Here is a 120,931-nt window from a genome sequence, read left to right on the forward strand (position 1 = left end):
GACACTTCCATCCATCCATCTTTTGCACACCTCCTCCACCAGGTGGCGAAAGGCAACAGTGCCTGAACCGCATTCTTTGCTGCTCATGCCGCGTCGTTAACCCGGAAGTAAATGCGTGTTGTTTATGTTTATATTTTCATGGCCTTTTCCCATAAAAGTGTTCAGCATAGTGTGGCGTTGCAATCCTCAACCTAGGAAGTACAGAGAGCGAGCTTTATACATTATATAACACATTATATTAGTATATTACAGTTCTGTTGGTGAGAATGTCTCCTACAGGAGGTAAAAGAAGTCAAATGGAGTCTGTACGGCTGAAGATAAATGAACACATGACGTCGGTGGGAGAGGAGATATTGTGCGTTTTGGACAAACCGCTTGGCGATGATGTTTGTAGTGTGACGCATAATGTCCGAATGATTTTGTTCGTGCGCCTCGGCGCGCTGAGAGATTTCATGTTCAACCTCTTCCAGAGAGAGATGGAGACACTAGAAACTCTGCTGGAGAAACAGAAGTTACAGAACAAACTGCTGGACGTGATGCTACAGCCACACATCAGACTACATAGAGCAGGTTGGTGGTTCATAATGCTTCATGTCATATAATACTCTGGTCCTTAGCGTTATATTAGAAGTTCTCCATAAAGAAAAAATGAAAAGAAACGATGGGCTAAGGACGACTTCATATGATAGGTTCTATCACACAAAACTTTGGAGCCCTCCATGTAGTAACTCTGAGGAGTGAGGACCCCCTGTTGAAGACCCCTGCCAGGGAATTTCTTGGTAAATGGTGCATTTATATAGTCTGGCAGTCGACCTGGACGGGTGGGAAATTTGGTATAGGCCTAATCTTTTTTTATTGGCCTAAATGTTGTCTATACATTCATGAATCCACTTACTTGCTGACCGGCTGTCACTATTGGGCAATGTTTGTATAGGAGCCGCACTCGTGACCCTACCATTAACATCCTATGGCAGACAAAAATGTCAAACTTCCCTTATGCTTTTAGTAGCATGTGACAATTGTGACATGTCAAACTAGGGGGTTTTCATGATTCTGAATACATTCCAATACAAAATATGACGGGTCAGCACATTTTGGCCAAGTGGCTATGGCTGTTTTTAGCCCAAGGAGTGTATTTTGTGCAAAACTAATGCTTGGAATGTATTCAGAATCATGAAAAACCCCTTGTTTGACACGTCACATGCTATTTAAAGGAGCATTCAGTGATTTGAAAAGAAAAACCTGGTCTGCCCCGTAACAGGATGTGCACATGCACGCACTACAGTGGCGGGACACGCAAAAGGCACGCACACCAAGGCCCGCCCCCGCTCGATCATGATTGGCGGAAGGCCCCTCTCTATCCTGATTGGATGAAGGACCATCTAGCCAAAAACGAAAGGTTTTTTTTACCCCAGGGGTTAACTGGGGACTCATTATATGGTCAGCACACTCTATAGTAGGGAGGATTATAACAACAAAACAAAAAAGAAGTGATATTTGAATTAAGTGAAATCACTGAATATACGTTTCAAGCATAAGGGAAGTTTGACATTTTTTTTTAATTTTGCCTGCCATAGGGATGTTAACGGTAGGGTCACAAGAAACCCCTATAAAAGACATCTCCCAATACCAACAGCCAGTCAGCAAGTGGATTCATGAATGTATGTACTGTATAATACACAATATTTTAGGCCAATAAAAAATACTTTACCACTTTAAACAAAATAAGCCTGTCGGCTGCCGGACTAATATAGATTGTGCATTACATTCACCCATTCACTCACACCGATGGCGGGGGAAACCATGCAAGGCACCAACCTGCACATCGGGAGCAATTAGGGTGTCAGAGTCTTCGACACTAACCTTGGGGGAGCCCGGGTTCGAACTGGCAACCTTGCGGTTCCCATCCGGTCACTACCCTATAGCCATCGCCCACCGCCGTCCCACTTGATATCTAGGAGGCTGCAGAAAACAACATACACAAGCCAAGCGTTTAGCTGCAGTTAATTAGTGCTCAACGAGCCATCCAATCCCTGGAGGTTGGAGCAAAGTTTCTAAAATCGTGGATTTTAGTTTGACTGGTCAATTTGAGAGGACAACACAAATGGTTTTAGACTTAGGGCCGATTCATACTCCTATTTTACCGCTGTTTCGGCGCTGTAGTGCCGAAATGATTTCGGCTCGTCAGAAATTTTCAGTAGCACCAAAGAGACGACTTTAGGACGGTACCCGCCCCCCCGAACCTCAAATGACGTCAAATTGTAGGCTCTACAGCGCCGAACCGACTTTTATTCGGCTCTAAAATAGGAGTATGAATCGGCCCTTATATTTGTGATGTAGGATGTAGGATCATTTGCAGTGGTGGTCTATCCAGTTTAGTTTTCATCCGCTCTCTCTCTATTTCTCTTTCTCTCTCTCTCTCTCTCTCTCTCTCTCTCTCTCTCTCATCTCTCTCTCTGAGATGTGTGTATGCAGTGGTGTGCTGTGGAGAGTAGAGCTGATCAACTTTGTAGTCACGTGGTCTAATGGTGATATTGATTGCATGATTGCATGATTGGCTGGCTTCTAAGCCAATGGGAGACTAGCCTGGTCCAGCCAGCGTGACTTCTGGTCTAGAGGGGTGGTCAAAACACTTACAAATTAATATGTCTCCGCCTGGGTGACAGTCTGGCGTGTATCCTCCTAACATATTTTGACTTTTTTTTTCTTCCCCAGAATTGAGACAAACCGTGAAACGTGTTATGGATGATGTCTCATCGAACGGAGATGGAGAGACCATGGTCAAACTGCAAAGATCCACATCCACCCAGACCTCTGTACCTACTACTAGCACCATTAAACAGGAGGTTTACACCACCCAAACCCCTGTACCTAACAACATTAAACAGGTTTACACCACCCAAACCTCTGTACCTAACAACATTAAACAGGAAGTTTACATCACCCAGACCTGTGTACCTAGCACCATTAAACAGGAGGTTTACACCACCCAAACCTCTGTACCTAGCACCATTAAACAGGAGGTTTACACCACCCAAACCCCTGTACCTAAGAACATTAAACAGGAAGTTTACATCACCCAGACCTGTGTACCTAGCACCATTAAACAGGAGGTTTACACCACCCAAACCTCTGTACCTAGCACCATTAAACAGGAGGTTTACACCACCCAAACCTCTGTACCTAACACCATTAAACTGGAGGTGAACCAGGAAGACGATACCAACAGCGGCATCTCTGGACATACTGGTAAATACTGACACTCAAACACAACTTTTTTTGTTGTCTTGATAAAGCTGCTGTTACAGTTTTTAACAGCTTTACTGTTATAGTTAGTTAATTCAATTTTCGCAGTCTGTTTTTACACTATTAATTTCCGTCGTTGTAGTCGTTCAAATGTGTTTCATGAGGTTGTATCCTACAAAAAAGAACCATTCAGATAAAGCATTGCCAGATTTCCATGTGTCATGTGCACACGTGGGAGAGAGGGGATGTATAATACTACGGCATCAGTGCTCATTCTCAACCACTGAATTGGCTATGATGTAGATCTACGTCAATAGCAGTGAATGTGTTTTAATGAAAAAATAAATAAAAAGGTACATTTAAAATGTGTTATGGTTGCTTTCATTGTGTGTTCTTCCCTAGACGTCCTGCACCTCCCTGTGTGTAAAAAGGAGCTTTCCGCTGAAAAGGAGAAGAGCTCCAGTCTAGTCCAGGAGGAACCAGAGCCTCCACACATTAAAGATGAGCAGGAGGAGCTACTTCAAAGACCAGAAGAGGTTGAAGACAGTGATGAGTGGCAGCCCGGTGTATATCAGTCATTTTTAAACACACTGAAGTCACACAAGGGACTGAAACCATCGAAAGAAACTCATTCCATGCACACTGAGAAGAAAAGTTTTAGTTGTACAGTGTGCTGTAAAACGTTTAATCACAAGGGAAATATGGAGAAGCACATGATGATTCACACAGGGAAGAAAGGTTTTAGTTGTACAGTCTGTGGAGATATGTTTTCTCTAAAGAAAAATTTAAAAAGTCACATGCGGACTCATAAAACGGTATGGCCATTTACTTGTAAGGTTTGTAGCAATGCAGAATGGCCAATTACTTGTGAAGTTTGTTGCACAAGTTTGATAGCACAACAGTGAGCTGGATGCAATCCTACCTGGAGGGGAGAGAACAGATGGTGGAGGTGAACGGAACACTGCCCCCCCCCCCTTCTCCTCCCAGTGAGCTGTGGTCTTCCACAAAGAAGCCTTTACTGTTCCTAATGTTAACGATATGACATCAACTTGTGACTGCAACTTGTTCCTGTTCGCAGATGACTCGGCACTGCTGGTCTCGGACAGGAACAAACTGCAGATTGAAAAGGCCCTCAGCTCTGAACTCGGTAGAATCTGCACCTGGCTCGCTGATAACAAACTATCTTTACACCTGTGAAAAACTGAATCTATTCTCTTTGGATCAAATAGTAATCTCAGCAAGGCAGATGGCTTCTTGGTTAGAGTGGGTGACAATAGGGGCACGGTGGCACAGTTGGTAGTGCTGTCGCCTCACAGCTAGAAGGTCCTGGGTTCGATTCCCGCTCGGGGCACTGTGGGTGCTGGCGGCGTGTTTCCTCCTCCGCGTCATCAGTGCCCATACCCGAAGGCGGGGTTGGCGAAAGGGCCTTTCTGTGTGGAGTTTGCATGTTCTCCCCGTGTCCCCTAGGGTAGATACCCTCACAAAAACATGCAGTAATCCTGGTCTCTAAACTGCCTCCCCCTGGCCAGCCGGGGCGCCTGATGGAGGGGAAAGGAACTGGTTGGAATAACGTGTTCCTTCCACGCGCTACGTCCAACCAGGGAAACTCCCCCCTGTCAGGTGTAAAGGAGCAACTTGGACACTCAGGCATGAAGGGAGCATGAGTTAAGTCCGTTGCTCTCCCCAGGTTGGCGGAGGGTGTGTAGAGCCCAGGATCACAGTAGATGATTGGCACAGGGGTGAAAAATGGGTTACAAAATCGTGGGATAAAAAATATATAAAAAAAAAAGAGTGGGTGACAATATTGTCACACAAAAAGATTAAATTGCCTACCTAGGTTCCATCCTGGAGGCAAATCTTTCCGGTGATAAAATGGCCACCAACGAAATCCAAAAAGTCAACCAAGAAAAAGATTCCTACACAGGATCTCCTCACTGGTCAACAAAAACACCTTGAAGGTTTCTTCGACTATGCATGCACCTCTTGGCAGAGACTAAATGTTTTTATAATTGGCATGGGGGCCCGTGCCGGAAAAAGGTAGTACTTTTATTTACAGTTTGGTAATAAACACAGCGGTACGATTTCAGAACACATGATTCACTCATGACTTTTTTCATCAACTTGTTTAAACATTTCAGCATGCAATGATCAACAGTAAAGAATTAAATAGTTTCAACATTTTCAATGATCAATAGTAAAGTATTATATTGTTTCAACTTTTTCAATGCTCAATAGTAAAGAATTAAATTGTTTCAGCATCTTGTTTCCATCTCCTTCTGTTTACCAACAGACAATGCCGCCACGACATTTACCCCTGCCTTTACGTTAGCAACGGCTTGAGCGGCGGCTCGGTGCAAATCACATTTTTAGTGGAATCTGAAGCGTTCAATAGCCTTTTTCCAGTTGGAATATCCTTCATGTGTAAACGCTCTTGATCTCAGTTGGTCACGTCCTGAGGTGGATGGGAGTGGAGCGCCCATTTGTTCAGCTTGAGAGCAAAGGGTACAAAACACTTTGTCTTTAGTAGAGTCATACATCACCCATGGGCTCTTTCCAGGAAGCTTGATAGTTTCGTCTGTGTGCTCTCACAGCGCAGACACAACCATTGCTGCTTGGTTTTGGCTGGTGTTGGTTTCATTAAGTAAGCAGAGCAAATATATATATATATATATATATATATAATTTTCTTTTTTCCCCTTTTTTTTAAGGAATAGAGAGCCTATACTGTCAGCTGTCCAGCAGTCCAAATATTATTAAATTACATTTCAGAATGATAGACCTGAGGCCTACCATATCAGGCCTGAGGACTATTGACCGATTCCTTAGCGGGTCTCATTGTCGCAACATATTTCCTGTAGGCGGAGACGACACATCTGCGGTTTCCCCGCACAAAGATGCCCAGAACATCGGGATGAACCTGTGTAGTTTATGGCTGCTCCAACAGTAGTGGCAACATAAAAAAACAGAATGTCAAAATATCTACCGTGGTGGCTGAGACCAGAGCCATTGAGTAATGGTTGATCCATGGAGCCTCCATGGATTACACCTCAGTAATGGCTGTGCCCAAGGCACCCCTCTGTGAATTTGTCTATATACAGCGACTGCAATACCGCGCCTCCCCTCACTTGTGAACAAGACCCTGAGATGCTTGGGCGCGTTCGGAAAAAGCGCACTGAGCGCACTGTGCAATGCAAATGTAATAGGCGGGTGCGTTCCTGGTGCGCAACATATAAGAAATAAATATATAGGGGGGGTATTTCTTTATGAATAGGATATAGGACCCCAATGGAAAAAACTAGACAGCAAGAACTAATTTTTTGGTGTAATCATCTCAGACAAAGTGTTTGACTACTCTGTACTGTTTTGCATTTCTGTCTAATAAAATATTAAATAAATCACTCCTCCCCTCCTCTCCTCTCCTCTGCCTCCTCCCCATCCTCTCCTCTCCCTTCAGGCTCAGTGTTGCCATGTCCTCTTATTATAAGCGATTTTGGGCTTGTTTTTCTGTAAAGTAGTTGTTTCCCAATGATTGATTGATTGATTGAAATATTTATTTATTTAACAGTTTTCAGAATTACAGTACATTTCAAGCACCTGTTAACTGTGAGTGGACGACCCAATAAAGTATTACACTTGTTTACAAGAGGGTCCACCTTGTTCATTTCATCAAAACATCCATCATAAAGGAGGTAAAAAGGGAAAAGAAACATATACACTTGCACCACTCAAACAATGGACCCTTAAATTACCGGGTTACCAACTCTCCATCATTTAGTTGGGGACCACCTGGAACCCGCCTCAAGGACCACTGGGTGGTCCCCGGACCACTGGAGATAGTCCTATGTTCTTTTGGGCTTGTTTTCATAGACCTTGTTGCTTATGCTCAACCTGGCAACACTGTGACTGCGGTAGCACCATAGACTGTAGCACACAATGCTCTGCCTGGCCTGTAGCATCATCCATCCTGTTAACTATTAACTGTAAATGTCTGCAAACATCAGTGAATATCTAATGTGTGTGTTTCTAATAATCTACACACACTGAGCCGTCTCTGGGTCGTTGTTTAGAGAGGGCTGCAGGTCAACACACACAGAGCTGGTAAGGACGTTGTTTTAATTCAACATTTCACTCCCTATAAATGTTCAGTTTTATCATCATTTAGCGGCTAGCTGTGGCTAACTAAGATGTTAGCTAATTGTTTCTGTGTTACTGTAGTGATGCTAGCTGGCTAGCCTAGCCTCCGTCCGTCCGTCCGTCTGTCTGTCTGTCTGCATACAGTGCATAGCAATGAGCAGCAATGCATCCATCCATTCTGCAGTAGTAGCCTATGTTGTTGTTATCCCTCCCTGGGAGATCATTTACATTCGGGATCAGTCGTTATTTGGTGATTGTTGCCTGCTGCTAAACCTATAGCTCGTTAGCCAGGTTTGGTTTGTTTATCTCCAGGTTACAATTTACTGTCATGACCTTTTAGCAGATGATCATTATATGCATATAGAGACAGTGTAGTGTCTTAGTAAATTATAGGATCACAGGGGAACACATGTATACACATGTATACATTAAATGCATAGACAGTGCTGTAGTTTCTCAGTAAACTATAGGATCATAGAATGCTGAGAGACAGTGCTGTAGTGTCTCAGTAAACTATAGGATCATAGAATGCAGAGAGACAGTGCTGTAGTGTCTCAGTAAACTAGGATTATAGAATGCAGAGAGACAGTGTAGCGTCTCAGTAAACTATAGGATCATAGACTGCAGAGAGACAGTGCTGTAGTGTCTCAGTAAACTAGAGGGTCATATAATGCAGAGAGACAGTGCTGTAGTGTCTCAGTAAACTAGAGGGTCATAGAATGCAGAGAGACAGTGTCTCAATAAACTATAGGATATTAGTGCTCATAGTGCAACATGCAGTCTACAGCATGAAGCTGCTAAACCACTGCTGCATCTAATGATGGGAATAATTGAGAAACATTCTCACCACATCAGGAGCAAGAAAGCCATCTTGAATAAATTATAAAATGTGCATCTTGCCTCTGCTTGATTGATGGGTAGGGTAGATCCTTGGGCATTTTCTTTCCCCTGGACCTGCATAAACCAGATATTGTACAAATGGAACCCACACGTCACACACAGATTCACACAGACACATTCATACACTTAACTCATAAACCAACTAAATGGAAAAAGCGGGACTCCAAAATTAAAGATGCAATTTCTCTTTATTTAGCGAACGCTGCCGCATTTCATCAGAGCAGACAAAGGAAATTACACCTGTGTGAAGTAAGCGTTGCTACTACTGTACCGTGTGGGGGTCCCTGCAACATCCAGACCCCCAGTTTGCACCCAGGGGGCCGGCCCGGTTTCTGCATCCGAAACGGTCGAGAAGTAATAGTTACCGTGTTGCAGCTTTCCGTGCTCAGACATACAGACACAGAGACAGACAAACAGACAGACACACATAGCTGCGTATTGGAGCAGAAGCACCGCTCAAAAAGCACACATACACTGTGGAAAACCATGACCTGCTCACCGGAGCAATGGGGTTCTTGCTCAGACAAGGAGACTTTGACACTTGCTCTGGGGGAGCAATCCGGGACCCAAGCGGCCGCTCTACACCCTGAGCCACTGCCGCCCGTGTTCTAACCCAGTGTTACACTTCCCTTTGGCTTTTAGGCTCTAAAGGTGCACACGGGGCAGATATGACAGCTAACTTAGATAATTTAATAACTTTATGCTTTATATGAATGGTGGAAATGGCCGATCTACAAGCTCAAATCGCGTCACATCATGATGCGTTTTGAGCTTGTAGATCTGCTCTTTCACTTTTTTTCTTCAAAAAAATAAATCTACATGGAAACAATTATGACGATTATTATGCAAAAACAATTACTTTAAATAAAAACAGTGATGTCTGTCTTTTCCAAGGGTGACTTTATTGAAGTAAGCTGAGCTACATTCTCTGCTCCCCAGTTGTGCTTCTGACCTGGTCCTGGAAGTGAAGTGGGCAACTTTATCTACAAATGGATAATGGAGACTGGGGAAATAGGGTAAGAGTTGGATTAATGAATGATTCATACATTTAAGATGTCTGCGCGGCTTACAACTTGGTGCTCAGGACAGGAATCAACACTAAGCTGGAGTTTGCTTTCAGGTTGCCCGACCGGGCAAGTACTCGTTTGAGAGGGGGACGCAACCGTCTATAAACACAACACTAGATATATGTCTAAACCATAGACTGTAAAAAATATGGACAAAGCGTTCATGAACGTAAAATGAAGCCTGTCAGTCCTTGAATTGTAAATCGCCATCTTTCTAGATCCGTTTTGGCCCAGCTGGCCATTGGCTGGCCCAGACAACGAGGCGGGACTTCCCCCCTTCTAATTCTTCTTAGTTGGTTTTTATTTTGACTCGAGTGTGTGGGGAATCCCGATCATAGACTGTAGCGTTAGCCACGCCCCTCCGAACATACGCGACTTTATGGTAATTATTTTAATAAATGGGACCATCATTTTCCAAAAATAATATTATGACATTAGAAATGAGACTTTAAACTAGTGACTGGAAGCAGAAAGTATTCATAACCATGTTTATTAAGGTAATACAGTCTAGGTGAAGTTGGGCCCAAATACATGGACTTCTATGGGTCTATGGGTTTCTTTTGGGCCCAATGACAGCGCCACAACAGGCCATTATATGAAATCCCGATTTCCTTAGTGGCTTCACAAAATATCTGTCTGACTGCCCCCCTGGTCTAAACACCTGAACGTGGCCAGAGCCCAGAGCGCTCTGGTCTGTGGAATGTAAAAAAATCACACCCGTGTGAAGTGAGTGGTGCACCACTCACTGCACACGGGTGTGATTCTTTTTTACAGGAACGCACCCAGGGTGCCAGCCCGATTCCGGCGAGCCGCCCCGCGTCAGAAACGGTTGAGAAATGACAGTTACCGTGTGGGGGTCCCTCTACGGTAGCCTCTACTGTACTGTACTGTACTGTCACTGTACTAACCCACAGGAACGCACCCAGGGTGCCGGCCCGATTCCGGCGAGCCGCCCCGCGTCCGAAATGGTTGGGAAATGACAGTTACCGTGTGGGGGTACCTCTACTGTACTGTCACTGTACTGTACTGGCACACCCGAAATCACCATATATACAGTTAAATGTGCGCGTGTGTTTGTGTGTTAGGTTGCGCACAGGTGGTGAAAAACAACCGTGCTGTTTTCGTGCTCAGACGCACCCAGGAACCCACACACATAGCTCCGTAAGGGAGTGGTTGCACCACTCAATAGGAGCACTGTTTTTTACCTATAATGCAATTTGAAACAGGTGACCGATAATGCATGTTGCAGCAGTACATGCCTGTCGCTTCGTTACACACACACACACACACACACACACACACACACAAGGAGTTAGAGAGGCGTGCGAGAAAGTCATGCTACTAAAACCACAACTTCTCAACATTTCCGCTGTACCAGCACATTGTGTGTTTTTAACAAAGGGCAGACTTGTGATTACATCACACCGTTTGTGTTGCATCCAGATTGTTCCCCTAACATGATCATATGACATACCGCTGTAAAGTATTCGAGATATTGCTGCAGCTTACAGAGTGTACAAATGGAACCATACCATACAGGTCCATTTGGTTCCATTTGTACACTCTTGAAATTAAAGTTTGAGAACCACTGATCTAGGGATAAATACAAATTCCATTGATAATTGTTAAAAATGCAGCTACCATTTAATATAATGTAAATAGTACAGTAAGAGTATAAAACAGTAGTGCAACATCAACCGAAGCATTGGGCTCCTCCAGAGTTGGTGTCAAAGTGTCCCTGAACCCCTAATTGCTCCTGATGTGCAGGTTGGTGCCTTGCATGGTTTCCTCAGTCATCGGTGTGTGTGTGTGTGTGTGTGAATGGGTGAATGTAATGCAATGCACAATCTATGTAAAGCGCCTTGGATAAAGCCGCTATATAAATGCACCATTTATTTAATTTATTCAAAATACGACATCATTCATGTGATAAATGTGGCATGGGAACGACATTGACTGGCATACTCTCTCACCGTCACCACTTGCCGATAACCAGCATTTTAACCCATTTAGACCTGAGGATGATTCTACAAATGCCTTCTATATCCTGACAGTTTTATGAAGAACACATGTTTCTAATTTCTATGTCAGTCATTCTCAAACAGTTTCATGTCAAGGACCCCCGAAAATATATGTAATTGGCTGCTGACTGTTCCAGGGACTTGGTGCCGCGCTATGAGCTTGCTCAAGGACACTTCGACACTAACTCTGGGGGGAGCCCCGGGTTTAAACTTGCGGTTCACATCCGGTCACTCTACCCCTGAGCCACTGCCACCTCGTCTTTCCACACCGTCTCACCGTTAACCCATTTTGGGCGGTGGTGTTTTAAGCATTATGTTACACTTAAGCTGCTATTGAAAAATAGCAAATCTACAAGCTCGAGCTTGTAGATCTGCTATTTTTGAAAAATCATGAACATGTGGCGCAAAGCTTTGAATATATATTCTTTCAGAGCGAACGTTTTTAACTCAAATCTTTGCTTCTGGGAGGTGGTCCCTGGAACAACCCATTTTCAGATGGGGGTCGGCGGCCAATTTTATATATATTTGGGGGTCCTTGACATGAAAATGTTTGAGAACGACAAACATGGGTTTTTCAGAAAACTGTCGTGATTTAGAAGACATTTGTAGAATCGTCCTCGGATCGAAATGGGTTAAAATCCTTTCTATCTCTTTGTCGCCGATGATGTGCAGATGAGTCCTGTGACGTTGAACGTGGGCGGCGCCCTGTACACCACCAGCCTGTCCACGCTGCAGCGCTACCCGGACTCCATGCTGGGCGCCATGTTCCGCGGGGACTTCCCCACCACGCGTGACTCCCAGGGCCACTACTTCATCGACCGCGACGGCGCCCTCTTCCGCTACGTGCTCAACTTCCTGCGCACGTCGGAGCTCACGTTGCCTGTGGACTTCACGGAGACGGACCTGCTGCGCAAGGAGGCCGACTTCTACCAGATCGAGCCGCTCATCCAGTGCCTGAGCGAGCCCAAGCCGCTGTACCCTCCAGACGTCTTCGAGCAGGTGTTGGTTATTAGTTAATTTGTTCGTCCGGGCATTTATTTTATTTTATTTTGGAGTGGTGCAACCACTCCTATAGACAGCTATGTGTGTCCCTGGGAGCTGTACGAGCACGAAAATAGCGTTATAATGTTTGTTTACCACCAAGTGTCACTGTTGCACAGCTTATCACACAGACACACACAGTACAGTACAGTACAGCACCACTCACTTCAGACGGGTCAGATTTTTGTTTTGTTTTAAACGAAACAGTTGTGGAGCAATTTTTACAGTACACAACTTGCTCAACAAAGTGCCTATTATTTGGCCCGAAAGGTTATGGGCTGAAGCCGAAGCTTAGTTAATTTTTTTACAAAAATAATTATATTTGTATTAATTAAATAGATGTATTTGTTCTGCTTGTAGATCTGCTATTTTCGGCTATATATTTTTACATATTTGAAAACTTGACATGGCACATTCTACATAACGAGTACTTTCTAGTTTTGGAACTTTTAAGTACATTTTGATACTTTTACTTTCACTCAAGTAAAATGTTTTGAATTCCGGACTTTGTTTTTACTTTCTGCAACAGAGTACGTTTTCTTCCCACCCACCACTGTAGTAATTTCTCAGAGTCTCCATAAATAACATACTTTCTTTCCTTTCCTTCCTATACATCCACTAAGGTCGTGGAGCTGTCGAGCACGCGCAAGCTCTCCAAGTACTCGAACCCGGTGGCGGTGATCATCACGCAGCTCACGGTCACCACCAAGGTGCACTCGCTGCTCGAGGGCATCTCCAACTCCTTCACCAAGTGGAACAAGCACATGATGGACACGCGTGACTGCCAGGTGAGCTTCACCTTCGGCCCGTGCGACTACCACCAGGAGGTGGCGCTGCGCGTCCACCTGATTGACTACATCACGAAGCAAGGGTTCACAATACGCAACACGCGCGTGCACCACATGAGTGAGCGTGCCAACGAGAACACCGTGGAGCACCACTGGACCTTCTGTCGGCCGGCGCACAAGGTCGAAGACTGAGTTTTTAACGAACGATACGCCTTTTTCCTTCTTTTTTTGTTTAACCATTTAGACCTAAGGCCGATTCTAAAAGAAATGTCTTCTAAGTCGAAGGGCCGATTCATACTACTATTTTAGAGCAGAATAAAAGTTTGTTCGGCGCTGTAGAGCCTACAATGTGACATCATTTGAGGTTCGGGGGGGGGCGGGTGCCGTCCTAAAGTCGGCTCTTCGGTACTACTGAAAATTTCCGACCAGCTGAAATCATTTCGGCACTACAGCGCCGAAACAGCGGTAAAATAGGAGTATGAATCGGCCCTAAGACAGTTTTTTCTGTAATACCTGTTGTTTCTATATCACTGGTGCTCCAAACTATCTCATGTCAAGAACCCCTGAAATTATATGTATTTGGTGCGTACCCGATATCTTAAAATATTTTGTTCCAGGGACCTCCCTGAAGCAAAGATTTGAGTTAAAATGTTCGCTGGGAAAGAATATATATTAAAAGATTTGCGACACATTTTCACAATTTTTCTAAAATAGCAGATCTACAAGCTAGTAGCGTGGCAATCGGTGCCGAGCTTGTAGATCTGCTATTCCTCAACAGCTAAAGTTTAAAATAATAGTTAAAGTGGTTAAAAGCTATACAGTGACACAGATGCGTTCCAGGTCTTAATGGGTTAAGGAGTAGTATACACAAAATGACTTATTTGCAGTCAATTACACGTCCCGTGAAGCCTTGAATTCACGGGGATTTTTTTTTGTCGCATTCCTAAGACAATATTTCGATGACCGGATCATCGTTAGTAGTAGGAGATTCTTTGACCCCCTTTTCTACCAAATAAACTTTGGTTCTAGAACTGGTTCATTTTCCACCAAACTGGTTCCGTTCTAGATTATTGGAACCTTGGTGATTTCACGGAACCTGCTACCTTTTAGGGTTCTGAACCAGTTCATTTTCAGTGTAAACGCTCTGAACTGGTTCAATAGTAGGTGGGGAAAAAATAACTGAACCGGTTCAACCCTGGTGTAAAAGGGGCCTGTGAGTCTCCACCAGTCATCAAATGATTGGTAAATGGTGCATTTTATATAGCGCGTTTATCCAAGGCGCTTTACATAGGTTGTGCATTACATTCACCCATTCACACACATTCGTACACCAATGGCGGAGGAAACCATGCAAGACATCAACCTGCACACCGGGAGCAATTAGGGGTTCAGAGTCTTGCCCAACCTTCCTTCCAGTTGCCATGTGGCCACTCTACACAACCCCCCCCGCCCTCGCTGAATTCAAGGCGGGTGTGTGTAATTGCTAGAAAATAAGTACGTTTTTGGGTGAACTACTGCTTTATCTAGATTCCATTTGTAGTGTTTTTTTTGTCATCAGGATATTAATGTTAGAAATAGTTTAGTCTAGTTCTAGTTGTTTGTGTGCTGTGTGTGTGTGTGTGTGTGTGTTTGTGTGTGTGTGTGTGTGTGTGTGTGTGTGTCATGGCACTAACAATAGCAACATCTACATGCTCACAACGACTCGTCCTCAGCGCTTGTAGATCTGCTATTGTTGGCGTGCGGCACCGGTGCACGACTAAGCATAGATCACTTAAGCGTCACGATTATTAAGACGGAATCAATAATGTTGGTGTACATTTTCATACGGAGGGATGTGTTCTGTATTTCTTTTTATTATTCATCGTGGTACATGATGGAATAAGCTTCTGCCCCAGGTTTTTTATCGACAGACGGATAACATCAGCGACATTAAAACCAGATTTAAAAAACAATGTAACGTTATACTGGTTGATGTGCAAGCGATGTAATCAATCGGTTTTTACTTCTAAGACACAAAGACAATTTTGCACATATTTGATCATGACCTAGCCGCAATTTGCAACTCTAGATTTATTTTTACTATGTTGAATTTAGCTCATACATCCAAACAGAAAAGTCCTATCTGATTCAATATATTTGTCGTTTTCAATAACACAACGTCCTGCTGCCTCCTGCATTATGTGAAATTTAAAAAAGATGGTCCGTAGGGCCGTTGAGTCAACTTGAGTAGTTGAGTGATTTCAAACTCACTCATAGAAAAATACAAAAAGTAATCACCTGCAAGGAATTTCTGCAGAAAAGCATAATTACAGCTTTCTGTACATCTGCAATGTTGTTGAGTTTAACGTTTAATACAATGGGATAGGACTTTTCTGTTTGGATGTATGGGCTGTCAATGGTTGTTGTTGCAACTCTAGATTAAACATATAAAAAAAATATCTAGTGTTGCAAATTGCGGCTAACTGAGCAGGCTGACCACGAGTACTGTATTGCTAACAATGTGATTTTAATTGCGACACGATCGCAAGCTGACAATTTCAATTCCTACTAATACTTCAATATTACTTTCAAAATAAGCTATACAAGCAGAAATGTTGGATTTTGTGCACATTTTTTATATTTAAACACGCCATATTTCACCCCCACGGCCATTCTTGCGATGACAAGAATTGCGATGGAATGATGGCCTATTGAATCTACATTATTTAATGTTATCCAGGGTGCCTGGTAGTAAGACCATGTTACACCCAATGTATGTTTCGATTGTTACCTGCATGTTTAATATCAAGCCATAATTTAAACCGATAGAATCTCAAGCCACACGTATGTAATGTGTAAATGCAACCTGAAACCACTCGGTAGGTAGGCTATTTATCAATGCCTTCATAATAATAATAATAAAAGTCATGTTTTTATATTATGCACATTGTTGTACCTTGTTGACTAGTTTTGCACACGAAGCCTGTTTTGATCTAGAGACCCTTTAAGCTACAATCAGTATGTCTACTCTTATCTGCCCTGCAAAGCCAAAACGACATTTTTGGACACAGACTAATAAGGGCCGATTCATACTCCTATTTTACAGCTGTTTCGGCGCTGTAGTGCCGAAATGATTTCGGCTCGTCAGAAATTTTCTGTAGCACCGAAGAGACGACTTTAGGACGGTACCCGCCCCCCCGAACCTCAAATGACGTCACATTGTAGGCTCTACAGAGCCGAACCGACTTTTATTCGGCTCTAAAATAGGAGTATGAATCGGCCCTTATTTGTGTTTCCCCAAAGGTCAAATTAACCTTTGTGATTGTGGGGGGTAAATAATTACCTCAAGAACAGATTGAGTGTAGTGTATACTCTATATGTTTATTTTTTCCCACGCTTGGGTTTTCGATGTGCCACAGCCCTTACCTGATTGATGAGCTCCTGCTGTGTGTCTGCTAATCATTTTACTTATGTCAGCTGTGTGTCTGGGCAGTGGCATTCAGTGAGAGAATGGGGGTGAGCTCTAGGCTCAATATTTTCTGTTGACCGTTTAATCGTTTATCTTTTGATCGTTTATACCAACCGAGTACGTTTTCATTTATCAACATTTTTTGGACCTTGTCATATAGTTCCTGCCGACAGCTCAGCCTCATAGCAATACTTCTATTTGAATTGATGGGAACTAAGTAGTCGCTACAACATACCCGTTAGGGGTTTAGAGTTGCAAACCCATAAGGGTCCATTTGGTTCCAAACCCTCACACTAACCCTAACCTCCCACGGGGCAGCACACCTAAACCTAGCTCTGGTCCATAGCTGATAGTGTAATATCACTTATATAACACAACATTCTGCATTGTAGCTTTAAGGATGAACACCTTTTATTCTGGTGCAGAATAGGCTACACTGTGCCAAGACAAATGCATAGACTATTTGACCTCGGAAACCCAGACGTTTTTATTTCCAGTGGTTCCTAAACCTTTCCATGTCAAGGACACCCAAATTGACACCCCCCTATTTGAAGAGATATTCCAGGGACCCCCATAAGAGAAGATCTAGCAGAGATTCTCATGCATTGACATGGGGGGTCTACGGACCTAACCTGACGCTGCCAGATGAGGGCGGTATTGGGGAAACATATTCCCCAACACAACAAATTTGTGTAGCAAGCTTTTTGGATCTGGCAGCGTCAGGTTACTACGGACCCCCCATTTAATGGCATTTATATCTCTGAAACCCCAATTTATATTGTAAAACCAATGTTAATTTAACTCAGAGTGTACAAATGGAACCAAATGTAACCTAACAGGTCCATTTGGTTCCATTTGTACACTCAGAGTTACAGACCCATAAGGGTCCATTTGGTTGCATTTGTATTGTACACTCTCAGAGTTACAGACCCATAAGGGTATTTGGTTAGGCTGTATGCTAGAGTCAGGACTGTCATTATGGGACTTGGCCAAGAGGGGGCACAAGTACTCCAGACTAGGATATATCTTTTCTCTTGCGTCACTATACACCCGGATGTGACGTGTACAAAGATTGGATACGTTCGTTTTATCAGTCGAAACAACGGCGGACGGGAGGAGGCGCTGTTTTCACCACAGTCAACCGCCCGCCTCGTTTTGGACTAGTTAAAATAAAAACTACTCACGTTTAGTCACTATAGTCTATCTATGCTATATAGTCAGGGACGAAATGTCAACAAGGTTTTGAGAAGGACAAGTAGTGTGATTTGGACTGTTTATAAGACTGTATAGATGTATTATTGAAGTTTCAACATCATGGTTGAGACGAAAACCACAGTGAAGTATTCCCTGGCTCTGGTTCCTGGAAGACTTTAAGACAGTAGATTGAACAGACATTAAGACAGATTCAGACAGTGTAGATTTAACAGGTTAAGTTTATAAGCATCATGGTTGAGACGAAGCCCATAGTGAAGTATCTCCTGGCTCTAGTTCCTGGCAGAAAGAGGTTCGGACCCTACAGGTTCCTGCCTGTGTTCTTCTGCATAGGAGGAGTGATGGAGTGGATCATGATCAACGTCAGGATAGGACACGAGACATTCTGTAAGTAATAAGTATATCTGTTGTATTATAATGTCTTCTGTAAGCATATTTAATGATTGAGTGGATCATGATAAACGTCAGGATAGGACTGGACGTGAGACATTCTGTAAGTGCACTCAAAAGCTGTTAGCCTATAGCTAACAGGATAGGACGAAGTATAATTAATATTAGCCCCATATGCCCTCTCCCTACGCTCATTCTGTAGCTCATCTCGGAGCTACAGAATGAGCTTAGGGAGAGGGCACATATAGGCTAAATTAATATATGTGTATAATATAGAGTGATGGTGGAGGGATTCTGTGAGTAGGCCTATAGATCAGTGCATGGTTCCCAAACTTTTTCATGTCAATTAAGGACCCCCAAATTGACACTAATTGGCCCGTGGACCCCCATTTGAAAATATATTCCATAATTCCAGGGACCCCCATAAGAGAAGATTTTTACGGCTCTAGCAGTGATTCTCAACCCGTTTAATTTCAATGACCCCCAGTTTGACATGCATTAGTCCACAGACCATCCCATTTAATGGCATTTCTATCTCTGGGAGTGGCAAAAAATATGTTAATTGTACAAATTAAGTGTACAAATGGAACCAAATGTACCCGTTGGGGGTTTAGAGTTCCAAACCCATAAGGGTCCATTTGGTTCCAAACCCTCACCCTAACCTCCCACGGGGCAGCACACCTAAACCTAGCTCTGGTCCATAGCTCTAATCGCATTAGACTAGCTATGGACCAGAGCTAACCTTCTCCTAACCCTTAACGCACTCCTCACCAACCTTAATCCGGTCGTTTTAACGCACCCCTTACCAACCTTAATCTGGTCGTTTTAACGCAACCCTTACCAACCTTAATCCGGTCGTTTTAATGCACCCCTCACCAACCCCAATCCGGTCGTTTTAACTCACCCCTTACCAACCTTAATCCGGTCGTTTTAATGCACCCCTTACCAACCTTAATCCGGTCGTTTTAACACACCCCTCACCAACCTTAATCCGGTCGTTTTAACGCACCCCTCACCAACCTTAATCCGGTCGTTTTAACGCATCCCTCACCAACCTTGTGTCTAACCAATGACTAGTCTAAACTAAGTATGCACCCCTCCAAACTAGCTGGGGGGACCCCTGGGGGTCCCCGGAACCCACTTTGGGAACCACTGGTATAGAGGGTATGCGTGTGACATCATCATCAAACCCGGAAGTTATGCAGGAACGCCTACTGAGTGTCAAAAAGCTACTTTCTGGCCTTGACAACCCATGCATCCTATCTGATTGCATTAAGCAACGTTAAACAATGTTAAATTCACTTTGCATGTTGATTTGCCACTCTATGTGCCATTCACTTTAAGCATGCGCATACCCTCTATAGATAATTTAACTACAAATATAGACCTTCTGTAAGTCTACCGCATCCTAGCTGCATCAAGCTAACAGGATAGCACATTCTGTATGCCTAATTGCCTATATAAGTGTTACTAATAATCAGTGAGGTTCACATGTTCCAAAACTCTGCCCAGACTGACTGCTGCACTCATATTATACACATGCATTGTCTCTTCTCATTGACTTACATCAGCATAGTTCTCTCTACATCAGGTCAAGGAAGGACCCCCACATAATGCCACATTGATATGTATTTGGCCGTGGACCCCCATTTTAAAAGCGACCAGATTAAGGGTGGTGAGGAGTGCGTTAAGGGTTAGGAGAAGGTTAGCTCTGACCCATAGCTCTAATGCGGCAACGCATTAGAGCTATGGACCAGAGCTAGGTTTAGGTGTGCTGCCCCGTGGGAGGTTAGGGTTAGTGTGAGGGTTTGGAACCAAATGGACCCTTATGGGTTTGCAACTCTAAACCCCTAACGGGTATGTTGTAGCGACTACTTAGTTCCCATCAATTCAAATAGAAGTATTGCTATGAGGCTGAGCTGTCGGCAGGAACTATATGACAAGGTCCAAAAAATGTTGATAAATGAAAACGTACTCGGTTGGTATAAACGATCAAAAGATAAACGATTAAACGGTCAACAGAAAATATTGAGCCTAGAGCTCACCCCCATTCTCTCACTGAATGCCACTGCCCAGACACACAGCTGACATAAGTAAAATGATTAGCAGACACACAGCAGGAGCTCATCAATCAGGTAAGGGCTGTGGCACATCGAAAACCCAAGCGTGGGAAAAAATAAACATATAGAATAAACAACAAACAAAATGTATATTTTGGCTCCTACAGGGTACATTTGGTTCCATTTGTACACTCTCAGAGTTAAATTAACATAGATTTTTACAATATAAATTGGGGGTCCGAGAGATAGAAAAGCCATTAAATGGGGGGTCTGTAGACTAATGCATGTCAAACTGGGGGTCCTTGAAATTAAACGGGTTGAGAATCACTGCTAGAGCCGTAAAAATCTTCTCTTATGGGGGTCCCTGGAATTATGAAATATATTTTCATCAAGCCTAAAATCATTCCAGTTGACTAAAATGTGACTGAAACTAAATGAAAACCATTGAAGAAACTATGGGCTGTATTTTGCGTGTCTTAAGTACCAGGTCTTATTCCCTAACTTCAGTAAACTAAAGACCTGGAGGCGTGATCAATGCCATTTGGCCAAAGAGCATTGATCACGCCTCCAGGTCTTTACTTTACTCAAGTTAGGGAATAAGACCTGGTACTTAAGACACGCAAAATACAGCCCTATGAATCATACTAAAATCAAAATTTGCTGCCAAAAACACTGCTGCCAAAAAACACATTCCTTGTGCACAGTGCACACTGCCAGTAGGCTAACGTAGTACATACTACTTACACGCATTTCTTTTCACACATGCTTTATATTTTCTGAAATATTTGACATTTTTATTTAACCATTGTTTTATCCATGGTCAATAATTTATGTTGGTTTTCAGCATGGTCCAGCACCACTATCTCACACACATCTGGGAGCTGACCAGTACAACCACAGTCTGATACTGTTGTACTGACCAGTACAACCACAGTCTGATACTGTTGTACTGACCAGTACAACCACAATCTGATACTGTTGTACTGACCACCAGTACAACCACAGTCTGATACTGTTGTACTGACCAGTACAACCACAATCTGATACTGTTGTACTGACCACCAGTACAACCACAGTCTAATACTGTGGTTTGCAACCGTTTTCATATCAAGGTCTATTATTTATTCTGTATTTGAGCCACAGACTTATTGTTGGATAAGATTTTGTCCACAATTCCATACTGTACCATTAGGAGAGATAACAGGCAACCGTTGCTCAAAAATAACAATTCTTCTACATTCTCTAATTGTGTAGACTTCTTGTAAGTTAAGTAATCCATTTGGCTACCAACCCTCCACCATTTTAGCATGGGTACTACCTGAAACAAAACTTATTTTCTGTTGTTGTCGTTCCCCCCCTCTCCCCCCCACAGACGATGTATACAGACGGAAGCAGTCGGAACGGGAGTACCAGCAGAGGGTAGCTCTTCATAAGTGAAGACTCACACATCGTTGGACATTCATCCACCTGTTTCCCTCAGGCTGCAGTGGACATAATAACCTCATATTGGACTTAATGTCCACCTGTTTCCCTCATATTGGACTTAATGTCCACCTGTTTCCCTCATATTGGACTTAACAACGTCCACCTGTTTCCCTCATATTGGACGTAACAACGTCCACCTGTTTCCCTCATATTGGACTTAACAACGTCCACCTGTTTCCCTCATATTGGACTTAACAACGTCCACCTGTTTCCCTCATATTGGACTTAACAACGTCCACCTGTTTCCCTCATATTGGACTTAACAACGTCCACCTGTTTCCCTCATATTGGACTTAACGGCACCCTGACGGGCTCAAAGACTATGTATAATATCAGGGATGTGACCTTTCTGGCCGATATACCGAGAACCGGATGTCAGTCCGGTCAATACCACATACCAACGTTGCCGTTATGGCCGATAACCCGATATTTATCCACGAATATCTGTATAGAAACAAGTTCAAGTTGTTGTCCTATATAGCCTATAAACAAACACTGCAATTTGAAAAAGCAATGTCTTTTTATTCCATAACTACAGATGCAACGTTATAGAGTATGCACATGCACATCACTTTTCCACCGCAACACTTCAAAACTCTTGACACTATAAAAAGAATCACCCGTCCTGCACAGAATGTCTTGACAGAAAGTAGCTCATTACATGTCTGCACTGGTTTTTTATGAAACAAACACTTTGTAGATATTTATGCTCTTCGACACCAATGGGGCATAAAAAAAAACTAAAAATAGTCACCTGCATGGAATTTCTTGACAGAGTATGAAACAAACACTTTGCATTGTTGGTGAGTCTGTGAGTTTAATGTTGTTTAATGCAATCAGATAGGACTGTTTGGAAGTATGGTCCTAGAAAGACCAGAAAGTTGTTTTTTTTACCACTCAGTAGGCGTTCCTGCATAACTTCCAGGTATATGAAATGTTGGCCCCATGTCCTGACATAAACAGCTTAGTTGAATGTAAGTATTCCAACTTGTTGACTCTTTTGAAAGCTTACCCAGAAAAAAAGAAAAACACTGATTTTGTGTGTGTGTGTGTGTGTGTGTGTGTGTGTGTGTGTGTGTGTGTGTGTGTGTGTGTGTGTGTGTGTGTGTGTGTGTGTGTGTGTGTACACACATGGCTGTCTTGTTGGAAACAGCAGTAAATCTGTTATTAAGAAATAACACACTGCTGAATTCAGCGATTGACCAATCGGAATCAAGCATTCAACCAAGCCATGTAATAATATAAAATAAAATATGGGCTAAAACCGATATAATATTTTGATATTGGTTCGATAGCGATATTGCATTTTAAGGCCAGCAATTCTTCTAAAACCTCTAGGCGCGCGACACCGATTTGATGACCGAGTAATGTTCCGTCAATATTGGTGTTATATATATTAATATATTATATTAATATTGGTGTTTGCCAACTTGCCACGAAGTTAACAGAAAGCATGCGAAAATATTCCTCAGTACCAATGAAAACAAAACGGTTAAAAGAGTTCATGATCATTTTATTGAGCCCTTAAACAGTTTATTATTCATTATTCACCAAAGGGGAGAGAAAGAAATAAGATGTGTTGCCCTGACTAGGCTGTCTCATGCAAACACCTTATACCCCATTATGCCATTCATGAACCGTTTGATGACATTGTGTGTATATATATATATATATATATATATATATATATACGTATAAACTGCAGACCTTTTGAGTGTGACGATTTTGTTGATATTGAATCACTATTATATTGCAGTATTATAATATCCACTTCATATCTGTATATTTGTGAATCTATACTAGATTCTGTTTGCTCCTAGCATCACTGTAGCGTCTTGCACAGGCTCGCACCAAAAATAACCAGCCTACAAGCTAAATAACCAGCCTACAAGCTAAATAACCAATCTACAAGCTAAATAACTAATTACAAGCTGTGACGTGTGAGCTTGTAGATCGGCTATTTTCAATGCTGACAAAAGATCAATATATTTACAATTACCAGTATAACAAAACAATATTTTGGACTGAATACCTCAATGTATTGCTATTGCGACAATAATACACATGTTCAAAAAGGCTAGCTCTAAAAGCTCACGATGCATTGCAACGTCACACCTTGTGATCTTGTAGAATGATCGTGCTATTTTTGACATTTTCGAAAGTTTAAAAAACAAGGCTTACATTTTTTTTCTTTTAGAATCGGCTTCAGTCCTAAATTTGCATATAAAAGAGCATATTGTGGCATTAACGGCAGGCAGTATCCAGTCTGGTGTCGACGGTCATGGATAATTGGATGTAATGTATCACCCCAGCCCTTCCAGACAAAAGTATAATCAATTTAAGACCATGAGGGCCCGATTCTACTAATGTCTTCTAATTCCAGAAAACCGTTTTCTGAAAAACCTAATGTTGCTATATCAGTGGTTCTCAAACCTTTTCATGTCCCTAAAACTATAATGTATTTGACCGTGGACCGGTTTTTGTACAATGTACAAAAAATAAGATTATTATTTTCTTTTTCAAAAGGGCATATTGCTGTCCAGAGGGCAAAGGGCAGGTGCTCTAGAACCGCCTAGTGTCTTATCTGTGCACGCCACTGATTGGCGAATCATTGGTTGCGGTTTGGGCCTTAATTCATGGGGATAAATCAGACATATTATTGTGCTTTTCTTCTCCCACTGCATTCCTGGCTTTAGTTTCAGCGGTGCACAGGCCAACTGGACGGGCCTGCTGGGTCGTTCACCGGCGGTACGTTCCAACTGGAAGCGACCTCAGACAGATGAAGCTGTTGGGATGCTGGGCCAGCCGGACCGGGTTTCCATCCAGCCTCACCTCCTCCAGGTTGGCCCTGATGTAGTGAGTGGCGTTGCCTTTGCAGAACGTCTCGTCTGTGACCGCGTTTATGTTGTTGTTCTGCAAAAGGAGAAGTGGTTTGGAAAAAGTACTCGCGTATCAAATATCAATACTGCGATAGAAGAAGTACTGTAACTCTGTTAACAAGTAAAAAGTCTGTGAATTGACTTGAGTAAAAGTACAAAAGTATTTGGTATCCAAAATGTGCTTAAGTACAAGAAAGTGTCTCATTATTTCACAAATTTTCAAAAATAAATATCTAAAAGAAATCTTTTGAAAATAGCAGATCTACATGTTTTCAAATGGCCGAAATGCACTGTATTTAGGTTAATGTATGTTTTGTAATAATAATCAAAATATCCAAAGTAACAATAGTAACTAAAGTTTTCAAATAACTGTAGTGGAGTAAAAAGTGCAACATTTGCCTTTTGAGACGTAGTGAAGTACTGAAAATTGGAAATACTCCACCATGAAAGTTAAAAAATAAAATAAAATAAATTAAGTACCTCAATTGTACAGTACTTGTAAATGTAATTAGTTACTTTACACCACCAAAGAGGAGATGGAACATTAGCCTGTCCTATACACCAGTGGTTCCCAAACCTTTTCATGTCAAGGACCCCCAAATTGACACTCATTAGCCCGCAGACCCCCCATTTGAAGAGATATGCCAGGGAGAAGACTTTTACGGCTCTAGCGGTGATTCTAAACCCATTTAATTTCAGGGACCCCCAGTTTGACATGCATTAGTCTACGGACCCCCATTTATTGACATTTCTTTGTAAAATTATATTGTAAAAATCAATGTCAATTTAACTCTGAGCGTGTACAAATGGAACCAAATGAACCCATTACGGACCAATAAGGGTCCATTTGGTTCCAAACTATCATTTAGCTTGGGACCCCTGTAACTCCACTTTAGGAACCACTGCTATACACTATACACCGATTATAAATTCCCAGACAAAAATACAGCAGGTTAAAACATTTTGATGGGAGTATGAACTTACATTTAGGTGAATGATCCGGAGCGACTCTGGAAGCTGTGGTATCGCGCTCATTTCGTTATTTCCAAGGTAGAGATATGCCAGTTTTACGAGTTTCTGTACACAAAAAATTTAAAAGAACACATTAGAAGACATTAAAATAACTCACTGTTATTGTAATTATATTAACAGAGTTTAAACTTCAAAGAAATGTGCAACAAGTTTTATTCTAGACCACAGTCCGTCCCAGCTACATAATTCATAGTTGGTAACCAGCTTTGATGCTTCGATACCGCTTTCCTGAGGGCAGCAATACTAACAGTCTGTTATGGGGGTGTGTGGGGTCTTTAATGATTCTCCGTGACTTGCTGAGACAGCGCTGGTTGTACAGCTCCTCCAGACTGGGCAGCCGACATCCAGTGATGCGCTGGGCCGAGCGCACCACCCTCCTGAGAGCCTTGTGGTCTCTGTCTGTGCAGCTCCCATACCAGCTGGTGAAGCTGCTTGTCAGCAGGCTCTCAATAGTCCCTCTGTAGAAGTTCCTGATGATTTTCTGACTCAGGCCGAACTTCTTGAGGCACCGAAGTCCATATAGGCGCTGTTGCGCTTTTGCAACCACCACCGTTGTGTGTGTCTCCCATTTGAGTTGCTCGTGGATGTTCACCCCCGAGTCCCCATGAGAGAGGATTGTGTTTGGGAAGAAATAGTATCAAAATTATGCAAAATCATTCAGTTTTTCAAAAATGTTTTGATCTGCAGGCTCACAATGCATTGCATCACTATGCTTAATGTAGACCATCTATTTTTGAATAGCCAAGTATAAAAACAATATGTTTCCTAATTTTGTTGGGGACCCCCTGGAACCCCCTCAAAGACCTGTGGGTGTAGTTTTAACTAGGGATGTCCCGATACACTTTTTCCGTTCCAGATACGATTCCGATACCACCATTTCTGTGTTAGCCAATACCGATACCAGTGTTGTGATCTCGTGTTGTGTTTATAGCAGACTCCTCACTCATATGGGCAACTCCAAAGCAAACTCCAACATTTTAATGCCATAGTGTCAACCCCTTCGGACATTCTCTAGTTTTAACCATATTGTGTACTTCACTTTGGCTGTTCAGAAATAGCAGATATACAAGCTCACTATGCTGTGAGCTTTTGGATCTGCTATTTTTGAGAAAAGAAAAAAGAAGAAACTTTACAATTATCACAAATCTTTGAATATTGTTTTTAAACAGTGGAAATATTTAACACTAATCTTTGCTTCTTTTGAGATGCCCCCCCCCCCCCCCATAGCCAAATGCATATATGTGTGGGTCCTTGACATAAAAGTTTGAGTTAAGCACTTGTACTGATTTCAGGAGGCAAATGGCCGATGCACAACCTCAGAAGGCTAGTGACAGGTGCGTAGGGCAATAGAGCATACTGTATATTAAAAAGGGTATCTGATTAATGTCTAATTGACCGAAACGTTGACCTAATAAAGAGCAACATTTTGGCAAGTGTATGACAGTGTGCGGGACCTTTTCTTTGTTTTTCAAAGATGCCCTTTTTAAGGAGGCTTACTTTAAAAGCGGTGGACTTCACGCCCTTGGTCTGCAGTTTGTTGAAGTTGACATTGAGAGACATGAGTTTTCCCGGCAGCGCAGGCAGCTTGGTCAGCCGGTTCTCTGCCAGGGTCAGCTCCTCCAGGTTGCTCAGCTTCGAGAAAGCCCCGTCTTCTATCTCACTGATGAGATTTCCAGTCAGGTCGATTCTTTTTAACGTCACTATGGATGGAAGAAGTAAAAAATAAAATAAGGGAAAGAGGGTGAATAAGCTTGAGAGTTTATGTTCATCATGGAAGGGGCTCTATCAACCTGTGGGTCAGGTGACAGTGAAGTGACAATTTAAGGTATTAAAAGGTAGAGAAAGAAAAGAAAAAAAAGACCATCACTTCATCAAAAGTAATCAACAAACTATTGGCCAAAGTTGTCAAATGATATAAGAAAAGAGGCAAGAATTCTGAAAATAATCTATAAGCTCACAACGCCTCGCATTGTGAGGTACTATTTGTGCGTGACACTGTTGAAAGTAGGACTTAAGTGGTTAATCGCACTAATCAATTTAGTTTATTATTAAAAACGATATTAGAATTTATTTCAACGTCAATTAATTGATCAATAAAAAAAACTTGCTCTCGATTATTCGATTAATCAAAGAAGTAATCGATAGAATAATTGGCTATAAAGAAAACAATCTCAAAAGTCAGGGGAAAAAAATCTTTTTGACATTCACATTCATTCATGTATAATATATGATTTGGAATTAATGCAAAAGTGGATGTATGTTATTTTTAACCCATTCTGGACGGGAACCCCTTTTGGTGTTTTAAACATTATGTCATAGTCATACTTTAGCTATTGAAAAATAGCAGATCTACAAGCTCATAGCGTGGCACCGAGTGCCGCGCTTCGAGCTTGTACGTAGGTCTGCTATTTTTGAAAAATCGTGAAAATGTGCTTCAAATCTTTGAATATTGTCAACGTTTTTATGTCAAATCGTTGCAACTGAGGGGGGGGGGGGGGAGGGTCCCTGGAACAACATATTTTCAGATGAGGGTCGGCGGCCAATTACATATACCTTTTGGGGTCCTTGGCATGAAATATTGAGCACCACTGATATAAAAACATATTTCAGAAAACTGTCGATTTAGAGGTTTTTAAACTTCGACGTCAGGCCTAAATGTGTTTTTTTTTTTACCCATATCTGCGAAGTCTCTGTTGCTGATCTTGGTGATCTTGTTGTAGCGTGCGTACAGGTAGGTGGTCTCCTTGGGTAGAGCGGGCACGGCCGTCATCTCAGGAGAAACCTCTTCACAGTAAACCGACCCCGTCAGACACACACACAGCAGGCAGGTGGGCAGCTCTGAACACACACACGCACACACACACCAGTGTTGTTTTTTTGGCAGCAAATTTAGATTTTTTGTCTTTTGAATAGTTTCATTTATTTTTATTTTTTTATTTCACATTTTATAGTCACCTGGAATGTCTTCTAGTGTTAGTCTAGTTTTAGTCGACTAAATACAGTTAATTTAGTCGAACAAAATCTATTTTGGCGGGCCTTGATGCCGTCATACTCATAATGACTGTTTATTTCACTTGCTGAAAATAGCAGATCTACAAGTCCTTTACAAGGCTTGTAGATTTGCTATTTTCAGCATGCAACTAATTGTAATATGACTTATAGTGGATCTCTTGTCCACTGGTCCCTTCCTAACATTTAGTTTAGTTTTTATTTGTTGACGAAATTCTCAGTGTATTTAGTCTCTAGTTTTAGTCATCGTAGCTTAGTTTTAATTTCGTTTTCGTCAGTGGAAAAAGGTAGTCAACGAACATTTTTCGTCGTTTTATTCGACGAAAACAACACACACACACACACACACACACACACAGAGCAGGCATGTGGGAAGCTCTGAAAGCAGCAAGCTCTATATTGTGATAGTAATCACTATAGAAAATTAATGGTATGTGATTGTTCAGTAAGGCGTACCTCCTTTATTGTACTTTACTGTGAAATTTGGTATCCCGACCCAAAAATGTCCTTTTATATGTTTACTAAAGAGCTGGAGAGAAAGGGAGACCACTGTTAAAGAACAAATTACAGCAATGACTATTATGGGAGAGATTTTACAATTCTGAAAATGAAATTTAAATCACTAACAGCCTTTATTTAACTCTGTGTTTTTTTGTTAGTGTCCGTTACAAAGGACACACCAACTGTTGAAAACTACAGTATGCAAATAAAATGAGCATTTACCATCGGCAGAAGAAGGAGATGCGTCTGAATCTTCTGGAGGGGTGCCATAGTCCGGAACGGTCGCAACGTTTTTCTGCAGAAAGGAAAAAAACATCTCACTTCACTAGTACTTGACGCCAAAAGAACACAATCTGTCCTTGCCACCTCGCCAAAAACAAAGCCTAATAATGCAGTGGTACTCAACCAGTGGCTTGGGCACCACCAGTGGTCCTTGTGGTGGTCCCCAGCTAAATGATGGAGAGTTGGTAGCCAAATGGACCCTTACAGGTCTTAACTATTGAGAGAACTATTGAGGGCCAAGGAGTCTACACAATGTCGAAGAATTGTTACTCTGATCAACGTTTGCCTGTTATCTCTCCTAATTGTACCAACATCAATACAACATGGAATTGAAGACAAACTCTTATCCAACTACAACAAAATCTCATCAAATGGTCCCTGGCTCAAAGAATTGCAGAATATATATATATAGACCTTGACATGAAAAGGGCTGAAAACCACTTCTCTAGTGCATGCCATGCATTAACACGATGCATACTTTACCTTAGGTTTTCTTGCCTCCTTGGGTTTCACTGCGGAGGATAACATCCACGGAACCACGATTATCATGATGACCAGAGTCCTGAGACTCCTGAAGAAGTGTGTCATTGTGTTCTGTTATGAAGTCAATGCTGTCTGTCTGTCTGCTGGGTTGATATGTGTTGTTGTGAAGCAGTCTGTCTGCCGCGCTGAAATGTGTTGTTGAGAAGCAGTCTGAAATGTGAGGTACATGTGAGCAAGGAGAATTTTCCATCCACTTTTATTAAGCTGGCGGTGGGCTAGTACTGAGAGAAGGAAAAAAAGGGACACCCACTTTAACTCAGTATACGCTGTGCTGCCTTCTAGAGTTGTTCCGATATCGATTTACCAGAATCGGAAAAGCTGCTGCTGATACTGTTCCTAAAAATCCTGGTATCGGTATCGGCGAGTGTGTCACAAATCTATGATTATGTCAAGTATGTACAGCCATCAATTACTTTGTATTTTGATTGCTTCAGTTGATGTGGCACTACTATTTTATACTTTTATACTAAATTGTAACTTTTGGAATTTGTATCTATTCCTATATCAGTGGTTCTCTCATTTTTAATTGCAGTGGGCCCCATAAATCTGAGAGAGTATAAATGGAACCAAATGGACCCTTACTTGTACACTCTGAAGTCTCAGACTCAGAGACCTACAAGGCTCCACTTGGGACCGTCTAAACTAAAGGGACCCAGAGAGTCCTTGGACCACATTTTGAGAACCACAGTCCTAGATTATTATTAAATTAAACACTGGTATCGTATCGGTTCTCGGGTATCGACCAACATGCAGTTACGGGTATCGGTATGTGGAAGGAAAAGCCGGTATCTGTACATCTCTGCTGCCTTTGATAACTTGTCTGTGCTTATTTTTATTCCACAGCCTTTCTGGCTTACACGTCGGGAAAGTCATTATCGATCACAGCGGGCGGGAGTATTAATTTGATTATTTAGTTGATGGCAAGTTGGCTCTTGTACAGTGCATTTCTTAAACACCGCGCTTCTGAGCAGGGGTGGGAAAAAGTAGTTTTTTACTCTGTTACAAGTCAAATTCAAAATGTGCTTGAGCAAAAGTACAAAAATATTGGTGTCAAAATGTACTTAAAAAGTACAAAAAGTAGAAAGTATACTTATTATGCACAATATCCCATTTCACAAGTTTTCAAATGTATGTACAAATCCTTTGAAGATAGCAGATCTACAAGCTCACAATGTGTCGCATCATGACACATTGTGAGCTTGTAGATCAGCTATTTTCAAATGGACAAAATGTATACAGTATAGTGCTGAAGTGGTATATGTTCTGTAATGATGAAAATCTACTAACTAGTAACTAGTTTTCAAATAAATGTAGTGGAGTAAAAGTACAACGTTTGGATCCAAGATGTATTGGAGAAGTAAAGTACAGTAATTATAAGTAAATGTACTTAGCTACTTCACAGCACTGCTTCTGATGGTTCCCGTCCGTCGAGCGAAAAAGAGGACCTTTGTCCTTTCCTGGAAGGACCAGGCCCGGTTATTATTATGTGTGTTTCGGGAATAGAAGGAGAGAAAAAAAAGTGAATGGAAAACTTGTTGGCTTTCAAATCCATGAACAATCAAGGAAACGGTTGTCTAGAGTGGAGGGAGAATAAAGGAGAGGAACAGTGGGATATGATTAGTGGAATTTTGGCCCGAGCCCTTTCTGTATGAAGTGAATATAAAAGGAAAGCCAAAGCAAGCAATGCACTGGAGAATGTGTTGTTCCAACCGTGAAGCTAACGCCTCACTTAACATACCAATTTAATAATCACTGCTATTTTTGATTACACAACTTGAACAGTATTGTTCAGTGGTGGAAAGTAACTATGTAGTCTAAAAGTCTTAGTGGGTTAACGGAAAAAATTAATTCCTATACTAGCCTCAATTGAAAGACCCTACATTGCCATTTCAAAACAGTTGATATTAGGCCGCATTTACACTGGCAACCAAATCCAGCCTGAATCAGATCTGTGCCACATCCAGATTGGAATCCGGTTTATTTAAATAAATATAAACACAATCATGGTAGCTTTGGCTCAGGGGTAAAGTCGGCCACTTTACCCCTGAGTCCCAGTTCGAACCCGAGCTCCCCCAGAGTTCGTGTCGAAATGTCCTTGAGCAAGACAATGAACCCCTAATTGCTCCCGATGTGCAGGTTGGTATGAATGCGTGTGTGTGAACTGTGAATGTAATGCACAATCTATGTAAAGCGCCTATATAAATGCACCATTTACCACAAACAAGTACATACTACATGGAATCTGATTTGCACGATTGATTGAATACTTTATTGGCAGAAATGGAAACAGTATTTTTTCTGTATCTGTCTGTCTGAGTGCAGAATAAAGCTACATCCTAAGTTAGAAGCAAGTAGAAAGGCTTGCTTCATGCATAAGGCTGGCCCTAAATCTATGTTTAAAGTTACAGAGTGAAGATGAGGAGTTGGCAATACAGTGGACAGTCAAACACATGTACAGTACGTCCAAAGGGATTACCGACAAAGTCCTTGCAGCCTTTGTTTCCATTCAGGACACAAATGTGACTTATTGAGCCACATTCAGAGGTGGTTTCAACATTTCAGAAGATCTATATAGCTGTCTCAATCTGAACACAAAAGTGCTTTACAGTAAAACATTTAAAAACAAACGTAATTAAAAAACAACAAACAACATACACAGTGTCACATTGGTCACAAGTTTGAACGGTCGGGCCAAAAGATCCCATTTGAGAAATAAATCAGATCTGACTGGATGTGACTGCAATCTAAATGGGGCCTTAGAGGCCTACCCAACACATAAAAAGTAAATCATTACTTCTTCAAGACAAGTAGCTTAAGAATTTTTCAAAATGAATTCAATTTTCCACAAGAAGTAACAGGACAAGCATTTTTGTTCTCTCTACCAAACACGACGGTTTATCTTCGTCTGTATTTTATTTGAGGTGTGGAAACTATCCTTATGCATCATCCTGCCAACATTCATGTTTTCCCTGAGCAGGGATTCAAATCCAAACGTCTGTTATTCTTCGAATGAATTCTAAAACAAAGATGTAATGTTAATTCTGCACAAGTGTGACAAATGGAAGGGGCTGGAAAGGTATAGTCTTTTCTTCAGAACAATTTCCACAAACTAATCGGCACTATTTCAGAATATTGCTGTTGCTGCCATGTAGCGATATATATCGTGAATTGAGCATTTTGAAATCATGACGCACACAGCAGAAGGCTCGGAAAAGCAGTGTTGTTTTTGGCAGCAAATTTTGATTTTAGTTTAGTCATAGTCTTTGGAATAAAACTTAATTTAGTTTTAGTCACATTTTAGTCATCTGCAATGTTTTAGTTAGTTAGTTTTAGTTGACTAAAATGTATTTTGGCGGGCCTTCATTCATGCAGTCGTAATGGCTGATTTTACACAGCACGACGCGTTGTGAGCTTGTAGATCTGCTATTTTCATGCAACCAAGTGTAAAATGACTTGTGTCTTTTATCTCTGCAACACTGCGTAAAAGAGCGTATGAAAGAGAACAGTAGCTTATTGCTCTCTCTGCAGATAAATATAATGGAGACTGACTGTAGAGCTCTATAGGTGAGCACCAGGACCTTAATGGATTTGACTATACAATAATCTAACCACTGACCAAACAATAAGGCCTTGCTTTCATCTCTGACAGTATTGGAAAAATGATATCGAAGCATTCACATCTGGACACAGGAACCAGCTGAAGCCTGGAATAGAAAAAAGTCTACTGGCATTGTGCTCCTGTAGTGAAAATCTCTTAGCTCTTTCTCCCCTTGATACCAAAATAGAAATGTCCTCACCCATCATGTAACAAACACTTTTAACTATAACATGAAGCTCACAACACCTCGCATCACGAGGCATTGCGAGCTTGTAGATTTTTGCGAGCTTGCTATTTTTCTGGTTAGTGCAAAAGCGATGAAAGAAAAAAAAAACTTCCCATAACACAAATATTTGTCTGAAACTCTGAGGACCCCCTGTGGGTCCTGGACCCCTTGTTGAAGAACCCTGCTTTAGTTAGGTCTGTGATGTCTCATAAAACAGTGATTCCCCAAGTGGGGTCCTTCAAAGTGGGGGCATCAGGGATTCAGGGGTGCCCAAAAACCAGTATACTGTAGATCACACAGGCTGTGCAGGTATAGACTATAGACCACATGACATGCCCCTAAAAATATATATAATTTAAATAAATAAAAAACTATTTTTGGCATCTGCCACTGGAATTAAGGTGACTCACTTGATTGATTGACATAAAAAGGGCAGCTCAAAACCACAATGCAATGCAATTTTTCCAACGACAGTATTACAAACTTGTATACAAAATCTAATTCTACCAATTCCATTGTCCTCCTCTATTTCCCATTCCAAATGCTTTTGTCTAATATATGTAACTATTTTCAGCAATGAGATAATATATTTTTGGTGGGTACTACTGGGTAGATCTGGTTGAGCTGGAAATTTTGAAAGTAGGCCTAGCTCTCAAGTATAAAAAGTGTGGGCACCCCCAGCTGTTCTAGATGAATCTATAGCCTCCGGGAGGGAGTGGTATATAGCTCTGGTTCTGGCCGGCTTCCTCCAGAACCAGGGAACCGAGGCAGACAAGCGGGGTTCGTTTTGGAGCAGCACACACGCACCGGTAGCAACTGGGGGCTGGTGTGTATTTGAGCCACCATATTGTTTAAATGTTTCATTGTCCATTTACCAGTAGCCACTTGACTTGCCCAAATGTGATGACGGCTAAGGAGTGTTTTTCATGCAAAACTAATTGGAATGGGGTTTCTATTGCAATTTATTTTGGGTCAAATCTTAGATTGACTGGCCTAATGTGCACGTATGTCTTTTTTTTTTTAATATATATGTTTATTGGTAGTAGTTTTCAACAATGTAGTACAGTTTGAACATACCATTTTCTTTTCTCCCTCACCCCATCCCACCCCCCACTGTTATCGTCATCATTAAACAATATAGAAAATAACAGACATACAAAAACAACCATGTATATTTGACATATAATATGAACAGTATGAAACAAAAATAATAATTTAAGCACAGATAACAAAAACAATATACAATATAAATAAAAAAACATAAAATTAAATAAAACAAAATAAATACAATTATGAGTTGGGTTATTTGAGTTCAAAAGAGTTACAAGTTATGTTGGAAAATATTGTGTTGAATCGGAACGTTGTCATACAGCACCCTCTAGTCTCTACAGAGTTCTATCGTTACGAGGAAGCAAAAAAACCACACACATAGTATTGGTTCAATCACGTATGTCTTTTAATGGTTTATTTATTTCTCCCTGCCAGTGATGATGTGACAATAAAGTTAGTTCTGATTGTTCTCAAGTCTCAACGAGGGCTTTAGAGACCCCTGGTGGCCATTGTGGGGGTTTCAGTGGGTCCCCAGCTAAATGATTTATTGTCCATCTTCATTATTTTCATTACATGTACAAAATACAATTAGAAAAGCATAACAAGCAGGTATAACAATATAAATGGTTGATAATTAGGAACCAAATGGACCCTCAGGTTCGGTCACTCGGGGTGTAGAAATGGTCTTATTTGGTTCCATTTCGTGTTACATTATCACAATATTATTTTAGGCCTACTGTGTATATCGGGAAGGATCCCAGAGATATACAGTAGGCCTACATCTTAACAAATGGAGGTCCATGGCCTAAATTCATATCAAACTGGGGGTCCTTGAAATCATTTTAAAAAGTTGAAAATCACTGCAGTAGTGCCGAATATAAGAGTCTGATTATAAGACAACCCCCATTTTTCAAGACACATTTGTGGAAAAAGAACATTGAATGTCAAATAGTCTAGTCATCGATTATAATACGACCCTGTTTTTTTTTTAGGATATTTACATTGGACAAAAAACGTAGTCTTATATTCAGCACATTAGGGTACACTAAAGTACAACGTAATAAAAGTAAAATAAATATTCATATACAGAAACTTAAACAAATAGCTTTGTGTTTTATTGTTTGAGTTATATGACATAGGAGGAAATTATATATTACATATAAACATCAGAGGCATAATAATTCTAAAAGTCAGTCAGTCAGAGCCACGGAGGAGGAAATTATATATTACATATATTAAAGCATTATTCTATTAACGCCAACATGAGGGAATGATATAGGCTAAACATCACAGGCCTATTAATAACATGTATCCATCATTTTAAACACAGCAGACAGTCAGAGAGAGGAGGGAGTATAGGACATGATATATTACAGTCATATACACATATTAACAACATATCAGATATTTATCCATCATTTTAAACACAGAAGTCAGTCAGTCAGACAGACAGACAGACAGACAGACAGACAGACAGACAGACAGACAGACAGAGGAAATTATATATTACATATATATATATATATTATAAACATCATATTTATTTATGCAGGATCATTCTAAACACAGTCAGACAGACACAGAGAGGGAGGAGTGAGTAAATTATATATTACATATATAAACATATTTATTCATGCATTATTCTAAACACAGACAGAGACAGAGGAGTGAGTAAACGATATATTACATATATAAACATGTTCATTTATGCATAATTCTAAACACAGAGACAGAGGGAGGAGTGAATAAATGATATATTACATTATAAACATATTTATTTATGCAGGATAATTCTAAACACAGACAGTCAGAGACAGAGGGAGTAAATGATATATTACATATATAAACATATTTATTTATGCATGATAATAATTCTAAACACAGACACAGTCAGAGACACAGAGGGAGGAGTGAGTGACTGAATGTACAGTGCTGTGTGAGTGAGTGTACCGGAAGTGGTACTGCCCTGAACTGATCCTGGGAGAAGCGCGGTAGAGACGGAGAGAGAGAGAGAGAGAGGACGGTTAGGAAGGAGGCTTGCTGTACTGTCTGTCCAAAACTACACATCTAAACTACCACTCTATCTGTGAGTTATTCTCTCATTATTAACACTAACCCTCCTCCACGCCTCTCACAGGCTCAGGAGACGAGCTGTTAGCTTGTAGTACTCGTAAGGTACATAAAAAAAAGAAAGAAGCCCAAGCTGGGCTAGCTAGCTAGGCTAAGCTAACGGCTAAAGCTAGCTGTTCACGGGGCTAATTTATAGTTGGTCGCGCGAGCGGAGCTCGAGCTGCCTTCCTTATTTCCTTCCACCTTCGCGTCCTCCGTCCTCGCTATAGTACGACACAACAAAATGTGTGATAATTTTAGCGTTTTCAATGCTTTATAAAAAAAAATGTGCTATTTTATTCGGACTCCGCGTCGACGCGGTTTGGTGTATGATGTTCAAGTTTCAACTTGGAATTATTACGTAATTGTTCTTCTGGTCTGACTGTCTGTCGGTCGCACGACAGACACTTGTCGAGGAGAGGAGAAGTCGCTCGACTCAGGAAGACGGGAAGGGTCGGCCGCGCGACAGACTGGTAGAGAGAGAGACAGACAGACTAGGGAGAGACAGACAGGCAGGTGGAGAGAGACAGATGGATTCCATGACACCATGTATATTTTTTGTTCCTCAAAGCAGAATTGATCCCCCCCTAAAAACAACATATATCTTTTTTAGGATATTATTTATTATTAGAGCTGGTGAAAATGGAGCAGATCACATCTAAAACTCACTATAATAAATATTGTATAATAATGAATAAAATGTGTGTAAATGACTAAATGTGAGCATGTGTCTAAAAATAATAAAATAAAGCCAACATGAATGACACCAAGCGTCGATTTCCAACCAACAGCTAAGCTAGGCCTCTGTGAGACTGACTGACTGTCTTGAGTGACGTTATAATGGAATGGATCACATTCATATATGTTTGAGATCTACTGCCGATCTACAAGTTCTCAACGCGGCGCGGACGTGACGCTTTGAGGACTTGTAGATCTGCCTCTCCCCTGGTATAGAGCGCGCGCGACACCGCCCTACGAGTCAACGCTGTGGCCTAGTAGTAGCTAGCAATGCTACGCTAAGATGCTAAAGCCTTTCTCTGATTGTTTTATATTCTGTCCTGACCTATAGTAAAAAAGACGGGTGTGTCGCTTGCCCAAACTTACACGCTCGATCTGCGATTATTATCGATTATTGTGGTCGATAGATCGGGTTATGTTCGGCGAATATAGCGAGATTGGAAATGCAATAAATACTTAGCTTTTAGCCTTTAATACGCCCCACCACCAACCAACCAACCACCAGAGCGGCCGGCCGGGCGGGCTGCAAAAAAACCAACCCCCCATTTTAACTCGCATTCACCATGATCATGTTGTTGGATGATCTTACTGTGTGTGTGTGTGTGTGTGTTTGTGATCGGATGGATCGGTCCCCTAGGACGTTTTTTTTTTTACTAAACATTCCCCCCCAGGCAGCGATACTGACTATTAAACATCACAGTCGAGTTAATAACAATTATAGAATGTTGTTGTGGGGCAGTTTTAAAGTAGCATTAGCTAACGTTAGCATGGTGTAATGGAAGGAGAGGGGTTGTTGTAAATGAGAGAGGGCCGTAAAACCAGCAGTAAACCCTGAACCCAGGAAGGAGCTGAACTGAAGTGAAGGAGGAAGGCTGTGGTGCTAATGTTGGCTAAATGTCTGGAGGAGGCCTCAGCCCCGTGTTTAATTTATAGCCAAATGTCGATGGTTATTGTCACCAACCAACTAAACCACTGTATGTGAGGGAAATGCAAACGTGTTTTCTCATGCCAATAAAGCTCCTTGGAGTTGTGATTTGTGAGGCCGCCTCATGTTAGCTAAATGTCACTGGTTATTAATTATCACCCACTGTGAGGCTCCCCACTGTATATACTTAACATTTTCAACTGTTTTTATTATATTTTGACACTTGCTTTGGCAATGCAAAACCTATGTTTTCTCATGCCTATAAAGATTTATCAGATGTCATTTCTGTCACCCTTCATAGAACTGCATATTTGTACATCTTTAAATGCTCCTGATTAATTGAAAATGGAGAACCCTGATGTAAACAAGTCTTAGTGCTTTTTTCCCCTAGTTTTTGTACAGATTTTGTATTGACCCCTACTATCGTTTGAACTGTACCCATTCTACGAACTGTGAATAAACATATCCATCAATCAATCAATCCTTTGAATTGAGTTGAATTAGTGAGGCGTCACCCCCGTGTTAATGTTAGCTACATGTGGATGGTTATTATCACCAACCAACCACTGAACTGAGGCCTCACCCCTGTGTTTAATTTTAGCACATGATTACACTTGCAAGTTGTTGCAACTTCTTAGCGTCAGGATAATTGGTTCAGGCGAAACTAGGCGAGGCATTGGCACTGAGAACAATTTGATCATGACACATTATTAGCTGGTGTTTCACTCTAGCTAGCTACCTCATATTAGCTTTGAAGAAGTTAATGTCATTGGCCCGGGTTGCTTCCGACAAAGTCCTACTTTGTTTCTTTTGGCTCTGCGATCCAAAACGTTTATCCATGCATGATGACACCTATATTGCGCCACGTTTTGAGCTTGTAGATCGGCTAGTTAAACAACTTATTAAACATTTTTCTAATTTATGAAATGTCGTCTTTTTTTTTTACTTCATAAAATGACTGGGGAAAGAATAATAAATCTTTGAATTCATGTTTTTCAGAATGTTTTTATTTTTGTAATGTTTTGAAATAACAATCAAAACAAATGTTTAGGTACCCTTGAAAATGTGTCCGCGACCCCTACCTACCGAGTCCGACGACCTCAGATCAGAGGACCTGCTGAATTTTAAGCATATTACTAAGCGCAGGAAAATAAACCAACAGGGTCCGACCCAGTGTTTGGGAACCTACTAGTGAGTCTAAAAAGGGTTTAACCCATTTAGACCTGAGGACGATTCTACAAATGTCTTCTAAATTTGAAATTTCTATGTCCGTGGTACTCAAACTTTTGTCAAGGAGCCGAACAAATATATGTATTTGGCCGCCAACCCCCATCTGATAATATGTTGTTCCAGGAACCCCCCCAGAAGCAAAGATTTGAGTTAAAAACGTTCGCTCTGAAAGAATATATTCTAACATTTGGGACACATTTTCACAAATTTTCAACGGCTAAAGTACAACATAATGCTTAAAAAAAATCCCAAAATGGGTTATTTGGATAAGTGACTCCTCATATTACACCTTCTCTGAAATGGTCATTTTCTTCCTCCCTCCAGTCTAGAACATTTTTAGACCTTAGCTCGATTCTACAAAATGTCTTCTAAATCATGACAGTTTTCTGAAAAAAACTATGTTTCTGTCAGTGGTGCTCAAAACTATTTCATGTCAAGGACCCCTAGAATTATATGTAGTTGGCCGCCGAACCCCATCTCACAATATGTTGTTCCAGGGACCTCCCAGAAGATTTGAGTTAAAAACGTTCACTCTGAAAGAATATATATTCAATGATTCAATGACACATTTTCATGCTATTTCAAAAATAGCAGATCTACTAGCTCGTAGCGCGGCATGCGCTATGAGCTTGTAGATCTGCTATTTTTCAATAGCTAAAGTATAACATAATGCTTAAAACACCAAACGCATTGAATGGGTTCAGAACGACCTGGTACAGAAGTAATTTCTCTGTAGTAACGGTCAATCGGTCATGTTTCTCTCAGTCTCTAGAACATGGATAAGAACGACCTGGTGCAGAATGATATTGAACTGTATATTTTCTCTGTCCCTCAGTCTCGCACATTTAGAACATGGATGAGAACGACCTATAGAAGGGTTAGCAGGGTTATATTAAACGGTCATGATGTGACTCATGTCTCTCTCTTCTCCAGTGTAAAAACGACGTACAGATACTAAAACGGTCCTGTTTCTGTCCCTCCAGTCTAGAACATGGATAAGAACAACCTGGTATAGAAGGCTTGTGGTAACGGTCAGGTTTCTCTCTCCTCCGTCCCTACAGATAAAGTCAAAGTCGTACGATTTCTCACACACGTTACTGCAGTGAAATTTGTTCTCCGCATTTGGCCCAACTCTTAAAGCGGTGAGCCGCAGCCAAGGAGCGGTGAGCCGCAGCCAAGGAGCGGTGAGCTGCAGCCACGCCGCACTCTGGAATAATTTTGATTAGTTGATTTGACCCCCCCCAATCCAACCCATTGATGCTGAGTGCCAAGCAGGGAGGCATTTGGGTCCCATTTTTACAGTCTTTGGTATGACCTGACTGGGGACCGAACCCCCGACCTCCCAGTTTCAGGGCGGACACTCTTAACCACACCACTGTCTGGTCGATCTAGTAGATCATGGATAAGAATACATTTCTCTGTAGTAACGGTCATGTTTCTCTCTCTCTCCTGTCCCTGCAGATCTAGTAGATCATGGATAAGAACGACCTGGTACAGAAGGCCAAGCTGGCCGAGCAGGCGGAGCGCTACGACGACATGGCCGCCGCCATGAAGTCGGTGACGGAGCAGGTAGGGTTCACGACGAAAAAAAAATATCCATTAATTAAGACCAGAGATCAAAATTCTTTAAAAAGTCTTCTAAATCAGTTTTGTAATGGTGTCAGCGGTGCTCAAACTATTTCATGTGAAGGAAACCCAAAACTTATTATATGTAATTGGCCGCGACCCCAATCTGAAAATATGTTGTTCCATGGACCCCCCCCCCCCAAGAAGTTAAAAACTTCCACCCTGAAAGAATATATATTCAAAGATTTGGGTTGTGATTTTTTTTATTTTATTGCGGATCTATAAGCTTGTAGATCTGCAATTGAAATCCTGAATATTATTTGAAACCTTTGAATTGTAATGCTGAAAAGTAACATAACGGTAACATAATGCTTAAAAAAGAAATAACTGAAACATGCCAAAACAATGAATGAATTATTATGAATTTTGTACTTTAGCTGTAGCTATTTGTGTGTGTGTGTGTGTGTGAGAGAGAGAGAATTTTTCAACGGGGACCCAATTATGACAAAAATAATGACGATAGATTAATAATGAGTAACGATTGCGACGACCCTCCCCCCCACCAGGGCGGCGAGCTGAGCAATGAGGAGCGTAACCTGCTGTCGGTGGCCTACAAGAATGTGGTGGGCGCGCGGCGCTCGTCTTGGCGCGTCATCTCCAGCATCGAGCAGAAGACGGAGAGCAACGAGAAGAAGCAGCAGATGGCCCGCGAGTACCGCGAGAAGATCGAGACGGAGCTGCAGGACATCTGCAACGACGTGCTGGTGAGCAGGGGGGGGGGGGGGGATGCAACGGTTAATTCAGGGGGTACTAGGCAACTTTGGTGATGGAGAGCATACATAGATTTATAGAAAAGAAATAGATGCCCCATTGGCCACTGCAGTTTGTTGGAGTGACCTCATTGGCCTCTGCAGTTCGTTGGAGCCATGCGTGTCAAACGCGGAAGGCACTCATATATATATATATATATATACCTGTGTGTGTGTATATATATATATATATGTGTGTGTGTGTGACTATTTCACAGAGCGTCTTTTTCCGGGACTTGTCAGACACGAACGTCTGCTCTGTCTGTGACGCACGCGGAAGTTCTGTGAAGCACTATAGTCTAACGTTGCCAGACTGTTGCCTCTTGCAATGGTCGTCTGGCTAGGCGAGACTAGTGAAGCACCAACGCTGGAAGCTTGCCCTGACTTGAGTTCATACGCCCCAGAGCCGAAGGATACGTCTACCTTTGTCTATTATGGAGAGGGCCACTATAGTTCCACACTCATGTCGTGGAAATTTAGGGATAAACATCTAATAATTCTCCAAGTTACAGTTTGGTGCTGTTCGGTGCTGTTTGTTTTATGATGTCACTGTCCCATTTGGTGAATGCCTTGAGGCTATATGTTGGGGGTTGTTTGTGTGGGAGTGAGCTATAAAAGCTGTCGCCTTTTTGTTTCTCGGGAGTCAGACTGGGATTCCATACATGAACAGGTCATGTAACTTAAGTCTTGTCTCCTTACTCGAGTAAAATCCTAATACTCCATAACTCTGAGATCTTGTGTTGCCTCATTATTCATTATTATGAATTGTCTTTTGAGCATGTGTCCCACAGACTGCCTTTACACTCACTCCAGAGGGCCACTATAGTTCCACACTCACTCCAGAAGGCCATTACATTATTTCCACACTCACTTCAGAGGGCCACTATTTTTTTTTTTTCCTAATTTGTCATTCTATGCAGCACACAACACCTTGCGTTGTGAGGTGTTGTGAGCTTGTAGATCTGCTATTTTCTATCTGTGGAACAGGGTCAAACAAAATGTAATGCCTCAACTCCTACAATTCCATGAGCTTATCAGTCATGTAAAATATGATTGTTTTGCGGCCTGAAAAGGTTGAGAACCACTATGAGACAACGTTTGACATTAAGACTTTGCTTAATCTCAAACCTTCCCGTCTGTCTTTCTTTCAGGGGCTTCTCGACAAGCATCTCATTGCCAACGCGACCGCCGCTGAAAGCAAGGTGTTCTACCTGAAAATGAAAGGCGACTATTATAGATACCTCTCTGAGGTAGCCAACGGTGACTCCAAGAAGAGTAAGTTAACTTTAAAAGTTTAGATTTTAACCATTATTTTGGCTATTCAGAAACAGCTGTGTGTGTGTGCGCAGAGTAGTTGTGTAAAAAGAGTCCATTCTGAAAGGCCTCCTGTTCCATTTGTCTCCCTGCAGCCACGGTGGACAACTCTCAGCAGGCGTACCAGGACGCGTTCGACATCAGCAAAAAAGAGATGCAGCCCACGCACCCCATCAGGCTGGGCCTGGCGCTCAACTTCTCAGTCTTCTATTATGAAATCCTCAACAACCCAGAGAGGGCCTGTACCCTGGCAAAGACGGTAAGCACTAATGGAGAGGGCCTGTAGTACCCTGGCAAAGACCGTAAGCCTTAGAGAGGGCCTGTAGTACCCTGGCAAAGGCGTTGAGGAAACCCGCTTCTCCGGAGCATCTGTTCGTTTGCTCGTACAACGCATTGTAGGACTTTTAAAGTCGCCAGGGAGTCATCAGTTCGTTAAGTATGTCACTCTACAGGAGTGTCTTTTTTTAACCGGCTGTCATTATATCGCCGTGGTTTTCACACTAAACGATTGATCGCCGACAAAGGATCACATACTGGACGAGTTCACCAAGCTGCGATCCAATTAAAGTTATATCCATTTATCGATACAGACTGTCAGCTGTCATGTGCTCTGTAATACAGACCTTCTCTGGGAGTGGTCACAGCCCCGTTCATGAGCAAAAACCCTCAGCAATCAAAGCCCGATCTTGCGTCAGATTGGCGGTTTTGTTGGCAAGCACCAAAAAAAGCTCCCTGGCAGCATAATCGGAGCAAATATCTTGCAGTGTGTAGGGGGCCCTGAGTTAGATCGTGCTCGTATGGAATGTATGAATGCCCTCTCGGTTGCTAGGTGATAAAAACCCGGAAATCCATCCACCTCCATTTTTTAGCTATTGATTCTTGTTCTGTTTCTGTCTACTGTTTGCATCACGATTCAAATCGTAATTGACTCACAATATATCGTTACATGCAGTGTTTTTGGCAGCAAGCTTTGGTCATAGCCTCTTGAATAGTTTTCATTTAGTTTTAGTCACCTGGAATGTCTTGGTGTTAGTCAAGTTTTAGTCGACTAAATCTACAGCAGAGTTGGTCAACTAACATGAATTTTGGCGGGCCTTGATGCCATTTTTACACTTGCTGCGACGTGTTGTGAGCTTTTTCCGGCTATTTTCAGCATGCAACAAAGTGTAAAATTACTTATACTAGACCTCTTGTCCACTAGTCCCTTCCTAACATTTTAGTCTAGATTTTATTTGTTGACGAAATGGTCAGTATATTTAGTCGTTAGTTTTAGTCACCATAGCTTAGTTTTCATTTAGCTTTCGTCAGTGAAAAAAGGTAGTCGACGGACATTTTTCGTCTTAGTTTTAATTGACGAAATCAACACTAGTTCCACGCCTAGTTGTCACGGATCACATTCAATGAATGCATGAGCGCACACATGGTACGTTCTTTACTGACATGGGCGTGAGCTGAAAGATAAGTCTGTTTGCTCTTCTCTCTCACACAGGCATTTGATGAAGCCATTGCTGAACTCGACACTTTGAACGAAGACTCCTACAAAGACAGCACCCTGATAATGCAACTACTAAGGGACAACCTGACTGTGAGTTCTTCTAACTAAAGACCTGATTTCCTTTTGCTTCGTACCGACTGCACAATGGTGTGGCTGCTTCTCATTAAGACGAGAAGCGGCCACGTCGTTGAGATAAATAACCAAACGTATCTAAGGAACGGCGTTGAGTTTGACCGCAAATGTTGATTACATTTTAGACGTTTTTTTAAATGAAATTGCATTTAGTTTCAGTCATATTTTGAGTCATTTGAAATATTTTAGTTTTGGTCTAGTTTGACTAAATGAATACCACATTTATTATTTTAGTTTGCTAAATCTAAAGTTAATTTAGTCGACTAAAATGTATCTTAGCAGGCCGTGACGGTGTCTACTGGTGTTCTACTGGATCTCTTCTCCACCAGTCCCTCCCTAACATTTTAGTCTAGTTTTTATTTGTTGACAGAATTGTCAGTATATTTTATTTAGTCATAGATTTTTTGGTTTTGATTTAGTTTGTCAGTGAAAAAAGGTAGTCGAGAAACATCATAGTTTCGTCATAGTTTTTAGTCGATGACACTGTTGGTAACCATATTACCCTTATAGATTTTTACGGTGTCAAGAGTTAAATTATTGTTAAACATCTGCATTACTTAATTCACAAGAAGTCTACACAATTAGAGAATGTAGAAGAGTTGTTATTTTGATCGTTTGCCTGTTGTCGCTCCTAATGGTACCAACATCAATACAGCATGAAAATGTGGACAAAATCTTATCCAACGATAACAATTGATCCTTTAGTTTTGGGTCTGAGAGGCTAAATGTCGTGTGGCTAAACGCCTAATAAATAACGGACCTTGATGTGAAAAAAGGTTGAAAACCAGTGAGATAAATTACTCTCTCTCTCCCCCCTCTGTAGCTGTGGACATCAGAAAACCAGGGAGACGAAGCGGAGGCCGGAGAAGGGGAGAACTAAAGGAATAAATTGCACTGTTTAATCCACCCTACACTCTTATCTTAAACACAGACAGCTTATATACATCCCCCCCTCCTCCTCCCACTCCATCAGCCCCTCCCCCTTCTGTATGACAAGCAGCCTGAATTGCTCCTCCTCCTCCAACTCCTACCTGGCCAACTAGCTTACTACTAACCGCTCTCTGGGTTTTTTTCCCCCGGGAGGCGACGAACGAACGAGGGTCGTTTTCAGTTAGCGGTTTCAGTCAGTCAGTCACACTTTGTGGAAACATGTGGTGTTGAGTAGCTAGAGAGTCCATGTTTGCTGTTTTTTTTTTCGTTGGCTCTGTGTGTGCCGGGGTGTGTGTGTGTGTGTGTGTGTGCGTGCGCTAGGTTGTGTGTTTTGAGAGCGAGCGTGGATGGATGTTGTTGAATGATCGATCGCGTTTGTGTGTTTGTACGTACGAGATGTAGGGGGGAGGGGTTGTGAAATCTAATCGTCCTTCCTTTAATTCCTTTGTCCCCAACTAGTTGGTTTGCATTTCTCATGCTTTTTTGTTTTCTTTTTGTTACGATCATTTTTCTTTTCTTTCTTTTTTTTGTGAATCGTTATGGTGTTTCCAGGTTTTATCGTGTTGGTAATTAAAAACTGGCGGTTAATTTTCACCAGACACTGTGATGATGCTAAGTGTTTTTTTGCTTCCCAAAACCAAATTGTTTTCTTCGTTTTCTTTTGTTTTTTTTGGAATTCAGACAGACAGTACAATCCTGTATTTAATTAAAAACAAAAAACTGCAATTCTGCTGTGGGCTCATACAGAACGGAGGCAGGCTGTATTGTGACACTGGCATCTTGGTGTTTAATTCTCTGTTAATTATTATAACGTATCACAAAATCACCCATTTTAAGAAAAAATAAAGTTTTGCTTAAGGGGACCCCCTTTAGATACATTTCATCATGATAGATTTCCTCCCAACAACATTTAAGACATTCCACTGTATTAGGCTTTTAAAAAAAATGAAAAGAAAACGCAGTGCTACTACTCTTTATTTTATACTTTTCAACTAAGTGTGGATTCGTCTGTAGTTGTATTCACTCGTTCAGGTTGTCGCTGCTGCTGCTTGAACTCAGTACAATGAAAAATGGTATGTGCTTAATTGTAGTTCCATGTGTTTTGCAAGATTGACTATCATCTATATATGTTAAAAACCTCTAAAAAAAAATGACCTTTTATTGATGTTAATTGAAAGAAAGAGAGAAAAAATACATTTCTTATCACACTGTATCAATCCTGCTTGCAAAAAAAAAGTTCCTCCTTAAAGCGGTTGTTTTCTTCCAAAAGTTTTTGTGCCTGGCTTTCTCTTGCAGCCTCTTTTTTGTTTCTAATCAGGTGGCAACGGCTATGTTGTCTTTTTTTGGGGGGGGTTTTCTTTTTCTTTTCTAACAACTTTTAAGTAAAAGTACGAGTTAGGCAAAGACACGCTTCCGTTGTTATTAACATAGAGGCTTACGTCATTTGATAACCGCCGTGTGTCGCTCCTCCTGTTCGGCTCCAACTCACAGTTCGTGTCGCGAGCCGAAAACGGCCAGCCCATGTGCGAGCTTGGCTCGCAGGGTTGGGAACAGGACGTTTTCGGCACGAGACGCCGCCTTCGTGCGAGACGAAGCACGAATTTGGAGCAAAAAAAGAGACCTATTCATACTCCAGTTTTTGGTGATAAGAGGTGACCACCGTTCGGTTACTTAGTAAAAACTATAGATGTGTTTGGGGTGAGAGTGGTGAGTCGCTTACCACCGCGGTGGTCAGTCACCTTCTCGCCTAAAACTGCAGTATGAATAGGCCTTGAGTCTGAGAAATGGCTGTTGAGATCAGATGCAAATAATTCGAGAAAACCCCCATCCATCCATCCCTCCATGCCATCCATCCACCTTTTGAAGAAGCTCAGTGTCACAATACTATGTTATCACCACCACTACATTCCACAACATACTGTAGTCCAAGACACCATTCCACATTATAGCTGACAGTCTGTTTACTATTGACAATGTTCCAATGAATTGAGGTAATCTTAAGTTAAAGAAAAAAGAAAAGTAAAGGAAAAAAAAAGTTCTTGTCAATTTATCTCTATGCTTGATGAAAAATGCAGTTAGTGAATGTTGGAACAAAGCCTGGCTGTATATCAGGTATCTCAACTTGCTTTGTTTTTACTGAGAAGTCTTCTGGCTAAAAAAAATATATAATAATTTGCTTCTGTAACAGTCTTATTACCCAGTGCACACACGTGTTGTGAAAAATGTAGAATAGCTCTAAAAAAGCAACGATGATGAAATGGAGATAAAAACAAATGGTTTGGTGTAATTCTAGATTTGTGTATGTATCTTTTAAAAAACCCATTCTAGTTTCACTATACATGTAAGAAATAGGAACGTGTCAAAGACCATTCAGTGAAATAAAGTTTCGTTTAAGATAACAGGCAAAATATGTCTTCATCTTTATTGCAAGATATAGATAGGGGTCAGATGTTCTCCAAAAAGGCATCTGAAGAAAGAAAACATCTGCTAAAACTTTATCAGTCAAAGCATAATTTAAACACATTTTTGTTTGTTCAATTGTTGGATGGGGGTGGGGGAAATAAATAAAAGTCATTAGATGTCAGGTTTACTTTGTAACTGTTAATTTTGTTGACTAAGACTTGAAAGACTAAGGTTTTTGATATTTAGTCGACTAACTAAAAACTAGACTAAGACTGAAGAATTTCAGATGACTAAATAGGACTAAAACTAAAAGGTGTCTTCAAATGACTAAGACGAAAAAACTAAATCATAATTTGTAAACCATACGTGCTGACAGAGGGATATAGAAAACGAGCTTTAATAGACTAAACACTTCTAAATCGCGCCCACCAGATGGCGACATTACGCTGTGAAGACTGTTTAGGACTAACCTTGGGTCATCGTCATCAGCAGGACATCCACCCAGGTGTTTTTTGATGGCAGTAATTAAGAGCAGCTGTAACCTGTGCCTACTAACTAACATCACTACAGTGTGGATTAAAGGAACACCATAAAACCAAGTAAGTGTCAGCACAATTCACACATCTCTAAAGATCACTTGGAGCAGTTTATTAAATTGATTTGTTTTCGAGTTATCATGATGAATGACCACTCATGATAGCACTCACAACAGAAAGAAAATCATCTTTTGATATAAAGTATGACCTTGTTTATTATAGACTAGAGACAAACTTTTAGTTTCTGTCCATGAAGAGCTATTTTTGATGGCTGAGAAAATCATGGACTTCTCACTCTCTTGCTGGAAAGTTTAAGTCGGTGCGATTGTTGTGAACATGTTGGTCCGAAAGTGTTTTTACAAGAACGTAAGAAACAAACTTGACCGTGCAGGCCTTGCGCCTACTTTATTCCCCTCCACAGATAATTCAACATGTGCCTATTATTCACGCATGTTGTTGTTGGCCACAGCCCAGAGCCCACATGGCTTGACAAACTGGCATTAAATAGGAATTCTGTCCGAAAACGTCTGTGGTTTTCAGCCTTTTTCATACCAAGGTCCTAGCCCAAACATTTAGACTCGTAGAGGTTTTTTTCGATTTTGACGAATCTCTCCGTCAGAATCGAAAAAAACCTCTACGAGAGTCTAAATGTTTGGGCTACCAAGGAAGGTCCATTATTTATTGGAGCCAGTGTATTATCATTTTAATCGATTTCGACGTTTTCAATGTACGAGTCTAAATCCCCTCCCCCCTGGGGTGTTGGACAGACACAGCTGAGCCCCCTGCAACTCAAAACATGTACAAATGCAAAATATAAAGGTGCTTAAAACCTGATGTCCCAAATGTTAGAGAGGCCTACGGGCTTTCACCGGATTCGCCCCCTAATTTTGCGCTCTGGTATCCATGACCATGTGCCCAAAAGAACAGTCAGTGCGTGACTAGTGGGGGCACACACACACACACACACACACACACACACACACACTGTGAATGCGACCTAAAACACTTCTTTATTGGAAACTGTGGACTAAAACATTGCACAAGCACCCCGTAGGCCTCTAACATGTGGGGCATCAGGTGATGCACCTGTTATATTTTGCATTTGTACATGTTCAGTGTTCACTGTTACAGGCACTCAGAGTTGTCTGTCCAACAATCGATAAAACCTACGAGTCTACTCTAAATAGTCTAGTAGCCAGAATGAGATTGAAATGCCATTAAATGGGGGTCCGTAAACTAATGCATGTCAAACTGGGGGTCCTTGAAATTAAACTGTTTGAGAATCACTGCTAGAGCCGTAAAAAGTTTGGGAACCACTGTTTAAGAGCATCTTGCCCCCCCCCCCCCAGCTGTGAGCCAAGATGAACAGCAGTGGACAGGCGTACCCTCTGGCCTCTCTGTATGTGGGAGACCTGCATGCAGACGTCACTGAGGCCATGCTCTATCAGAAGTTCATCCCCGCCGGACCCATCATGTCCATCCGCGTGTGCCGAGACCTCATCACCCGCAGATCCCTCGGATACGCCTACATAAACTTCCAGCAACCAGCCGATGGTAACGTAGCCCTTTTTTTAAAATCTTTTGGGGCTTTTTCTGCCTTTGGATAGTTTTACAGTAAGTTGACTGGACATCAGTGTTGTTTTTGGCAGCAAATTTCTATTTTAGTTTAGTCAGTCTTTGGACTGAAACTTCATTTAGTTTTAGTCACCAGGAATGTTTTAGCGGACTTCATTTCATGCGATTTTAGTCGACTAAATCTACAGTTGATTTAATCGACTAAAATGTATTTTGGCCGGCCTTGATGTCGTCGTAATGGCTGATTTTACATCGCTGTGATGCGTTGTGAGCTTGTAGATCAGCAATTTTCAGCATGCAACCGAGTGTAAAATGACTTATACTGGATGTCTTGTCCACTAGTCCCTTCCTAACATTTTCCTAACACGAAATTGTCAGTATATTTAGTCATAGTTTTAGTCATCACGGCTTAGTTTTTATTTAGGTTTTGTGTCGTTTTTGTCAGTGCAAAAAGGTAGTCGACGAACATTTTTCGTCATAGCTTTAGTCGACGAAAACAACACTGGAAATGGGAGGAGAGAGATGGGGAGTGACGCGCAGCAAAGGTCTGTCGGGACCTAAACTCCATTCTGTGACCCTAAACCAGTGGTTCTTTAACCCATTTAGACCTGAGCTCGATTCTAGAAATGTCTTCTAAATCATGCCACATTTTCACGATTTTTCAAAGATAGCAGACCTACAAGCTTGTGGCGCGGCACTCAGTGCCGTGCTATGAGCTTGTAGATCTGCTATTTTTCAATAGCTTAAAGTAGCACAGAATACTTAAAACACCAAAAGGGGTTCCCGCCCCGAAATGGGTTAACCTGCTATTTGATTACAATCGCCCAATATTTTTAATGTATGAATCTTCTAAATGTCCCAGCGGAGTGTGCCCTGGACACCATGAACTATGAGGTCATCAAGGGGCGCCCCATCCGCATCATGTGGTCCCAGCGTGACCCCGGCCTCAGGAAGTCTGGTGTGGGCAACATCTTCATCAAGAACATGGACGAGTCCATCGACAACAAGGCCCTGTACGACACCTTCTCAGCCTTCGGGAACATTCTGTCCTGCAAGGTACAAACGGTCAACTGTGCCCAAAAGTCCAGAGATGTGCTAAGCAGATGGGGGTTCTAGCCTGGCCCACTAAGGGTGAGCAGGAAGAATATATGCGGGCGGGCGGCAAAACTCCCTAAAATGCATTGAAAACTAAGCTCTCATCATATCTGTATCACTTCTGTTGTGCACATTTCGTGAGCCGTCGGCCCGTCAACAGTCTCTCTCTTATTACTATATATTATTATTGTTTCTTGATGCACCTTGCTTTTTACTTCTGCCTTGTTTCATCTGTATACTACAGTACTTTTTTTTATCTATCCATCTATCCATCTATCTATTCATCCATCCATCCATCCATCCCTACCTACCTATAGAGCGTCGCAGTCCCGCCCCCTTTCATGACGAGGTGAGACCCAGAAGTGAATTCCCGGTTCATTTTCTCCATAGGCTTTTCAAAAAGTATTTATTTAAAGACGTTTACGCCGGACAAAGCCAACTGGACTTGTGACAAATCATGACAACAAACACAACATTTTGGGCCGAACAAATAATTACAAAGAAGAAAAACAACAAAAGTGTTGTAACCTGCCGTTTTCTTCTTTCTAATTATTTGTTCGGCCTGAAAAAAAATGTTTGTTGTCATGATTTGTCACAACTCGAGTTGGCTTTGTACGAGGCTTAAAAGGTCTTTGACTTTAAATAAATACTTTTTGAAATGTCTGAGGAAAATGAACGGGGAATCATTTCCTGGTCCCTGGTAGGGGGCGGGACTGCGACGCTCTATACCGAGAGACACTCGTTTTGCCGTATGTGTTCAGGTATAGGTAAAAAAAAATAACTCTGGGCATGTCATAATAGATAAACATTCAGTGAAAATAGCCAAACATTGGCTGAAAATGACAGATTGGCTATTTTCGTTGAAGAGATTTGGTGTAGAGGGAAAGATGGAGGGGACCAAGTTTAGACTACTATTTACTATTTTTGAAATGACTGCTGCTGAGTGAAAACCATTCCTCTGTCCAGGTCGTTTGTGACGAGAAGGGCTCGAAAGGCTACGGCTTCGTTCACTTTGAGACGCAGGAGGCTGCGAACCGCGCCATCGAGACCATGAACGGGATGCTGCTAAACGATCGCAAAGTGTGAGTTAAAAGTTTGATTAATCCGTTTAGGACTGAGACCAGACTCTACAACTGTCTTGATGATGCCACGGACATCGGAGCTAGCCCTGAATGACCACAAGTTAGGTCTCTGTAACTGTGTGTGTACAAATGAAACCAAAAGGAACCATATCCATGGTCCATTTGGTTCCATTTGGACACTCTCCGAGTTGCAAGTAAAACATTTGAGAGCCGCTATAGTACTAGTTGGACTCCCAATGTGCCATAGTTTAAAACTAAATCGGTGTCATACATGTTCTGAAAAAAACCTGGAGACTTGACATTCAGTAATTGATCAATACAAATAACATTATAATGGTGTGTGAAAAAATTAAATATAAATTTGTTCGTGTATGGACATATTGATGACCCCTGCTTATGACTAGGCATGTAACGATTTATTCAACTCACCGATACGATTCCAATCACAATATTACATTCACAATATGATATTTTTATTATTATTTCTCTCACACATCCAGTATTTTCTTTTTTCTTTTACAATACTGTTTGTTTTCAATACAGTAGCAAATGACAGGATTGGAAACCTTTTTTTTATTATATAATTTCTCTTCCACAAATCTCAAATCCTGTTTTATAACAATACTCTTTTCAATAACTAGCAAGCAAATAACCTTTTAACAAAATCTCAAATCCTTGAATCACGATACAGGGTTTTTATTAAATCTATGCAAATTGTCAGTCTATATCGATATATGATATCGTTGCATGCCTACTTTATATGACTGTTCATTCAGCCTATTTGTAGCACAAACAAGCCACCAGTGAGACTCTTTGCAGATAACCTTCTGTGTGTCTACTTCTTGCTCAGCCTAGAAACAAGTGGTGAGTTGGACTCTGGCATTGCCAGCCCAAAAGCCACTGACCTGGGTGAAACATGTCAGTTGTCCCACTCCCGGAGTAGGTCAGTAATCTGTGACTTGTGAACTGGCATGACTATGATGAGATGAGACACGCTGAAACGGAAGCAGCCTTGCCAGAATCTTTATCTATTTAAGTTTATTCAACTCCTTGTGTAGAATATTGTGTCATCTGTCACTTTTGTCGTTTTTCTAAATTTTTGTAATGATTGGCGGATCATCGTAATTTAATTTTTAATAGCATTTTTCCTGCATGCGCATATCTGACACATTTCATCACAGAATCATTTGGAACTGAAAAAAACTAAGTTTGTACTTAAATGTCCCTTTTTGTTTTCGTCATATTTCTTTTCTTCTCTCAACGGTGGCTTCCATTTTTCCAGCTTCGTCGGGCACTTCAAGTCCCGCAAGGAGCGAGCGGTGGAGTTCGGGGCCAAAGCCATGAAGTTCACCAACGTCTACATCAAGAACTTTGCTGAAGACTACACCGACGAGCAGCTCATGGAGGTCTTCTCCAAGTTCGGTAGGACCCCACGGACCACTCTTTCACTGTCTATATTTATACATAGCTGCACGTGGAAATCAGTGTTTTCGTCGACTAATACTAAGACAAAAAATGTTCGTCGACTACCTTTTTCCACTGACAAACTAAATGGAAATTAAATAAAAACTAAGCTATGATGACTAAGACTAAATATACCGACAATTTTGTCAACAAATAAAAACTAGACTAAAATGTTAGGAAGGGATTAGTGGACAAGAGATCCAGTATAAGTCATTTTACAATTGGTTGCATGCTGAAAATAGCGGATCTACAAGCTTGTGGGTTTGTATATCGTGACTTTATCGTCTATTTTCAGCAAGTGGTTACGACGGCATCAAGGCCCACCAAAATACATTTTGTTCCACTAAATCAACTGTAGATTTAGTCGACTAAAATCTTGTGATATTTAGTAGACTAACACTAAAACATTGTCAAACATGGACCCGAAATTATTTTGGGGGGTCCCAACATTATTTAAAAAAAATGAACTGAACTGAATGGTGCAATGGACGCAACGTGTGTGTGTGTGTGTGTGTGTGTGTGTGTGTGTGTGTGTGTGTGTGTGTGTGTGTGTGTGTGTGTGTGTGTGTGTGTGTGTGTGTGTGTGTGTGTGTGTGTGTGTGTGTGTGTGTGTGTGTGTGTGTGTGTGTGTGTGTGTGTGTGTGTGTGTGTGTGTGTGTGTGTGTGTGTGTGTGTGTGTGTGTGTGTGTGTGTGTGTGTGTGTGTGTGTGTGTGTGTGTGTGTGTGTGTGTGTGTGTGTGTGTGTGTGTGTGTGTGTGTGTGTGTGTGTGTGTGTGTGTGTGTGTGTGTGTGTGTGTGTGTGTGTGTGTGTGTGTGTGTGTGTGTGTGTGTGTGGGGATAGGCCTATACACCGTATATCTAGGTGTGCCCTGAGATTTTTAGGCTATGAAAAGTGTGCCCTGGGACAAAAAAGGTTGGGAAACACTGGTCTATGGGGCGCATTGGCTCCGCCCGTGCTTCCCTGTTCCTCGCTGGTTGTTCTTGTCGGAATTGTCAGTTTAGAAATGTGCAGATGCCCATATATATTCATGTATATTGTCTGTTTACTGTTGAGTGAGAAAACAATGTTGCACATTAACCCATTTAGACCTGAGGATGATTCTACAAATACCTTCTAAATCCTGACAGTTTTCTGAAAAACCTGTTTCTATGTCAGTGGTGCTCAACTTTTTTCATGTCAAGGACCCCCAGAATGTATTTGGCCACAGACTCCCATCTGAAATTATGAACTTAAAACATTAGTTGTAAAATAATATATATTCAAAGATCTGCACTACATTTTCACGATTAAAAAATAATAGCAAACCTACAAGCTCGTATCGCGGCACTCGGTGCCGCGCTATGAGCGATTCTGTACTGTACTAAGTTTCTGTACTCTGTGCTCTAAACGTCCCAGGCAGAACTATGAGCGTGAGAGTGATGAAAGACGAGAGGGGGCGATCGCGAGGATTCGGTTTCGTCAACTACTACAGCCATGAGGATGCTCAGAAGGTAAAGGCTATGATAACATGACACTATCCGAAGTCTCTCAAAGCATCCAGGGTGCTGCAGCCCTACACGTCAAATACCAAGGAAAAGACTGCCACCACATGCATCAGTCTTAAAACACTCGCATGACTGAGAGGTCATTTTGACCAATTTCTTGGAGATTTTGAAGTTGATTATCTTTGGCCATGAAGGTTCCCCTTCCATGACCATCATCATTCCATCATCTCAGATTTTTGTAATTTGTATTCTTGATTTGTATTTCTACATATAGAGCAACTTTCTTTCAGTATCACTACGCCAGCAGTAGCAACATTCCATTCTGGGTGGAATAATGGCAAAATAGCAGCAGTCTTTGATCTTGTAGATCTGCTATTTTCGGCAAATCTGTTTGGTGTCCTTTCATTCTTTAATGTCTTCTCATCTGGACTTGCTGGGCTTCATATACTTTGCCTACTCACAGGGTTAGCTTTTTATTTGACGTTTGCTGCAGTGTTATTTATTTTCTTTTTCTTTCTTTTTTTTGCCCAGCCAAGCCGGAACTGTTTTTGTCGCCTGTGGCCGTACTGAGAATCGTTCCCAGAAGGCCAGGAAAGTGTGCTTTTTCGATCTGGCCCGTATGGTTCAAACTCCTATCATACTATAGCAACCATGACGTCACACTCTCTGTCCAATTGGAGCTCAGCAGTGACGTGCCAACTTTGAACAGTTTGGGGTATAAATATAAACATGTTTAGTTAACACAGATTTAGAATCGACACAGTAAAGTGCCCAGGTTACTTTCTGTAGTTCAGTTAACAGCAGCGGTAGAAAAAATCCGGTTTCTCTCAATCTGTCTTTCGGAAACCCTTCTCATCGGTAGCTATGTTTCTGAAGTTGTTCTTCCTCTGTGCGCTGATCGTGACGGGCGGTCGGTCGGCCCTGATCGCGGAGGAAGAGGGCGTCCTGGTGCTGAAGAAGAGCAACTTTGACGAGGCACTGAGAGCCCACCCCAACCTCCTGGTGGAGTTCTACGCCCCGTGGTGCGGTCACTGCAAAGCCCTGGCGCCCGAGTACGCCCGGGCGGCCGGCCTGCTGAAGGTGGAGCGCTCAGGCTTCCGCCTGGGCAAGGTGGACGCCTCAACGGAGACTGAGCTGGCCAAGGAGCACGGCGTGGAGGGATACCCAACCATCAAACTGTTCCGGGGAGGAGGAAAGAAGAGCTCGCCCAGAGTGTACTCGTACGGAAGGCGGGCCGAGGACATCCTCGAGTGGATCCGGAGACGCTCGGGCGGGAGCGTCGCTGCTCTAACGGAGGTCGTGCAAGCGGAGCGCATGATCGCCGACAACGAGGTGGCGGTCGTCGGCTTCTTCAGGGACGCCCGGTCCGACCGCGCCATTGCCTTCGCCGAGGCAGCGGAGGCCGCAGACGACGACGTCATGTTCGGGATGACGTCCGAGGACACTCTGTACTCGAGGTTCCAGATGACTGAGGACGGCGTTGTCCTCTTCAAGAAGTTCGACGAGGGCCGCAGCGCCTTCGACGGCGGAGGAGAGCTCTCCTCCACGGCCAACCTCCTGGCCTTCGTCAAGGCCAACCGGTTTCCTCTGGTGGTGACGCTGAACGACGACCCCCCCAAAGCCCTGAGAGAGTTCAAGGACCACGTCGTCCTGTTCGCGTCCGGCGCCGCTCCGGACTTCCAGGACAAAGTGGCCGCCTTCAGGAAGGCGGCGGAGGTCTTCCGGGGCAGGATCCTGTTCGTGCTCATGGATGTGGACGTGGAGGCCAACCAGCACATCATGGAGTTCATGGGCCTCGAGAAGGAGCGCTGCCCCACCCTGCGTCTCCTCAACCTGGAGGTCGAGGCCAAGGTCACCCAATTCAAGCCTGACGACGACGAGACCATCATCACCACCGAGAGCATTGTCCGCTTCTGCACGCTCTACGTCGAGGGCAAGCTCAAGCCCCACTTCAAGAGCCAGGAGGTTCCCGAAGACTGGGACAAGAATCCCGTCCGGGTGCTGGTGGGCAAGAACTTCAAGGAGGTCGCCCTGGACCCGGCCAAGAGCGTCTTCGTGAAGATGTACGCGCCGTGGTGCGGCTACTGCAAGGAGCTGGCGCCTGTCTGGGAGCAACTCGGGGAACGGTACAAGGACCGGCAGGACGTGCTGGTGGCCAAGATGGACGTGACGGTCAACGCCGCGGAGCACGTCCACGTCCACAGCTTCCCCACACTCAAGTTGTTCCCGGCGGGAGATGGAGGGAAGGTCTTCGACTACAACGGGGAGAGGACTCTGGAGGGCTTTGTGCGCTTCCTGGAGAGCGGAGGACGGGAGGAGGAGGAGGAGGACGCACGCGACGAGTTATAAAGGAGGATTGGGAACCTTTTTAGGGTTTCAACGATGCCGGTTCCTTAACGATTCTCTCGTAACGCTCCGGTTCCCTTTAACGATTCCTATAGGGAGAGTTCCAAATGGACCCTTACATTTGTACTCTCTTGAGAGGGTACAAATGGAACCAAATTTGGTTTCATTTGTACGTTTGAGAACCACTGGTAGTAGTTGCACAGCAGACTACACGGTTCCAGAAACAAATACGATGGAACCACCAATTGACTTCCAATATTTTATAACATAACATAAAATAAATGTATATACAATATTAAGCCAAACAGTGCAATAATTATTTTTGAGGGGCCTATGCCCAGCTTTCCGGGTTTGTGTAAACACAAACATTGTAGATAATAGTGAGTGCAGAAAAGTGAAGACGCCAAACGTGATTGGCCGGAATGACATTTGTGATGATTTGATTGGTTGAGCATGGAATGTGATGTATGATGATAAGAGCGCACACAAGTGTGGTTTTATTTTTGTATTAACGTTTGGGTACAGAGTCACCCAATTTCTCTTTTCCAAACATTGTCAGCGGAGCAGTACAGTTGAATTGTGATGGAGAAAGGTGTTGGCGTCTGGCATTAGCAGCCAAGTATATGGCTGCTAATGTTTATGTTTATGTTAATGTTTGTTTAAAGCACTTTGAACAGCGATGTCTATGGACTTTCTAATTTCTAAAGAAACACAATGTAAACAAAGAGGTGCCTCCTTTTTTACAAAAAACTTTTCCTTTTTCAAGGTCATATAAATGTGTTTTTAATTCTTTAGGCCGTGGAGGAGATGAACGGCAAAGAGCTGAACGGTAAGGTCCTCTACGCCGGGCGAGCTCAGAAGAGGATGGAACGGCAGGGAGAGCTGAAGCGCAAGTTTGACCAGATCAAACAGGACCGAATCCAGCGCTACCAGGTACAGTGAATCCAGCGCTACCAGGTACAGTGAATCCAGCGCTACCAGGTACAGTGAATCCAGGGCTACCAGGTACAGTGAATCCAGGGCTACCAGGTACAGTGAATCCAGGGCTACCAGGTACAGTGAATCCAGGGCTACCAGGTACAGTGAATCCAGCGCTACCAGGTACAGTGAATCCAGGGCTACCAGGTACAGTGAATCCAGGGCTACCAGGTACAGTGAATCCAGGGCTACCAGGTACAGTGAATCCAGGGCTACCAGGTACAGTGAATCCAGCGCTACCAGGTACAGTGAATCCAGCCAGTGTTGTTTTTGTGAAAGTCAGTGAAAGGTAGTCGACGAACATTTTTCGTCTTAGTTTTGCTTAACGCTGTTAAGCATTAGCCTTCCAATCCCAGTGCCTCGGGTTTGAATCCTTGAATGAATGAATGAAAAACTTTATTCCGAACATAACAATTAGACAAAAAAGTAAAATTATTAAAATAAGTGCAATATAGAAACAATAAAATAATATTCCCAAAGCATAAACAACAACAACAAAACAAGCCTCACTGGCCGCAAGTATAATTATTATAATTATTATTTTTAAACTTTTATATGTTCGGAAAGGAGTAGGGAGTATTTATTTCAAGGTTTTTAGGCCTATGACTTCGCGATGGCCGCTAGAGCCGACTCATCGCTGTTCGAGTTATTTACAGAGAATCGTAAATTATTACCCTCCCCTTATAGGCAATGCCAGCACCGGGGTTGAGGCGTATTGGAGGGTAATCCCTCCTGGACGCTATTGGCGAAACGCCTAAGTTAAGGGGTTCCCTCCATGACCACTACTCATTGACCAATGACCTGACCAATGACCACTACTCATTGGTCAGGGGCATTACAGTCACATCTAGCTTGGTGACTCCCCCAATGACCCCATGGGGTCAAAGGGAATTACATGGTGTATTCCATGTGAATAACACAGTTATGACATTCAGAAGAATATAAGATCTTTAAGTTCATAATGTGTTGCAGTGTGATGTGTTGTGAGCTTGCAGGTCACTTGTTTGGTGTAGATAAAATGACATAGATAAAAATAAAATGACATACACTCCTTGTGGAAGCAAATGCAAATCACATTGCATTTTCATTTTCAAATTGGCATGTGTAAAGGAAATGCAAAGGAAAGGAAAATGCAATGTGATTTGCTTTTGCTTCATCTCTAGGTGTGCTCATTCTATGACCAAATGAAAAAGCAAATAGCATTGCATTATCATTTTCAAATAGTACACACGCCAATTTGAAAATGTAAATGCTATGTTATTTGCTTTTTCATTCTGTCATAGAATGACCACACCTGGAGATGAAATGTAAATGCTATTGCATTATATTTTCACTTAAATGCGTTCATTATCTGAAGGTTAAAAAGCATTTATCTTATTTCATTTGAATATTCAAAATTGCATTTTCATATTTCAATATTGCCCACTAATTTGCTAGCATTTTTTGAAAATTGAAATTCAAATGATATTTTATTTATAATTTGAATTGTGTCATAGAATGAGCACATCTGTAGATTTCATGTAAATGCTATTGCATTTTAGATTTCTTTTTGTCTCAACAAATGCGTTAATGACCTGAAAATGAAAAAGCATTTCTCTTATTTCAATTGACTTTTCATATTTTCCATTTCATTTGAATTGTGGCAGCGTTATGCTTCCATAGATCTCAACATTTTCAGGCTATGACCCCCACAAAGTAATCATATTTGAACTGGGGACCCCCCACCCAGACAAGCAACAGAATGGTTCCACAGATAAATATTGTGAAAATAGCCAATCTACAAGCTCGTTGTGAACTTGTAGGTCGGCTATTTTCACAATTGTTGCCTCTTTCTTTATCATTTAATAATCTGGCCAACCAGTTTTTTATAGCATGGTTTGCTGATTACTTTTGATGCAGTAATGGTATTTTTTCTTTTAGAGCCTTTGAGGTATTATAAAAGTCTTAAAAGTCCTTGAATTGTCACTGACGGTGAAGTGACACCGCCAAATCATAGGCATATATGAATACTCTCTCACACACACACACACACACACAAACACACACACACACACACACACACACACTAAGGCACGTTCGGAAATAGCGCACTGAGCGCACTGTGCAATGCAAACTAATAGGCCAGTGTGCTCCGGTGCGGTATTTCCGAACGCGCCCCAAGACGAGTTTGTTGGTGTGTCTTTGAACTCCTAGTTTCTCAGATTGTCGAACGTCAACAGCCCCTTTTGAAGAAAGATGTATTAACAGATTGGAGAATTACAGAGAGGTTCCATATGGGGGCTAGACTTTAGGAGTATAACGTTAGCTTCCACATGTTTCATTCACAAGCACACCGGACTGCAGGCTTGTGCTGTAGTGAGCTAACCAGCTAACGCGAAGCTAACGAGTCCCCCTCTTGTTGTTGCGCACAGCCTAGCCCCATATGTGCCCTCTCCCTAGTCCTAGACACATAACTAGGGGGCGAGGCAGTTCTGTGTACGTCTCAAGGATATCCCTTTGGCTTAGTGGTTAAGAAGTTGGCTTTCCGCGGTGGAGACCCGGGAATCGAACCCGGGTCTCCACCGCGGAAAGCCAACTCCCAGGTGTTACACACGCTCTCAGTTAAATTAACACGTTTTCTTTTTATTGCCTTCATGTCATCATGTCTTGCTGCTTGAATTCATGTTGTCATATCTTCTGTGTCGATGCCAGGGTGTGAATTCATGTTGTCATGTCTTCTGTGTTGATGCCAGGAAGTGAATTCATGTCTTGCTGCTTCTGTGTCGATGCCAGGGAGTGAATTCATGTCATGTCTTCTGTGTCGATGCCAGGGAGTGAATTCATGTTGTCATGTCTTCTGTGTCAATGCCAGGGAGTGAATTCATGTCTTCCTGCTTCTGTGTCGATGCCAGGGAGTGAATTCATGTTGTCATGTCTTCTGTGTTGATGCCAGGAAGTGAATTCATGTCTTGCTGCTTCTGTGTCGATGCCAGGGAGTGAATTCATGTCATGTCTTCTGTGTCGATGCCAGGGAGTGAATTCATGTTGTCATGTCTTCTGTGTCGATGCCAGGGAGTGAATTCATGTCTTCTGTGTCGATGCCAGGGAGTGAATTCATGTCGTCATGTCTTCTGTGTCGATGCCAGGGAGTGAATTCATGTCTTCTGTGTCGATGCCAGGGAGTGAATTCATGTCGTCATGTCTTCTGTGTCGATGCCAGGGAGTGAATTCATGTCTTCTGTGTCGATGCCAGGGAGTGAATTCATGTCTTCTGTGTCGATGCCAGGGAGTGAATTCATGTCGTCATGTCTTCTGTGTCGATGCCAGGGAGTGAATTCATGTCGTCATGTCTTCTGTGTCAATGCCAGGGAGTGAATTCATGTCGTCATGTCTTCTGTGTCAATGCCAGGGAGTGAATTTGTATGTGAAGAACCTGGATGACGGCATAGACGACGAGAGACTGCGCAACGAGTTTGCTCCTTACGGGACCATCACCAGTGCCAAGGTACATTAGTAGCTCTTTATGCTAGTGCAGTCGTTCTCAACCAGTGGTCCTTGTGGGCGTTCCAGGTGGTCCCCAGCTAAATGGCGGAGAGTTGGTAACCAAATGGACCCTTCTAGATCTTGAACTTTTGAGAGAGTAAAATTATTGTTAAACATCTGCATCTGTGTCTCTCTCTCACTGCGTCCCGGTGTCCCTCTCTCTCTCACTACGTCCCGGTGTGTGTCTCTCTCTCACTGCGTCCCGGTCTCTCGCTCTCGCTCTCTCTCTTTTTCTCTCTCTCTCTCTCTCTCTCTCTCACTCACTGCGTCCCGGTGTGTGTCTCTCTCTCTCTCTCACTGCGTTCCGGTCTCTCTCTCTCTTACTGCGTTCCGGTCTCTCTCTCTCTTACTGCGTCCCGGTGTGTGTCTCTCTCTCACACACTGCGTCCCGGTGTGTGTCTCTCTCTCTCTCACACTGCGTCCCGGTGTGTGTCTCTCTCTCTCTCACACTGCGTCCCGGTGTGTGTCTCTCTCTCTCACTGCGTCCCGGTGTGTGTCTCTCTCTCACTGCGTCCCGGTGTGTGTCTCTCTCTCACTGCGTCCCGGTGTGTGTCTCTCTCTCACTGCGTCCCGGTGTGTCTCTCTCTCACTGCGTCCCGGTGTGTGTCTCTCTCTCACTGCGTCCGGTGTGTCTCTCTCTCTCTCACTGCGTCCCGGTGTGTGTCTCTCTCTCACTGCGTCCCGGTGTGTGTCTCTCTCTCTCACTGCGTCCCGGTGTGTGTCTCTCTCTCACTGCGTCCCGGTGTGTGTCTCTCTCTCTTACTGCGTCCCAGTGTGTGTCTCTCTCTCACTGCGTCCCGGTGTGTCTCTCTCTCTCACTGCGTCCCGGTGTGTGTCTCTCTCTCTCACTGCGTCCCGGTGTGTGTCTCTCTCTCTCTCTCTGCGTCCCGGTGTGTCTCTCTCTCTCTCTCACTGCGTCCCGGTGTGTCTCTCTCTCTCTGCGTCCCGGTGTGTCTCTCTCTCTCTCTCTCTCACTGCGTCCCGGTGTGTCTCTCTCTCACTGCGTCCCGCACTCCCGGTGTGTGTGTGTCTCTCTCACTGTGTCCCAGTGTCTCTCTCTCACTGCGTCCCGGTCTCTCTCTCTCTGTCTAACAGGTCATGACGGACGCCGGCCACAGCAAGGGCTTCGGCTTCGTGTGTTTCTCGTCGCCGGAGGAGGCCACCAAGGCCGTGACGGAGATGAACGGGCGCATCGTGGCCACCAAGCCGCTGTACGTGGCGCTGGCCCAGAGGAAGGAGGAACGCAAGGCCATCCTCACCAACAAGTACATGCAGAGGCTGGCCACGGTGCGCGCCATCCCCGGCCCGGGGCCCATGATGGAAGGGTACCAGCAGGGAGGCTACTTCATGTCCACCGTGCCTCAGGTAACGTGAGCCCAGGGTATGTCATCTCATTGTGACATGCCTTTTTGGGATGAACAATTAATGGGTCGTTATCGTAACGACCCTGCAAAAGACCCGGCCGTAGATTGCTCCTCCAATGGAGCTAGCTCACTTGGCGTGGCTTGTTGCTTGCGTGGTCTGCTGAGTTGCAGATCAGGGTTCGATTCCAGCTCAGGAATGATACATACATGGTAACTGTTATTAGTACTGTTGTCTGATACATACATGGTAACTGTTATTAGTACTGTTGTCTGATACATACATGGTAACTGTTATTAGTACTGTTGTCTGATACATACATGGTAACTGTTATTAGTACTGTTGTCTGATACATACATGGTTAGACATGGTAACTGTTATTAGTACTGTTGTCTGATACATACATGGTTAGACATGGTAACTGAATAGTGTGTCTCGTTGCAGCCTCCGACTCGATCCTTCTACAACCACACTGCTGTCCGCACCCCCCCCCCACCCCGCTGGACCACCGCACAGCCACCCAGACCCCCAGGTGTGTGCGTGTGCGTGTGTGTGTGTGTGTGTGTGTGTGTGTGTGTGTGTGTGTGTGTGTCAAATCAAACTTTATTCATAAAGCACATTGACCGAGGTGCTGTGCAGGGTGAAAACTAGAGGGCAGCACGGGTCCATCCAGAACCGAGAGCCGAACCGAGCCCACACACACACACACACACACACTGCTAGCTATATTAATGCAATCATGGCGACCCCCTTGAGCGAGCGAGGTGAAACGCAAAGCAACGAGCAATGTGGGACTAACCTCGCGTCACCAGGCTTTCCACCTCGGAGGGAAAACGGTGGGACAGTTTTGTTGTGATTGTCAACAGCTCTGGTAAGAATGTCGGTGCGCTAAAATGGACTAGCCTATGCAAGTTTGCAACTCTCCTCGAGAGGCGGTGGGGTGCACGTCGCTCATAGGGAGCAGTCTCATGTCATTTTAAAGCATATAATATTGCAGAGAACACACTATGGGTCCGGATATATATCGGATCGGATCAGCGCCGTTTTGCTCGGACCGGTTCCAAACAGTCAAATCCTTCTCGGCTCTGTTTCGGACCGGATCCAAATCTTTCGGGCCGGTTCCGGGGCGGTGTGGCCAATTAGAATGATCTCGGATCCGTAGCGGTTCGGTTCAGATATCGCCGGTCCCGCTTCGGACCGGGTCCAATTTTATGGTCCCGTGCTGCCCTCTAGTGAAAACATCAACAAAAAAGTATGCATGTGCAACATCAACAAAAGTGCAACAACATCACAAACAATAAAAGTGATTCAAGAAGGGATTTAATAATCTCTATAGAATTAGTAATTCTTATATAGAGGGCATGCACATGCATACATTGAGTGGGAAATCAAGTGGCAAGGTGAGTTTAACGTCGTTGAACGTCGTTTTAATGCAGTCAGACTGTTTGGGTGTATGGGCTGTCAATCAGATAGGACATTACTGTTTGGGTGTATGGGCTGTCAATCAGATAGGACATTACTGTTTGGGTGTATGGGCTGTCAATCAGATAGGACATTACTGTTTGGGTGTATGGGCTGTCAATCAGATAGGACATTACTGTTTGGGTGTATGGGCTGTCAATCAGATAGGACATTACTGTTTGGGTGTATGGGCTGTCAATCGGAGAGGATCTTTGGATGTATGGGCCATAGATATTTAAAAATAGATGCTGCAGTTCGTTGGAGCGATGTGTGTTGAAGGAGGGGCGGAATAATAAGTGTGGAAGGCACGTTACGTCACGCTGCCACTCAAGTGATTACTGGCCAATCACAGCACATCTTTTTCCGGGACTTACAGACCCAAACATGCACTGCTCTGTGTCGCACGCTCATGCTTCGCATGGAATCTCGGGAAAGTTTTGCCCTCCCTTGAGCACATATGCTCCAGAGCCGGAAAGAGCCTAACCCTTACTCAAATACGCTTTACGTCTGGTCTAGCGGAGAGAACATAGAAAAGGACAACTTTATTAGAAAAATAAATGGGGATGCACGATAATTATCTGCCCGATAGTTATCGCCCTGATATCAGGAATTATGACATAATTATCGGCCTGATAGCATTATTAACAGACTTACTGCTTATAGCGGAACGCTCCGCCATAAGGAATGTAATTACCTTCCGCTCCTGGCGGATTGATCCGTCAGATAAGCTTTATTATGGATATCAAACCGGATCGCTGATTTCTATTTTTTTCATTATTATTTTGGCTTGGCCTTTCCTTCTTTAGCGAACCTAGACCAGGTTGCGCAACTTTGCCCCCAGCCGCATCCCATTATTATACAGGCTGACTAAAAGCTGAATAACTCCTAATCTACGGAGCTCTCCATGGTTTGGATAAAACGCGCGATGTTTCTAGATGGAAACATTGGCACTTTCTAGAGCATGTTTGCAGTTCTGCTAAGTGATTATTTGTTTCATCTGATGATTGTATCTGCTCACATAGCACCCAGAGTGTCAATAAGTATCATATACTGTGTATCCTCCCCCAGGAGAGGAGGATTTCAGTGCACCGTTGTGTAGCAGAAAGACGTAGAACAGTGTGTGACCGAAAGAGTGCTAGATTTCCACGTAGAACAGTGTGTGACCGAAAGAGTGCTAGATTTCCACATAGAATAGTGTGTGACCGAAAGAGTGCTAGATTTCCATGTAGAATAGTGTGTGACCGAAAGAGTGCTAGATTTCCACGTAGAATAGTGTGTGACCGAAAGAGTGCTAGATTTCCACGTAGAATAGTGTGTGACCGAAAGAGTGCTAGATTTCCACGTAGAACAGTGTGTGACCGAAAGAGTGCTAGATTTCCACGTAGAACAGTGTGTGACCGAAAGAGTGCTAGATTTCCACGTAGAACAGTGTGTGACCGAAAGAGTGCTAGATTTCCACGTAGAACAGTGTGTGACCGAGAGAGTGCTAGATTTCCACGTAGAACAGTGTGTGACCGAGAGAGTGCCATAGTCTTCAGTGCAGCCAGGATAAAGTTGCGTCCTGTGGACGCAGAGGTTGTTGGTGTATTGCGTCCCATAACTATAAACTACGTTTTGGGACGCAAAATGCAGGCAATTTGCATCTCTGCTTTATAAACGATTGTAAAACATAGATTGGTTACGTACAGCCAATTAGCTACTACTAACGCTCGGTCAATCACAGTGGAAGTTAGTAGGTTACTCCAGAAGAATAATAAAGTGTGACAATAACTATAGTGTGGTTGCCCTTTGGGCTACCACACTAATTATATTGTTTTCGTGCTGACGTTTCTCGTCGTCGTTGTTGGTGTCGTAAGCCCGTATACCCTGTTGTGTTGTTGTTGTGGTGTTGTTGTGTTGATGTTGTGGTGTTGTTGTTGTCACAGGTCCGTACCCCGGCCACTACGTGGGCAGCGCTTTCCCCCGCCGCGTGTCCACGCCCATCGCCACGGTACGACAGGCGTCCACACAGGCCCCACGCATCAACCACTACACCCAGAGGACAAGTAAGTAACCACCAAGGCCCCGCACATCAACCACTACACCCAGAGGACAAGTAAGTAACCACCCAGGCCCCACACATCAACCACTACACCCAGAGGACAAGTAAGTCCACCCAGGCCCCACACATCAACCACTACACCCAGAGGACAAGTAAGTCCACCCAGGCCCCACACATCAACCAATACACCCAGAGGACAAGTAAGTCCACCCAGGCCCCACACATCAACCACTACACCCAGAGGACAAGTAAGTAACCACCCAGGCCCCGCACATCAACCACTACACCCAGAGGACAAGTAAGTAACCACCCAAGGCCCCACACATCAACCACTACACCCAGAGGACAAGTAAGTCTACCCAGGCCCCACACATCAACCACTACACCCAGAGGACAAGTAAGTCCACCCAGGCCCCACACATCAACCACTACACCCAGAGGACAAGTAAGTCCACCCAGGCCCCACGCATCAACCACTACACCCAGAGGACAAGTAAGTCCACCCAGGCCCCACACATCAACCACTACACCCAGAGGACAAGTAAGTCCTCCCAGGCCCTGCACATCAACCACTACTTAAAATTTTATTGTTTTACAAGACAAGACAGAAAAAACAAACTTACAATACATACCGGTATTACATCACAGACGTACAAAAAAAAAAAAACAGAAAAAAAAAAATACAACAGGCATCGACATTGCGTTTTAAAAAGTTACATACATCTTTCTAGGCATTCACAGTTGTCTCTCATTCCCCTATACCCTTAAATATTGTCCATTTATACCATTTGTCCTCCATTTTTTCTTCTTGTAGCCTCAGACTGTGTGTTAGTTTCTCCATAAAATGAATCTCCTGAATCAAGTCCTCCCATTGTTCCTGTGTTGGAGGTTCCATCTGTCCCCATTTTCTTGTGATAGCTTTCTTTGCTGCCGCCAATAAAATGTTTACCAAATATCTATCCTCTCCTCGTATCTGACCCCCCATCAGGTTTCCTAAATACAAAACATCACACTTCATAGGCACCTCATATCCCAATATCATGTATTCTGTTGAATGACTGCCACTCATCAGAGTTTTATATATTGCTGATATAATTCTAATCTTTTTCCCCTTGTATATATTTTTGATGATTTGGACAATACCATTCACTTCTATGGAGGGCCTCCCTTTGACTTCCTTAGTGTAATAATCCCTTAGTTGCAAATACCTGAAGAAATCAGATCTGTGAAACTCTCCAATGCCCCATTTTTCTCCAAAACACACCATGCCGTCATTCCTCTATTACTCCATATTTTAAATTCCTTATCATACCCTGCAGGTTTAAATTAACTATCGAATGCCATCCATTTTAAAATCTTTATATCCTCTTCTAACTTATATTTTTTTACTATTTTAAACCAGATCTCCAGTGTAAACAGGGTGATTGGGTCCATACAATGTTACAAGCGGCAACTCTACCTCCTGAGCCACTGCTACCTCAAGTTGAGTGAAGGGTTCAGTTGCCCTAATGTCTCTCTCTCTCTCTCTGGTCCAGATAACATCGGCACCCAGACGGCAGGGAGCCGCGCCGACAAGCAGGGCGTGGTCCGAGGGCACCAGTACATATACGGACCTCCTGGACACCCGGGACCCCCTGGTCCTCCGGGACACAGGAATGCTCCCCAAATCATCACCATTCCTGTTCCTACCCCCATGCCCAGACAGCAGGTACATGACACTGTTCCTACCCCCATGCCCAGACAGCAGGTACATGACACTGTTCCTACCCCCATGCCCAGACAGCAGGTACATGACACTGTACTATAACCCCATATATGGCTGTTGCAGTTTATTACATAATCGTATAATCACAATTATTTGAGATAATCGCAAGATCTCGTACAATGTTCAAAGATTATGTGGTTTATGGGGATATAGTCACCTTTACAGTCGGAGCCAGATTACAGGTCCTTCCAAGCAGACTCAATCTTTCTCTGTGGTATCCTAAAGGCTCATTCATAGTCTGGATTTTTGGTGGTGAGGTGACCACCACTCCGGTGGTGAGGTGACCACCGGAGCTGAAATAACGGGTGGTGGTGGTGAGTAAAAACAGAAGGGCTGGGGCGGTGGAGGTGGTTTGCTCTTCACCACGGCTTGTGACGTCATGTTGTAGTTCGGTGGTCACCTAACCACCGAAAATCCAGACTTTGAATAACGCTTAATACGTTTCTTCCGCATTGTCTGCACCATGACCACACTCCAATTACAGAAACACTGTCACATATTCTTAATGGCTGCTATAAGGGAATGTACATGGCTAATAGGTCAACAATTATGTTGTGTCTAGGAAAGGACATAAGTTCATATGAGAGTCATGACTCTGACCGCATAGTAGTCGAAACGTTAACAAGGCTCAAAATGTCTGTGCTGCGCCAGTGTCCTCTCCTCCTTCTGCAACATGTGTCCTTGTTCCTGTGACGCACCGGACCAGCCGTTCCAGGCTTGAGGTCGCATTGGTAGACTCCCTTTGACACAAGTTCATATGTTTCATTTGCCAAAATGTATAAGCACAAGTTTCGACTGCCATGTTCATGCAGAATAATGAAAGTTGTGCCTTTTCAGATGTCACAGCTAATACACCAGATGTTGTTGATGAGGACAGTAGAGAAGTGACCATTTTGGAAGTGGCATGTACATTTGACCACAGTTTAAAAGAGGCATTCCTTACCAAGATGCCAATGTCTTAACCCTTGAACACTAAACACGGGTGATTTTCCCCCGGACGATTATATTTTTTCAATTTTCATAATGTTGCTGATGTCTGAGGTGGGTGGGTCTTTCAGTACCTTCATGATGCTCAGTGACATATAAGGTAGGTTTGTTTCCCTGCCCACATCCCTGATTTTTTTCTACAGGCAGGTGTTCGGGTGTTTAGTGATAGAGAAGAAATCCCATACACGCACAATGGACTTTTTATTTTTTTAATTTTGGTGTGAAGGTTCATCCTCCCCAGGCGGTGATGGTGGGAGGACCAGCGGTCCACATCCGAGGCCAGGAGCCTCTCACTGCCTCCATGCTGGCTGCCGCTCCACTCATGGACCAGAAACAATTGTTGGGTGTGTACCGTCTACTACTGTGTGGTATCCTTCTCTTTTAGTACCCCACTGCAGCAATGTGATCCGCTCAGTTCTGTTATTGATTGATTGATTGATTGCTTTATTAGCATCAGGGGTGACTGTGGATAAGATACAAGCCGTTCACTAACATAAGGCTAATGTTGTCATGTAGCTGTCAGCGCCTGTGTCCTCTCATCCAGGCTGTCCACTAATAAGTGTTGATTTTGTCGACTAAAACTAAGGCGAAAAATGTTCGTCGGCTACCTTTTTTCACTGACAAAAACTAAATGGAAACTAAATGAAAACTAAGCTATGATGACTAAAACTAAGACAAAATATACTGACAATTTCGTCAACAAATTAAAACTAGACTAAAATGTTCGGAAGGGACTAGTGGACAAGAGATCCAGTATAAGTCATTTTACACTTGGTTGCATGCTGAAAATGACTGAAACTAAATGAAAACTATTGAAGAGACTAATGAGTAAAACTAAAATGAAATTTTGCTGCCCAAAAACAACACTACTGCCACTAAACATAACGCTGTGTTATTGTCCGATAGGTGAGCGTCTGTATCCACTGATCCAGGCCGTCCAGCCGGCGCTGGCGGGGAAGATCACAGGCATGCTGCTGGAGATCGACAACTCTGAGCTGCTGCACATGCTGGATTCTCCAGAGTCCCTCCACGCAAAGGTGATGATGACGATGTGTTAACCCATTTTGGGACGGGAACCCCTTTTGGTTTTTCAAGCATTATGTTGTACTTAATAGCAGATCTACAAGCTCGAGCTACGAGCTTGTAGGTCTGCTATCTTTTAATAATCGTAAAAAATGTGGCGCAAATCTTTGAATATATATTCTTTCAGAGCGAATGAGTCAGCGGCCAATTACATATTTTTTTGGGGGTCCTTGACATGAAAATGTTTGAGAACCTATGACATAGAAACATGAGGTTTTTCAGAAAACTGTCAGTATTTAGAATTTGTACTTGGACAATCATGCATGAAGGAAGCATGAGTTCAAGTCCGTTGCTCTCCCCAGGTTGGCGGAGGGTGTGTAGAGCCCAGGATCACATTATATAATTGACACGGGTGAAAAATGGGTTACAAAATCTTGGGATAAAAAAAAGAAAAAAGGCATTTGTAGAATCGCAATGCTAGTGTTCATGCTAAGGCAAGATGATGATGATGGAGCATTTTATTCAAGGGTATTACCGGCATCATCAATGCATGCCATTGTCTATTCACACCTGTGGCCATAATGTAATAATAATAATAATTATTCTACCCTAATTGAAAAGGTGTGACCTGTTTATCTGTTCGTCTTCTTCTACCAAACCACTCTTAATGTTTGCACTAATTTCTCCATGCACAAATGGTAATGCATGCCATAGGAAATAACACGCACTATACATTGCATCCATGCAACTGTCCTCTTTACTCTACACATACAGTACTTTTCTGAAAACACATTCTTGGTCTAGGCAATACCTACTGCTTGTGTTTTTCTCTTTTCTTTTTTGGGTGGCGCTAGAGAGAGACCGGCATTCTAGTACAACTATATTTGTAGTTAATATTGGCAGTTAATAAGGCAAAACAGTGAGGACATGAATAATAACACAGAGAATAAAAAATCAACTAAAAGCAAGTGTGAAGAAATAGCTCTTCAGTTGTGCTTTAAGCCAGTGGTTCCCAAAGTGGGGTCCCCCAGGGGTCCATGAGGGAGTTCTAGGGGGTCCCCATCTAAATGATAGTTAGGAACCAAATGGACCTTTATGGGTCTGTAACTCAGAGTGTACAAATGGAACCAACACTCTCAGAGTTAAATTAACATTGATTTTACAATATACATTGGGGTCCCAGAGATATAAAGGCCATTAAATGGGGGATCGTAGCCTAATTCAGGTCAAACCTGGGGGTCCTTGAAATGAAAATGGCTGAGAATCACTGCTAGAGCACATCATCAGATCAGAATACAATCTGCATTACTTTCCACGTTCACGACGTGAACCTTCTTCTCCTCATCCTCCTCCAACAACTCTATAATGTTCTCATGTTAGTTTATTACTAAATAAACAACAACCCGCTCTGACCGGAGACGGAGAGATTAATGTGTCCCGCCGCTCCCGCGCGTAAAGCTAAACCAGAAACGGGATGTAGCTTCGGAAACCCAGACGTTTTATTACCATTACAGAGGTGGGGGGGATATCGTTTGGGGATAAAGTTTGCGTGCTTCTACCTGTTACTTCTCTGACACAGCGCAGTTCAAATTCAGCCAGTCAATGGTGGGACACCGCTGAGAGCCACATACACAGCTGCAGTTAGATTCTTAATTAAGGGCGCATTCTGAATGCAATGCAAACTAATAGGCAAGTGCGCTCTGGTGTGGTATGCAAAGGGAAAGAATTACTTCTGTCCGTGACAATAATCAATGCTACAGTTTGAATTCTGTACACACGCACACATAGAGCAAAAAATATGATGTGGGGAAAACAATAGATTTTTTTATTTTTTCTAAACTTTCGACTTCTCCTAATCGGAATCGACTTGTGTTAATGAAATCGATGCATCGATTTTTTTTGTGAATGCCCTACTATCTACAGAGGCTGCCTGTCTTTAGGTGTAATGGGAGTTTATTCCAAGCCGTCCGCCGTCCGGGCATACGTAGAAGCAGAAGTGCCTTTTATGTCATACATGACGCTTTGTGTTAACTGTACTGGAGGAGAAAAGTCTTGATATTGGTTGTGACTGATGTGATGGTTTTCTTCCAGCTGGAGGAAGCGGTTGCTGTGCTTCAGGCCCACCAGGCTAAAGATGACTCTCCTAAGAAGTAAAGAATTGAACCCCTTCAGGTTAGTGCTAACATCTTATTCAACATTATTATTATTATTATTATTATTATTATTATTGTAGAACTGATTTACAGGCAAAACAAAGGATTTCCAATACTGACTTTTACTTTTGTCTTCAAAAAAAACGAGACGTTTCAACTCAAGGGGTTATTTTTCTGGCATTTTAGAAAAAATCAGACCCGTCTGAAGCCAGTGGTACTGTACTGTACTGTACTGTACTGTACTGTACTGTACTGTACTGTACTGTACTGTGCTGTACTGTACTGTACTGTACTGTACTGTACTGTGCTGTACTGTACTGTACAAGCCCGTCTGTGTGTTAGGCTGTGCAACAGTGACACTTGGTGGTGAACAAACGCTATTTTCGTGCTCGAAGGCAGGGACAGACCCAGCCACACACATAGCTGTCTATAGGAGTGGTTGCACTCAAAAAGCGGGCACTGTTTCAAAGAGAGATAGGGCCTTTTACCAGTGCTAAAACAAATAGGCTCTGACATTTGTGTTTGGTAGCTCATTTATTATAACTCTCTGCTGGCAGTTAATGTTATACCTTTTTAGACTTCAAATCAATCATCCAATTCACTAAACGACACCAAACCAATTAAATAGCAACAGCTGTTTGGGTAGGGAATGTTTGGCACATTTGTCATGGGCACGACCCCTAACAATGTTCCCTAGTAAGGGAAATAAACAGGCTTTCCGTCCGTATAAAGGTTATTGCCCTAAAAGCATTTTTACCACAGGGAAATAACTATCTACCAAACACACATTCTCTAACTTTGTTTGATGGATTAAAGTTCTCAGTCGCCACGACTGATTTCAGTCATTTGGAATGGATTCCATTATAGTCGGCATAACTTCCATGGAAGCTTGTCACTCACCGGAAATAGGCAATCTACAAGCTTATTTGTTATTTTTTAGTCAGATGTAGTCGATGAAATGAACACTGGTACAGTACACGCAACAGAAAAGGCTAAATCTTTGATTCTTCTTACAGGACTCATCCAGGATTTTCTGAAGGAGGAAAAAGAGAAAATTACCCAAAAAAATGAGTAAAACTTTGAAAAAAAGGAACGAAAAAAAGTTTATAATGGCACTTTTTTGTGATAATTAGCCATTGAATTATGAGTAATAATACATTTATTTTGTAAAAGTACTGTGTGGTTTTGAAGAAAAAAGAAAGAAAAAAAAAGGTTTGTTTGTTTTGAGAAAATAAAAGTTTGGAATTTAAGTTAATTCAACCTGTCTTTATCTCATTTATCATCATCACACACACACACACACACACACACACACACACACACACACATACATCTCAACTCGCTGCCAAATACTGTATACTCTCACAGGTTGGGTGTAGCCTATCGGAGGCATGACGTGTGCTACATGACGGAGGTTTTCAAACTGGGGTCTGGGGACCCCTGGGGGTCCTTGACGGGGCAAAGGTCATCAATATGTCCGTACACAGACGACATGTGTCCGTGGCAGAGACTTGGTCTTGTCCGTGGCGAATGTTTGATTTTCTGTTTTACACACCATTTTAATGTTCTTATTTTGATCGTCGACCCCATTACTGAATATCAAGTCTCCACTCGCCAGGTTTTCTTCAGATTATGTATGACATAATGACACTGATTTACTACGACACTATGTATGCCAGATTATTTACTACGACACTATGTATGCCAGATTATTTACTACGACACTATGTATGCCATATTAGGAGTCCAACTGGTTAGTACTACTGATTCTCAGATGTTTTATTTGGTTACATTTGAACATTCAGAGTTATTCATTCAGGGCTACCTCTGTGGCAAAAATTGCATTTTACTTTACTTTATTTTGTTTATTTAGTCAGGACAATGTATATTGATGAACAATACATTAAAAATGCAGTGTAAATATACCAGATTTAGCAAAACATGCTAATTTCCATCTGCAGTCCCCAGACAATACAAACAGGACTGACATACAGGACGTAGCATACAAATACCTAGTACATTTCAAACTTAATCAGACTAGTAAGAATAAAAAATAAGAAATGATTAAACTATTATTAGGGTAGGTTTACTCTATTTTGGAATTTGGACTAAGCGTCATACATGATCACAAGACTGGTTATTTTTCTGTTGTTTCAATTGTCCTTTAAAAGTGGGGATCTCCCTCAGTGTGAGAGGGAGCTCATTCCAGTATTCACAACCTTTTATGGACAGTATACATTTTGACTGAAGGTAGGCCAAAAACGTCCAACACAAACCAGCATGGTGATGACTCCTGCCTTGAGGCATCAGGTCAGGGTGACACAATTTGACTGATTTAAAAGTCACTGGAAATGTTTTACAATACAAACATGTACCAGACAATGTCACCACTGAGTTTCTCCTGCAGCACAGTTATGAGGGAGCTATTTTTCTTTATATCAGGATCACAGGTCATAATGGAGTCCACCAGTCCATGGCCTAATAAAGGTATAGGCTTAGGACGTGATCCACCATGACATTGAAATGGATACACCGTGATAGGTGGGCCCTAGGGATATACAAATGTAGCCTAGATATTATGTTTTATTTCTAAGCATTTATTAGCTCTGGTCTGTTGCATTAGAGCTATGGACAAGAGTTTATATGATGATTGTGCATGGTACTGTATAGATAGATAGATTATTTATTTATGTGTCATGCACCCAAGGTGCCCAGCCCACATGGACTTATAGGACACACCATACAAATCATTGCTTCAATATTGCATAAGTACAAAAAACACTTTTTTTTCTCCACACAAACAAAACATTCTGCCTTTTTCCCCAGGTTTTGCATACAAAATCTGCTAAAGCAAAAATACCTTTCCTAAAGCTAAATTCCAGTTTTCCGTAGTCCTCAACCAGAAAAGGTTAACACAGATGGTTGTCTTTTTACAAAATAATACATGTCTTAATTCTTCATATAATGGGCAGTAAAACAAAAAAAAAACAATTTCAATTTCTTTCAAATCACACACTAATAGGTTAACACAGATGGTTGTCTTTTTACAAAATAATACATGTCTTAATTCTTCATATAATGGGCAGTAAAACAAAAAAAATCAATTTCAATTTCTTTCAAATCACACACTAATATTTATATTTGTATGTCATTAAATGCTCCTATGAATTGAATATGAAGATCCCAATGGAGACAAGTCAAGACAATAGGCTTTCTTGGGTTTAAATTTCTTAGCAGATTGAACTTTTTTTTGATCATTACATTTTTGGGGGAAATATAGCCAATTTAACACGGAGGTGCCCACTCACCATACACTCAAATTAAACATTAAACATCACCACCACTGCAGATTGGCTATTTTGGGATAATGGTTGTATACATTGAGTTCGTTCTTCCAGCAGGTGTCAGTGGAGGGTTAACAGCTACAGTTCCTCAGTCAGGAAATGGAATAGTAGTGAAAATCAGGCAAAGTAAACAGAGTAAAGTTTGGAAACAACAGAAACTCTCTCTATAAGTCTCTACAGAACCTTTCAGCACACAAATTGACAACTTAAACATTGGTAAGTATTGCATTTAGTTCATGATTTATTTATCCTAACAACTTAAGGAAACCTGCCTCAGTCAGTCTGTATATAGAGGGTATGGCAATGCGCATGAAGTGAATGGCAAATTGAGTTTTGTTTAATAAATTAGACAAAACTAGACTAGACTTTTCTGTTTGGATGCATGGGCTGTCAAGGCCAGAAAGTAGTTTTTTGACACTCAGTAGGCATTCCTGCATAACTTCCTGGTTTGATGATGATGGCATGCCACATCCATTGGCCATTTTGGGTTTTCTTCTATTCCTACATATTTTGTCTTACATAAAGGAAACTTTTAAATATGAAAGTGAATGAACAGGTATGAGATCTGTGTGAGTCTCTAAGTTAGTCTGTAATTTAAAAGTGATGTGATCTCTTTCTTGTATTGTTTTCATGTTGATCTTATTATTTCCTCCTTTTAATTTGTTCTTGATCATGTTTTTAATCTGGTTTAATTAATAATATTTTTCTTTTTTATGTAAAGCAGTTTGGGCTGCTTTTGATGTCATGAAATGTGCTATACAAAAAACACCTGTGTGAAGTGAGGGGCACTCTTATACAAAATCATACACATTCACATTCCGTTCCGTGCTCACTGGCACTGCCCGACCAATCAAATCATCACAAATGTAATTCCGCCAATCACAATTTGCGTCCTCGCTTTTGTCTTCAATGTTTGTTTTTACACAAACACTGAAAGCTGGGCATAGGAGGGACTAGCGCCCCTAAAAAAAAAGGAAAAAAAACTCTTTGGCCTGTTGTTTGCAAAGTTTGTCAAGGATCAGTCCAGGTGCCACAGATTAGCTGCTCTCAGGCCCGGTTTGGCCATCAGGTCAGGCCAGCAAAAAATAAATCTCTCCTAAGCTCAGGCCAAGCCAGCCACAGTCAATTTCAATTCAATTCAGGCAGTGTTGCTGCAGCACAACTACGTTGTGTGTCTTGTGTTAATGGAGGGAAGAAGTGCGAGCGCGCACGGTGTGGCCTGCCAGGGCGTATAACTCCCGGCCTGGTTTGGAGTTCCACTCCGGGCCTGGCTGCTCTGGTAGATGGTTGGTTGTTTCAATAGTTTATTAGACAGAAATAGTCAAACACTTTGTCTAAAAAAGGATATCACAGAAACAAAGAATAAAAAAAACAGTAGCCTACTGTGTACAGAGTGGAAGTAAAATAAAAAAAAGGGGGAAGATTGATTGATTGATTGATTCAGATTTCACGGGGGCCAGTTTCAAATTGCAGCCGTCGTAGGTGCCCTTTGAGAGCGGTTTTGAAGGAGTCAAGGGATTCGCATGTCTTAATGACTGTTGGTAGGGCGTTCCACATTTTGGTGGCGTAGGAGCGAAAATAATTTAGTCCCTTATTTGTGCCGAATCTGGGCTGTACATTCGTTGCACTCCCTCTGGTGTTGTGGGTAGAATGGTAAAAACTCTGCTCCTCTGATCATATCTCCTGTCAATCATACAGATTAGACTAATCCGCACGGAAAAGTTGTTTTTCATATAAAACAAATGTGTGTATAGAAGGGTTCATACAGGTTTTAATTGAATTGAATTGTGTGTCAGTCAACTTTCATTTAAAATAAATATTGTTGTTGTTCATAACACTTACTTTTATGTCTGAGTTGTAGCCAACATAGTTTTCTTTCTTCTTTTTTTTAGCTTAAAATATATTCCTGTTTCCTGTTTAGAATTGTCTCTCTCTAGGACTAGATTTTATGGCATTCACGTCTAAGTTTAACTCGCCATTGTTGTTCCTTAATGTGCAAGATTGATATTTACTGTACCGGGAATAAAACATGTTATTGTCAGTGATGTACTAATATATACTAGAATGTTTAAATGCAAATAGGAATGCAATTGCCAAGGAACAAGATGAGAATAAATCAAGTTGGATCATGTCCGCCCCCCCCCCCCCCCCCCCCGACACGGTCGAGGCAGATGGCCGCCCACCCTAGAGTCGGGTTCTGCCTGACGTTTCTTCCTAAAGGGGAGTTTTTCGTTACCATTGTCGTAATATTGCTTGCTCTGGGTGGATCTTTGTTGGTTGCTTTGTGTCTTGAGACAACTTGTTGTGATTTGACACTATAATAAAATTGAATTGAATTGAATTGAATTGATGATTCAATTCAATTTATTATAAAGTAATTAAAACGTGCACCAGTGATGAAATCACGACCTCTCTTAAGGAGAGATCGGGGCAACATGAGAAAAAGACGGACATTCATTTGTATATAAAGACATGAAATCAGCAAAGGGGGTGTGGTCTGACATGACAAGTTCTGAGATACTGGGCAGCAACCGGTTGAAACCAGTATAGCGTTGACTGACCCATTGATGACTGCGTAGATATAGCAGTGTCATGACAAGATATAGCGAGACCTTGGGGAAAGCAGGGGAGTGGAAAGCAGAGGAGTCAGTGTGCACTACGTGAGTTATGCACACTGCTGTGAGTTTAGGAACATTGTGAGAGTAACATGTTAAAATGAAAAATAAGGGGGATTGTATATGAACAGGCAGAGAATATAATTATTCCCTATCACAGTGATTCTGAAATGATTATGTTGTTGTTCTTTCTTTTGTGTACAGTAGTAATCTATGATGTTATCAATCAGCAGACGGACAAAATAAATCAGTTATTGTACATAATGTTCATATGACTGTAAACTGAATTGATCTCTCAATGCAGATATTATAACCACTTGAACCCTATAGCATCCTTATTCTGGGGGAACGTTCACCGAAGATAGCAGATCTACAAGCTCACAACGCATTGCAATGCGTAGGTCTGTCACGATTACGTTTAAGTTTATGTTTAATTGTCACACAAATAATTGTGATTAACAATTTAATTGTGTGTGTGGCATTGAACATTGGAACGTTACAACTTGTATTTCTGTTTACCTTTTAGGCTTCGTAATCACAAATTGCACAGGACAGATATGGCAAATAACTTAAATATACAAAGAAGTCACAGACATTTAACTCAGGTCTGTTTTCCAGTATAGAGGGTATACGTTAAGACCGGTTAAGACTTGTGATTTGGGGGTTCTGGGCTACAGCATGTTGTCACATTGATGACCTTCATACAGTATATGTTGGTGTTCATCTCATGTGGAATTGTGACGGCATGTTTTGCATTTCTGGGATTTGCTAGTGAGGAAGATTTTGATGTTTGATACAAAGGAAAATACAATATTTATATTTGGTGGATTTACAATAAAGTTCATGGGGAGATTATCCAGTGTGCAGACTGTTCTTTATTTATTATATTGTTGTTCAGAGACCTCGTGTCTCACAGACTGACACAGTGTATTCCTAGAACTTGAAATGTCCTTCCTTGTAACACTTGGTCATTAAACCATCTAAACTAAAATGTGGAACGCCCTACCAACAGCCGCTAAGAGATGTGAATCCCTGACTCCTTCCACACATTTTTCTATACGTACAGTATAGAAAGATGTGTTTACCCTTTTTTAAACTGAATATGATGATTTTTCTTTTTTTCATAGAAGTGTATATTTGTAGGTCTTTAAATGTTCTGATGAATTGTAAACAAGTCTTAGTGTTTTTTCTGGTTCATATTTTGCATTGACCTGTACTTTCGAACTGTTTTTAATAACATTTACAATTAATCAATCTGCCTCACACTGTGACAGACGACAGCCTTCACTGACCGCCAGCGGTCCCGATAGGTCTATCCTTATAGCCTCCTCCTGTTCAGAATCAACTTTATTGTCACCAGTTTACAGTAGGTGGACATTATTTTATTCTTATACATGTCGAGAGACAGAATATCAAAATATCAAAATAGGATGGTCATTCAGGGCTAGCTCTTTGTGGCACATTTTTACAGAAACATCCACCACAAACCAGCATGGTGATTGTTATGATTCATGCCATAGAGCTAAGTAAGTCTGTGTACTGAACTTGAGATACAGTGTACTTCATAAGTTACAGTGCAGCTTGCATTGTGCTTGATAGCGAGATGTTTCTCTGTCTGCATTGTACTGTCTTGATATGTGAGGCATCCTGTTAGGTGGCACCCATAAGGTCAGCCTGGTATGCTGACAGTAAGGCTAGCCTTGTGCATCATGAGGTCAACCTTGCGCATCATCATGCCACGTTCCTATGTTGCCCATCTTCATATCTTACGGTCTCGTTTCTATGATCCAACAGTATGTACCTGATCCCTTGAGGGATCAGGTCAGGGTGACACAGTTTGACTGATTCAAAGTCACGGGAAACCTTTACAATACAAACATGTACCCTAGTGTCACCACTGAGTGTTTCTCAGCAGCACAGTTATGACAACGGGAGCTAAATTATTTTACTATGGGGGTCACAGGACAATCAGGACATAATCAGTACTATAATGAGGACCACCCTACTAATAAAGGTTTAGTTAAAAAATATATATATTTAAAAAATGTTCAATGTGATGGTAAAGTGATGTGAACATGCACCGTACATCATTATCAGACTTAATTTTATCCTTCAAATTTATCCTTCAATAATCATGTACTAACTAGCCTACTTAAAAAAAGTCCCCCTTTTACATTTTGTGGAAAATAGCCAATTTAACCCAGAGGTGCCCACTCTTCCTTGGTGCCCAGTCTGCCCACCTATCCTCTTACCATACTGTAACTAAACTGTGCCCATGATATGTACTGTATCTCTAAATATGTCTAGCAGCAGATTTGCTTTCTATAGAGCAAATATAATGTTCCCAGCTAGGAGGTCAGGGCCAGGCTTTTACACATAGCAAACTGGAACTGAGTTGAGTCTGTACTTGACTTGAGTATTTCCAATTTTCTACTCCACTCCATCTCGGATCCAAATATTGTACTTTTACTCCACTACATGTATTTGGAAACTTTAGTTACTAGTTACTTTGAAGATTCAGATTATTATAACCAAACATACAGTAACCACTTCAGTCTTCAACCCAGACCAATCAGTTTGGCCATTTGAAAATAGCTCACAATGTGTCGGGATGTGACGCATTGTGACCTTGTAGCTAGATCGGCTATTTTCAAAGGATGTTTATACATTTGACATCTTAAAATGGGACATTCTGCACAATGACTAGCATACTTTTACTTGTGGTACTTTAAGTACATGTTGATGCCAATACTTTTGTACTTTTACTCAAGTACATTTTGAATTCCTGGCTTTTACTTGTAACAAAGTAGTTCTCCATTGCAGTACTGATACTTTTACTTTGAGTAGTTTTTCCACCACTGTAGATTGGATAATGTTCCCTGTAACTTTACATGCTGGGGTTCTCAAATGGTTGTGTACACATTCTGAGTTGTTCTTCCAGCACGTGACAGTAAAGGGTTAACAGCTACAGCACACAGAGGACTTCCTCAGTGAGGAAATGAAATCTAGTGAAACAAAAGTTAACACACAGTGAACAGTTTGTGGCAGCGACACTATTCTAGTCTAGACTCTCTACTTCTCTAGTAGGCTACTCTCTCTCTCTACAAAACCTTTTAACAAGACGTTTTACACATACTGACAAGTACAACTTAAACATTGGTAAGTACTTAATGATTTATTATCCTAACAAGGAAACCTGCTTCAGTCAGTCTGTCTATTAAACTCTGTAATCCTATTTTTTGGCATAAAGCAGTCTATTAGCGTTTTTATGATTTCAGGTGAGCTGAACTGAGCTGTGTGTGTGTGTGTGTGTGTGTGTGTGTGTGTGTGTGTGTGTGTGTGTGTGTGTGTGTGTGTGTGTTTTGTAGGCCACATCCAGCTATCTAAATATGTGACAGGTAGTCTGTGTGGTTAAATATGAAAGTGAATGAACAGGTGTGAGATCTGTGAGTCTGCAATCCTTCTAAAAGTCAGGTAGTGATTATTTTATTGCTGTTTTCGTGTAGTGTCCTAATGTTGATCTTTAAAAAAATATATCTTGTGTTTAATCTGGTTTCATATTATGAATGTTATTTTTCTTTTGTTCTCTATTTTATGTAAAGCACTTTGGGCTGCATTTGATGTCATTAAAGATGCTATGCAAAAAGAAAAGAGAATCTTTGACCTATTGGTAATCACCTGTCTTAAGTAGAAGTGATTATTCCCTCTCCCTGTGGCCTGTTGAAAGGTGGATTTTTGGGCCTGTTTTAAGAAACTGCTCTGCATTTTTGAGGGAAGGGGTCAGGACATTTCACGTCTGGGTGGCAGTGCTGTAGAAGGAAAATTTACCCATGTTTGTTTTATAAGTGGGTTGTACCAGATCGTTGTTCTAGCCCACTTAGTATTGTGGCCGTGAGTGTCGCTCACCTTTTTTAGGTAATTTGTCAGATACTCAGATACCTGTGAGAAGTAGCATCCAACTAAATTTGTTTCACTTTTATTCTCAGTGTGTAGAAATGGCATCTGCCAGCAGTCTCCTGTCTGAAGAGCAGTTCCTGTGTTCTATCTGTCTGGATATGTTCACTGATCCAATCACCACTCCATGTGGACACAACTACTGCAACACCTGTATCACTCATTACTGGGACACTAAGGATGTGTATCAGTGTCCTCTATGTAAAGAAACCTTCAATATGAGACCAAAATTCTCTGTCAATAAAGTCCTCTCTGAGATGGCTGATCAGTTCAGGAAGTCAAAGCAGCAGAGACAAACTTCCAGCACAAACCCAGAACCAGCTGAACCAGATGAAGTCTCCTGTGACGTCTGTACTGAGACCAAACCCAAAGCCCTGAAGTCCTGCCTGGTGTGTCTGACCTCCTACTGTGACACTCACCTGGAGCCTCACCTGAGACTCGCAGGCTTAAAACGACACAAGCTAATCGACCCTGTGAAGAACTTGGAACACATTCTGTGTAAGAAACATGACAGACCTCTGGAGCTGTTCTGTAAGACTGACCACATGTGCATCTGTCAGTTCTGCACGGAGTCAGACCACAAGTTACATCAGATTGTATCTCTGAAAGAAGCATATGAAGGAGAGAAGGCTGAGCTGGGAAAGACAGAGGCTGAAGTTCAGCAGATGATGCAGGGGAGACAAGTGAAGATTCAGGAGGTCAGACGCTCAGTGGAGCTCAGTAAGAAAGATGCGGATACAGTCATAGCTGTCAGTGTGCACATCTTCACTGCTCTGATCAGCTGTATTGAGAGAAGCCAGGCTGAGCTCATTGATGTGATCGAAGAGAAGCAGAAAATAACAGAGAAACAGGCTGAAGGCTTCATCAAAGATCTGAAACAGGAAATCACAGAGTTAGAGAAGAGAAGCTCTGAGCTGAAGCAGCTCTTACACACTGAAGACCACCTCCACCTCCTCCAGAACTTCACATCCATCAACACCCCTCCACCCACCAAGGACTGGACAAAGGTCAATGTCCATCAGTCTTCATATGCAGCTGTGGGGACTGTGAAGACAGCTGTGGCTCAGCTGGAGAAGACACTCAGTCAAGCGATAGAAAAGAACCTGCATGATGCTGAGCTGAGGAGGATCCAGCTACAGTTATATGAGGTAGATGTAACTCTGGATGCTGATACAGCAAATCCCTTCCTCATCCTGTCTGAGGATGGAAAACAAGTGAGGGCTGGACACGTATATAACAAGAATCTCCCAAACAACCCAGAGAGATTCTCTGATTATGTCAATGTCTTAGGAAAACAAAGCTTCTCCTCAGGAAGGTTTTACTATGAGGTTCAGGTTAAAGGGAAGACTGACTGGAGTTTAGGAGTGGCCAGAGAGTCCATCAAGAGGAAGGGAGGCTTCATACCGAGTCCCAACAATGGTTTGTGGACTATAGGTTTGAGTAATGGAAATGAGTACAAGGCTAATGCTGGCCCTGCTGTCCTCTTCCCTGTAAGAGAGGAGCTCCAGAAAGTTGGAGTGTTTGTGGATTATGAGGAGGGTCTGGTCTCCTTTTATGATGTGGAAACCAGAGTTCATCTCTACTCTTTCACTGGCTGCACCTTCACTGAGAAACTCTATCCATTATTTGGTCCTGGTCTTAATTTCAATTTTAAAAACTCTGCTCCTCTGATCATATCTCCTGTCAATCACACAGATTAGACTAATCCGCACCAAAAGGATGTTTTTCTCAATTGTTCTCTCAATGTGTGCATAGAACAAACACTTTTTTTCCCATGTCTGTAGCCAAATGGTTTTCTTTTTTTTAGCTTAAAATATATTCATGTCTGTTTGGACATTTATGACCTTCATATAGTATATGTTGGTGTTCATTTTATGTTGAATTGTGACAGCATGTTTTGCATGTCTGGGATTTGTGAGGAAGGTTGTTGATGTTTGAAACATTGGAAAATACAATATTGTTATTTGGTTGGATTTACAATAAATGTTCATGAGGAGATTATCCAGTGTGCAGACTGTTCTTTATGTATTATTTTGTTGTTCAGAGACCTCGTGTCTCACAGACTGACACAGTGTATTGTGTCCTTCCTTGTAACACTTGTCATTAAAACATCTAAACTAAAATGTGGAACGCCCTACCAACAGCCGTTAAGAGATGTGAATCCCCCCTATATGTTTCCATACTGTCCATACTTTATTTTTTATTTTTACTGCATGTGAATATGAATGATTATCTGTTTTGCATAGAAGTGTATATTTGTATGTCTTTAAATGTTCTGATGAAAATTGTAAATGGAGGACCCTGATGTAAACAAGTCTTTCTGGTTTTATCCTTCTATTTAACTTTATTGTCACATCACAGACAGTTTACATTTGTAAAAAGTAGGTGGACATTTTATTCACAATATTTCAATATTGTACTTTACTCCACTGAAATCATTTGACAGCTTTGTACACACACACACACACACACACACACACACACACACACACACACACACACACACACACACACACACACACACACACACACACCGTCCCTTATGTCAAAGCAGGCGGGCGGAACCATACAGCACAGAGTACGTGATTTTGTGTTTCCCCTCGGTCAGTTTACATTTTCGGACCGAAACGCCCAGAGGGCCAGCAGTAGCACATTATTATTATTCACTAAGAGAAAGATGTTTAAATGTTTAATTAACGAATATATATAATTTAACTTATTCAATAACTCCCTTCATATAACAGACATGCTGAGTTTCTAAGATGTTTACCAAAGCGTTCCGCGTGAAGTCCAACACGGTGCTCAAGGGATCAGCCAAGTGAGTCATGCTTGTTACTTATACTGACAATAAACAAACATTTAAATAATTATGTTTGTCACAGTGCAGTGCTGTGGTTGTCAACCTTTTCAGGCCGTGACACACTCCTCAAAACAATTAAATTAGAACTGCGGACCCCCTAGCCTAAGATTTTTGACTCTCGTGGATGTATTTATCTATTTGTTGAGGCATTACATTTTGTTCCACACAGATACATATTGTGAAAATACTAGCAGATCTCATCATCTACAATTAAGCTCACAACTTGGCCAATGTTTTTATAGTATTGTTTTTAGTTTGATTACTTTTGCAGTAATGCTGTTTTTCTTTTCTTTTCCCCCTCACTGTATATGTTTCTTTTCCCTTTTTACCTCCTCTATGATGATTTCCTGTTTTGACTATATAGTTGTGTATATTCATAGTCTCTAGTCTAAATGTTTTGATGAATTGAAAATGGTGGGCACTATGGTAAACAAGTGTAATGCTTTATGGTGTCGTCCACTCACAGTTAACAGTTTTTGTATTGTGTTGTATGAAGTGTAGGCCTACTGTAATTCTGCAAACTGTTAATAAATCAATCAATCAATCCTCATTCAAAACTGCTATTATATTAGAATTGGGGACCCCCCACCAACCCTGACAAGCATTTGGAATTGTAGAAGTTGAGACATTATGTTGTTCCACACAGATAAATCATTTGTGAAAATAGCCGATTAGCTCACAATTCCCCCCCCCCCCCGAAGCAAAGATTTGAGTTAAACGTTCGCTCTGAAAGAATATATATTCAAAGATTTGCGCCTCATTTTCACGATTTTTCAAAAATAGCAGATCTACAAGCTCATAGCGTGTAGATCTGCTATTTTTCAATAGCTAGTATAACAATGCTTAAAACACAGAATGGGATAAAAAGGTCTTTAAATTGTCACTCACTGTAGGGAATGGGATTCACAGATAGCCTACCCTACCGAATCGATGTTTATTATAATAATTTAGCCGATAGCTGTTATTGATACCAATATATGTTTATTTAGTTTTTGTTGTTTTTATTTCCCCCTTTTGTGCCAGGGAAACAAATACATATTCAATACAAGAAATAAATATTCAGAATCTACGTAACAGCTTGATAGGCAGATAACCACAATGCTAATCAACAACAGATAAATATTGGCTCAGTGTGCCAAGTGCCATCGGTTAATGTCACTTTTATTTGCCGATACCGATATGGACTGATAACGGTCGGTAATCGCTAATCGGCCGATACCGATACGCCGAAGCACACTTATTTCTCTCAGTGTCACATGGGGTCTTCAACATTGTTCAAGCCACGGACCCTTATTAGACCTGAGAACTGATTCTACAAAATGTCTTCTAAATCTAAATCATCATCAGTGGTGCTCAATCTTTTTCCATGGCAAGGAACCCCAGAATTATCTGAATTTGGTCGCAGACTGCCCATCTGAAAATATGTTGTTCCAGCCAGGGAACCCCCAGAAGCAAAGACTTGAGTTAAAAACATTCACTGTGAAAGAATATTTATTAAAAGATTTTGCACACATTTTCACGATATTTCCAAAATAGCAGATCTACAAGCTCATAGCGCTGCACTCGGTGCCGTGCTACGAGCTTGTAGATCTGTTATTTTTCAACAGGTAAAAGTTTAAAATAATGGTTAAAGTGGTTAAAAGGCGACACCGATGCGGCCTCAGGTCTAAAATGGGTTAACCCATTTTGGGTGGGAACCCCTTTTGGTGTTAGCATCATGCTATGCTTTAGCTATTGAAAAATAGCAGATCTACAAGCTCATAGCTTGTAGGTCTGCTATTGTTTTTTAAATCGAAGAATGACTGACATGGAAACATAGCTTTTTCAGAAAACTGTCAGGATGTAGAAGACATTTTTAGAATCTGATCTCAGGTCAGAATGGGTTAAGGGACACACTCAGGCTCTTCTTTACCCGACGTTCCGACTGTCATTAGACCGACACCCCAACACCCTACCTCAAACCCTAACCACAAGCACGGGAGCAGCACGTGTCCGACCGCATCATGTCCGACCGTTGTTTCCGCATGTCGGTCGTTGGTGTGTCTAATCTACGTTTGTCTCCCCGCCGGCAGGAGGAAGCTGAAGTCGGACATCGCCGTGGCCTTTCCCTTGCTGTCTGCAGAGGAGCTGTCCGAGCTGGTCCCCAACAAGGAGGAGCTGAACGTGGTGAAGGTGTACGCTCATAAGGGAGAGTCTGTTGCGCTCTATGTCCTCCATAAGAACCCACTGCTCTTTGAGCTGGACAAACGACTCTATCCTACAGGTAAATAACTTGTGTTCTGACCTGGAACTTATCTGTGTCAGCTTTAGTTTGAACCACTTTTAACCATTATTTTAAACTTCAGCTGTTGAAAAATCAAAACGTGGTGTAAATCCTTACATATTATATTCTTTCACAGCAAACCTTTTTTAACTCGTATCTTTGCTTCTGGGGGGTCCCTGGAACAATATCTTTTCAGATGGGGGTCGGCGGCCAAATACATATAATGTTTGGGTCCTTGACACATGCAATAGTTTGAGAACCACTGACATAGAAACATAGGTATTTTCCACAAAACTGTCATGTTTTAGAAGACATTTGTAGAATCTGGTGTCAGGTTTATTGTGTGCCCACACAACACTTTAAAAAAAATAACCCAGGGTGCCCACGTTTTACATAATTTTTTTTGACATAGTTCTTATTATTATAAAGATGTCTTTTTTTTTTGCAAAGACGTCCACAGACGTCTTGGGCACCACATAGGCACATACGGGTAACTCCCAGGACGTCTGTGGACGTCTTGGGCACACAACCTGTTAAAGGAGAATTCCATACTAAAAAGCTTTCTTACCTTTCTTTGTAGTTGTTACGTCCCCACCAAAGAGGTCCAGGTGTTATTTTGTGCTCCTTATTAGCTATTTCCCTTTAGCCTGGCTCCAGCCCCTGAATCGCTAGCCACATTAAAAATTGATGTTCTGGCGAGTGAAACGAAATGAAAATTCAGGCTGAGTGTCAGGCTAATTTCCCTTACCATAAGCCCTAAATGAATTGCATTTAATTGAATGGGAATTGAATGGGGCTATGGGGTGTTGTGCTAATTCGCTTATTTCCATCGCTTTTTTTTAAATGTAAATAATATCCCAAGTGTCACACTTTACTACTTATTTCGATGGAAATAAGCAAATTAGCACAACACCCCACATCCCCATTCAATTCCCATTCAATTCAATGCAATTCATTGAGGGCTTATGGTAGGGGAAATAGCCAATAAGGAGTTTTTGCACAAAAAAACACCTGGACCTCTTTGGTGGGGACATAACAACTACAAAGAAAGGTAAGAAAGACTTCTAGCATGGAATTCTCCTTTAAGAGTGATTAAGGATACTTTGTAGAGATTCAAACATACATCACTATTAAGAAAGTATTTGTGATGTGGACTGAGCCGGCTGACTAAATGTGTGCAGAAATCATAATTATGAGTGATGTACATTTATTTTTTCTTTCAGTGTACATGCTCTGGCGCTTCCCTAACGTCCTGCCAGCGTTCACCACATGGCCTGCTGTGCTTCAGAAGATGATCGGCGGAGCAGGTAAGATTATGTTCATACGTCGGAGACTTGAACACTCTAGACTGAGTCTAGTAGGCTAGGCATACAGTAATACTGTTCAGTGTCTCCCAAACATTGGCTCACGGACACAGTTTTTCCCTAGAATGATATATACTAGAGTGGTGCCCGTGAGGCCTCTACAGTGGTGACGTGGATTACACAGTCACACGTACGTACAGACAGAGACTTGGTGCACTCAAAAAACCCAAAATGAATAAAGAAAATGTATGTGCTAAAAATAAATAATAATTCAAATCTGTTCTGGTCTTTAGATCAAAAGTTTGGGAACCCCTGCTAGTATGTAGCTAGCGGTAAAAGTGACACTTTTCAAACTTTGACTTTGAAAACGCACGCACGGCACGCACGCACGCACGCACACACACACACACACACACACACACACACACACACACACACACACACACACACACACACACACACACACACACACACACACACACACACCCTCTTATGCTTGTGCATTATATAGATCTGATGCTGCCAGGAGTGGTGATTCCCTCCAGTGGTCTTCCAGATGTGCGGCAGGGAGACTGCTCTGCTGTTAAAGTGGTGAGCAACAGGTAATACAACACAAACTATACTAACTACTTAGTTTTAATTTGTCTTAAGAAAACTATAATGAACATAGGGATTGTTAAGAGGTTAGGTGTCTATCCACATTGCTGAATTACATCCTACTAGTACCGTAATTTCCATTTATGTCATGTCATATCTATATTATAGAGCAGTGTTGTTTTCGTTGACTAAAACTATGACGAAAAATGTTCGTCAACTGCCTTTTTTCACTGACAAACTAAATGGAAACTAAATGAAAATGAAGCTATTGTGACTAAAACTATGACTAAATATACTGTCGATTTTGTCAACAAATAGAAACTAGACTAAAATGTTAGAAAGGGACTAGTGGACAAGAGATCCAGTATAAGTCATTTTACACTTTTGCATGCTGGTTGCATGCTGAAAATATCAGATCTACAAGCTCACAACGCGTCGTGCTGCAATGCGTTGTGAGCTTGTAGATTGGCTAGTGAGCTTGTAGATCGGCTAGTGTAGTGTAACATCTGCCATTACGACGGCATCAAAATACATTTTAGTCGACTAAATCAACCGTGGATTTAGTCGACGAAAACTAGACTAAACACTAAAACATTCCAGGTGACTAAAATGTGGCTAAAAGTAAATGAAAACGTTTCAAGAGACTAATGACTGAAACTAAAATAGAAATAAAAAAACAACACTGTGATAGAGGTGACCTGGCTACAGGCTGTGTATGGCTGTGACCTCGTCTACTACTGCCACCTAGTGGTGTCACTGGGTGGTGGAAGAATTACAGGCATGTGTATTGGGTGGCTGCAAAATGCATGTTTGATTGATTCAAGAGTATGATGGCAGAACCACAGAAAATGTGACGTTCTCCTCCATTACAATGACATTATTAATACCCATTTAGACCTGAGGACGATTCTACGATTCTGAAAAAAAACAAAAATATGTCAGTGGTGCTCGGCCGCCAGAAATTGGCCACCGACCCCTATCTGAAAAATATTGTTCCAGGGACCCCCACAGAAGCAACACTAAGACTGTGTGTGACTAAAACGAAATAAACTATTCAAGAGACTATGACTAAAACTAAAATCAAGATTTGCTGGTGGAAACCTCATGTCCAAAACTGTTACTTTTCAGGATTCAAATTGAACAAAAAGAGCAAAAGTAGCAGATCTACACGCTCAAAACACGTCGCTTCAAGCCTTGTTTACAGCTTGTAGATCTACTACTTTTGATGCTTTTGTGTGATCAAGCTGGGCGTTAATTGAGCAGTTGAGACGAATAACAGTCCAAGTCCATCATTTATTCTGACCCCTCCCCGAAAAGGTGTCCTGAACCCTTATCCATCATTTTGGATAAAGACAAGTTAACACAATCCATGCCACCTGTTACAATAGAAACGCTGGCCAGGTGCCAGAGATAAGGGACAAATGAAAGACTAAATAACCGTGCGCGCATCCATCGCGTGCACGTCAGATTAAAACAATAAAATAAATAAAATATATATTAAAACAAAAAACAGGTTAACAGGTTTCTGCCCAGACAGCAATGATATGGGCACCACGCTATGTTTGAGCATTTTCACCAATAATGACGACATGGGCTCCTGTGGTGGTTGGCACCATGTTAACAGTGCTGTGTGGTTGCTCTGTGTGGTTTCAGGGCTCCCATGGCCGTTGACACCATGTTAACATTGTTGTGTGTATTCTCTGTGTGGTTTCAGGGCTCCCATGGCCGTTGACACCATGTTAACATTGTTGTGTGTATTCTCTGTGTGGTTTCAGGGCTCCCATGGCCGTTGACACCATGTTAACATTGTTGTGTGTATTCTCTGTGTGGTTTCAGGGCTCCCATGGCCGTTGACACCATGTTAACATTGTTGTGTGTATTCTCTGTGTGGTTTCAGGGCTCCCATGGCCGTTAGCACCATGTTAACATTGTTGTGTTTATTCTCTGTGTGGTTTCAGGGCCTCCATGGCCCTTGGCACCATGTTAACATTGTTGTGTGTATTCTCTGTGTGGTTTCAGGGCTCCCATGGCCGTTGGCACCATGTTAACATTGTTGTGTTTATTCTCTGTGTGGTTTCAGGGCCTCCATGGCCCTTGGCACCATGTTAACATTGTTGTGTGTATTCTCTGTGTGGTTTCAGGGCTCCCATGGCCGTTGGCACCAGCACCATGTCCAGCACAGAGATGTTGAACATTGGCATGAAAGGGAAAGGCGTGTCGATCATCCATACCTACATGGATCAGCTGTGGTGAGACGCTCAGACTATTCATTTACACATGTCACACAAACGTTGATTCTCTTCACCATTTCAAAAACCTCAGTCCGTAAGATTTATGTCCTAACTAGTGTTTTTGATGCGAGCGCCGTCATTTCTACTGATGAGCTAAAACAGAAAGCCCACCGTCTGGACAGATATGCTAGCTTCATTGTTTTCCTTCATCCAGAGTTTCTTTGAGGCATTACATTGTTCTCTCTGTACTCTGCATACGGTAATTATTATTTATTCCAGGGGTTCTTAACCTTTTGGACTGGGGACCCCCAAAAATACGTTGGCCATGCCTCGCAAAGTTGCAACTCAAAAACAATGCCCTTGCTTAATTTCTTTTATCCTATTTGCCTTTTTTTGGGGGCATTTTGTGATAAGAGCGGTCCTCCCTCTATTCTTGGGCCCCACAACAATACTTTGGCCATGCCTCGCGACTCAAAACCGAAGAAGCAAGCCTGCTTGTGTAAACTAAACAATGCCCGCTTTTTTATTTTTTTATCCTATTTGTTTTTTTTTCTTAGGGCATTTGGTGATAAGAGCGGTCCTCCCTCTATTCCGGACGCAGGATGTGAGGGTCTGGTGGGGAACGGAGAAGGAAGTGATGAAGAGGAGGGGGAGGAGGAGGAGGGAGGGGTGGAGCAGCGGCCTGCCGAACAACTGACCCCAGACCAGCCCTGTCCTGCCATGGAAGACATGAGTCTTAAGGACACGGGAGAAGAGATCGGTCTTCCACGTGAAGAGCTGAGTCTCAAGGTCGCAGGGGACAAGGACACAGGAGACGAGGAGGACTTGAATGATGAGGATCAAAAAGTACCACAAGGTACCTATCCTGTCCCTTGACCTTTTGGCCCCAATTAGGCCCAATAGAGGGTATGCGCGTGACATCATCATACCCAGAAGTTATGCGAGAATAAAAACTACTTTCTGGCCTTGACAGCCCATATATCCAAACAGAATCTGATAGCATTACTTTAGCATTATTATGTTAAACTCACTTTGCTACTCACTTTGCCACTCGATTTGACATTAACTTTATGCATGCGCATACCGTCTATTTAGACTGACAGTCACATCCAGTCAAATCCGATTCAAATCATATTTATTTCTCCAAATCGGATCTTTTGGCCTGACCGTTCACACTGGATTTGAAAAGTGACCAGATCGGATCTGTCACAGATCTGTGTGTTCCGATTGGCAGCCAAATCCAGCCTGAATCAGATCTGGGCCACATCCAGATTGGAATCTGAAACACAAACAATAAGTCTAAACACAAACAAGTCTCATATAATCCTGATTTAGATCAGGTTTACTGCATTGAGACTGAGATGGATCTCCTGAAATCAATTTTGAATCAGATTTGAAACCACCTCTGAATGTGGCTCAGCTGCTCAAGTAACATTTGTAAAAATAGGATTCCATGGTGACTTCCTTGTGTTTAGACTTATTTAAACAAATCAGATTCCAATCTGGTTGTGGCACAGATCTGATTCAGGCTGGATTTGGCTGCCTGCCAGTGTAAATGGGGCCTTATACACCTGGAAAGCAATTTTGTATTATTATTGTAATAATATATAATATTATTATTATGAATTATTAGTACAATACACTAATTATTATTAGTGTATTGTACTATTGTATGTTCCGGTATATTGCAACATTTTTTAATAATAATTCATGTCTTGAATAACATATTCAAAAGCTCTCCTTCGAAAATAGCAGAAGTACAAGCTTCTATATCAGCTGTTTTCACAGAATGTTTGTTTGTTCATGACATGCCCAGAAGAGGGAGGCTAGAGTTTAAGTATTTAATGTTTGCACTTATCACCGCACAGAGGTACAATTTAGACTAAAAGGATAACACGGATAAGTCCTGGGGACTTGTTATGATGTACGAAGCAGGGCCTAGTGGTCCAGGCGCATGCCACATAGGCTCTGGCCTGACAGTGAGTCGCGTGTTCGAGTCCCATTCATGATAACCTTTTATTTGCTGCATGTCTCTCCCCTTCTCTCTCTCCCTCTTTCCTGTCTTCACTTGATACTATCAATAAAGGCAGAAAAAGCCCCCAAAAAATGCACAAAGCAGAAATAAACGGAAACACAACACCACCTTCTTTCGATGGGATTTTACGTTTACCTCCCTTTGTCGAAACCAGTGATTCAAATCCTTTAATGGATGCTAATAATTGCCAAAAAAAAACATATTTTGCTGTGATGTGGTAGTAGGATTTTCTTGCATTCTCTCTTCAGTGTTCTTTTTCCTCCTGTTTCTATAGTAGAGCTGCATGTTCTTTCACGTTCTTCATCTATTGTTTTTATTATAGAGGGACTGAATAGCTGTTGCCAGACCTGGGCAGACAAGCGCGGCCGTTTTCTGCTGTCTGCCAGCATCTCTTCCGGGTTTTTAGACAGCTGGTGGATGGAAGCTTCTTTTCCATCCACCAGCTGTCTAAAAACCTGGAAGAGACGCCCGCAAACAGCGGAAAACGGCCATGCCTGTCTGCCCAAGTGTGGAAACACAGTTCGCTCTCCTGTTTAATGTTCTTCTTCTGTGGTTTTTATTCTAGAGGAACTGGATGCTCTCCTACTGCAGTGTTTCCTTCATGCTCTGAAGACCAAGGTGAAGAAGTCAGAGCTCCCCCTGCTGACCAGCACCTTCCTCCGCAAGTACATGTTCTCCTGCTGGTACGTACAGCGTGTTTAACCCATTCTGGGTGGGAACCCCCCCCACCCCCCCTGTTCGCTCTGAAAGATTTGGAGCACATTTTCTCGATTTTTCAAAAATAGCAGACCTACAAGCTCATAGCACGGCACTCAGTGAGCTATGAGCTTGTAGATCTGCTAGTTTTCAATAGCTAAAGTATAACATAATGCTTAAAACACCAAAAGGGGAGGGGCACGGTGGCACAGTTGGTAGTGCTGTCGCCTCACAGCTAGAAGGTACTGGGTTCGATTCCCGCTCGGGGCACTGTGGGTGCTGGCGGCGTGTTTCCTCCTCCGCGTCATCAGTGCCCATACCCGAAGGCGGGGTTGGCGAAAGGGCCTTTCTGTGTGGAGTTTGCATGTTCTCCCCGTGTCCCCTAGGGTAGGTACCCTCACAAAAACATGCAGTAATCCTGGTCTCTAAACTGCCTCCCCCTGGCCAGCCGGGGCGGCTGATGGAGGGGAAAGGAACTGGTTGGAATAACGTGTTCCTTCCACGCGCTACGTCCAACCAGGGAAACTCCCCCCTGTCAGGTGTAAAGGAGCAACTTGGACACTCAGGCATGAAGGAAGCATGAGTTAAGTCCGTTGCTCTCCCCAGGTTGGCGGAGGGTGTGTAGAGCCCAGGATCACATTAGATGATTGACACAGGGGTGAAAAATGGGTTACAAAATCGTGGGATAAAAAATATATTTAAAAAAAAAAACACCAAAAGGGGTTCCCGGTGCTGTGGAGAGCTACTATAATATGTTATCCCAATAATACTCGTCTCCCTTCTGACTCCAAAACTATGGAATGCACTTCCCATTACAGTCAGAACTGCAGCCTCACTCCCAATCTTCCGCCGTAGTCTGAAAACCCACCTGGTTCAGACTCCATCATGGCCCGTATAGCACTTACCCTAGCCCCTTAGATAGCACTTTATGTAGACTTAGATAGCATTTTATACAGACTCATAGCATGTGATGTAGACGGCACTAGAATTGCATTGTATGTAGTTATAGCACTTTATAGTATAGTATAGTTTCATTATATAGATATTCCACGGTTACATTCTTAGCGTACGCATCATGAATACTACTTTTTATGTATGTGATGTATTGCCATGCTTTTTTGTTCTTGGCTAATGTGAATCTCTCTGGATTAAGAGCGTCTGCTAAATGCCTAAATTGTAAATTGTTATGAATGCTGGCTTCAAGTGATGGCACTCACAATATATTTCTTGTTATTTTGCAGTCCAAATGGAAAACAACTGGACATCAGGAGATCCAGCTATAAGAAGGTACAGTGAGAACTTGAAGTGCAGTTATAGGATTGATTGAATACTATTACGGTAACGGTTAAAAAACAGGAAAAAAGCACATGAAAGTACAGTTCAATACAAGGTCTGCTAATAGGGATTTATAACCCAAGAAAGCCTCTGGCTTGTTTCCCAAGTCATCGTCAGACATACAGTAGGTGTATCCATGGGTTCATGTTGTTGCTGTGAGTCTCCACCAGATGTCCAGGCTCTTCCAGACCTGGGGTAGGCAACCTTAACACCCCGAACGCCCGGGGTTATTTAATCCATTAAATCAGAGCGCCCAGCGATTTATAGCTGCGGAGCACATTTAGCATTTAGACGGACCGGATGTTATCCCGGATGTGGCTGAAGCAGCTAGATACAAAACACTCTTGAGGCGATCGACAACAACGGGAGGTATGATTAATTCTATCGCGACTAGCGACGGGACCGCGGTGGGCCGTCTAACACATGATCTTGGCTTAGAATTGGACGGAATGATTTAGATCAAGAGTTATTCACGTTTTAATCTAATCTAATCATATATTTTGTTACACCATCACTAAACATGGGTGTGTTTTACCCAATATAAAATATTCCATGAAAAATATTTCTCATCAAAATATATCGCAGTACAGCAATACATGGTAAATTGAGGTACTCTTCTTTAATATTTCATCATGACTTTTCACAAAAAAAAGTCTCTGTGTGTCCACCAGTTGTCCATGTTCCTCCAGAGCATGGGTTTAATGTTATTACTGCGTGTGTGTGTGTGTGTGTGTGTGTGTGTGTGTGTGTGTGTCCGTCCACCAGTTGTCCAGGTTCCTCCAGAGCATGGGTTTAATGTTATTACTGTGTGTGTGTGTGTGTGTCCACCAGTTGTCCAGGTTCCTCCACAGCATGCAGCAGCAGCATCATCTGGTTCAGGTCAAAGAGCTCAGTAAGGGAGTGGAGAGCATCGTGGAGGTGGACTGGAGGAACCCTCAGTCAGTACCCAGACCATTATTGAACCCATTTTAGTGCCGCACTACGAGCTTGTAGATCTGCTATTTTTTCACTCAGGGGTAGAGTGGCCGGTAGAGACCATTATTTACTCAGTGACTCAGGGGTAGAGTGGCCGGTAGAGCAACTGGATGGGAAACCCGTGAGGTTCCCAGTTAGATCCCTGTGGGCTCCCCCCAGTTAGTTAGTGTGGAAGTGTCCTTGAGCAAGACTCTGAACCCCTAACGCGTCACAGCGCGACTTAGGGTGAGCTTGTAGAGCTTGTAGATCGCTATTTTAAGCATGCAAGTGTAAAATGACTTGTACTGGATCTCTTGTCCACTAGTCCCTTCCTAACATTTTAGTCTAGTTTTTATTTGTTGACGAAATTGTCAATATACTTAGTTAGTTTTAGTCATCATAGCTTAGTTTCCATTCAGTTTTTGTCGACGAAATCAACACTGGTCTCTATCTGTGTCGAACCCTTTCAGACTGTTGTCTCTATCTGTGTGAAACCCTTTCAGACTGTTGTCTCTCTCTCTGTGTGAACCCTTTCAGACTGTTGTCTCTCTCTGTGTCAAACCCTTTCAGACTGTTGTCTCTCTCTCTGTGTGAACCCTTTCAGACTGTTGTCTCTCTCTGTGTGAACCCTTTCAGACTGTTGTCTCTCTCTCTGTGTCAAACCCTTTCAGACTGTTGTCTCTCTCTGTGTCAAACCCTTTCAGACTGTTGTCTTTCTCTGTGTGAACCCTTTCAGACTGTTGTCTCTCTCTCTGTGTGAACCCTTTCAGACTGTTGTCTCTCTGTGTGAACCCTTTCAGACTGTTGTCTCTCTCTGTGTGAACCCTTTCAGACTGTTGTCTCTCTGTGTGAACCCTTTCAGACTGTTGTCTTTCTCTGTGTGAACCCTTTCAGACTGTTGTCTCTCTCTGTGTCAAACCCTTTCAGACTGTTGTCTCTCTGTGTGAACTAGGGGTGCAACGGTTTTCAACCGAAAACCGAACCGTTCGGTTCCACATACACGGTTCAATGCGCTCTAATGAACCGCGCTATTTCGGTTTGCATTAATTAATTTATTACAGCTGCGAAGAATGTATTTCTCGGTCACACACTGGCCTACTTAGAAGTCTAGCACTCTATCGGTCACACACCGTCCTACTAAGAAGTCTAGCACTCTTTCGGTCACAGAAGTGTAGCACTCTGTCGGCCCACCCCCTACACACACACACACACACACACAGAGAGAGAGAGACGGCATGATGAGGAGAATCCAGCACTCGTCTTTAAACGTCGTTCTTGGAATAATTATTGATCGTCATACACAGAGACACACACAGCGGAGTAACCTCGCGCCAACAGGCTTCTAAGCACGGTCGTTGTAAGTTTGTTCAGATCTGATTCTGCATCTGCACTCGCTGTTTGAGTGCTAATTAAGAGGGAGAGTGAGAGCAAAAACAACCCGCAGCAGGACATTCATTCCGTCAGAAAAGTACCAACAAAATACTCCCATGTCCAATCCATGACTGTAGATAGAAGCCCTTCTTCTAATAATATAAGCATAATATCCTTAAATCCTCATGTAGACTTATTGTAAACTTTTGTAGGCTATTTTTCTGAGACACGACGCATTCACTGTGAATGACTCCCCTCCCAGGAGACACTCTCCTCTCCTCTTTCCTGCATGTGCCCCGTGTGAGCGCATAGGTGCATTTATTTCCCCTTAAAAATAATGATGAGGCACATTAAAATAGCAATATAAGGTTTTTTTCCCCCTTTAAAATAATGAAAAGGCAGAAATGCCTAATAAAATAATATATGCTAAAAAAAGAGAAGAAAAGAAAATGCTATAAATAAACTTTTTTGAGTGGTGCAAGCCAATGCCTGGCTGGCTGGCTGGGTATGAGCATGAAAACAGCGTGGTTGTTTTTCACCACCTGTGCACAACCTAACACACACGCACATTATTAACTGTATACATGATGATTTCGTGTGTGCCAGTACAGTGACACTAGTACAGTACAGTACAGTAGAGGGTACAGTAGGGCGCGTTCCTGGGGGTCACTTCACAAGGGGGTATTTTTTTTTACTGTACCGAAACCGAACCGAAACCGTGGCCCCCATACCGAGGTTCGAACCGAACCGTGGTCTAACTGAACCGTTGCACCCCTAGTGTGAACCCTTTCAGACTGTTGTCTCTCTCTGTGTGAACCCTTTCAGACTGTTGTCTCTCTCTGTGTGAACCCTTTCAGACTGTTGTCTCTCTCTGTGTCAAACCCTTTCAGACTGTTGTCTCTCTGTGTGAACCTTTTCAGACTGTTGTCTCTCTCTGTGTCAAACCCTTTCAGACTGTTGTCTCTCTCTGTGTGAACCCTTTCAGACTGTTGTCTTTCTCTGTGTGAAACCTTTCAGACTGTTGTCTCTCTCTGTGTGAACCCTTTCAGACTGTTGTCTTTCTCTGTGTGAACCCTTTCAGACTGTTGTCTCTCTCTGTGTGAACCCTTTCAGACTGTTGTCTCTCTCTGTGTCAAACCCTTTCAGACTGTTGTCTCTCTCTCTCTGTGTCAAACCCTTTCAGACTGTTGTCTCTCTCTGTGTGAACCCTTTCAGACTGTTGTCTCTCTCTGTGTGAACCCTTTCAGACTGTTGTCTCTCTCTGTGTGAACCCTTTCAGACTGTTGTCTCTCTCTGTGTGAACCCTTTCAGACTCTTATCCTTTAGGGCTCCAGAACAGCCTGAAGAAGAGCATCCGGTGGAGGTAGGAGACGGCGGGGAGAAGCCCTACCACCCTCCAGAGATCATCAGCCTCTACTCTGTGTCAGCCAGGCTGGAGCCTCTGTTTCTGGAAGCAAACAAGAGGTGTGCTTTATTTTTTGCAAATAATCCGTATATTCATTACAAATGGAACCTACATGGACTCGTAAGTAAGAGTCCGTTTGGTTCCATTTGTACCTTCAGAGTTACAGACCTGTACGTGTCTGTAACTTATGGTTAAAAAAGTTTAAAAGTTAGTCGGTCTGTAACTCTGTGAGTGTGTATGCAAACTATGCATGAAATGTGTGTGTGTGTGTGTGTGTGTGTGTGTGTGTGTGTGTGTGTGTGTGTGTGCGCGCTCACAGGAAAGGCAGCGTGCTCCATGCTTCAGACGTCAGACTGATCATCACAGAGTATGTGAAAAACAACCAGCTGGTGTATGAACATAACAAAAAGTAAGTATTATAGTAGTATTATACTGTAGTAGTATAGTACAAGTATCATAGTTTTATACTCTACTTAGTAGAGTATGTGAAGAAAACTGTGAACATAGCAAAAAGTAAGCACATCATCACATGACAACAAACAGCATGCTGCCTGCCACTATAATGACCTCTGTAAGTAAGGACAGCTAACACAAGGAGGCTGGCAGAACCACTGAAACACCCTGGACAACGCTCCACACGTCCCAGACTCTTCTCTCTTCTCTAAAACACCCTGGACAACGCTCCACACGTCCCAGACTCTTCTCTCTTCTCTAAAACACCCTGGACAACACTCCACACGTCCCAGACTCTTCTCCCTTCTCTAAAACACCCTGGACAACGCTCCACACGTCCCAGACTCTTCTCCCTTCTCTAAAACACCCTGGACAACGCTCCACACGTCCCAGACTCTTCTCTCTTCTCTAAAACACCCTGGACAACGCTCCACATGTCCCAGACTCTTCTTCCTTCTCTAAAACACCCTGGATAACGCTCCACACGTCCCAGACTCTTCGCTCTTTTCTAAAACACCCTGGATAACGCTCCACACGTCCCAGACTCTTCTCCCTTCTCTAAAACACCCTGGATAACGCTCCACACGTCCCAGACTCTTCGTTCTTTTCTAAAACACCCTGGACAACGCTCCACACACGTCCCAGACTCTTCTCCCTTCTCTAAAACACCTGGGACAGCGCTCCACGCGTCCAAGACTCTTCTCCCTTCTCTAAAACACCCTGGACAACGCTCCACACGTCCCAGACTCTTCTCCCTTCTCTAAAACACCCTGGACAACGCTCCACATGTCCCAGACTCTTCTCCCTTCTCTAAAACACCCTGGACAACGCTCCACACGTCCCAGACTCTTCTCTCTTCTCTAAAACACCCTGGACAACGCTCCACATGTCCCAGACTCTTCTCCCTTCTCTAAAACACCCTGGACAACGCTCCACACGTCCCAGACTCTTCTCCCTTCTCTAAAACACCCTGGACAACGCTCCACACGTCCCAGACTCTTCTCCCTTCTCTAAAACACCTGGGACAGCGCTCCACGCGTCCAAGACTCTTCTCCCTTCTCTAAAACACCCTGGACAACGCTCCACATGTCCCAGACTCTTCTCCCTTTTGTGAAACACCGTGGACAACACTCCACACGTCCCAGACTCTTTTCCCTCTTCTGGCTCCAAAACTATGAATGCACGTTTCCATTGCAATCAGAACTGCAGACTCACTCCCAATCTTCCACCGTATAGAGTGTATGCGCGTGACATCATCATCAAACACGGAAGTTATGAAGGAACACCTACTGAGTGTCAACAAACTACTTTCTGGCCTTGACCCCTACAGAAAAGTCATATCTGATTGCATTAATCAACATTAAACAATGTTAAACTCACTTTGCATGTTGCTTTGCTACTCGATTTGCCACTCGATGTGCCATTCACTTTAAGCATGCTCATACCGTCTATTCTGAAAACCCACCTATTCAGAATCCATCTTAGTCCGTAGCACTTGCACTAGCCTCGAAGACCTTACAATACAGGCATATGAAAAAGGCTAAAGTTATGTCATTTAGATAGTAGACATAACATTTAAATAAAGACATAAAATCCTGGTCTCTAAACTATAAAAACGTTCGCTCTGAAATAGCAGGTAAATTGAAGGAAGGCCTTGACCCTGTGTCACTCTGCTTCCTGTTCTCTCTAGTTACGTCACCATAAACCCTGCACTGTGCGACTGTCTGTTGGAGAGGACGGAGTACCAGGAGATCAGCGCGCTCAAGTGGGACGAGCTCTTCAGCAGGTACACACACACACACACACACACACACACACACACACACACACACACACACACACACAGACGCAGTCTCAACTAGACTGGGATCTTATGCCATTTTCAGGGTTTTATGATCCGGTCGGGAGAGGAAATAACTTATGTTGTGTAGTTCAAAGCTTGTTGGACACATGATTTTTGAGGACTTTAACCCATTCTGGGCGGGATCCCCTTTTGGTGTTTTAAGCATGATGTTATGCTTTAGCTATTGAATATAGCAGATCTACAAGCTCGCAGATTGTAGATCTGCAAAACAAATTCAATCGTGAAAATGTAGCGCAAATCTTTTATCTATATCCTTTCAGAGCAAAACTCAAATCTTTGCTTCTGGGGGGGGGGGGGGGGGGGGGGGGGGGTCCCTGGAACAAAATATTTTCAGATGGGGGTCGGCGGCCAATTACATATATTTTTGGGAGTCCTTGACATAGAAACATAGGGTTTTTTCCATTTGTAGAATCGTCCTCAGGTCTAAATGGGTTAAGCACATGGGGGCCCCAGTTTGGGCCGGCCCTTAATTCCCAGGCCCGTTGAGAACTCTAGTATTATGTGTTTCCTATTGACAGGACTCTGAGCAGAATGCAGCAGTGTTACCAGCTGGTGTTTCCTGGACAGGCTCCCATCACCAAGAAGGGTCAGATCGAGCCCATAGACATCTCTGTGGCTTCCAGAGGATCCAACAAGAAGGTGAGGTTCACTTCTCTTCCAGAGGATCCAACAAGAAGGTGAGGTTCACTCCTCCTTGATGTAGAAGCAGAGGTTCACTTCTCCTTGATGTAGAAGCAGAGGTTCACTTCTCCTTGATGTAGAAGCAGAGGTTCACTTCTCCTTGATGTAGAAGCAGAGGTTCACTTCTCCTTGATGTAGAAGCAGAGGTTCACTTCTCCTTGATGTAGAAGCAGAGGTTCACTTCTCCTTGATGTAGAAGCAGAGGTTCACTTCTCCTTGATGTAGAAGCAGAGGTTCACTTCTCCTTGATGTAGAAGCAGAGGTTCACTTCTCCTTGATGTAGAAGCAGAGGTTCACTTCTCCTTGATGTAGAAGCAGAGGTTCACTTCTCCTTGATGTAGAAGCAGAGGTTCACTTCTCCTTGATGTAGAAGCAGAGTTTCACTTCTCCTTGATGTAGAAGCAGAGGTTCACTTCTCCTTGATGTAGAAGCAGCGGTTCCCAAACTTTGTCATGTCAAGAACCCCCAAATGGACACTAATTAGCCTGCGGACCCCCATTTGAAAGGATATGCCAGGGACCCCTCATAAGAGAAGATTTTTACGGCTAGTAAAAATCTATTAAACTAGTCAACTAGTAAAAATCACTAGAAGTGAAAGCCCTACTACCTAGTAGGTCATAAACCCCCCTGCGCATGGCCTGTGTGTGTGTGTGTGTGTGTGTGTGTGTGTGTGTGTGTGTGTGTGTGTGTGTGTGTGTGGTTGTAATACTGTTTCCATCCTGTAGGTGACACTCATCAAGAACCTGGAGCTGTACGGTCTAGACCCCGTGGCGGTGTCCAGCGCTCTGAGACACAGAGTCCAGGCCAGCTCCGTCCTGCAGCCGCTCCCTGGAGCCAAGGACCGCGTCCAGGTCCAGATCCAAGGCAGCCAGATACAGCAGGTCGGCAACCTGCTGTTAGGTAGGTGGTGTGGACATGGTTATTATTACATCAGGTCTACAACCTGCTGTTAGGTAGGTGATGTGGACATGGTTATTATTACATCAGGTCTACAACCTGCTGTTAGGTAGGTGGTGTGGACATGGTTATTATTACATCAGGTCTACAACCTGCTGTTAGGTAGGTGATGTGGACATGGTTATTATTACGTCAGGTCTACAACCTGCTGTTAGGTAGGTGGTGTGGACATGGTTATTATTACATCAGGTCTACAACCTGCTGTTAGGTAGGTGATGTGGACATGGTTATTATTACATCAGGTCTACAACCTGCTGTTAGGTAGGTGATGTGGACATGGTTATTATTACATCAGGTCTACAACCTGCTGTTAGGTAGGTGGTGTGGACATGGTTATTATTACGTCAGGTCTACAACCTGCTGTTAGGTAGGTGATGTGGACATGGTTATTATTACGTCAGGTCTACAACCTGCTGTTAGGTAGGTGGTGTGGACATGGTTATTATTACATCAGGTCTACAACCTGCTGTTAGGTAGGTGGTGTGGACATGGTTATTATTACGTCAGGTCTACAACCTGCTGTTAGGTAGGTGATGTGGACATGGTTATTATTACGTCAGGTCTACAACCTGCTGTTAGGTAGGTGGTGTGGACATGGTTATTATTACGTCAGGTCTACAACCTGCTGTTAGGTAGGTGGTGTGGACATGGTTATTATTACATCAGGTCTACAACCTGCTGTTAGGTAGGTGGTGTGGACATGGTTATTATTACATCAGGTCTACAACCTGCTGTTAGGTAGGTGGTGTGGACATGGTTATTATTACATCAGGTCTACAACCTGCTGTTAGGTAGGTGATGTGGACATGGTTATTATTACATCAGGTCTACAACCTGCTGTTAGGTAGGTGATGTGGACATGGTTATTATTACATCAGGTCTACAACCTGCTGTTAGGTAGGTGGTGTGGACATGGTTATTATTACATCAGGTCTACAACCTGCTGTTAGGTAGGTGGTGTGGACATGGTTATTATTACATCAGGTCTACAACCTGCTGTTAGGTAGGTGGTGTGGACATGGTTATTATTACATCAGGTCTACAACCTGCTGTTAGGTAGGTGGTGTGGACATGGTTATTATTACATCAGGTCTACAACCTGCTGTTAGGTAGGTGGTGTGGACATGGTTATTATTACATCAGGTCTACAACCTGCTGTTAGGTAGGTGGTGTGGACATGGTTATTATTACTCTACAACCTGCTGTTAGGTAGGTGGTGTGGACATGGTTATTATTACATCAGGTCTACAACCTGCTGTTAGGTAGGTGGTGTGGACTAGGGCATTAAGCAACTAGTCCATTAGTAAATCCCCTAGTCGACCGTGTTGGTACTAAGAAAAATAGCAAATATATATTTCTTCCCTTTTCTTTTTTTACATAATGGGTAGTTAAACAACAAGTCGACTAGTAAACTAGGCAACTAGTCAACTAGTAAACAGTTATAGAAGTGAATGCCCTAGTGTGGACATGGTTATTAATTTAAAGGACAAGGAAGTAAAATATGAGTGTTATTTTTTTTTCATTTGCTGCTTTCTTTCATTTTAGGTATTTTAGCTGTTTTTTTATTTACTATAGTCCTAATAAACCCCAGGAAATTACATCTGGCCACAAAAAAATCACAGGATCTACAGAATGTGAAGGTAGCCTACTGGGGGGAAGCCACACTGTGTGTCATAGGCTCAATATTGTAATATTCAATATTACAATATTCAATATTCAATATTGTATATATGTCAGTTTGACACATTCAGTAGAACTCGTGATCTTTTGTGGCCAGATGAAATTTCCTGGGGTTTATTAGGACTATAGTAAATAATTAAAAAATAAATCGCTATAAAATACATATTTAGCCCCATGCTCGAATGTCAAAACAGCTAAATTTTCAAAGTTCAAGTTTCAAAGTTAGGGCTGGGCAATTAACCGAAAATATATCAGAACTGATAACTCTAAACTGACTTATTTAGAATTTAGACTAGTGCTGCACGGTTCTTGCTCAAAAGTGAGTCTCGCCTTTCCAACCACAAGAATTGAGACGATGCTCACACGATTCTAATTTTTTCCCCCCCATGAAAATATGTATAGAGGGTATGCACATGCATAAAGTGAAAGGCAGATCGAGTGGCAAAGTGAGTGACAGTGAATTTAATGTTGTTTAAAGTCATTTAATGGAATCAAATAAGACTTTTCTGTTGTACATCTGCCATTTTCACACTTTCTTTTGAACCCATTTACACCTGAGGCCAATTATATCTCTTCTAAAACGTCTCTATGTCAGTGGTGCTCAACCTTTTTTTTTTCATGTCTGCGAACCCTCATCTGAAAATATGTAGTTCCATGGACCCCCCGGAAGCTAATATTTGAGTTATGAAAGAATATACCGTAATTTCCGGACTATAAGCCGCTACTTTTTTCCCATGCTTTGAACCCTGCGGCCTATACAACGGTGCGGCTAATCTATGGATTTTTACAGATAACGGCCACTAGGGGACCTTCTAAATCTATCTCTATGGCCGTCTATGGCCTCTATGCGTCTTATAGCCCAGTGCGGATTGTATATGTACACATTTAGCTGGTGCGGCTTATATTCAGGTGCGCTTTATAGTCCGGAAATTACGGTATATTCAAAGATTTGCGCCACATTTTCACGATTTAAAAGAAATAGCAGATAAGCTCATAGCGTGACACGAAGTGCCACACTATGAGCTTGTAGATCTGCTATTTTTCAATATCTAAAGTACAACATAATGCTTAAATTATTGTTCATCAATCATAGTGGTGGTTGTGATAATGATTGGAATCGCCCAGCCTTATTGTGAATTGTTGTGTTATCGTTTCCATGCGTTCTGTTTCGTTTTGCATCCACAGATCAGTACAAGATCCCCCGCAAGTTCATCCAGGGTCTGGAAAAAGCTCCCAAGGGTGGCAAGAAGAAATGAATATCACGACAACCATGTACCTTACCTACCGACCTACCGTACCATCTGCTCTGTAGAGCTTACTGTATGTGAAATATAGCATTCAGAATAATAAAGTTTACTTTGTGTGAGAGCTGATGAAGTTTGTCATTACTTAAAGGACCACTTCGCCACTATTCAACCTAATCTGTGTGTTTTTTATCATTAGCATATATGCTAAAATACCCCGGAGTATTATCATTGGTAGTCTGTAGCTCCGTGGGCGCACTTTCAAAGCTGTCGTCCACTTACGTATTTGTCCCAAAGTGACGTAAGTGGATGACCCTCGGTAGGCTCTCAGAAACTACAAGGGACTGGACAGGTAGGGTTGCCGTAGCTAGCCTAGCCGCGAAGGACACGGTCTCTCGCCTACACAACAACAACGAGTTGTGGCTACTCCACAACAACAAGTCAGTATGGCTACTCCATGGGAGTTTTTGGACGAGATAATTTTAAATACATATTGGCAGAATCTGCGTTAGGGTCGTTATATTATGAACCAGAAATATACGGAGGAAGGAATGCATTGACGGGGACAACACTGGCACTGCTAGTTGCTGTGGGTGGACTGATGCCTGCTGGAGCGACCTAGCTATAGTAGCTAGTAGCTTTCCCTGAACCAGTACGTCGCACACACAAACTTTTCTGCCCAGGAAAAGCCCAGATAGTGTTGACTGTTTTACTGAGAAGTGGGGACATGCGTTCAGGATGCCTCAAACTGGAAGTTGCAACCGAAGCCCGATGGACCAAGAGGGACATTCAGATTTAAGTAAGTGTTCAATGTATTTACAGCTTATATGTGTGTGTGTGTGTGTGTGTCGCCACACCGTATTGTTTACATAAGTGTCAGAGGATATAGGCACGGCTTCAGCCTACAACTTTTCGGTCCAAACATCTTCTATTCATTCATTCAATTCAAAACTGTATGTATGGCATGCCATCTGAAGCAATGTACAGTATTAGCCATGGGCTCGTATGTTTCAGGGTTAGCAATGTAAACATTCAAGTGTTATACCTGTGTCCATTCATTCACTTAGGTCAGCCCAGATGGTACTACAGAAGGCTGATGAAGCTGAAGATGTCTTTGATGGACTGATGGTGAGCCATACATACTCAACTCAAACTTCATACATAAAGCACATTACTGTATTTGCTGTATTTAGTTTGACCCCCTAGAAAACTAGAGGGAATATCATTTTCAATAAAGGTTCACATATTTATATATGCTTTTACAAAGACCAGTGGTCAACCAAAGTCCCGTAAAATGTAGTAAATATACTGTCATTTATACTATAGGCCTACTGTGTCTCACACACTTTTATGACATGCAATGCAGCTCAAAGTGCTTTACAGAGCAATGGAGAGAAAAACGCAAGGCATAAAACATTGAAATAGAAGGCAGTCATGTAGGTTGGAAGGTCACAGATTCCGTTGTTTTCTTTGGCAGTATTCTGCAGTCCAGAATTGCAGTAATCGAGCCCAGAAAAAACAAAGGCATGGATCAGTGTTTTTGCATCATCTACTGACTGACAGGCTCTGATTCATGCAATATTTCTAAAGGTAAAAAAAGGCAATCTTGGTAACATGATTGTGTGAATACTTTCTACAAGTCAGGTTGCCAAGTCTGCTTATTATTATCATTGATATTTGATATAGTTGTAGCCTACCTACTAATTTGGACGGTAATCTTAACAGTCCAATACCCAAGTGTACATCACATGAAACATACTGCACATAGCCTACACACTCAGTCGTCCATTCCAGTAATCATTTAGTGCTTTCACCATTACTGACTCTTGTCTCACCACAGCATGTGCGTCTCCTGTCCTGGCCAGAAGCTGCTCCAGCGACATGTCATCATGCAGAACCACCTGCCTCAGTGACCTCTGACTAATGCACTTGTATGATTGTACATGTAGTTTGTTAGTTTCCAGTTCAACCATAGACCCCTGTTTTTATAGATTTATGTAAATCAGTACTATTAAAAGATAGTTGATTTGATGTCAAGTTTGTTTTATTTTTTCTCATGTAGGCCTATTGTATTTATACATTTTGACCAATTCCTAATACTCTGAGGCTCAAACTGTCAATATTGCATCAAAGGCCACCGTGATACAAATCATTCACATGTCTGTTTATACAAACAAGACCACAATGGAAATAAGTGTGACTTTATGTCAGTGAATGTGTTTTATTGTACTGCAACATAAGGTTTAAAAAACAAGGCCACACAGGCAAAGTTTGTCCTCCTACTCAGATTACAAAAATCGGACAGTGTGCAAGAATCCCAGAAGAAAAAGGATCGAATCAATATTGCTATATAAAAATACTCTGTTACAAGTAAAAGTCCAGAATTAAAATTGTACTTGCACAACAATATTGGTAAAGGCTTAGGAGTAGTACATGTCTAATATTTGAAAATGAGATCACATTCTTTTATCAATCCAGATTGTGTTCAATAGCAACATACAAAGTAAATTGTATCTATATAATATACTGTATACTTGGGAGTTCCTTGAAAGCCACTTATTCATCTCTTGAGTTGAAGACAGCCACCGAGACCTCAGCTCCTGCAACAAATAAAGTATTATGCAATTATGGGCCTCTGACCAATCATGAGACAATATGGTAAACAATAAGGTTTTTTATTTTAGCAAAACATTTGAAAAATAGCAAATGTACAAGCTCGCAGCACGGCACCAACTCCAAGTGACGCACTGAGCTTGTATATCTGCTATTTTTGAATAGCCAATGCAAATACAGATGCTTTCCCGGTTTTAAATGCTTTTATGTTTGGTTTGTAGTTTGCAGCTTGATATGGAAAAATTTAGCTCTGTTCCATAGCCTTACTCTGAGGCTATGGACCAGAGCTAGGAAAAATGGTGGCGTTTATGTGGAGGGTGTTCCAGTTACAAACAGCAACAAAATCTTTATAATGCTGTAAGCATCAGAGACACTCGGTATGTCAAATTAATTTATAGACATCACAACAACAACCACGTGTAACAACAACCATGTATTTTGAAAGGAAATGCATGTGGTCTCCTCCTGTAATGCAATCGCCATTCATTCAGTGTCTGGTGTACTGTACACAGCATTGTAGCTTTAGTTTATTATGACAATAATGACATACCTCTGTTCTGCAACTTCTGCTTCGATGATGATGATGCTCCGCGTCAATTCTTCCATTAGATTGCGGTTGAACTGGAAGATATCTGCGTTGGTGAAATGTTCACTGCACACCCAAAGTGGTTCACACAGCTGGGATTGCATCTGTACTTCATAACGATTTCTAAAAACAAAGCCAGCCAGTGGAATTTCGAGTCCGACGCTGCGCACGTTCGAAATCACTACTATTACGCTACTTACTATCAGAGACTACTAACTACTATACCACCACTACTGCTGTTACTATTACAACCGCTAAATATTAGCTATTATTATTACTTCTATCGCTTTCAAGTCAACTCTAAACAACACGAGAAACTTTCAGATGACAGCTTCCTGGGGGCTGCCTCACTGCCTCTCTGTCTGTCGCGCAATGCACTGTGGGTATTGTAGGAAATGATATTACCGTGCCTCAGCTCATTACATGACTCGTTCTCCGCAGCGGTTTCGCCAAATGTAAATATTTTTATTGTTTTCATGAACGGATATCATACTAAAGCATGACAAAGGCCATATAATAGTGGCGAACCGATCCTTTAAACTGCTGCTGCCGTGGCCTTTTTGTTTTCTTTGTGTTCTTTATTCTCTTCAGTGTCGAGTTGCTGCGTTGGTTCAGTCAGACCAGGCCAGGCGTCTCCCCACCCAGTTCAGTCAGTTAGGTAAGCAGTTAACACTTCTACTGCTTTAAATTAGACCAAATCAAACCACCTAGGCTGCCGGGATCAATCTATTACCATTGGAGCATACGCAGAAGTATTTGATTTTTTTGATTATTTGATTCACGAAAATCCGGGAGAAAGTAGTCCCATGGGTTGTTGTTGAAGAGAAAAAACATGCTGCCATTACGATGCGAAACCAAAACAGCATGGACAGCCTGTTGTAGTCCAAACAAACCCCTCGTTCACTTGCATTGAACTCATGTTCTCAGAAGCCCTAGCAGCCCAGAGCATGGCTTGAATTCCGGTTTCGTCAACATAACGCGACGGCCTCGTCACCCGTGACAAAATCCGCTCTTTCTTTTTAATTATTAAAATACGGCGAATAAAACACATTAAACAAATAGCGGGTTTAGCGTGTTACGCAGCAGGAAGCGGCTTGGACTTCTCATGCATAGAAGGAAGCATGTGGTCAGTCCGTTGCTGAGTGTAGAGCCCAGGATTACACTAGACAATTGACACTGGGTGTTGGAAAAAAATGGGTTACAAAAATCGTGGGATAAAATACAAAATAGAAAATAAGTAAGCATGCTGACCAGTTTCTATTTCACTGCAGCAGTTAACCTCGCTAGCCAGTCTCTGTTTCACTACAACAGTCTCTATTTCACTAAAGCAGATTGAAAATAACTTCAAACTTTAATATGTTATTTTAACCGGCGAGGAGGTTTGGTGTTCCGTCTTACTAAGTATAGAGAGTTTGGTTAAACTGAAGTGATACAAAATATTCTTAGGTTTATATATATTATGATGAATGAGTTTAAAAGCACGCTGATATTTTGTGTTTTGAGGATATTTTTGTTGTAGATAGTTAGTATATTTAGGCCTGTCACAGTTATTCTGACAATTATTTGACATAATAATGGCAATTATTTTTGCATAATCGTCAATCGTTTCCACGTTGGAAAATGTCCAAACATTTTCAAACATTTTTCCAAAGAATTTAATTTACCCTCATAATGTTGGGCTCACAGAACGCTATGTTGTTGTTACACAGGCACTTTTGATCGGGCCTCTTGACTCAAAGGCTTTGAGCTTTCAGAAAGAAACCAAAAATATACACTAGGGAAGACATATTTGAATATTCTAACCAAAGATCAATTAAAAGCAAGAGTGTAGAAATAGGTCTTAAGCTGCGCTTAAAAAATTTGGGACATATTTTGGCAGGCAATGGAACAACCATACCAGTTGTGTAGTAGAAGAACAATGCTAAACAAGACACGAGTGAAGAAGTCACTTCACACGGGTGTGATTTTATTTATTGATTCACCCATTTTTGCAGAGCACTCGTTGCAGGTATTTATTAGTGGGAGAAATCTTTCAACTGTATAGTATTAACTGACAACAGGGATAATTGTCTTAGTGTGGTATAGGTTTGCATTTTATTATAGCATTTAATTATTAACTATTTAGAAAATAGTTCAACTGTTGGATTGAGGAGAGTGTAAAATCTGTCAAACAGCTCACCGAACCACCCTTTATAATGTTATAAAATACTAGGATGCTTATATAATTAATACATGCACTTGTTTAAGACTTGGCATTATTATAGTATGTAGTAACACCCTCCATGGTGATGTCATCACTGTACAGTTTTGGTACAGAGGCCTTTTCAGAACTTCTCATTTGAAGTCATTTCCATGTAATTCTATTAAACAGTCAACTGATTATAGTTGATATGGACTATAGTAGGCCCATGTAAATATCTGAAACTGTTCCTCATCTGTTGCCTTACATTTAAGGGGCGTTTAGCAGTAATTTGTTGCAAAAGTGTATTCCTTATCATCACAGTGGTTTTCAACCAGTGGTCCTTGAGAGGGTTCCAGGTGGTCCCCAGCTAATGAAGAGTTGGTAACCAAATGGACCCAGATCTTTAACTCTTGTAAAATGAAAACAAATGGAGTTAAATTATTGTTAAACATCTGCATTATTTAAGTTAATTTACAAGAAGTCTACACAATTATTAGAGAATGTAGAGGAATTATTTTTGATCAACGCTTGCCTGTTATCTCTCCTAGTGGTACAACGCCAATACAGCATGGAATTGTGGACAATCCCTATCCAACACGATAACAAAATAAATATTCCTTAGTTTTGGCTTTGAAATCTTATCAATGTGTGTTTTAGCATTCACTGTTTTAACAAACTGATTTGTACCAAACCCAGTTCCATCACATGCGAATCCCTTGACTCCTTCAAAACCGCTCTCAAAGGGCTGCAATTCGATACTGGCCCCCGTAAAATCGGAATCCCCCCCCACCCCTTTTCTCCCTCACTGTATGTTTCTTTTTTACCTCCTTCATGATGAATTCCTGTTCTGTTCTTTGGCTATATAGAAGTGTGTCTATTTGTACGTCTCTAAATGTTTTGATGAATTGAACAAGGTGGACCCTCTTGTAAACAAGTGTAATGCTTAATTGGGTCGTCCACTGACAGTTAACAGTCTTTGTATTGAGTTGTGAAAATAAATGCAAAGTCTCCTGAACTTGGAACGTAGCATTTTGCGTTGTACAAATTAGTTTAGAAATCCATGCCGTACACACTACACACCGCATCTCCACTAGCTAAAGAGTGCTGGGTTGCGCCCCGAAAATAGCTGATCTACAAGCTCACGCTGCGACGCCTTGAGAGCTTGTAGATCTGCTATTTTCGTCCAAAAGTGCCCTCTTACTTGACTTCAGCCCCTGCCTCTCTAATATACCGATACATATACTCAGCATCAACATCATCAACACTCATCCCATCATCATCATCATCCTGTTTGTCATCCATGTTGTTAAGCTGGTCAATTTTGCTCTGCAACGTGGCTTTCTCATCAGTCAGGGAGTCAAATTTGCTCTGCAACGTGGCTTTCTCATCAGCCAGGGAGTCAAATTTGTGCCTCGTTGTGTTCTGTAACGTGTCATAACTGGACTGCAGGATGTGTTTCTCTTCAATCAATGCACCATCTGTAAGAAGGAGAAGCAACAAACTGATGAGTTTTACATTCAACGTCTACTAATGAATATGAAGGGGGTGACAATACACCACACACCACAGTATGGCAGCCCCCTATAGTACATTCAGTAGATTCTGTGATCTTTTGTGGCCAGATGTAATTTCCTGGGTCTAGTAGGACAATAGTAAATAATGTAAAAGAAAATCGCTATAAAATAGTGTAAAAAAAATACATATATAGCCTCATGTTTGAATGCCCCCACCCCGCTGTCAAAAATACCTAAAATCGCCAAAACGAAAAAGCAGCAAATTAAAAACAATTAACATCTTTTACTTTTTCTAATAACAACCTAAAACATGAACCTTGGTTGAAAATGTCCTTTAACTTCTTGCAACCGTTTGGACCCAAGGAGTTGCATGGTGACCCTTGGTGTTATACAGAGGAGAGGGACTATACTGGCAGTGATGGAAGAAGTACTCGCATTTTGAATCAAAAGTATCTTAGTAACGGCTATCAATGCGTCGCCTGTGAGCTTGTTGATCTGCTATTTTATGCGAAAGACATCCATCCCTGTAATAAGGATGCTGAGTTTTAAGTGGTTAAGTAAATGTATCAATACCACAGTGTAACAATACTCTGTTACAGGTAAAAGTCCCATTTCAAGTTTTCAAAAATGTATAGTAATCTTTTGAAAATAGCAGATCTACAAGCTCACAATATATCGGATCCGTAGTATATATTTTTTAATTTTAATTTAAAATGTACCTGTCCACTGCATGCCTCACACCGATCCACCTGCCTCACAGTAGAGCCCAAACTAAGTATTTCAATCAACATCCATCAACAGTGCAGACAGAGTTTATAGAATGCTACTACTCACAGAGTACGGCCAGGACAATGATGCCAGCCAATAGGAGAAGAGACAGCCCCGCAGCAGCAGCCATGGCGCAGTGATTCTGCTTTGAGTCGTCAGAGCCTGAAAAACACACCACACCTACATTCAATTCTATTGAAAAATAGCAGATCTACAGCAAATCTTTGAATATATATTCTTACAGAGCGAACGTTTTTAACTCAAATCTTTGCTTCTGGAGGGTCCCTGGACCAACATATTTTCAGATGGGGGTTCGGCGTCCTGCAACATAGATTTTTGTACATAGATTTCTGGGTACCTTGACATGAAAAAGGTTAAGGTTAAGCACCACTGACATAAAAACATAGGTTTTTTCAGAAAACTGAGATTAGAAGACATCTTTTTAGAATCGTCCTCAGGTCTAAATGGGTTAAGACTGATCATCATCACTCTCTTTAGGTTTTAAAGAGTGTTGTTACAAAGTAAGACTTTTAAAATAAGTGACACATTTGTGACTCCTTTTGATACAGAGACAGTCATGGTGGCAAGACTAACTGTTCAGGACCGTTAATAGCACAGGCAGACTTTTCACATACTAGAGCATGTCTGAAATAAATGTCAGAGCTGAAAGCGACATGTAAATATGAAATAAATGCTTAAACATGTACATATAGGTGTAATGTTAGAGACCACAGAAGTGAACCTTTCAAGCCTGTTTTCTCAACTCGCTGTTTTCTGTAAGACAATACTCTATAAGCCATATCTCCAAAACTGGTGGGTCAAACTGAACAACCAAAATGTCAATTTGAATTCATGATTCCCTGCTTTGATATGACTTAAAAGTAAGTAAAGAAGTAATTTATGTTCTTAATTGACTGATCTGCACCACTCGGTTCACACGGGTGTGATGTTTATAGAATGGATCACCTTGTAATGCTTTTGAAGAATGTTTACCCACTACAGACACTACTAGTACTACACTGTCCTTGTATAACATCCATACACATCCAAGCTTTTTGTACATTATTGTTTTAATTATTTTACCTCCAAGCTGCTCTTGTGCCGTGTTGTTCCGTGCAGCATCCTGCTATGTTCCGGGTTCGGGTTCGTCATAGATGGCGTCTTGGTCGTTTGGAGTCAGATAGATATCTCCTCTCTCTCCTCTCTCCTCCATCTCTCCTCGCCGTCCAAACATGACATTCTTGGTCAGGCCTGACCCTAACCCTGTGTTGACGTACACGTCGTCTGTCATTGTAGTTCACTGTCAAACTGCGTGTGTTCCACGGCTTGTCATTAGACTTAAAGTCCCAAAAGAGGAAGACTATTGCTTTCGGAAGAATAGTGAAGTATTGTTTTTCCATCAGTTTCCATCCATTAACTTGCTGTCCGATAAATGGGACAACAATATCAGATATTATGAGCCTGTCCTCAGGCCCTCTGGTCAGTAATGTGAAGATTGTTGTCACACTTGGAAAGTACAGTAAACAGTAAACTCTTTTACTTCTTCCTTTTTTTTAGTGGCTCTATAGTCTAGATAGGGAGCTATATCTTGCGCCACCCTTAACCCTTACCCCTAAACTTATTTGCCATATATATAAAAAAAACCTTTTAAAATAGTTATAATAGCCGATCTACAAGCTCACAATGTGTAGATGTAGATCGGCTAGTTGAACTATTTTTAAATGATTTTCAAAATAGTAAAAAATGGCAAATAAGTTTAGGGATAAGGGTGGTGCAAGATGGAGCCCATAGTGTCTTATATATGCCTTACTTGTAGATTTGTTTTGTGTTTTATTTCTGCATATATCCTAATGGTTGATTTTGTGTGTGTAATCTCGGCAACATAAAAAATGAGGGTGACCTTTTTGAGTGGTGATTACGGAGCATTGTCTATCCCTGGCTGGCTGTGTCCGAGCACGAAAATAGCATTTGGTTGGTTTTCACAACCAAGTGTCACTGTTGCGCAGCCTAACACACACACACACACACACACACACACACACACACACACACACACACACACACACACACACACACACACACACACACACACACAGTAAGTATATGATGATTTTGGGTGTACAGTATACAGTACAGTAGAGGGACCCCACACGGTAACTGTCATTTCTCAACCGTTTCAGATGTGGGGCAGCTCGCCGGAACCGGCTCGGCCCGCTGGGCGTGTTCCTGGCGGTCGAGATGTTCCGGGGACCGCCACACGGTAGCCTTACTCTGTCATTTCTTTACCGTTTTGGACACGGGCGGCACCCTGGGCCATCCTGTGGGTCTGGAAGTTCCAGGGACCCCCAACACGGAGTTGCACCACTCACTTCACACAGGTGTGATTTTTTTGTCTCAGCCAGGCCAGATGGACGATTATACACATAACTAACTATTTATATCCTACTCTTTCATTTAAAATACAGACAATCATCTCTATATGTCAGTTCTGTGTGTGTGCATGTATGTGTGTGTGTGTGTGTGCGTGCGTGCGTGCGTGTGGCTGGGCCTGGCCAGGAGTGGAAAAGCTGCCTGCATTTACTTAATGGGAAGTTTGCCCACGACTGGTAGAAACATAATACTTCACTGTCCTTTCAAAGCAATCATCTTCCTCTTTTGTCACGTTATTTTTGCCCTTCAATTTCCCCAAAATATGAAGTCAGGTGTCTTTGAGATGAACAGGTGTCGCCAGTGGTATAAAGTAACTAAGTGCATTTACTTAAGTACTGTAGGCCTACAATATCATTTGGAGGTATTTGTACTTTACTTCCAATTTCCAATAATTTTACTCCACTACATTTATCTGAAAACGTTATAGTTACTAGTTACTTTGATTATGTATTATTACAAAACACACATTCAAATAACCACTTCAGCGCCGTATACATTCTGGCCATTTGAAAATAGCCGATCTACAAGCTCACAATGACGAGACACTCCCTCCACTCCTTACTACCATCAGCTATGCAAGCAGGTGTGTAACTGAAGTCCCAAAAGAGGAAGACTATTGCTTTCGGAAGAATAGTGAAGTATTGCTTTTCCATCAGTTGTGCGAAAACTTCCCATTAAGTAAATGCAGGCAGCTGTCCAATAAATGGGACAATGATATCAGATATTATGAGCCGGTCCTCTGGCCCTCTGGTCAGCAATGTGAATACTGTTGTTATTGTCACACTTTTCTTCTTCCTTTTTTTGAGTGGCGCTAGCTAGCCCCTCCAATGCATGGCTGTTGAAGATTACGTCATATGGCCAGCTAAGTCTATGGGATTGTTTGTTTGTTTGTTTAGAGCACTTATCACGGAAATCGTTGGCCAGCCAAGTCTATGGACTTGAATGGTTGTTTAGGTGAAGTGTGCTTTTGTTTTTGTCTCAGCCAGGCCGGATGGACGAATATATCGCATACATGTAACTATTTATATGCTACTCTTTCATTTAAAATACAGACAATCATCTCTATATGTCTCTCGGTCAGGCGTTGAGTTCTGTGTGTGTGTGTGTGTGTGTGTGTGTGTGTGTGTGTGTGTGTGTGTGTGTGTGTGTGTGTGTGTGTGTGTGTGTGTGTGTGTATGTATGTGTGTGTGTGTGTGTGTGTGTGCCAATGATGTGCAGCTTTTGTCTGCGTGTGAATTTGGTTGTGAATGGACTACAAGATGAAGACAGACTCTGAATTAACTATTCAGCTTGGCTTTATTTGATGATTAATGCGTTACGCCTTATTTATGCTCGTATGATGTGTTATGGTGCCTGGTTGGAGTAGCAGGCAGTTGTTGGCGGCTGGTTTTACGCAAAGTGAGTGTGTCTGTGGAGTGCATGAAGCTGTAGTAGCATATTAGCCGCAATTTGCAACTCTAGATTTTTTTAAATAATGGGATTATGGGATAAATCTAGAGTTGCAATACCCTCCATTGAATCCCTATTCATCCACATTGCGACCCGACTACGGATAAGCGGTTGAAGATGGATGGGATGGATAAACTGAGTTTAACGTCGTTTCATAATTTTTCAAAAATAGCAGAAAATACAAGCTCATAGCGCGGCTATGAGCTTGTAGATCTGCTATTTTTCAATAGCTAAAGTATAACATAATACTTTGAAACACCAAAAGGGGTTCCCGTCCAAAATGGGTTAAAACACATTTTACATTATTTTGTTAGAATCTCAAAGTGCTACAATGAGAAAATGGAAAAAAACAAAACAAAAAACATCACACCATTAAGAACATCTAAGCAAAAGGAACTCAACATTTAGCTAAGCATAAAGGTATAAAAATACTTTGTTAAAAAGTAAAGTCTTACTTAGTTAACTAACGTAATCTGATGCTCAGACTAGTATAAATCCATTGTTTATTTAGAAAATCAGAATTCCTTAGTGTATAGTATAATGTCAGATGCAGATAGAAAGATAGAAAAGTTATTTCCATTTAGGTCCGGGTATTCAATTAAATGCATACTCATGATGGATGGAAAATAACAACATTCAAATCATCACAAGAAAATAAAAAAGTGTGTGTGTTTTCTGTGTGTGTGTGTGTGTGTGTGTGTGTGTGTGTGTGTGTGTGTGTGTGTGTGTGTGGGGGGGGGTGGGTCACTTGACTAAGGGAGGAGCGATAATTTCCTCTCCCTTTGCCCTGCAAGAGGTGGATTTTCATGCCTGTTTTAAAAGATGCCAGTGACTTGCATTTTTTGAGGGAGGGAGTCAGGGCATTCCACACTTGGAACTTGCAACCAGATTGTTGTTTCTCACTCCTTAACTCTGTCTTCTACCCAGAGCCAAACTAGGCTAGCAAAATGGGTTGGAAAGAGGTGGGTCATGGGCCCCAGGCCGAGAAGTAGTCACATTTAATTTGTTTTGCGAGGTCTGAAGTTTCAGTGACAATGAGATGTTGGAGAACCAAGAAATGGAAGCATAGTCAAAGAAGGGCTGAATTGTGGCTCCGGCAAGAGTCCTGAGAGCACTTTTGTTGACAAGAGTCTGAAATTCTGCCCAGAAATTGTGTTCTTTGCTGGATATTATTATGTCATCAACTTTTACCATTTATGTTGACCTTACTGACGGAATGTTTGTATCCAAAAATAATAGATTCTGTTTTACCAAGGTGTAGTGGGAATTTGTTATAGGTAAGCTTAAGTACAGATTTTCTCAGTTCTGAACTGACTTGCATTTTGTCATAGTTTTAGTCGACAACATTTACACGAAATAAACGGTATAATAGCCGATCTACAAGCTCACACATTGGTGAAAAGGTTTTCATTTAGGCTTTATTAACCAACGATAACCCAATCATATATTTAATATTTAAAATCATGTTTAAAATATACCATATTTAATACATTTATGGAACATGCACACTAATGTGTCTTTAGACCCGAATATCAGAGTGGATTTTGGGTGCACCATTTATTTCCATTCCGCTTTTCTGAAAAACGCACCAGTGTGTAAATACTAAACACCTTTACTGTACACTCAGAATGTTGTTTTAACCAGCGCAAATAGCTGATCTGCAAGCTCACAACGTGTCACGAGGGAGCTTGTAGATCAGCTACACAAGTCAAGTGTTACCTGCTCTCTGATTACATGACAGCTTTAGAGAGTCCTGTATGACTTCTCTGGTGATGTTTGAGATTAGTGTTTTGCCTGAACCTAGTCCCACACAGGTCACAGGCGTAGGGCTACTCTCCTGTATGAATTCTCTGGTGACGTTTGATATGACTGCTGCTTCTGAACCATTTCCCACACTGGTCACAGGCGTAGGGTTTCTCTCCTGTATGCATTCTCTGGTGATATTTGAGATGACTGCTCGTGCTGAACCTAGTGCCACACTGGACACAGGTGTAGGGCTTCTCTCCTGTATGAATTTTCTGATGATGTTTGAGATCACTGCTCGTGCTGAACCTAGTGTCACACTGGTCACAGGCGTAGGGCTTCTCTCCTGTGTGAATTCTCTGGTG

The 120,931-nt window shown here is 42.1% G+C and overlaps 8 protein-coding genes, 1 long non-coding RNA gene and 1 pseudogene across 13 annotated transcripts; 9 read left to right on the forward strand and 1 right to left on the reverse strand.

Moving 5' to 3' along the window:
* Window positions 1–170: 170 nt before the first annotated feature.
* On the forward strand, window positions 171–6,126 carry LOC308315574 (uncharacterized protein). The gene is made up of 3 exons (XM_080763618.1): window positions 171–570; window positions 2,716–3,249; window positions 3,649–6,126. Exons 1-3 carry the CDS (start codon window positions 267–269, stop codon window positions 4,149–4,151), a joined length of 1,341 nt encoding a protein of 446 aa, XP_080619744.1. The 5' UTR covers window positions 171–266; the 3' UTR covers window positions 4,152–6,126.
* A 1,077-nt stretch (window positions 6,127–7,203) lies between these two features.
* kctd6b (potassium channel tetramerization domain containing 6b) lies at window positions 7,204–16,119 on the forward strand. Of its 2 annotated transcripts, none has more exons than XM_080764595.1 (4): window positions 7,204–7,344; window positions 9,220–9,296; window positions 12,041–12,367; window positions 13,033–16,119. In XM_080764595.1, exons 2-4 carry the CDS (start codon window positions 9,270–9,272, stop codon window positions 13,387–13,389), a joined length of 711 nt encoding a protein of 236 aa, XP_080620721.1. In that variant the 5' UTR covers window positions 7,204–7,344; window positions 9,220–9,269; the 3' UTR covers window positions 13,390–16,119. The 2 variants fall into 2 exon arrangements, with proteins under 2 accessions (XP_080620721.1, XP_080620722.1); XM_080764596.1 differs by having other exon boundaries at window positions 7,206–7,344; window positions 9,175–9,296.
* A 1,654-nt stretch (window positions 16,120–17,773) lies between these two features.
* uqcc5 (ubiquinol-cytochrome c reductase complex assembly factor 5) lies at window positions 17,774–23,130 on the forward strand. 2 transcript variants are annotated; one of them, XR_013964039.1, is made up of 3 exons: window positions 17,774–18,244; window positions 21,680–21,806; window positions 21,869–23,130. XR_013964039.1 is itself a non-coding variant. In XM_080763475.1 (2 exons), exons 1-2 carry the CDS (start codon window positions 18,091–18,093, stop codon window positions 21,742–21,744), a joined length of 219 nt encoding a protein of 72 aa, XP_080619601.1. In that variant the 5' UTR covers window positions 17,777–18,090; the 3' UTR covers window positions 21,745–23,130. The 2 variants fall into 2 exon arrangements, 1 of the variants encoding a protein (XP_080619601.1); XM_080763475.1 differs by having other exon boundaries at window positions 17,777–18,244; window positions 21,680–23,130.
* A 154-nt stretch (window positions 23,131–23,284) lies between these two features.
* On the reverse strand, window positions 23,285–30,248 carry ognb (osteoglycin, paralog b). Its single transcript, XM_080763474.1, has 6 exons — window positions 29,979–30,248; window positions 29,436–29,508; window positions 28,377–28,541; window positions 27,201–27,403; window positions 25,656–25,748; window positions 23,285–24,705 (listed from the first exon to the last, which is right to left on the reverse strand). Exons 1-6 carry the CDS (start codon window positions 30,081–30,083, stop codon window positions 24,532–24,534), a joined length of 813 nt encoding a protein of 270 aa, XP_080619600.1. The 5' UTR covers window positions 30,084–30,248; the 3' UTR covers window positions 23,285–24,531.
* Window positions 30,249–36,861: 6,613 nt separating this feature from the next.
* On the forward strand, window positions 36,862–47,761 carry LOC308316092 (14-3-3 protein beta/alpha-2). The gene is made up of 7 exons (XM_080764459.1): window positions 36,862–36,998; window positions 41,376–41,483; window positions 42,047–42,244; window positions 43,441–43,564; window positions 43,699–43,862; window positions 45,093–45,188; window positions 46,054–47,761. The coding sequence occupies exons 2-7, from the start codon at window positions 41,388–41,390 to the stop codon at window positions 46,108–46,110; spliced, it is 735 nt and encodes a 244-aa protein (XP_080620585.1). The 5' UTR covers window positions 36,862–36,998; window positions 41,376–41,387; the 3' UTR covers window positions 46,111–47,761.
* Window positions 47,762–50,460: 2,699 nt separating this feature from the next.
* Window positions 50,461–73,439, forward strand: LOC308315042 (embryonic polyadenylate-binding protein-like; annotated as a pseudogene). Its single transcript has 15 exons — window positions 50,461–50,653; window positions 51,537–51,730; window positions 52,736–52,851; window positions 53,702–53,790; window positions 54,134–54,273; window positions 55,712–55,806; window positions 58,942–59,079; window positions 62,513–62,608; window positions 63,742–64,011; window positions 64,453–64,540; window positions 67,395–67,514; window positions 69,046–69,218; window positions 70,489–70,606; window positions 71,169–71,299; window positions 73,377–73,439. The product of its transcript is annotated as an embryonic polyadenylate-binding protein-like (transcript).
* On the forward strand, window positions 56,665–58,149 carry LOC308315963 (protein disulfide-isomerase-like; the record flags this gene model as incomplete). The annotated part of the gene is made up of 1 exon (XM_080764240.1): window positions 56,665–58,149. One exon carries the CDS (start codon window positions 56,665–56,667, stop codon window positions 58,147–58,149), a length of 1,485 nt encoding a protein of 494 aa, XP_080620366.1.
* Window positions 73,440–82,448: 9,009 nt separating the features above from the next.
* LOC308315727 (E3 ubiquitin-protein ligase TRIM21-like) lies at window positions 82,449–85,179 on the forward strand. The gene is made up of 2 exons (XM_080763844.1): window positions 82,449–82,556; window positions 83,384–85,179. Exon 2 carries the CDS (start codon window positions 83,393–83,395, stop codon window positions 85,049–85,051), a length of 1,659 nt encoding a protein of 552 aa, XP_080619970.1. The 5' UTR covers window positions 82,449–82,556; window positions 83,384–83,392; the 3' UTR covers window positions 85,052–85,179.
* An 803-nt stretch (window positions 85,180–85,982) lies between these two features.
* eif2d (eukaryotic translation initiation factor 2D) lies at window positions 85,983–111,122 on the forward strand. 2 transcript variants are annotated; one of them, XR_013964045.1, is made up of 16 exons: window positions 85,983–86,169; window positions 88,284–88,474; window positions 89,698–89,781; window positions 90,290–90,380; window positions 92,517–92,624; window positions 93,164–93,462; window positions 95,207–95,324; window positions 96,579–96,624; window positions 97,504–97,610; window positions 100,309–100,461; window positions 100,722–100,811; window positions 102,546–102,641; window positions 103,238–103,358; window positions 104,126–104,300; window positions 107,223–107,357; window positions 111,072–111,122. XR_013964045.1 is itself a non-coding variant. In XM_080763559.1 (15 exons), exons 1-15 carry the CDS (start codon window positions 86,114–86,116, stop codon window positions 107,291–107,293), a joined length of 1,806 nt encoding a protein of 601 aa, XP_080619685.1. In that variant the 5' UTR covers window positions 85,983–86,113; the 3' UTR covers window positions 107,294–107,403. The 2 variants fall into 2 exon arrangements, 1 of the variants encoding a protein (XP_080619685.1); XM_080763559.1 differs by lacking the exon at window positions 111,072–111,122 and having other exon boundaries at window positions 107,223–107,403.
* Window positions 107,465–109,405, forward strand: LOC308316014. The gene is made up of 3 exons (XR_013964101.1): window positions 107,465–108,080; window positions 108,349–108,409; window positions 109,122–109,405. It is a non-coding gene; the product is annotated as an uncharacterized lncRNA (long non-coding RNA).
* Window positions 111,123–120,931: the final 9,809 nt, after the last annotated feature.

The sequence above is a fragment of the Protomyctophum bolini genome (genome assembly GCF_963924005.1).
Source record: "Protomyctophum bolini genome assembly, chromosome: 5".
Classification (NCBI taxonomy): Eukaryota; Metazoa; Chordata; class Actinopteri; order Myctophiformes; family Myctophidae; genus Protomyctophum; species Protomyctophum bolini.

Coding starts and splice junctions, on each gene's coding strand:
- LOC308315574 (XM_080763618.1), top strand. CDS start 267: ATGTCTCCTACAGGAGGTAAAAGAAGTCAAATGGAGTCTGTACGGCTG. Junction 571..2,715: donor CATCAGACTACATAGAGCAG/GTTGGTGGTTCA, acceptor TTTCTTCCCCAG/AATTGAGACAAACCGTGAAA. Junction 3,250..3,648: donor CGGCATCTCTGGACATACTG/GTAAATACTGAC, acceptor GTTCTTCCCTAG/ACGTCCTGCACCTCCCTGTG.
- kctd6b (XM_080764595.1), top strand. CDS start 9,270: ATGGATAATGGAGACTGGGGAAATAGG. Junction 9,297..12,040: donor ATGGAGACTGGGGAAATAGG/GTAAGAGTTGGA, acceptor GATGATGTGCAG/ATGAGTCCTGTGACGTTGAA. Junction 12,368..13,032: donor CTCCAGACGTCTTCGAGCAG/GTGTTGGTTATT, acceptor ACATCCACTAAG/GTCGTGGAGCTGTCGAGCAC.
- uqcc5 (XM_080763475.1), top strand. CDS start 18,091: ATGGTTGAGACGAAGCCCATAGTGAAGTATCTCCTGGCTCTAGTTCCT. Junction 18,245..21,679: donor GATAGGACACGAGACATTCT/GTAAGTAATAAG, acceptor TCCCCCCCACAG/ACGATGTATACAGACGGAAG.
- ognb (XM_080763474.1), bottom strand. CDS start 30,083: ATGACACACTTCTTCAGGAGTCTCAGGACTCTGGTCATCATGATAATC. Junction 28,542..29,435: donor ATCTCCTTCTTCTGCCGATG/GTAAATGCTCAT, acceptor GTGTGTGTTCAG/AGCTGCCCACCTGCCTGCTG. Junction 25,749..27,200: donor TGAAGTCCACCGCTTTTAAA/GTAAGCCTCCTT, acceptor TTTTGTGTACAG/AAACTCGTAAAACTGGCATA.
- LOC308316092 (XM_080764459.1), top strand. CDS start 41,388: ATGGATAAGAACGACCTGGTACAGAAGGCCAAGCTGGCCGAGCAGGCG. Junction 42,245..43,440: donor ACATCTGCAACGACGTGCTG/GTGAGCAGGGGG, acceptor TCTTTCTTTCAG/GGGCTTCTCGACAAGCATCT. Junction 43,863..45,092: donor CCTGTACCCTGGCAAAGACG/GTAAGCACTAAT, acceptor TCTCTCACACAG/GCATTTGATGAAGCCATTGC.
- LOC308315727 (XM_080763844.1), top strand. CDS start 83,393: ATGGCATCTGCCAGCAGTCTCCTGTCTGAAGAGCAGTTCCTGTGTTCT.
- eif2d (XM_080763559.1), top strand. CDS start 86,114: ATGTTTACCAAAGCGTTCCGCGTGAAGTCCAACACGGTGCTCAAGGGA. Junction 89,782..90,289: donor GAAGATGATCGGCGGAGCAG/GTAAGATTATGT, acceptor TGCATTATATAG/ATCTGATGCTGCCAGGAGTG. Junction 90,381..92,516: donor GTTAAAGTGGTGAGCAACAG/GTAATACAACAC, acceptor GTGTGGTTTCAG/GGCTCCCATGGCCGTTGGCA.